The 144179-nt window shown below is 45.9% G+C and overlaps 1 long non-coding RNA gene across 1 annotated transcript; it reads right to left on the reverse strand.

Annotated features, from left to right (window-relative positions):
- Positions 1 to 34208: 34208 nt before the first annotated feature.
- Positions 34209 to 85192, reverse strand: LOC126087987 (uncharacterized). The gene is made up of 3 exons (XR_007519916.1): positions 85089 to 85192; positions 42949 to 43322; positions 34209 to 39663 (listed from the first exon to the last, which is right to left on the reverse strand). It is a non-coding gene; the product is annotated as an uncharacterized LOC126087987 (long non-coding RNA).
- Between the last annotated feature and the right edge of the window lie 58987 nt (positions 85193 to 144179).

Genomic DNA, 144179 nt, shown 5'->3' on the forward strand with positions numbered 1-144179 from the left:
TGTGATGCTGGAAGCCCTGCCACCAGTATTCAGATACCAGCAGGGTCAACCACAGGGAACAGGTTTCAGCTGAGCTTCCAGACTAAGACAGACTAGGAAGAAGGACCCGGCAGTCTACTTCTGAAAAGAAGTAGCCAGTGAAAACCTTATGAATAGCAGTGGAACATTGTCTGATATAGTGCCAGAAGATCAGCCCCTCAGGTTGGAAGGCACTCCAAAGACGACTGGGGAAGAGCTGCCTCCTCAAAGTAGAGTCGACCTTACTGACGTGGATGGAGTCAAGCTTTTGGGACCTTCATTTGCTGATGTGGCACAACTCAAAATGAGAAAAAACAGCTGCAAACATCCATTAATAATCAGAACCTGGAATGTATGAAGTACGAATCTAGGAAAATTGGAAATCATAAAAAATGAAATGAAACTTATAAAGATAGATATCCTAGGCATTAGTGAGCTCAAATGGGCCAGTATTGGGCATTTTGAATAGGACAGTCATACAGTCTACTACGCTGGGAATGACAACTTGAAAAGGAATGGTGTTGAATTCATTGTCAAAAAGAACATTTCAAGATCTATCCTGAAGTACAATGCTGTCAGTGATAGGATAATATCCATATGCCTACAAGGAAGACCAGTTAACACGACTGTTATTCAAATTTACGCACCAACCACTAAGGCCAAAGATGAAGAGATTGAAGATTTTTATCAGCTTCTGCGGTCTGAAATTGATTGAACATGCAATCAGAATGCATTGGTAATTACTGATGATTGGAATGCAAAAGTTGGAAACAAAGAAGAAGGCTCCGTAGTTGAAAAATATGGCCTAGTGATAGAAAAAATGCTGGAGATCCAATGATAGAATTTTGCAAGACCAACAACTTCTTCATTGCAAATAGCTTTTTACACCAACAGCGACTATACACATGGACCTGGCCAGATGGATACACAGAAATCAAATCAATTACATCTGTGGAAAGAGACAATGGAAAAGCTCAATATCATCAGTAAGATCAAGGCCAGAGGACGACTGTGGAACTGACCATCAACTGCTCATATGCAAGTGCAAGCCAAAACTGAAGAAAATCAGAGCAAATCCACGAGAGCCAAAATGCGACCTTGAGTATATCCTACCTGAATTTAAAGATCATCTCAAGAATAGATTTGATGCATTGAACACTAACGTCCGAAGACCAAATGAGTTGTGGAATGACAATACAAGCATAGAAAACAAAATAAAATGGCAACAGTAATTATTTTGAGTAATAGGCTTGTGAATGATTTGTATTTCATTTCTTTCGCTTATCTTTATTTTATATTAGTTGATTATAATCAATGAATATTTTTTGGAAAAGTAAATAAACAAGTTAAATCATTTAAGGAAAGTAACTGTCCTGTGGGCCAGGAGAAGTCATGGGGAGGCCACAGGGAGGTCATGTGGAGGTCTCCGGGAGGCCACAGAAGGTCACAGGGAATTCATGGGGAGGTCACAGGGAAGTCACACGGAGGCTACTGGGAGGTTATAGGGAGGTCACAGGGAGGTTACGGGGGTTCATGAGAGGTCACAGAAGGCCACAGGGACATCACAGGAAGGTCATGGGAGGTCATGGGGAGATCGAAGGGAGGTCGCAGGGAGGCCATGGGAGGTCATGGGGAGGTAACGGGGAGGCCAGGCCCTGGGCTCCATCACATGCCCCACCACGGACTGGGTGGCAGGTGCCCCAGAAGAGGTGGTTGATAAAGAGATGACTACAATGGCCGGTATGTTCTAGTCACCCAGAATTTCCTGTTTTTTCACCTTCTCTATTTTTTTTTTCTGGTGGTCTCAGGGACAGTCATTGTTAAGGTGGTTTTCACCTCAAGAGAGTAGAGTGCTGCTGGCCCCAAACCCCAGAGAGGAAGAAAGCTGGGTACGTTTTTCCTGGAAGCAGCCAACCTGGTTGCCCAGGATCCTGGATAACGGGACAAATACACAGTCTGACTGCTCTTCCTTCTGCTCTCAGCTCCTCCTTGTCCAAATACCAACAGCAACGTCAGCTGGTCACAGGATCGTAGGCCCAGCTTTAGAAGAAGCTGTCCTGAAAATAGAACTATCTGCCACAGAATAACCTGACTCCTGGCAACCCTACGTGTGCCGGAGTAAAACTGTGCTCCATGGGCTTTTCAGATGTAGAACACCAGGCCTTTCTTCTGAGGCACCTCTGGGCTGACTCAAACCACCAACCTTTCAGTGAACAGCTAACTATGTTAACCATTGGCATCTCCCAGCCCTGAAAATAGAAGGAGAAAAATAAGAACTTTATTAGAAAGCCTAAGAATAGTTATGTGTTAAAAACAATATAACTTACATGATAGCTGCTCTGACAAGATAACTTACAATAGATGCCATTTGTTTCTACCGAACGTTCGATAGGAGAGAAGGAGGGGGGAGGGAGGGAAGCTTTAATGTCCCACCCACCCCTTCACACCTGCACTGAACTCCTCCCTGCCCCCCTCCACCCCGACTCACACTGCCCTCCAAGCAGAAATCAGTCCTCGTGTTGGCCAGCCAGGCTCCTAGTCTTCTGCAGTTTCAGAAGTCTTGGCCCTCACCTCGTCCCTCCAGCCTGGCTGTCACCAGCCAAGTTCGGCACTTATCCACACCCATTTGGGTTACCAGCACCTGCCTGACTGGGTCCTATGTGGGGGCTCCTCTGCCCTGTCCACCCTCACATACAGGCAGACATGCACGAACTTGCAGTGTTTCTCATCTTCTCCGCAGCCTTCAGAGTCTCCTCCTTCCAGCCAGAGCACAGGCGTTCACCCTGCTGCTTATTTCGCAAGGGATGTGGACAAGCTCTCACCTCTCCAGCCACTGCCCACCACTGCCCATCCACCTGCTGAAACCCTCCCCCTGCCTCTCAGCCTGCTTGTCCGCGGCACTCAGATTCAGCCCATCGGTATGGCTCCTGACAATATGCTGTCCTTTCTTATCAATGATCCTTTCACTCCCTTTTAGATCATATGTTCCTACAGGGAAAAAAACAAATACGAAGGAAATCTCAAAATAAGACTGTAAAGCCATCGGGATGGGGGTAGAGGGTCAGGGACTCTTCTCCAAAGTAGTAAGGCCACGTGCCTTCAGAAAAGTGGTGGGCAGGTCTCACACACCAGCAGGTCACCTGTGGTGGGCAAGTCTCACATACCAGCAGGTCAACTGTGGTATCAAGTCTTACACACCCACATGTCACCTGTGGAAGGCAGGCCTCACACACAAGCAGGCTTCAGCGGAGCTTCCAGACTAAGACAGACTAGGAAGAAAGGCCTGGAGATCTACTTCTGAATATTAGCCATTGAAAACCCTATGGATCACAACAGAATATTGTCTGATACAGTGCTAGAAGATGAGCCCCAAAGTTGGATGGCCACAATGGACTCAGGCACACCAGTGATCAGAAGATGGCACAGGACTGGGCAGCAATTTGATCTGTTGTATATGGGGCCGCCATGTGTCAGAGCTGACTCAGTAGCAACTAACAACAACAGCATATAAAATGCCTAGTTCAGGGTCTGACAGGTGATAGGGTTTTAATAACAAAAGGCAGTTCTTAAGCGTTGGCAAATACCTCAGGTGGATTTCGTGATATTATCCCAAAACTTTCACAATCCTTTCAGATCAGTAGTTCAACCCTCAGTTTCCCAGGAAAAGGACCACAGAGAACCAAGTGATGTGTCCAGTCACACAGGGACACTCGTGTTGGGGCAGCACTAGGACCCAGACCTCAGGGCCCCTGCCCCACACCCAGGACTGCCTCACTGCACCCACCTCCCTGGGCCCTTTTCTACTCTGATGATCTGGTGTCAGGGGGCCGTTGTAGGATTTTGGAAGTCCAGCCCTCCAGAGTTTTTGGGATCCACCATCAGTGACAACACTGAGGAGGATAAGAGCTCTTCCTGTGAGGAGCTAGGCTTGGAGCTGGGTGCTAAACATGGGGCGCATTATACTATTTCGTCCACACTTTCACCCGTGAATGGAACATCACTGTCCACATTCTCACTGAGGGCTGTTGAAGGTTAGAGAGACAGAGGTTTTGTACAGACCCCTCAGCTAGTGTGCAGAGGAAACAGGACCCAAATGTCTCCAAAGCCCACATCTCCATCTGTCGCGTGGTTCTTCTCTAGTGTAGCGTTAGCTCCTTATGTCTGGGGGATCTGATGTCAGTTCTAGTGGCTTCTCCTCTACTTGCTGCTGTTAGCTGTGGTCTCGTGGTAACCCCGTGCACAAAGGAAGGAAACACTGATCTGTCCTGCGCCATCCCTATGGATGACTCGTGTGGGACGAGTATCAACCTGCTAGCTCATACAAGTTTTGTACATTTTTAAACAAAGATAAATATGAGTGACATATTCCAAATATCGGGCAGGAGATGAGCATCAAGAACCTCCTACATTACTAGCAGAAGGATAAAATGATACACTTTGGATAAGGCTTGGCAGTTTCTTAAAAAAATCAGTATGTACCTACACTGTCACCCAACGCTTCCAATCGTAGGTATTTACCCAAAAGAAATGAAAACACATGTCCGCAAAAAAGACTTGTATAAGAATGTTCATAGCAGCATTATTCATAATATCCCCAAACTGGAAACAGCTCTGTGGCCACTGGTGAGAGAATGGGCCAACTGTGGTACATTCATACATGGACTCCTGCTCAGCACCAGGAGTGTCAGACATACCACACACACAGCACAGAGGTCTCACAAGCGTGTCTGCCGAGTGGACGACGCCATGCCCTTCCAAGTACACACTGAGTCGATGTGTAAGAAACTCAGGCACAAGTAAAACCCGGTCTGTGGAAAACATCAAGATGGAGCTTGGCCAGAGGTTGACTGGAAGGTCCTCAGGGGCTTCCATCCACGATGCCCCTGCTCTGGCCATTTCACCACAGCTGGGTCAACCAGGGGACTGTACAACAAGAGACAGCCCATTTGGAGAGACTCTCATGCAGCTTATGCTCCATGCACCCTCTCTGTTTAACTGTCAAGGGCAGGAAGGCCCCTACAAAGGCTGTGGGGTGCCCTATTTTATGCTCTCCTTGAGTTGAGGAAGCGGCAAGGGGGAAGTTCAGCCTTGGGTTTACATCACAAGCAGCGTTCTGTGAAGATGGGGAACAGAGTGATGGCCGCTCCACCAGCGGGGTCCTCTAGAAGGTGAGGAGGAATGGAGCCACAACTGACCCAGATGATGGCTACTGTGCCAGCAAGGTCCCTGTCAAGATGGAGAACAGAGCCACAGCTGACTCAGGTGATGGCCGCTCCATCAGCAGGGTCCCCCTGAAGACAGAGAACAGACCCACGGCTGACTCAGGTGATGGCCGCTCCATCAGCAGGGTCCCCCTGAAGACAGAGAGCAGACCCACAGCTGACTCAGGTGATGGCTGCTCCACCAGCAGTGTCACCACGAAGATGGAGAACAGAGCCACTGCTGGTCCAGGCTGGCAGGTCACAGGGAAGAACAAACATTTGTTAATGGGGGCAACTGTATTGGGGGTCACTTGATGTTGCAGCATTTCCAGACCTGTCAGATGAAACACTGTCTTTACGGGAGAGGCCACACCACCACCTGAGTCAGGATTCACTGTTGTGGGAAAAATAAATACGCATACATATGTATTCCCCCACCTGATGGGTGGGAGTAGCCAGTATGACAGAAATGGGTAGGGTCTACTGGCACAGTGGAATAGAGAGACCAAGAATGGCCAAAAGTCCAAAATAAATGTGCCAGAATTTATGATTTTTGTTTTAATATACTTTCTATAGCAGTAAGAGAGGAAGAACACTAGGTTCCTTGTGTTTTGCTCTGGCCTGAGAACTGTATATATTAGCCCCATTGCCATCAAGTCCATTCCGGCTCGTAGCGACCCAGAGTTGAACTGCCCCGTAGTTTCCAAGGAGTGCCTCGTGGATTCAGGCTGCTGACCTTTTGGTTAACAGCTATAGCGCTTAACCAACTAAGCCACCAGGGTTTCCCTTTATATGTTGGCAGATCCCAAAGGCCTTTCCTACAATGCCCGCCATTTTCTCTTTCGTACTTGAAACTAGGAAGCAACGCTGGGGCATCCAGCTATAATCTTGTCCTATTATTTGGAAATCTGCACTCATCCTAGTGTGACAGTCTTCCCAAAACCTCTACTAAGCAGTCCTTCTTTTCCCATGGATTTGTGACTCTACCTTGATCACATCTTAAGTTCCCGTATAAACATAAGCCTGTCTCTAAGGTGTATTTTTCAGGTCCGTCGGCCTATTTGAACATGCTGGCTTCAGTATCGTACCAGTTTTATAGCCATGCCTTTGCGGTGTGTCTCCCACTCTGGTGGAAAAAGCTCACTCCCTTCGCTCTCTTCAAAGCTGACCTTTAGAAAATGTTTATCAGGTTCCAAAAAATAACTGAGATTTTGTTTGTGATTGTACTGAATTTATAAATAGTTCCATTGAGCACTGACGTTTTTAAAAAATATTAAGTCGTCCCATCCAAGTTCTCACTGTGGATTCTGTGTTTCTTCCATGTCTGTGTTTCTTCCATGTCATTTAACAGAGTTAAATTTCTTTGTCCATAAAGGTCTCTATAGGGTAGCTATGGGTCAGAATTGACTCGACGGCAATGGGCTTGGTTACAGACGTCTTGTGTGCTCTTGTGTTAATTCCTTAAATATATCAGAATGTTTGTTGTCATTGTGAATAAATCTTATTTTGCACTGTAACTTCTAGTTGGTTACAGATGTAGGTAAATTTTTTTTATTTTATAGGTTTATCTTAAATCTGGCAAGCTTGTTAGATCTCCATTTGTCTGTTGAACCTGATGTTTTTTCTATTTAAATGACCAGATTTCATGCAAATATCAGTGTTTATCACTTATTTTCAGTTATTAATCTTTCTTTTTGTTCTCTCCTTATAGTATTAGCAAGAATGTTTGGTACTATTTTAAACAGTGTTCTTAGTGGACTTTCTAGTCTTGTTTTTGATCTTAGGGCCCAGTAGTTAAGCTGCTAACTGAAAGGTTTGGCAGGTTGAATCTACCAGCTGCTTCGAGAGAAAAAGATGTGGCAATCAGCTTCCATAAAGATTTACAGCCTTGGAAACCCTATGGGGCATTTCTACCCTGTCCTATAGTGTGACTGTGAGTCAGAACGGACTCAACAGCAGTGGGAGTGGAGTTTTCATTCTTAAGAGAAATGTTTTCTTCTTGAAGAATATAGTGTGTAGTATATTTAAAGTATATAACCCTTGCAAAGTTAAAGAAGTTTTCTCCCATTTTAGTGTTTTAAGAGTTTGTATGGTAAATCCATGTCAAACGTAACAAACTGATGCTGAATAATGTTAAACATTAGTAAATGCCTTTTCTGCCTATATCAAGATAACTGTGTGATTTTCTCTATCAATATTACAAACTTCAGTGAAAGATTTTCTGATATTGAACTACCCTTGCATTCCTGGGATAAGCCCTACTTATTCATAATGTATTGCTTTTAAAGCACAATGTTAAATTTAGTTGCCTAATATTTTATTTAAGATTTTTGTGTTTACATTCATGGGTAAAATGAACCTATGATTTTCTTTTTGTGTATTCTCCTTGTCTGGTTTTGGAGTCAAGATTATAGTAGCTTTATAAAATAAGCTGGTCAGAGTTTCACTATTTTTCTACTTTCCAGAACGACTTGGACAGGTTGGAATTAACTCTTCTTTGAAAGATTGGCAGAACTTGTTACACAATCTGAGTCCAGGATTTGATACCATTTGATTAGGTTACCATTTCATTTTCTTCAGTGTTTGTCAATCTAGTAAGTTTCCCATTTTTTGCACCAATTTAGTATTTTACCTTTTTCCAGAAATGTTTCCATTTTATCTACATTTACAAATTTATTAATATTTTAATCTCTATTATAAAAAGTTGTTTCATTGTTTCATTTTTAAGTTTATATCATTTACTTTATTTGCATTTTTTTTTCCTTCATCAGTCTTGCCAGAGGTCTCTAAAAAGGAACAGGTTTTGGCTTTATTCATCTTTTCTATTGCTTTGTTTTATTGTGCTCTCTATTTCATTGATTTCTCTTTTACAATTATGGTTCTTTCCTCTTGTTCTTTGGATCTGCTCTGGTAGTTTTTTCAAAGTTCTCGAGTTAAATGCTTCATCGATCTATTTCTAACCATTCCTATTTCCTGATAAATTTATTTATTGTTGTTGTTGTTAGGTGCTGTTGAGTTGGTTCCAACTCGTAGCAACCCCATGTGACAGAGTAGAACAGCCCCTTAGGGTTTTCTAGGCTGTACAGTTTTGTTTTTTTTTTTTAATCTTTACAGTAGCAGATCTCCAGGACCTCCTCACCTGTTGTTGCTGGGTGAGTTTGAACTGCCAACTTTTTGGTTAATAGTCTAGCATTTAACTATTGTGTCACCAGGATCCTTATAAATGTGTTTAAGGCTATACCTTTCTAAGTATGGCTTTAGCTGTATTCCACAATATGTGTATATACATATGCACAAACCTATCTCTCACACACAGTATGTATTCCTATCTCTTTATCTATTTTTGATGTCTCTTCAAAGTATTTCTCAGTTTGATCTTTCAACTCACTAATTCAGGAAAAATGTCCATGACCAGTAACTCTATCTGTAGGCAATTGCTACAAACATAGATCCTGCCAACAAACCCCACAATGTTTAGGATCAGCCAAAATGCCAAGTGTGTTTAAGACTTACTAATGGGTTACAGTTTATATAGGGTACTAATCAGGACTGTTTGCAGTGCAAGTTACAGAAAACCAACTTAAACCAGTCTGAGGAAACAAAAATAAATAAGTTTCCACAGATGGAATTTCTTCTCCTCCGTAAAGGAAACCTGAGGGAGGTTTTTGCTCTTAAGGCCTTCAACTGATTGGATAAGGCCACCTACACTATTGAGGTTGATCTGCTTTACTTAGGATCAACTGATGCTAGATATTAACCACATCCACACCATATCTTCACAGCAACACCTAGACCAAACAACTGAACACCACAGCCCAACCACATTGACACATAGAGTTCGCCAACACAGAAGAACTCCCAGTGGGCCCGTGAGAGCCAGGTGCCCATCCCTGAGCCAGTCAGAGCGTGGATGTCAAAAAGACTCATAGTGGCCCTATGGGGATCACGTGGTGGGTGAGGGTAGGAGGCAAACTCCCATACGATTAGGGCAGGGACCAGACAGTCATGCAATGGAAGCTTACTACATGTGTTATTGTTGTTAGGTGCCCTGCGGGCAATTCCAACTCATAGTGACTCTTTGGGACAGAGTATAACTGCTCTGTAGTGTTTCCAAGGAGTGACTGGTGGATTTGATCTGCCGACCTTTTGGTTAGCAGCCGAGCTCTTAACCACTGTACCACCAGGGCTCTTACTACATACAAGGGGAAGATCTTTCTAAGCAAAGTGATCTGGGAATGTGTCTTGCTTGTTTATTTAGTTTTTGTTCTTTTTTTTTTTTTTGAAGTTCTGTTTATTGATCTAAATTTTAAACTTTGTATGTTTACCTTAAATTGTAAGCTATGATACAAAGCTTCTAGGTGTAACCCTGTAAGTGCTCCTATGAGAAGTAAATATTTTTGATAGTATTTATCAACTCATTTGGTTTCCCACCATTGAATGGTAGTCCATAAAGAAAAAGGCAGAAACTCATTACTGTTCTCCTTAAGAGAGAACCACACAGGGTCACTATGAGTCAGAGCCCACTCAGTGGCACCTAACAACAACAAAACTCTCTCTCAGTTCACCTAGAAGGGGTCTTTGCCCTCCAAGGAGAAAAGAGGCTTGTTTCCATATTACTGTTTCTGACTTTCCAGATTTTTATCCCTTATCCCCCTACTCCTAAAATGTTAAGCAAATGCCTTATTTACTGATAATTTCTTCATTTTTTTTTTTTTAAGAGAACAGTTTTTTATTGTTGTTGATGATGTTGTTATCTTTCTTGGTGCTTTAGAAAATGTGCTTTATATATCTTGAAGTTTGAGAAACACAAGCGAACATTCTGTAACTTCCGCATTGCCAATAATTTTCTTTCTTCACATCTGCATGACTTTAGTGCCATGTTGTCATGGGATATCTTTGGGGTGATCAGAGCCTGCTTCATACAGCTGCTGGTGGGGGTGGGGGGCAGGCGTGATATGGTGTTAAGCACTGAATTGTGTTCCCAAAAATACGTGTTGTAAATCCTATCTCCTACACCTGTAGGTGTTTTCAGTCTCCTCATATGCACGGAAAAGCTGGAAGGTGAGTAAGGAAGATCGAAGAATTGACGCCTTTGAATTGTGGTGTTAGTGAAGAATATTTTGAATATACCACGGATTGCCAAAAGAATGAAGAAATCTGTCCTGGAAGAAGTACAGCAGGAATGCTCCTTAGAAGCAAGGATGTCGAGACCATGTCTCAAATACTTTGGACATGTTATCAGGAGGGATCAGTCCCTGGAGAAGGACACCATGCCTGGCAGAGTACAGGGTCATTGGAGAAGAGGAAGACCCTCAACAAGATGGATTGACACAGTGGTTGCAACAATGGGCTCAAGCATAACAACGATTGTGAGGATGGCACAGGAATAGACAATGTCGTTCTGTTGTACATAGGGTCACTATGAGTCAGAACTGACCCAATGGCACCTAACAATAACAACATATCTGTGGATGTGATCTCATTTGGGAAGAGGGTTTTTTGTTATGTTAACGAGGCCAATGCCTTCTGAGATATAAAAGAGCAGATCAGGCTAGTAAGAAGGAAGCAGAGATGGGAGAAGATAGATGTCACACCACATGAAGTTTGCCAAGGAACCAAGGAACACAAGCTGAAAAGAGATAAGGACTTTCCCCAGAGCCACCAGAGACAGAAATTCTTCCCCTAGAGCAGGCATCCTGAATTCGGACTTCTAGCCTCCTAAACTGTGAGAAAATAAATTTTATTCATTAAAGCCACCCACTTGTGGTATTTCTGTTGTAGCAGCACTACCGAACTAAGGCATATGGGCAACTAAGGAAACAACTTTCAAAAAGTAAACCACTTTCAAGTGGCCAGCAAACACATGAAAAGATGCTCTCGATCACTAACCATTAGAGCAGTGCAAACCAAAACTACAGTAAGATACCATCTTACCCCAGTTAAAACGGCACTGATTTAAAAAAAAAAAAAATTATGTGAGGCTATGGGGAGATTGGAACATTTATCCACTGCTGGTGGGATTGTAAAATGGTACAACTTTGGAAAACAGTATGGCTCTTCCTTAAAAAACTAGAAATAAAACTACCTTATGACCCAGCAATCTCACTCCTCATACTTTGACATGTCATCAGAAGGGCTCAGTCCCTAGAGAAGGACATCATGCTTGGTAGGGTAGAGGGTCATCAAAAAAGAGGAAGACCCTCATCATGATAGACTGACACAGTGGTTGCAACAATGGGCTCAAACACAGCAAGGATTACACAGATGGTGCAGGACTGGGCTGTGTTTCATTCTATTGTACATAGGGTCACTATTAGAACAGCACCTAACAACAACATCTCACTCCTAGGTATATACCCTAGAGAGGTAATAGAAGAGACATGAACAGACATATGCACACCTATGTTAACTGTAGCACTATTCACAATAGCAAAAAGATGAAAACAACCTAAGTGCCCATCAACAGAAGAATGGATAAATAAAACATGGTACATACATACAATGGAATACAAAAGGCTATAAAGAATAATGATGAGCTCTAGAAAAATATTATAACATGTATAAATCTGGAGGACCCTGTGCTGAGTGAAATAAGTCAATGACAAAAGGTCATATCTGTACAATCTTACTTTAATTAAAAAAAAAAAAGAATAGGTACACATACGGAAACCAACAATCATTGGTGGTTACCAGGGATGGTGGTGGCTGATCACTCTCTAAATCGTAGATGCTTGTTACTTTGGTTATAGGAAAGGTAACATCAAATGTGGGTGAAGTGTGAACAGCTTGAGCAAGGTAAATGATGTCACTAAGAAGTACATAAGAAAAAGGGAACCCCTCACTATTTTCATAAGTGAGCTATACTGTGCGTTATATGTGTGGGTGAGTATATGAGACCAAGTGGTCAATATTTACTTTAGAGCTAAGATGAGAAGGCAAGGGGCAGGGAAACCAGATTACTGGAAATGGAACAACCAGAACAGAAATAATGAGAATGCTGACACATTGGAAATGTAACCAATGTCACTGAAAAATATGTGTAGAAAATTGTTAAATGGGAACCAAATTTGCTGTGTAAACTTTGACTGAAAACACAATAAGGTATTGTTTTTAAAAAAATAGGTAAGCCACCAATTTGGAGAAATGTGACATGCAAAATAGCACCTTTCTTGGCTACTTCATCAACTTTATCTGAAATTACATCTTCATACGATCATCTAGCTATTTGCCTGTGTTTTCCACTTCACTTTCCACGTAAATAGATTGTCAAGGGCCTAAATCCAAGCGCCCTTAGTTAAAACACATTGTTATTGCTGGTTGCCACTGAGTCGGCTCCGACTCTTGGAGACCTTACATACGACAGAACAAAACATTGCCCCTCCTGCACCATCTTCATGATCATTGGTATGTAAGAGCGAAATATCATCCCACTCTTCGCCCAAAAAGATATATCGATAGAACCTTCCTAGATTTCAGAGGAAGAATCCAACTCTGCTTCCTAAAAATATTGAACCTGTGCACATAGGTAAAACCCAGTAGTAGATCAAGAAGTGACTTATAATTGCTAAATTTAACAAAGAAAATCACTAATTATGCCTAGGTATTTTTATTTCTTTAATTTATAACTACGTTACGAGTATTGGATCTCATAAACTGTACCATTGTGGTTGTGGTTGTTGTTAGGTGCCATCGAGTTGATTCCAACTCATAGCAACCCTATGTACAACAAAAGGAAACACTGCCCAGTCCGGCCTCATCCTCACAATCGTTATTATGCTTTAGCCCATTGTTGCAACCACTGTGTCAGTCCATCTTGTTGAGGGTCTTCCTCTTCTTTGCCGACCCTCTACATCACCAAGCGTGATGTCCTTCTCCAGGGACTGGTCCCTCCCGATAACATGTCCAAAGTATGTGAGACAAAGTCTCACCATCCTTGCTTCTAAGGAGCACCCTGGCTGTACTTCTTCCAAGAGACATTTTTTTCATTCACTGAAAATTGGGGATAAATGTAACATTTACCCGAGTCGTGAAGGCTGAAAGAGGCAACTCTGGTGCACTGGAAATTCCCAACAAAACTGGAAATTCTCAACAAAACTGGCATCATGTACTGGTACATGGACAGTTGGTGACGCTTCCCTGCTACCTGCTCTCCACTGCCCGCTCATCTGAGAAACCTGGACTTGGAAGGTCACTTCTGTTCATCTGGGCTTCCCAAAATGATTGCTGTTCAGGCGAGTGCTGTAGCCAATAGTAACGCCCACCATGTCCAAAGCCCACAGTGACTTTTCCCAAGCAACGGTGGACTGCCATGTCACTCCATCTGCACAACAGCCCCATGAAGGCATGGGTATAGCTGCCCGGACAAGTGTCCCTCAGCTTCTCTCAGCCCAGTCCTTCCACAGATCAGGACACAGAGGGCTCAGGGATTTGCTCATGTTCACTCACAGCACCTGAGTTACAGAGCCAAGATGAGAATCGGGGAGTCAGGGTTACTGTTGTTAGCTGCCATTGAGTCAGTCCTCAAGTCATGGTGACCCCATGCACAACAGAACCAAACACTGCCTGGTCCTGTGCTGTCCCCATGATCGGTTGCGATCAGACTGTTGTGATGCATAGGCTTTTCATTGTCTGATTCTCAGAAGTAGATCACCAGGCCTTTCTTCCTAGTCTGTCTTAATCTGGAAGTTCCACTGAAACCTGTTCAGCATCACAGCAACATGCAAGCCTCCACTGACAGACAGGTGGTGGCTGTGCATGATGTGAATTGGCTGGGAATCGAACTTGGGTCTCCTGCATGGAAGGTGAGAATTCTACCCCTGAGGCACCACTGCCCCCTAACTAGGATCAGAAGCAAATGAAAGCGGAAGAAGCCCTTTCAAGTGTTCATTCATTCAAGGATGAGGCTCACATTCCTGTCTGTTTCCCACTAGTTCGTTTTTTGATAGTGGCCAACCCACTTAATCAAAAAACTCTTGAAAACGGAAGAATAGTAAAGCTTACTTCAGCCCAAGTCTGGTTGCTGCTAGGATACTAGGTTGACTGGGAGGCATAGGGACCCATGTCAAACAAGTCCTTGACATCGCTGAAAGCAGGCAATGAGTATGTTGTTGTTGTTAGTTGCCATCGAGTCTGCTCCAACACATGGCGACCTTACATACAAGAGAACAAAACGTTGCCTGGTTCTGCACCATCTTCATTGGTATGTTGGAGTTCATTGAGTCCATTGTTGCAGCTTTTGTGTCAATGCATCTCATTGAGGGTTTCCCTCATTTTTATAAGAGCTTAGCTGCGAACCGTAAGGTCAGTGGTTCGAATCCACCAGCCACTCCTTGGAAACCCTATGGGGCAGTTCTACTCTGTCCTATAGGGTCGCTATGAGTAGGAATCCACTTAATGGCAATGGTTTTTTTTTTTTTTTTTTTTCTGCTATAATGATGTACTTTTCTACTAATCGGTCTTTCCTGATGATGTGTCCAAGGTAAGTGATCATATGTCCATGTGCCTGAGATCTTTCATTATGGAGTATTGTAAAGACAGCCCACTCGGTTCTGAAATCCCTCTTGCAGCATTCCTGTGATGGCACTATCATTAACACAGAGGCAATGATAACTGGAAGAGGCAAAGGAAGTTGGAAGGGAAGAACATGGAATCACTGTGAAAGACCTGGCCCAGGAACACGCACGAAGCAGAGCAGCTGAAGAGGCAAGGCCAAGATGCTCCAACAGTCACCCCCCTGGTCCACCTGAGCAGGTGGAGGGAGACCCTCAGCCTGCTCGTCCACACCTGAGTATGTGGGGGGAGATCCTCACCCTGCTGGTCCACCTGAGCACACGGAGGGAGACCCTCACCTCCTGAGAAGGTGGAGGGAGACACTCTGCCTGCTGGTCCACACCTGGGTATGTGGGAGGAGACCCTCAGCCTGCTGGACCACCTGAGCACACTCAGGGAGACCCTCTTCTCTGCTGGTGCACCCCAAGTATGTGGAGGGAGACCTTCAGCCCCACAGAATGTCAGGGGTTCTCTGGGACCTGTCACCATAGATTTGTGTTTTCTTCAAGGATAGTTAGCTTTGCTATTCACAAATCCAGACCGTCAACCCTGTCGGCCCTGTGGGTCCTGAGCCACTGCCTCCTGGAGGTGCCCCGAGAGCTGGGTTTGCCTCTTTAACTATTCATACCCTCACACCACCCCTCCCCCCACAAAAAAAAAAATCAGCCAGCAGCTGTGATGACACCATTTCTTCTCATCGCCTATGGTGAGACTCCCAGCCAGCATCTGTGGACCAGTCTCTGCATGAGCACTTGAGGAGGTGAGCAGAGAGTGGTGCCATTGTGCCAGCCTGGGAGGGCTGAGAGGGTCTGCGTACATACAAACTATGTGAGAGTCTGCAGGCAAATTCGGAGAAAAACCAGCTTCATTACATGAATTGTAGGACTGCATTTAAAGGGGTCTGTGGGAAGAGTTCATTCCAGGGGCAAATTCCTCAGGAAACACCAACATCCAATCCACCTGCGCACATCCACCTGCCGGTGCCCACCTGCCCCAGCCCCACGCTTTCCCCACCTGCCCACATCCACATGCCCCAACCCCACCTGGGCCCACCTATCCACACCCTGCCCATGACCACCTACCCACACCCCACCCTGCCCCCATCTGTCCACCTGCCCACACCCCACCCTGAACCCACCTGCCCACGCCCCACCCTGAACCCACCTGCCCACTTGCCTGCACCCTGCCCTGCATGGTGAGGGACTGTCTCCCAGGTCAGCGTGAGCTGAATGAGTTCTGGGAGGACCTCTGGCAGTGATAACACTCCCCATGTGGGCTGGGGCTGAGCTGACACATGATATGCCCAATGGCTGGGATAGCTGTTGTCAGCTGAAACATTCCACCCAAATGTAAACTGAAATTCTGTTGCAGGAAACGCAGTTGTGTAATGGTTTTTCCACTTCAAGTACCTGCCCTGCCTGGTTTGCCCAATTGTCAGATCTAGCTGCCCAGTGGCTGCCACTTAGAGAGACTGAAGGTCACTACAAGGGCCTCCCTCACCTCCCAGTTCCCCGCTACTCAAACACATGCAGGAAACGTGATGTCCCCCCACCTCATGAATTCTAATGGGAGCCTCTGGCACCCCCAGCTACTCTCCAGCAGAGAATCAACATTCTCTGGGACTTTCAAAACTACCAAGACAACTTTGAAGAGTTTTGTTGTGTTAGAAAAACTGTATTTTTGGTTTTTTCCCAAGTAGAGAATAATGTGTAAGGTCAAGTATGTTTTTCACACTAAGACACCATTACCCCCGGAGACTGTGATGTCCCCTCCTCCTCGCCAGGTGCCACAGCACTGTCCACACAACCCGGCCTGGTGCCCCCTGTGCCAGAGGAGGGCGAGGCCGGGGATTACCTTCTTGGCCCCCCAAAGCCCGTCCAGGTAGTGGTCCTGGAGGTCTGCAGCTACACCAACAGTGCCCTAACCAAGCAAGAAGGCCCAGAAGGAATCCCCAGAGGGTGACAGCACCGCAGCCTTGGCAGCTCCCAGCTCCTCCCTGAAGACCAGCTCTGCAGGACCTGGACTGGATCTGGCTGGCGCCATCTTGGTGGTGAATCAAGGGTAGAATGATTCCATCCAGGAGATGGGGTTGGATTTCCAGCCAATGCACCTCATGGACAGCCACCACCTGTCTGTCTGTGGAGGCTGGCAGATTGCTATGATGCTGAACAGGTTTCAGTGAAACTTCCAGACTAAAATGGCCTAGGAGGAAAGGCTTGGCAATGTACTGAAAATCAATCAATGAAAACGTTACGGCTCAGGGGTCCAGGAAGACCCATCCTCACTGCAGCTGTCTCTGTTCTAATTAACTGCACAGATCCACACATCCAACCCCTTCGGAGGGTGTTTCTGTTGGGTGAGCTCAATTCTTCCTCCAGCTAATGACTGGGTGCCTTCACCCCTATGAACCACACACCAGCTGCTGGCCTAGGGCATTCCAGGCAGTGGGGAACCAGCATAGCCAGAGAGGGTCTGCCCAGCACCCCATCTCCCGGCCCCACTACCCACAGAATGAGGAGCCCCTTCCCAACCACAGGCGCTAGGTCAGCCAGGTCCCTTCTGGGCACTGGCCCCACTCGAGCCTCGGGCAGAGGCACAGAGAGCTTCGCCAAGGCCGCCCACACATGGCAGGAGCCACCAGCTCACAGGCCTCCCGGCAGTTCTCGGGACCAAGGCCAGAGGCTGTCCTCTCCTCACTCTCGTTCTGTAAACACGTCTTGCTGCTTCCTTGATCTGCCCCTTTCTCCCCCTCCTTCGAACGTCCCCCTACCATCAAGCTCCATAACAGAGGACTCTAGATCTCAGTGTTAACAGCTGCAGATACAGGTTTGTGTTGTTGTTGGTAAATAACAGACGATAACATTGGCCTCTTGGTGTGCAGCCCTATGAATTTTAACACATGTATAGATTTGTGTAAGAGCCACCACGCTCAGGATACAGAACAGTTCCGTCACCCCAGAAGTCTCCTTTGCACGAGTCTTTGCAGGCATCCCCTGCCCCTGCCCCTAAACCCTGGCAACCATTGGTCTTTCACTATAGTTTTATCCTTTCAGGAATGTTGTATAAATGGAACAATGCCATCTCTAACTTTTGTGTCTGGCTTCTTTCATTCAGCATCATGCCTTTGAGATCATCCATGGAGTTTCGTGTATCGATAGCCCATGTGTCAACAGTCCATTCCTTGCTACTGCCAAGTGGAGTTCATGTATGTACGGACCACTGTCAGTTTATCTGTCCACCTGTGGAAGAACACTTGAGTTGTTTCCAGCTTGGAACAATTATGAATAGACCTGCTCTGAATACTCATACACAGGTTTTTGGGTGAACGTAGGCTTCATTTCTCTACAGAAGTGGGATTGTTGAATCCCACAGTACCTGTATGATTGTGTAAGAAACTGCCCACTTGTTTCCCAGAGTTCTATGCCGTTTTTCAGGTCTCCACTAGAAATGTACAAGAGTTCCGTGTTGTCCACATACTCATCAGCACTGAGTATCATCAGTATTTTTTTTTTTTTTTTAGCCATTAGAATAAGTATGTAGTGGAATCTCATCATGGCTTTAATTTGGTTAATGGCTAATAGAGAAGCCCTGGGGGAGAAACGGCTAAGCACTTGGCTGTGAACCAAAAGGTCGGTAGTTTGAATCCACCCAGTGGCTCTGAGGGGAAAAGACCTGGAGATCTACTCTCATAAAGATGACAGCCTTGGAAATCCTATGTGACAATTCTACTCTGTCAAATATAGGGTTCACTATGAGTCAGAATCGACTCGACAGCACACAACAACGATGGCTAGTAATGTGAAGCATCTTTTCGTCTCCTTGTTTGCCATTCTTATATCCTCCTGGTGAAGTATCTATGCAAGCACTTTGCCCATTTTTAATTGGGTTGTTTATTTTCTTACTTCTGAGTTTTGAGAGTTCTTTATATATTTTGGATACAAGCCTTTTCCTGGATATGTGATTTGCAAACATTTTCTCTCAGTCTGTAGCTTGTCTTTTCAGCATCTTAACAGTGTCTTTCACAGACAGAAGCTCTTCATTTCAATGAAGTCCAATTTTGTTTTTTATGGATTGTGCTTTTGGTGCCATGATTAAGAACTCTGACTACTCCCAGGTCATGAAGATTTCCTCCAATGTTTTCTTCTAAAAGTTTGAAGGTTTTACTTTTTACATTTGACACATTTTGAGTTAATTTTTATAAGGTTCAAGGTTTATACATTTAGTCATTTTTTTTTTTTTGCAAATTTATGTCCAATTATTCTCAAAGCATTTCTTGAAAAGACTATCATTTCTCCACTGAATTGCCTTTGCATGTCTACAAAAAATCACCTGCTTATAACTGTGTGGATGTATTTCCAGGCTATCTGTTCTCTGGTGGCACAATGGGCAAGCACTTGGCTGCTAACCTAAAGGTCAGCAGTTCAAACCTACAGGCAGCTCCTTGGGAGAAAAGACTGGGTGATCTGCTGCCATAAAGATTACCACCTAGGAAACCTTATTGGGCAGTTTTGCTCTGGGCTCTACCTAGGGTCACCAGAAAAAAAACCCAGTGCAGTCGAGTCAATTCTACATAGGGTCACTATGAGTTGGAATCAACTTAACTCACCACAGCTCTGTTCCATTGATCTGTCCATCTGTGTCTTTGCCAGTACCATACCACACCTTTTTAAATTGAGTACTGTGACTCCTTCAACTTTCTTCTTCTCCTTTTTCAACTTTTTTTTTTTTTTTTTTTTTTTGCTATTCTAGTACTTTTATCAATCCATTATAGGTTTTAGAATATAAACCCTGGTGACGTAATGGTTAAGAGCTACGGCTATAAACCAAAAGGTCAGCAGTTCAAATCCACCAGGTGCTCCTTGGAAACCATATGGGGCAGTTCTACTCTGTCCTATAGAGTAGCTATGAGTTGGAATCGACTCGATGGCAATGGGTTTGGTTTTGGTTTTGTTTTCTCCATATCTACAAAAAAAATCTATCTGGGATTTTGACTGGAATTATATTAAATGTGTAGGCAAATTTGAGGAGAGTTGGCATGTTTGCTTTGCAGGATCTTCCAATAGGTGAATATGGTATGTCTCTTCTTATTTCTTCATTTCTCTGTGTTTTTACTATATCTCTTTGATCACATCATGAGTGGTTGCTCTAGAGGTTAAAACATAACGTTCTCAGATTGAAAACCCCATCATAAAATGTTATAATTTTTGCTTTTGACAGTCAGACTTTTTTTTTTTAATTTTTATTGTGCTTTAAGTGAAAGTTTACAAACCTAGTCAGTCTCTCATACAAAAACTTATAAACACCTTGCTATATACACCTTTTTTTATATATATATACTCCTAGTTGCTCTCCCTCTAATGAGACAGCACACTCCTTCTTTCCACTCTCTATTTTCGTGTCCATTAGGCCTGCTTCTGACCCCCTCTGCCCTCTCATCTCTTCTCCAGACAGGAGCTGCCCACATAGTCTCATGAGTCTACTTGATCCAAGAAGCTCAGTCTTCATCAGTATCATTTTATATTCCATAGTCCAGTCCAATACCTGTCTGAAGAGTTGGCTTTGGGAATGGTCCCAGTTTTGGGCTAACAGAAGGCCTGGGGACCGTGACCTCTGGGGTCCTTCTAGCCTCAGTCAGGCCATTAAGTCTGGTCTTTTCGGGAGAATTTGAGGTCTGCTTCCCACTGCTCTCTTGCTCCCTCAGGCGTTCTCTGTTGTGTTCCCTGTCAGGGCAGTCATCGGTTGTAGCCAGGCACCATCTAGCTCTTCTGATCTCAGGCTGATGTAGTCTCTGGTTTATGTGGCCTTTTCTGTCTCTTGGGCTCATAATTACCTTGTGTCTTTGGTGTTCTTCATTCTCCTTTGCTCCAAGTGGGTGGAGACCAATTGATGCATCTTTGATGGCCACTTGCTAGCATTTAAGACCCCAGATCCCACTCTCCAAAGTGGGATGCAGAATGCTTTCTTAATAGACTTTATTACACCAATTGATCTAGGTGTCACCAAACCATGGTCCCCAAACGCCCGCCCCTGCTACTCTGACCTTTGAAGCGTTCAGTTAATACAGGAAAATTCTTTTAGTCCAGTTGTGTTGACCTCTCCTATACTGTGTGTTGTCTTTCCCTTCACCTAAAATAGTTCTTATCTACTATCTAATTAGTGAAAGCCCATCTCCCTCCCCCGCTCCCCACTCTCGTAACCATCAAATAATATTTTCTTCTCTGTTTAAACTATTTCTCGACTTCTTATAATAGGGATCTCATACAATATCTGTCCTTTTGCAACTGGCTAATTTCACTCAGCATAATGTCTTCCAGGTTCCTCCATGTTATGAAATGTTTCACAAATTCACCATTGTTCTTTATCTACGTGTGGTATTCCATTGTGTGAATATACCATAATTCATTTATACATTCATCCATTGATGGGCACCTTGATTGCTTCCATCTTTTTGCTATTGTAAACAATGCTGCAATCAACATGGGTGTGCATATGTCTGTTCGTGTAAAGGCTCTTATTTCTCTAGGATATATTCCAAGGAGTGGGATTGCTGGATCGTATGGAAGTTCTATTTCTTGCTTTTTAAGGAAGTGTCAAATCAATTTCCAAAGTGGTTGTACCATTTTACATTCCCACCAGCAGTGTATAAGTGTCCCAATCTCTCCTCAGCCTCTCTAACACCTATTATTTTGTGTGTCTTGGATTAATGCCAGCCTTGTTGAGTTGAGAGGGTATCTCATTGTAGTTTTGATTTGCATTTCTCTAATGGCCAATGATCCTCAGCATTTCCTCGTGTATCTGTTAGCTACCTAAATGTCTTCTTTAGTGAAGTGCCTGTTCACATCCTTTGCCCATTTTTTAATTGGGTTATTTGTCTTTTTGTAGTTGAGGTTTTGCAGTATCGTGTAGATTTTAGAGATCAGATGCTGATCTGAAATGTCATAGCTAAAAACTTTTTCCCAGTCTGTAGGTTATCTTTTTAATCTTTGGATGAAGTCTTTGGATGATCATAGGTGTTTGATTTTTAAGAGCTCCCAGTTATCTAGTTTCTCTTCTGCATTTTTAGTAATGTTTTGTACACTGCTTATGCCATGTATTATGGCTCCTAGCATTGTCTGTATTTTTTCTCCCATGATCTTTATTGTTTTAGATTTTATATTTAGGTCTTTGATCCATTTTGAGTTCGTTTTTGTGCATGGTGTGAGGTATGGGTCTTGTTTCATTTTTTTGCAGATAGATATCCAGTTATGCCAGCACCCTTTGTTAAACAGACGACTATCTTTTCCCCATCTAACTGACTTTCGGTTTTTGTCAAGTATCAGCTGCTCATATGTGGATGGATTTATGTCTGGATTCTCAATTCTGTTCCGTTGGTCTACGTGTTTGTTGTTGTACCAGTACCAAGCTGTTTTGACTACTGTGGCAGTATAATAGATTCTAAAATCAGGTAGAGTGAGGCCTCCCACTTTGTTCTTCTTTTTCAGTAATGCTTTACTTATCCGGAGCCCCTTTCCCTTCCATATGAAGTTGGCAATTTGTTTCATCTCATTAAAAAATGTTGTTGGAATTCAGATCGGAATTGCATTGTATCTATAGATGGCTTTTGGTGGAATAGACATTTTTATAATGTTAAGTCTTCCTATCCATGATCAAGGTATGTTTTTCCACTTCTTTTTTGGTTTCTTGCAATAGTGTCTTATAGTTTTCTATGTATAGGTCTTTTACATCTCTGGTAATATTTATTCCTAAGTATTTTATCTTCTTGGGAGCTACTGTAAATGGTATTGATTTGGTGATTTCCTCCTCAATGTTCTTTTTGTTTGGGTAGAGGAATCCAACTGATTTTTGTATGTTAACTTGTATCTTAATACTCTGCTGAACTCTTCTATTAGTTTCAGTAGTTTTCTTGAGGATTCCTTAGAGTTTTCTGTGTATAAGATCATGTCATCTGCAAATAGAGATATTTTTACTTCTTCCTTACCAATTTGGATGGCCTTTATTCCTTTATCTAGCCTAATCGCTCTGGCTAGGACCTCCAACACAATTTTGAATAAGAGTAGTGATAAAGGGCATCCTTGTCCGGTTCCTGATCTTAAGGGGAATGCTTTCAGACTCTATTTAGGATGATGTAGGCTGTTGGCTTTGTATAAATGGCCTTTATTATGCTGAGGAATTTTCCTTCTATTCCTATTTTGCTGAGAGTTTTTATCATGAATGGTGTTGAACTTTGTCAAATGCCTTTTCTGCGTCGATTGATAAGATCATGTGGTTCTTTTGTTTTATTTATGTGATGGATTACATTAATTGCTTTTCTAATGTTGAACCATCCCTGCATAACTGATATGAATCCCACTTGGTCATGGTGAATTATTTTTTTGATATGTTGTTGAATTCTATTGGCTAGAATTTTGTTGAGGATTTTTGCATCTACATTCATGAGGGATATGGGTCTGTAATTTTCCTTTTTTTTGTGGTGTCTTTACCTGGTTTTGGTATCAGGGATATGGTGGCTTCATAGTATGAGTTTGGAAGTATTCTGTCCTCTTCTATGCTCTGAAATCACTTTAGTAATAGTGATGTTAAGTCTTCTCTGAAAGTTTGGTAGAACTCTGCAGTGAAGCCATCCAAGCCAGGGCTTTTTTTTTCTTGGGAGTTTTTGATTACCTTTTCAATCTTTTCTTTTGTTATGGGTTTACTTAGTTGTTATACCTCAGTTTGTGTTAGTTTAGGTAGGTAGTGTGTTTCTAGAAATTCATCCATTTCTTCTAGATTTTCAAATTTGTTAGAGTACAATTTTTCATAGTAATCTGATATAATTCTTTTAATTTCGGTTGGGTCTGTTGTGATACCGCCCATCTGATTTCTTCTTCGGGTAATTTGCTTCCTCTCCTGTTTTTTTTTTTTTTTTTCTCAGTTTGGCCAATGGCTTATCAATTTTGTTAATTTTTTGAAAGAACCAGCTTTTGGTCTTGTTAATTCTTCCTATTGTTTTTCTGTTGTCTATTTCATTTAATTCTGCTCTAATTTTTATTTTTTGCTTTCTTCTGGTGACTGAAGGTTTCTTTTGTTGCTTGCTGTCTTTCTATTTGTTCAAATTGTAGGGAAAGTTCTTTGATTTTGGCCCTTCTTTTTGTATGTGTACATTTATTGTTATAAATTGACCTCTGAGCCCTGCTTTAGCTGTGTCCCAAAGATTCTGATAGGAAGTGTTTTCTTTCTCATTGGATTTGATGAATTTCTTTATTCCATCCTTCATGTCTTCTATAGTCCAGTCATTTTTGAGCAGGGTGTTGTTCAGTTTCCAAGTGTTTGATTTCTTTTCCCTGCTTTTTCTGTTATTGGTTTCTACTTTTATGGCCTTCTGGTCAGAGAAGATGCATTGTAATAGTTCAATGTTTTGGATTCTGCTAAGGCTTGGTTTACGACCTAATACTGTGGTCTATTCTAGAGAATGTTCCATGTGCATTGGAAAAGAAAGTATACTTGGCTGCTGTTGGGTGAAGTGTTCTGTATATGTCTATGAGGTCAAGTTGGTTGATTGTGGCATTTAGATCTTCCATGTCTTTATTGAGCCTCTTTCTGGATGTTCTGTCCTTCACCAAAAGTGGTGTGTTGAAGTCTCCTACTGTAATTGTGGAGCTGTCTATCTCACTCTTCAATGCTGTTACGGTTTGTTTTATGTATCTTGCAGCCCTGTTATCGGGTGTATAAATATTTAATATGGTTATACCTTCCTGGTATATTGTCCTTTAATCATTATATAGTGTCCTTCCTTATCCTTTGTGGTGGATTTAACTTTAAAATCTATTTTGTCAGAAATTAATATTGCCACTCCTGCTTTTTTCTGATTGTTGTTTGCTTGATATATTTTTTTCCATCCTTTGAGTTTTAGTTTGTTTGTGTCTCTAAGTCTAAGGTGTGTCTCTTCTAGGCAGCATATAGAAGGATCGTGTTTTTTAATCCATTCTGCCACTCTCTGTCACTTTATTGGTGCATTTAGTCCATTTACATTAAGCGTAATTATGGAAAGGTATGGTTATGAGTTATGAGTATAGTTGTGTCATTTTGATGTCTTTTTTGTGTGTTGTTGAAAGTTTCTTTTTCCCCCTTAATTTTTTGTGCTGAGTAGTTTATCTTTGTATATTGTCTTTTCCTCTTATTCGTTGTTGTTGATTTTGTTTCTGCTGAGTCTCTATTTGTTTTTTTGTTTTTGTTTTTTTTTTTGTATTTTATTTTGATGAGTCGGATAGTTAGTTGCCCTTGTGGTTACCTTAATACTTACCCCTATTTTTCTAAGTTTAAACTCAACTTTTATTTCTTTATGTCAACTTGTCTTCCTCTCCATATAGAAGATCTGTGACTACATTTTTTAGTCCGGCTTTATTGTTTTAATGTTGTCTTCTTTTACATAATGACATCGCTATTTCCCTGTTTTGAGCATTTTTTTTACCTTAATTTATTTTCATGATTTCCCTAGCTGGGTTGACATCTGATTGCTATGTCCAGTGTTCTACTCTTCGGTTGATATTTGATATGATTGATTTTCTAACCAGAGAACTCCCTTCAGTATTTCTTGTAGTTTTGCTTTGCTTTTTATGAATTCCCTAAACTTCTGTTTATCTGGAAATGTCCTAATTTTGCCTTCATATTTGAGAGACAGTTTTGCTGGATATATGATTCTTGGCTGGCAATTTTTTTCCTTCAATGCTTTATATAAGTCATCCCATTACCTTCTTACCCACATGGTTTCTGCCAAGTAGTCTGAGTTTATTCTTATTGATTCTCCTTTGTAGGTGACTTTCCATTTATCCTTAGGCATTCTAAAAATTCTCTCTTTATCTTTGGTTTTGGCAAGTTTGATTATATGTCTTGGTGGCTTTCTTTTAACATCTACCTTATGTGGAGTTCGATGAGCATCCTGGATAGACATTTTCTCATCTTTCACGATATCAGGGAAGTTTTCTGCCAAGAAATCTTCAACAATTCTCTCTGTATTTTCTGTTATCTCTCCCTGTTCTGGTACTCCAGTCACTCATAGGTTATTTCTCTTGATAGAGTCACACATGATTCTTTAGGTTTCTTCATTTTTTTTAATTCTTTTATCTGATTTTTCTTCAACTATATTGGTGCCAAGTGCTTTATCTTCAATCTCACCAACCCTTCCTTCCACTTGCTCAATTCTGCTCCTCTGACTTTCTATTTAGTTGTTTAATTCTGTAATTTTATTGTTAATCTTCTGAATTTCTGATTGCTGTCTCTCTATGTATTCTTGCGGCTTATTAAACTTTTCATTATATTCTTGAATAGCTTTTTTAATTTCTTCAACTTCTTTATCTGTGTGTTCCTTGGCTTGTTCTGCATATTGCCTGAACTTCTTCCTGATGTCATTCCTGATGTCTTGAAGAGTTCTGAATGTTTAATCTTTTCTTTCTGCATCATGTAATTCCAGGAATGCACCTTCATCCATAAGACCCCTTAATTCTTTGTCTTGAGAGTTTGTTGAAGCAACCATAGTCTGCTTCTTTATGTGATTTGACATTGACTGTTGTCTCTGAGCCAGCTATAAGTTACTGTATTAGTTTATTTTCTGTTTGCTTACTGTATCCTAGCTTCTTGCTTTGTTTTGTTTTGATATGCCTGAATAGGTTGCTTGAGTGAGCTAGCTTGTTTATTTTCTCGTTTGAAGCTCTAAAGTCCTGTCATCAGATGGCTAGAGCTGTTATCAGGTATATCAGCCTAGGAGTGAGTCCATTCACTTTTCTTGTATGGATTCAGTTCAGGTGTCCAAGTAGCTCATCATCAAGTGTGTAGTACAGGCGCTGTCCTACAGTTTTAGAGGGGCAGGGGTAATTTGTGTAGGTACCAGTATCTGGTTGCAGCAGGGAGTCACGCTCTGAACAAGGCAGGGGGCTGACAACCATCCCTCAAGTGTCTGTGAGGAAAGTGTGTCCCTGTTCCCTAGAGCGCACAGGTTGGTGGGTTCTGCAGAAGGACCATAGGCACCCAATGCTTTTGGTTTTAAGGACTGGGAGGTACCAGTTATCCTTGGACCCCTGTTGCGGGTGGCTGGGTGATGTGAGTGGAGCCACCAGTCCTTAGGCCCCTGATGTGGGTAGGTGAGGACCCTGTTTAACAGGCAAAGCAGTGTCAAACATCAAACACCCACCTCTCCACCACACAGCTGAAACAGTTGCAGTCTGCCAACAAGGCCCTATTCTCCTGAAATAGGCCCACATAGGTCCATGCAGGGGGGAAATGTATTCAAAGTCCATGGACAGTTTATGCCTGGACAGGAGCCACTTCTGTCCTGAGCTCCCCAGGTTAGTGGACCTGGCAGTTTATCCTTTCCCCCAGTTGTGAATTTATGCCTTTCCCAAGGCCAGGAGAATGGCTCAAGACACTCAGCAGGACCTGACTCAGGCCCAAGGAATTCAATAGCTGCTGAAACCAGCTTGGGGGCTGGGGGCATGGTAAAATATATGTAAGTACTTAGCTTTTGCGGAGAGAGCCATTCTCCTCTAGTTCTAGAGGTGTGAGTAGGCTGTGCAGCTGGCAGTTTCTCCCTGAGGAAACTGTGGCTGAACACTACCACCAGCCTGCAGCAGTCCCTCCCAGGAATGGTGCCTGAGGGTTCCAGGCAATTCAGGTCCGGCAACTCCCCTCCACTTCTGAACCGTCTCTCCCTCCCCCTGCCACTCAGTCCATTTTCTAACTTTGCCTTTGATGTTCAGGGCTCCTAGCTTGTCATAAATATAATCATTTTACTTGTTTTTTCAGGTCCTTGTTGTAAGAGGGATTATCAGAAATATCTGACTACTCCACCATTTTGGTCCCGCCTCCTGTCAGGCATTTTTTTAAAGGACTCAAGAGGAGAAGAATACTATATTGATCCAAATATTACCTTTTTCTGCCCTTCCTTTATTACTGATGTTCCCGTTTCCTTCTGGTGCCTTTCCCTCTGGCTAAAGCACTTCCTTTAGCAGTTTTAGAGTAGGTCTGCTGACAAAAGCTTTCATAGCTTTCCTTCATCTAAGAATGACTTTCTTTTACTTTTGTTCCTGAAGGAAATGCTCACCAAACATAGAATTTTGTGTTGGCTGTTCTTTCATTTCAGCACTTGAAAGATATTGCTCTATTTCCTCCCAGCCTCTATGGTTTCTGATGAGAAATTCACTGTTGTTCTTGTAGTTTTCCCCCTAGGTATCTTTTTTTTCTTGGTTGCTTTCAAGACTTTGTCTTTAGTTTTCAGAAGTGTAATTATGCTGAATCTTGAATGGATTTCTCTGCGTTTATCCTGGTTGGGGTGTGCTTATCATCTCAGATCTGTATATTTATGTCTCTTGCCAAATTTGGGGAGTTTCCAGCTGTGATTTCCATAGTAGGAAAAATTCTAATGTGGCCTTCTAGATTCCTGCTCCCTGGTACACATTTAGGAGTCTCTGGGTGGCACAAACAGTCAAGCACTCAACTACTCACTAAAAGTTGGCAGTTTATAGCCACCTGGAACTGCTTCAGAGGAAAAGCATGGCAATCTGCTTTGAAAGGTCACAGCCATGAAAACCATGTGGAGCTCAATTCTACTCTGTACACATGGGTCACCATGAGTCGAAATCAACTAACAGCAACTGGTTTCTGTTTTTTGTGTGTGTGTGCTCACACGCCTTCTCACAATCATTCAATCAAACTTTGATCTAGATGCTGCAGTGAAGGGATTTTGCAGATGTGAGTAATATCCTAAAACAATTGACCTTAAGATGATGAGGTCGTGCTGGGTGAGCCTACTGTGGTCAAGTGAGCCCTTCAAAGGGTTTGGGCTCTTCTGGGAACACTGAGAGCAGGAAAGATTCAACACGGGGGGGAAGTCTTCATTTCCAGCTTTGAAGATGGAGGGGGCCGGATATGCAGGCTGCCTCTGGGAACTGGATCAGACTCCAGCTGACTGCCAGGAAGGAACTGAACCCTGCCACAAGCACATGAGCCTGGAAGAGGGTCCTGGGCTTCAGAAGGGGCTGCAGCTCTGCCTGACACCTCCATGTCAGCTGTGTAAGACCCTGAGCAGAGAACCAGCTAATCAGAACCCAGACTTAAGGCCTCCAGGAGATAATGCATGGGCATCTTTTAAACCACAAAGTTGTGGTAGCTTGTAGTGCAGCAATAGAAAATATTTCTCCAAATATTTTTATTAACCACATTCTTTCTTCTCTCCTGCTGTGACTCTCATGTAACAAATGCTAGATCTTTTGGCAATGGCCCATGCTCCCTGAGACTCTATTCCTTTTTTAAAATGTTTGAATCTTCTCTCTCTCTGTTGTCCAACTTGTTGTTGCTCAATTGTTGGACAGTTTGATCTCTCATAATGTTCACCTACTCTTTCCTGTCATCTCTGCTATTGACTCCATTGAGCACATTTCTTGTTTTTATTTCAATCCATGCATTTTTCAGTTCCAAAATGTCCATGTGGTTCTCCTTTATATCATCTCTTTCTTTGTTGAGACTTTCTATCTTTCCATTCATTTCATGAGTGTTCGCCCTTACTTGTTGGAATATTTTCATAAGAACTGCTTTAAGGCCTTTGTCAGATAATTCCACCAGTTTTGTCATCTTAGCATTGGGTCTTTGATTGCATTTTTCCATGAAAATTGAAATTTTTCTGCATCTTCATATGCCAGCTAAGTTTTTTTTATACCCTGAACATTTTGAATACTATGTTACAAGACTCTGGATCTTGTTTAAATTCTACATAGAATGTTGATGTTTTTGTATTAGCAGGGAGTTGACCCAGCTGGATTCAAGCTGCAAGTTTCAACCAGCCTTCAGAGGGTTGTGGTGCCAATGTCAGCTCAGTTTTCAAAACTTCTGCAATGCTGTTTAGATCTGTCCCCTGTACTCCCCACCCAGCGCCAGTCTGGGGCTGGGCAGTGTCTGCCATACTTCAGTTCTCAAAGTCTGCATTTGTTATTTTGGGTCAGACCCACACATGGGCTGTTCAGGGATGTGTCCATGAGTCCATACACAACTCCAAGAGGCTGCTTTCCTGTCTCCTCCCTCTCTGCCTTACCCTAGTAGTGCTTGTCAGCCTCCGAAGCTCCCGTGTTTGGTCCTCGGGGCAGGAAGCTGGGCTTCAGCTAATCTTCTCCACTGGGCACTATTCACATCTGTGCCTATGACTGCGGCCAATTGCTGAAGGGCAGAAAGAGAAAAACAAGGAAGGTGACCCCACCCTCATGGGACCATGATCCTCGAATCAGAAAGAGAGGTACTCATCTCAAAGGATCAGGCCCCTGCAGGTCCCTCGTGCTGCTGCAGCCACCATGGGAGTAAAAAGGAGAAGGGGGGAAAGAAACAGGATTTCCCCACCCTGTCTGAGTGTGACGGCTTGCCTTTCCTGCTCCTTGAGCCAGAACTAGAAGGCTTCTCCTAGTGCTTTCTGTCCACTCCAGTGTCCACTCCTGGGCTGGAGACTACTTTCAGTTAAAGATGCGGATACCAGGGGTGGGGGGAGGAGGAACTCACTAGAAGTTGGGTGACATTGTGGCTCCTGGTCTTCTCCAACCTGCCTGCTACAATTTGCTCTTCAGAGTCCTTAAATAGCTGCTCCATGCACTCCATGAAGCTTTGACATTCAGTGAGAATTCAACAGGAAGATGGAGCAGTGTGCTCACTGGATCTTACACAGAACCAAAACCCCAGAGAGAATTTTGAAAATTGAACTCTGAAGAAGTCAGATTATTTTCTCATAGACTAGTATTGAAACTGCCTACAAATGGCAGAGGTTCCAATGATGTTAGATTTTGATTTCTATGCTTCATGGGATCCCTGTTGATGAGTTAATTATGGTCTCAGCTCTGTGACGATGGGTGAATCAGTTCCTCACCCTGAGCCTCGGTTTCTCCGTATGTGTGTTGGGGATGACAGAAATATTTTGCTTCTGGGTTTGTTTCAAGGGTGAGAAGCACTGTGCCTGTGATTGCTCTCTGTGGCTTCACGGTCACTCTTCAAGTGCAAACAAAGAAATCAGAAAATGCCCTGTGATGATGGTTCTCTACTATCTCTAAAAAAAAAAAAAAAAAAACTCTAGGAATCTGTATAATCTTGAGACAGGGAGGGCCTTCCTTGGCATAAAACCAATTGAGAAATGACAAATAAAACAACCGTATAAAATTGCACTCTTAAAGGTTCAAAGATAAAAAATGAAAATAGAAAAAGATTTACTATTTGGAACTTACGTGATGTTGTGGCTAGTCTTAAGACGGCCCCCACTGTCCCTTGGACTTCTTCCTTCAGTACCATTCGTTCTTGAAAATATGCTACCTCCTGGAATGATTGAATGTCAATCAATTCTTTTTGGCACCGTGATTCTGTATTCCTTCCATCTTCTTTTGATGCTTCCTGTGTCTTTCAGTATTTTGCCCATAGAATCATTCAATATTGCAACTTGAGGCTTGAAATTTTCCTTCAGTTCTTTCAGCTTGAGAAAGAGCATGTTCTTCCTTTTTGGTTTTCTAACTCCAGATCTTTGCACGTCTCTATAATACTTGTCTTCTCCAGCCACCCTTTGAAATTTTCTGTTCAGTTCTTTTACTTCATAATTTCTTCCTTTCATTTTAGCTGCTGGACATTCAAAAGCAAGTTTTAGAGCCTCTTCTGACATCCATTTTGGCCTTTTCTTTCTTCCCTGTCTTTTTAATGACCTCTTGCTTTCTTCATGTATGATGTCCTTGATGTCATTCCATAACTCATCTGGTCTTTGGTCATTCATTAGTGTTCAGTGTGTCAAATCTATTCTTGAGATGGTCTCTAAATTCAGGTGGGATACACTCAAGGCTGTACTTTGGCTATCTTGGACTTGTTCTAACTTTATTCTGCTTCAACTTTAATTTGCGTCTGAGCAACTGATGGTCTGTTCCACATTTCACCCCTGGCTTTGTTCTTACTGATGATATTGAGCTTTTCCATTTTCTCTTTTCACAGATGTAGTCGATTTGATTCCTGTGTATTCCATCCACTGAGGTCCACATGTATGGTCAGTGTTCATGTTGTTGAAAAATGTATTGGCAATGAAGAAGTCATTGGTCTTGCAAAATTCTATCTTTTGATCTCCAGCATTGTTTCTATCATCAAAGCCATATTTTCCAACTACCACCTACTGATCCCGCATGTGTCTGAAAGTTTGTCATACTGTGGGAGCTCATGTGTGGCTATGCCACAGGTATTCAAATGCCAGCAGGGTCATCCATGGTGAACAGGTTTCAGCTGAGTTTTCAGACTAGGACAGACTAGAAAGAAGGACCTGATGGTCTATTTCTTTAGAAAATTAGCTAGTGAAAGCCTTATGAATAACAGCAGAACATTGTCTGACATACTGCCAGAAGATGAGTCCCTCAGATTGTAAGGCACTCAAAACAGGGCTGGGGAAGAGCTGCTTCCTCAAAGCAGAGTCGACCTTATGATGTTAATGAAGTCAAGCTTTCAGGACCTTCATCTGCCAAAGTGGCATGACTCAACATGAGGAGAAACAGCTGCAAATATCCATTAATAATAGGAAGGTACAAAGTATGGATCTAGGGAAATTGTAAGTTGTCAAAAATGAAATGGAACACATAAACGTTGATATCCTAGGCATTAGTGAGCTGAAATGGACTGGTATCGGCCATTTTGATTTGGAAAATTGTACGGTCTGCTATGCCGGGAATGACAAATTGAAGAGGAATGACATTGCATTCATCGTCAAAAAGAACGTCAAGAACATTTCAAGATCTATCCTGAAGCACAACGCTGTCAGTGATAGGATAACATCCAGACACCTACAAGCAAAACCACTTAATATGATTATTAGTCAAATTGACACACCAACCACTAAGGCCAAAGATAAAGAAACTGAATATTTTTACCAATTTCTGAAGTCTGGAATTTAGCTGGGTAGGTATATTGAAACAGGTAAGCTGGGCTTACAAAAAATTTTTTTGTTCTTATAACTAACTACAGGGATATTTTTATAAAAAATAATAATAATAAATTTCTGCTGAAACACTGCACACAAATTTTATAGACAGTCATTTTGGTGTCACTCCCTCTGACAGTGTTCACCTGGTGTGGTCCACGCCCCCCACACCCCTGGTGCTGTCATTGGGTGAACTGCAATCTGAGGAGCATCCAAGGATGGTACAGAAGGAAGATGAGGATCATATCTCCCACCAAGGCTTTAGGACTATTCTGAGAAGGAGATCAGGAGGAGGGGCCATGGCCCACCCACAGCCCCAGTGAGGACCCAGCACTCTCTGTCCACCATGGAGGATGCTGGGCTTCAGCAGAGCACCAGCTTCCATCTGCCTCCTCCCTCCTAACCCCTCCTCAGCTGCCACCCAGCAGGCTAGGGTGAGTATAACACTCCTCCCTCCCCATGGTCAGAGACTGTGCTAGGAACACCTAGATTCTAGGGTCAGCAGACTGGTCTGTTCCTGGGTCTGCCACTTCTTGTGGTGCAACCTCAGACAAAGCCCTTGACCCCTTGTTAGTTGTCAACGGTCATCTCGACTCAGGTGACCCCAAGTACAACAGAATAAAACTGCCCAGCCCTGTGCCACCTTTGTGATCGTGAGTGTGCTTGAGACTATTATTGAAGTCCATTGCAGAGTAGTTTGAGTGCCTTCCCACCTAGAGGGCTTAGCTTTCAGCACTATACTGTTCAATGTTCTATTGTGATCCATACCGATATTCAGCAGTAGATCACCAGGCCTGTCCTCCTAGTCTGCCTTAGCCTAGAAGCTCCCCTGAAACCTGTCCACCATGGATAACCATTGAAACACCACTGACGTAGCTTCCAACATCACAGCAACACTCAAGCCACCACAGTACAACACACTGACAGAAGGGTGGTGGTTGACCACCTTGAGCCTCAACTTTCTCATCTGTGAAATGGGCAACATGATGATGCACCTCACTCTTCCTCACGAGGTCACTATGCCAAGCAGTGAAACGGCACCTGAGGAAGCCCTGTCCACGGTCAGCTCTCCACTCCGACTCCCCCCTCTACACGTGACCATCTGGGGGGAGGAGTCCCAGGCACCAGCAGTGCTTCTGCCCGACTTTGCTGCTGCTCCTCAGAAGGCTGCCCAAGGGTGAAGGTTGGGGTCTGCCAGCTCCTCACCCCCATCCTCCCTGGGCCTGGAAGCTTCCCTGAATACCTCCTTCTATGAGTAGCCTCACTGCCCCAGCTGCACAGGGCAGGAGTGCCCGTGGAATGGCACATTCTGTTGGCACCCACGGAGCTGAGAGCTGGCAGGCAGCCAGCGCGTGGGTGTGAAGTGCTGGCAGCTGCCCAAGACCAGCCGGGTAGCTCAAAGTGGCTCTGTTGACTGAGAGCAGCTCTCTTTGCTGACAACTCTTCGCCTCCTTCCCCAACTCCCCCTACCCCCACCACTCCATGTCATTGTTACCCCCAGAAAAGCTATTTGGGGTTTGATTGTCCCAGCACTGAGAGAGCTGGCCATGAGCAGACACCCTCACACGCACTCACACACACCCACTAGCACAGTATTTTGACATTCTTCCGCTGGTAGACATCGGGGCCAGCCACACATGCTGGGTAACAGGCAGCTGCTCTGCAAGTAAACAGGGGGCCCTGGGAAGTCTGTGACATCCGCAGGTCACAGGGCACGTGGCCTCATTCACTCAATGAGCCACTGCTTCCAGAAAAGCAGCAACAGCACCCAGTGAGGTGGCAAAAGCTGCACGTATCCAGCACCCAATTACCCCATGTGGCACCACCTAGATAGCTTCACACACCTGCCCCTGAGTGCTCACAGCCTCCTGCGAGAACGGGTCTCTGGGGACCTCCACGCCACAGACGAGGAGATGGAAGCATCAGGAGCATGTTCCCAGTTCCTCACAAGCAGCAGAGAGTGGACAGGAGTGTATCTATCTGAACGAAAATCTGCACCCGAACCCCCAGGCTGAGCTCCAAAAGGTGTCTCCTCTCCATGCTTTGAAGCTTTCCCAGTAAAGATGGTTGGCACACAGGTGACCAGCCAGTGGGCCATGTTGCTCCTGTCAAGGGACTGAGGCAAGCTGCCACGTCTGAGGGGTGAGGCATGCCGCCATGTCTGAGGGGGGTGAGCCACCAAGTCTGAGGGGCTGAGGCATGCCACCATGTCTGAGTGGGGCAAGCTACCATGTCTGAGGGGCTCAGTGAGGCAAGCCACCATGTCTGAGGGGCTAGGGTGTGCTGCCATGTTTAAGGGGGTGAGGCATGCCACCATGTCTGAGTGGGGCAAGCTGCCATGTCTGAGGGGCTCAGTGAGGCAAGCCACCATGTCTGAGGGGCTGGGGTGTGTTGCCATGTTTAAGGGGGTGAGGCATGCTGCCATGTCTCAGGAGTGAGGTAAGCCACCACCTGTGAGGGGCTGAGACATGCTACCACATCTCAAGAGTGAGGCATGCCCTCTCAGCACTAAGGCCTTGAGTCCACACCTTTTGCCTCCAGCTCTGGTGTCTAACTGCTCCCAGACCCATTACGGAGGCATTATGGAGGCATCACTGGACAGCTCCACCTGTGGGTCCTGCAGGTACTACAGGCCCAGCGGGTCCAAACCTGGACTCAGCCCTCCCTCTTCAAACCTCCTCAAGAACATCATCCTTAACAATTTCCTCTCCCCCAACAAAGCCACCTCGACCCATGGCAGCCAAGCCTCAGGTCCTACCAATTCCACTTGCTATTCAACTGTGGGGATCATAATAAATTATTGACAACATTGCGGAGAGTGGGAATTCCAGAACATTTAACTGTGCTATGAGGAAAATTTACGTAGAAGCAGAGGCAGTCATTCGAACAGAACAAGGGGATACTGAGCGGTTTAAAGTCAGGAAAAGTGTGCGTCAGGGTTGTATCTGTTCACCATACCTATTCAACCTGTATGCTGAGCAAATAATCTGAGAAGCTGGACTATATGAAGAAGAAAGGGGCTTCAGGGTTGGAGGAAGACTCATTAATAACCTGCATTATGCAGATGACACAACCTTGCTTGCTGAAAGTGAAGAGGACTTGAAGCACTTGCTGATGAAGACCAAAGCCTTCAGTATGGATTACACCTCAACATAAAGAAAAGAAAAATGCTCACAACTGGACCAATAAGCAACATCATGGTAAATGGAGAAATGATTGAAGTTGTCAAGGATTTCATTTTACTTGGATCCACAATCAACACCCATGGAAGCAGCAGTCAAGAAATCAAAAGATGCATTGCATTAGGCAAATCTGTTGCAAAAGGCCTCTTTAAAGTGTTAAAAAGCAAAGATGTCACCTTAAAGATTAAGGTGCACCTGATTCAAGCCATGGTGTTTTCAATCACCTCACATGCATGTGAAAGCTGGGTGTTGAATAAGGAAGACTGAAGAAGAATTGACGCCTTTGAATTGTGGTGTTGATGAACTACACTGAATATACCATGGACTGCCAAAAGGACAAACAAATCTGTCTTGGAAGAAATACAACCAGAACGTTCCTGTTCCTTAGAAGCAAGGATGGCAAGACTACATCCCACATACTTTGGACATGTTATCAGGAGAGGCCAGTCCCTAGCGAAGGACATCATGCTTGGTAAAGTAGAAGGTCAGTGAAAAAGAGGAAGACCCTCAGTGAGATGGAATGACACAGTGGCTGCAAAAGTGGGCTCAAGCATAGCAAAGATTGTGAGGATGGTGCAGGGCTGGGCAGTGTTTCATTCTGTTGTATACAGGGTCGCATTAAGCTGGAACAGACTTGAAGGCACCTAACAACAACAACATACATCGCTGGCCTCTCTTTCCTTCCTGCAGTTGTCTGACCACCACCAGATCATCTCCCACCAGGACCGCACACCACATCTCCTTGCTCTCAGCCAGGCCCTCCACCCCACCCCACCACTGCATCACCCTCGAGGAGTGCCGCTGAAATTCACATCTGATCTTGGTTGTCCTTTGCTTAAGGACCTCCCTTCCCCATCACTTCCCATTGCTTAAAAGAGAAATCCACACTCTTAGGCATAACCTGAGGGTAGTGGTGGTTCAGTGGTAGAATCCTTGCCTTCCATGTGGGAGACCAGGGTTTGATTCCAGGCCCACGCACTCATCCGCAGCCACCACCCACCTGTCAGTAGAGGCTTGTGTGTTGCTATGATGTTGAACAGGTGTCAGTGGAGCTTCCAGACTAAGATGGACTAGGAGGAAAGGCCTGGCTATCTACTAAAAATCAGCCAATGGATCACAATGGTCTGATCTGCAACTGATCATGGGGATGACACAGGACCAAGCAGTGTTTTGTTCCATTGTCTTGGGGTCATCAAGAGTCGGGAATGACTTGACAGCTGCTAATGATAACAAGCGTGGTCTGGAAGCCTGGCAGTGAAGGGCATTTCCTGCCTTTCCGGCTGGGCCTCGCCCTGTCTCCCCAGCTGCCCCACTGCTGGGTTCTCCTTTCCATCCCTCATGGCCAGCTCTGACACCTTCAGGCTCGGCACCTGCCATTCCTCCTGTCTGTACTCACCTGTCTGCCCCCACCTGATGGTTAGCCCCGAGAGCACCCTCTTGGCCTCACATCTAAACTGGGAAGTGTTTCCTCTTGAACATCTGGGAAGTCGTATCTGCTATGCCCACCCTTTCCCCGTACGTGGTCCAGGTGAGGCCCCCCTCATTTAGGCTGACACGGCACTTGGACAGCCCCATACGTATTGCCAGCCAGCTGTTAGCTAGAGTCCTCCCTCCTCTGACCTTGAGTCTAGTTGAAGTGCCCTTCATTCCTCCCAGTTATACAGAAGTCAAGACTCTCTGTTGTTACCCAAACTCAGCACCATATCGAAATGAGCAGTTTATGCTGGAGAAGAAAGGTCCTCACTATCAGGGTAATGTTTTCCCCGAGTCATTCATCATGAATGATATCTTCTCAACTCATTGCTCTGCATTGTAGTTTTCTACTCACTCCTCTATTCTCCTGACATCCTGGACATTCCCAGTGCAGGGATGGTGCCCAGCTTGTCTGCCTTTTGGCTCAGCGCTTGATGTGTAGTTGGCATCCCATGTCTACTTGTTGAATGGATGAATAATTGGGGGACCAGGACCAGGACCAGCAGCCCCGTCCCAAACCACAGCCTGGAGCGAGTGAGGATGAGGCCAAGGAGAAGCGAGGACCAGGAGCTGAGGAGGCAAACATCAAGCACAAGACAGGCCGCCTCAGTCTTCGGCCACAAAGGCAAGCTGCTCTTACAGGTGACAGACGGTCCCCAGGAGGGCCAGGTGGAGGTAGAGACAACAGAATGGCAGAATGAGCAGAAGTCACATCCCACCCACAACAGCCATATATACTGGGTGAATCCCACACTTAAATGTTCAAAACCTCGTGAGTGCACAACCAGGCTCAGGGAAGAGGGAAGCTCCACAGGCACCAGGTCCATTGCCAACACCCTTTCCCCCACTGACCCATTGCCCTTTCACAGTGTGCCCCAACCCCGGACACCCAGGCCCCTCCACATGCTGGCCATGCGGTCAGCGAGCTGCCTTCTCCTAGCATTTCTACTTCCACCCATGTGTGACCGTACAAACATCAGATGCACAAAATGTCAAATCAAAGAGCAAACTGCACCCAAGCCTTCCGCTGGCTCTAAACCAGGCTGGCCACCCATCAGGCTTCTTCACTGAGCCAAGGCCCTGACCCAGAGCCAGCCTCCCCAGGGCTGTGGGCCCCTCCCCATTTGCGAGGATTGGGAAGGATGAAATGGGAATGAACTTTCAGAAGAAAGCCCAGATTTCACTAAAAAAATGCAGCAGACCACGCTGGGCAGGGCCCTCGGCCTGGGGACCACCCGCTAAGCCATGGGCACTCAACAAATGCCAAATCCCCCTAATGCCGGTGTTTGTGGAGCAATAATTAAGGCTGGGCCCAGCTTCCTCGAAACATAATCCATGGAACCCCAGGACGGCAGACCAGGTCAGACCCACCCATTGTCAGGGAGAGAGTCGGAATGGATTAAAAGTGAACAAGGCTGGGGCAGATGGAGGGGCAGTGGTAAATTAGGCACCAGGAGTTGTCTTCACGGGCAGAGAATCTCAGTGCCTGGGGACACCACAGGCCATCCATGCAGATCTGGGGTGGAGGATGACAGAAGGAGCAAACATGGGCTGGCGAACTTTGTAAAAAGAGAAAAGCATTGCTGCTGTGGTTGTTGATAGTTGCCTTGAGATGGCTCAGACTCACGGCGACCTGTGTATAATAAAAGGAATTGTTGCCTAATCCTGCGCCATCCTCATGACTGCTAGAGTGTTCAAGTCCATTGTTTTGGCCACTGTGTCACTCCAGCTCCTGGAGGGTCTTCCTCAGCTTCTCACCGTGAATTTCCTTTTCTGGCAGGAAGTGCTGAGTTATCTGGAGGTGGAAGTTGTATGATCAGGTGGCCCCAGGGTGAGGGTTGCCTAATGGCCTGAAAGGACAGACTCTCAGGAGCAGGACAATGGGCGGCGGTCAGCATGCTGCGTGGCGCCATCAGGAGCTTGGGGATAGAAGCAACTGTGTCATGAGCCCCTCCCTGGAGAGGCTGCCAAACAGGGAGCGTCCACCCCAGCCTGGTCCCCTGACCACACACCCACCTGCAGACAAAGTGACATTCAGAGACTTTGGGAGAAGGGGGGAGCCGCTGAAAAGGATTCAGTTCTGATTTGCGTATTTTTGTTTCTGTGGCTGTTTTGTCGTGCAGAGAGAAAGGTGGAGGGTGTAGGCAGCTCTCACCTCCTGTCCTCCTGGCCCCAGACCCTGGCCCCTGGGGAGTGCTTCACTGTGGAGGTGGGGGACTTCGATTGCTCTCTTGTGGGTCCTTGCACTTCTTGGAACTCCCCCTTCTCTGCTCAGCAGGCAAACACCGTGGGTCTTCATACTCTGAGGTGAGAAACGGGGACTTTGTCTCACCTTCCTGAATTATTTCCATAAATGAAAACTTTAAAAAAACTAGTTGTTGTTGGGTGTCGTCAAGTCGATTTTGACTCGTAGTGACCCAATGCGACAGAGTAGAACTGCCCCATAGGGTTTCCCAGGCTGTAATCTTTATGGGAGCAGATAGCCAGGTCTTTCTCCTAAAGAAAAACTAGAGCATCTCTCAGATTGTTCATTTATATTCTTAGATACAGCTGTCATCTAGTTGACCAGAGGAAATTCTGGAATGCTTAGACTTGTCTCAGGTGAGGCCCCGGACACTCAGGGGCTGGGATGCTTCTCCCAGGTGTCCTGAGCAACTACCCACTGTTCTGTCAAGGGCCCTCAAATCACCCAACACGCCGCTTGTCCAGGTCTCAGTGAAGTTGATCAGGAAGTGGTACGGCCCAGCAAGTCCCTCCTTCTCAGGCTTCTCCTGAATCATCTGGGAGGTGGGCCCAGCCCCTGAACAGCACCACACACACTGTCAGGCTTCCTTTGTCCATAGCCACCCAGCCCCTGTCTGCTGCAGGTCACTGGAGGAGCCCAGAGGGCAGGCCTGGCTGGCTCAGGGGTCTGCAGTGACTGCCATCGAAGCCCCATCCTCCTACACGAGAGGGTGGGGTCCCTTCCCTTCTCCTTATGGCCCAGCCCCTTGGGGAGGCCATGGGAAGTCCCCCTAGGGCCAGGGTTCACAGGCTTGCATGGTCAAGCGGTCAACTGTCTCCTTCCCCTGGCCTTTTTTATTCTTTAATTTTGCATTTTTAATTGGGATATAAATTACATGCAGTAAAATATGCAAAGTGTAAGGGTTTGGCAGAGGCCAACAAGGGGGGGCAAGGAGGAAGGGTCCAGCCAGCACCTCCTGCTGGGTCCTCCAGGCCTCCCTGAGACCTCACCCAGCACACCTCCAAGTGAAGGCCTTTCCTACCCGTTCCTATTCCACTAGCTCATTGGAGCCACCAGCTCACCCTGTCGGTTGCCTGTCTGTGGTACAATTCCACCCACTTTTTTGCACCAAACCTCAGCAACTGGGCAAGGAGGACTTAGGGCAGCAGGGCGGTCTCAGGAGAAAATTATATCACCTACAGATCTATTGCTAAGCCTGGGCCAAACCAAAACCAAATTGGTTGCCGTGGAGTCGATTCTGACTCATAAGGACTCTGTATGCAGAGTAGAACTGCACTTCACAGGGTTTTCATTGGCTGATTTTCACAAGTAGATCACCAGTTCCCTTCTTCCTGGTCTTAGTCTGGAAGCTCCACTGAAACCTGCTCAGCATTACAGCATGCAAGTCTCTACTGACAGACAGGTGGTGGCTGCACATGAGGTAACTTGGCCTGGAATCGAACCCGTGTGTCCTACATGGAAGGTGAGAACTCTAGCCCTGAACCACCTCAGCCCCAGTGGCTGTCTACTGAGCACTTTCTAAGGCTCTCCTCTCTACACACCGCCTTTGCTCCTGCGAGGCCCGGGAAGAACATTGTCCCATCCACACTTCACTTGTGCTTTCAGTGGTCTCAAGCAAGGACTCCCTGGAATCCACTCCCTCGTCCCTCAGGCAATTTGTCCAGACACCTGCCCCATCCCAAGTAAGCCCTGGTGAGTTTCCACTGCATCCTTAGGTTCCTGGTTTAAGGGATCAGAAGATGGGGCTGAGGCTAAACGAAAGGCTGTCCTGGTGGGCAGATGTCCAAGGCATCACTTATCGCTGACACAGATGACCACAGAAGCTGGATACTGGCTGCGTGGTGTGGGAGCCCTCCCATGCCTGCTCGCACCCTCTGTTCCAGCCCCTTGAGCCAGGCCCTGTCAGGACTTGGGGCTCAGCCAGTGGTCGCAGCTTGTATGACCCAGCCACCGCCAGGTAAGCCAGGACTGACTCTAATTGTGATTCGACCCTGTTGTGCTCAGGGCTCAGCCCAATGCCTGTGCCCCAAGTCCAGCGCTCCAATTATCCAACGTGAGTCAGCAGTTCTGCGGCCGGGTGAGCCCTCCATGCTTCCCTCCACCCACCTCGTCTGTGGAGGAGGCCATGAGGTTTTAATCAGAGGCTCACGCAGAGGGGAAGTGTGTTCCAAACAGGTGGGCCTCTGGGGTCACCGTCTGCATAAGGGCACTTGCCCTCCTCACCAGGATGTCCCCGTGCCCCACCGTCCTGCTCCCCCACCACAACACCCCACAGCCCACCCTCCTGCCCTGCCCCCCTCACCACAACACCCCACAGCCCACTCTCCTACCCTCCTACCCCGCTTCTCACCACAACACCACACAGCCCACCCTCCTGCCCTGACCCTCCACCATGACATCCCACAGCCCACCTTCCTGCCCTCTGGCCCCCCTCCTCACCACAACACCCCACAGCCCACCCTCCTGCTCTCTTGACCCCCTCCTCACCAGTCCACCCTCCTGCCCTCCTGCCCCCCTCTTCACCACAATGCCCCCACAGCCCCACTGTCCTGCCCTGCCCCCTCCCATCTTCTCTCCAGAGCAGTCTCCCCACCATTCCAGCAACCTCCTCAGGGTGCAGCCACACTGCCTGGCATGGAGGTGGCCTAGAGGAGGTTGTGTTCTCTCCCAGCGTCTTAGGGCTGGTCTTGGTACACTGGAGGCTAGGCCAGCCAAGTGGGGTTGGGGTGACAGTTTCCGGGTGCCTGCAGAGGCAGAGGTATCTCATCACCCCAGGCTAGGCCAGGGGAACATTGTGGATGGCTGAGAATTAAACAGCCCACACCAGCAAGGCCCTTTGATCCACCATTGTGGGGACTGGGAGTCAGGTATCGTTATGGATAGAATCGGGCTCCCCACAATGTGTGATGAAGCCTAACCTCTACTCCTGTGGATGGAATTCCAGCTTGGAATAGAGTTTTCATTGTTGTGCTAATGACATCATATCAGTGTTGGTGGGTCCTAAACATAATCATTTCTGAGTTATAAAAAGAGCAGATTAGACACAGAAATGAGCACACTGAGGACAACAGATGCCACATGTAGCTCTCAAGGAACTGAGGAACGCTAGACACTGAGAGAGACATGGCCTCCTCCGCAGCTGACAGAGAGAGCCTCCCCTCCCTTGAGCCCATGCCCTGAACTCAGACTTGCAGCCTCCTGAACCATGAGGAAATAAATTTCTGTTGGTTAAAGCCCCTCACTTGTAGTATTTCTGTTCTAGCAGCACCAGGAGACAAAGACGGGCATTTAATCAACACAGCCAAAACGGGGTCACTCACAAATGCCGCACCCACAACTTACGCATTTCAACCCAAGCACGAAGTTGCCACACACGCCGTCCTCTGGGCTGGACAAGGCCTTTCCTTTCCATGTGTACCCACAGACCTGGTTCCCAGCCTGCTCTGCTTCACTGCAAACCCCAGCGTGGCTCCTCAGAAAGAAGGTCGGGCAAAAGCAACCCAGGCACAGAAGCGTCCACACGTTCACAATTTTCTCCGAAATTCCTTAACAGTTGTCTCACCCACAGCAGGTTTTGTAGCAATGCTTTTAGCAACTGGCCTTCATCAACTCTCTCCAACACTTCCAACTCCATCTTCAGAAAAAGACCTTTCTTCTTTCACTCAGAGTTCATCGGTTTACTTCATATTTAGTTAAATGCCGTAATACAGTAGCAGCTAAAAAAAAAAAAAATTTTTTTTGTCATAGGTAGGTTTCGTCAGAACACAGGCTGGCTGGTGGGCAAGGTGGCAGGTGTGGTGTTGGGCTGGGGCACCAGGGAGGCTGCAACAGTGGATTAGCCCAGCGTATCCACTAGAGGAGCGTGTTGGGAGAGCTTCTACCATATCAATTGTAGTCAAAATAATGTGTCTTAACAGGCAAAGTAGCACACTGTGATATAAAACTATTGACTCCAGGTCAAATCTCTATTTCCAGAATATTCCAAGAGTGTAGGCATTCACTTGTCCCCATGAAGCACCCTCTCTAAGCTGAACCAGCTGAACCTGCTCCTGGGAGCCAGCCAGAGAAAAACATAAGAGCTAAAAAGCCACTTGAGGACACTGCTGCGTCCAGAGACCAGCCACCAGAGACCAAGTGCAAAGGGCCATGAGGGTTAAATGAGAGGACTTGGGGAGCACGTGTAAATTTGGGTGCCATGGGGCCAAGGGTCAGGCCTCATTGAGTGTGCATGCAGCCCTTGCGTGGCAGTAGTTCTCCAGTCACCAATGTCAGACCATGATCTCCCTCACTGCACCACAAGGTCACATTCACAGGACTTCAACATGTCTTTTGGGAGACATAGTTCAAGCCACAAAACTCCCCCCAGGTGAGAGGTCTATATTTCAATGGGGATTTTCTAGAAACAAAGCTGAGCCAAAAGGATGGTTCCATCCTGGTTTCAGCATCGAGGCGCAGGGGGAGGAGAGCTGTGCCCCTCTATAACTGCTCCCTTGGGCTGCCCGCCCAGCCTCGGTCAACGGTTCTGATGTCCCCGTACCCACCCTTTTACAGCAAGGGTGCAAGCCTGTTGGAGAAAATGCAGTCTCCCTCAATGTCTGGGCTCAGCAGCTAGATGCTGCTGCTCAGACAGCCTGTGCCTCGTGTCACGGGCCAGGCAGGACCTGGGAGCTGGCCTGTCTGTCCATGTTCTGTCTGCTCAACTGCAGGCCTCGTTAGCCCCCTGTGGACAGCCGACCTCCCCGCAGACCTGAGCTCCCTGCCTGACCCCTGACTCTGAGCATTCTTGCACGAATTAACTTCCTAAATTGACAGATTAAAGGGCACCGCTTGCCCAGCCACCAAACCCCACTGCGTTCTGGATAATGTCACCAGGGTTTCAAACATGTTGGGGTGACAGCATAGGGAAGGGAGAGCTCAGACAGCCCAAGACATCAAGCTCACCCCAGAAAGGGAAGGTGAGGTGGGGAGGGGGTATCAAAAACTAAAGAGACAAACACAACCAGGCATCACTGAGTTTTGCCAAGAGCACTTTGCACAGACCCTCCAGGTCAGACCATGCCAACCTAGAGTTCCCTGGAGCAGCGGACTGGCCTCGGGCTCTGATGCAGGTGCCTGCTCTCTGTCAAGTGGCAGCTCCATCTGTACAGCCTCTGCAGGAATGTCATGCCCTTGCCTCCATTGCCCGGTCCCATGTCCTGCTGCAGTGGGGAACAGGTGTCTCTGTCCCCACCTCCTGAATGGACACACAGGGGCACAGAGGGGAAGGGACGAGCTGAAGGTCATAACCTGAGAGGTCAGGTTCCCTCCTGCTCTCTTGTCTCTGAGCCCCAAAGACTCCCTGTGAGCCAAGTTGGGTGTTTATGACTCAGAGAGGGACAGGGCACCCATGAGAGAAGGGCACCCATGAGACGCACTCAGTGAGCACATTCTGTGTGTAGAGGCCGTGATACTGTAAGCAGAAGAGGGGTGAGGCAGCCTGCATCCACAAGGTCACACTGTGCTGGGGAGATAAGACCAGACCAGAGAAAACAAGCAAAGTCACAGGAAGGGGGAACCCGGCACTGCAGACAACCCTGCCAGGATGCCAGAGGATCCCCCAGCCCTACAGGCAGAGCAGGGGGCACACATCAAGAACAGCACTTCCTTCCTCTCATGCAGGTGTGAGTGTAGGATGGGAACCCCACAGGTGTGAGTGGAGGATGGGAACTGCACACGTATGAATGGAGGACAGGGACCCCACAGGTGTGAGTGGGAAGGTGGGAACCCCACAGGTGTGAGTGGGAAGATGGGAACCCCACAGGTGTGAGTGGGAAGATGGGAACCCCACAGGTGTGAGTGGGAAGATGGGAACCCCACAGGTATGAATGGGAGGATGGGAACCCCATAGGTGTGAGTGGGAGGATGGGGACCTCACAGCTGTCAGCGGAGGATGGGGACCCCACAGGTATGAGCAGAGGATGGGGAACCCCACAGGTGTGAGTGGGAGGATGGGAGACCCTGCTGAATGTCTCTAATGTGCTGGGTCATGAGAGGTCACCCTTCCCATGGGTGGGGCGTGGAGGAGGATTCAGTGGGTGGGGACAGTGTTTGTGGCAGTGAATGAACACCGTAGAGGTGTGAGACTGCGTGTGCCAGACACGTTTAAGAGCCTCAGGCACAGAGGAGTCACAGTGGTGGCCCTTTGAGAAGCAGTGACCATTTCAACCACAAAGGAGAAGCTGAGGCCCTCGCTCCAGGCCACACGTCCGGAGGGCTTAGCGGGGTTTGAGCCCAGATTTTTCCTGACACAGCTCTTGCTCTTCCTCAAGGCTGCGCTTCTCCCCAATCCATCATGAAGAGCAACCTCCGTCCCCACGTCTCCTTCAGCCACTGCACGCTGAACATTCTGCTTGCGCAGCAAATACAACTGGATCCAGCATGAATCCGACCCCCAAAATGTGAAGAAGGGTCCAGCTCCACCTTCCCACTTCATCCTTGTCACCAGCCACCCCCTGACTCACTTGCTCTTTCTTTCTCTTTGACCCTAGGCACCCGGAGCTAGTTCAGAGCTCATGAGTTCAAACGACACTGTCCTTCAGACTGCCAAATAGGCAGGCGTGAACCACAATTTTGGGGAGTCACACAACACCTTTACTTTCTGACCTGCTGTCTCCCATGCCCCTTTGGGTTGGATAATTCACTGGAACAGCTCACAGAATTCCTGGTGAGCATACCATACTTAGGACTACAGATTTAGTAGTCCAAAAAGGACACAAAAGAAGAGAGAGAGTGAGGTCAGGGAGGGTTCCCGTGTCCCAAAGGACGCGCTGTCCTTCTGAGAGCAGACATTCTTGTCAACCAGGAAGCTCTCTGTGCCTCAATGTTCAGGGCTTTTATTGGCCGGTCCTCCATGACAGGCTAAGTCATGCCTCCTGAGGCAAGTTGATATCGGCCTTCCAGGTGAATCTTTCTGGTCTGGCCAGTCCCCACTCTCTAGCACAAATCCTCAGCTGTGGCCTGGAAGTCCCAGACCAAGGTACCCCAATTCCTCCAAGGGTTATTTCTCCCAAGCAAAGGACAAAGCCCACCCCTTCTTAGGATAAAACTAGGTCCTTTACCCCACACAGCTCCAACAGGGAAGTTTTATCTCTGAAGATTAAGATCTGATGTCTGTTCTTACCACGCTGACAATTTTTGACAATTTTAACTACACTCCACCAGTATCACATGCATATGCCTGCATGTCTGTGTGTATATATAGTGCCTTGCACAGCCAGTATGGGAAGCCATAAAATGTGCTTCTCCAGGCAACAGAAAGACCAGGTCAACAGAAAAATGTCCGAGTGCTGCTTCTAAGGCCGCTAATTGATCCTCTGCCCGGGGAACCCTTGCAAAGCATTCCCGAGCCCCAGGCTTTACCCCACAAATGCTCTGGCACCAGCTGTCTGAAGCCTAAATCTGCTCTCCTCCGAAAGAGTAGCATTAGATGTCTTCTCGTTTTACATATTTTCATTTTTATAACAGCATTCCTCTGGCTCAAAACTGCTGTAGGTGGTGAGGGAGGAACGGTGAGGAGTTGATCAGAGACAGGATGTGCAGCACAGTCAGAAGTGTGATTTACGGGGGCGGCTGCCACCCCAACACCCACAGGGCCTGCGGCGAGGAGCCCCAGACCCAGCACAGCTGAGCGAAAGCAAAGGGAGCCTGCCGTTCTGAGGACTCCGTCTGGCACGGCAGGGGTTCCACTGTGGCTTGCTCCCGTGTCCCTGCGGGGTGGACTCCACTTACACACGCACACACACATACTCACACACACACTTACACACTCTCACATGCTCACACACACTCTCACGTACACACTTGCATGCTCACACACATTTACTTTCACACTCTTAAGCTCTTTCACATTCTCACACTCACGCATACACATGCTCACATACACTTGCATACTCACACATGTTCACACACACTCACATACACACTGTGGACACACTCCCTTATGCACACACACACACTCACATACATACACTCTCATGTGTTCACACATTCACATGCTCACACACGTTCACTCTCACACAAGCACATACACACACTTTCACAGGCTCACACACTCACACACCCTCATATACATATGCTCACGATCATGTCCACACTCACACACACACACACACACACACACACACACACACACATGCTCCTGGGCTCAGAGAGCCGTGTGGGGTCCTGGCAGAGCCCAAGCCAGGTGGGGGTACATGGTGGGCCTGGCCTCAGTTTGATTAAGTTGGCCCCAGCACTGCCCAGCCCTGAGGTGTGTGGTCCAGCACCTGACCATAGTGGGGACTGTGTGGGGGCTCACAGCTGCAGCATCAGGGCTGTGTGCAGACTAATCTACACACAGGGCTGGCCAAGGGAGGGAGGAGTGTCAGGTGAGGGCAGGCACCCGTGCGTTGCTTAGGGAGCATCAGAAATGCAGGTGGAGGCAGGAACAGAGGGATCTGGCTTGATACATCATGTAAACAGAAGAGATTAGACAGGCTTATGTCACGGAGAGGGAGAGAAACTAGGCAAAATCTGAGATAACAGTTAGATATTTTATCTTTACTCTCCAAGTGCCCTCCCTACAAGTGCAATATCACTTTTGAACAACTAAGGGTCCCAACATCCTGCTGCCTCTAGAACAGAGAAATCCTGAAAGCTGAGCTGAGTGAGGTGATGCTGACAGTGCTTTACTCCACAGGTGATGTCTGGAATGACTACAACAGTGGTCACCTTTGTCCAAAGTGAGAGGAGAAACCATGAAGTGACAGTTCTCATGAACCTAGTGAGGAGCAGGAGCCCCCCAGCACTGTGGGCTCTCAAGGAGCTCTTCCGGAGGGGGGGCTGGTTGACCTGCAGGGAGGGGTGTGGTCCGGGGGTGTGCTCCAGCCGCCAACACCTCAGGTGTGGAGTGAGGCTGGGCACAGGCTGGGGCACGGGCCTCCTGATGCCAGCGGCTTTGATGCCTACAGAAGAGGGTACCCTGTCTCCATTCCTGAGCCTCTGACGTGCTCACACACTCATATACATACACTCACACATGCTCACACACTCACATGCACACATACACACTCACATACTCACACATGTTCACTCTCACACTCACACTCACATACACACTCACCTATACACACTCACTCTCACATACTTACACATGCATATGCTTACACAACCAGCTCTAGGACAACCAGAACTGGGGCCCCCCAGTCTCCCCAGAGCCCCTGTTAAGGGCTGAACTGTGTCCCCAAGAAGATGTGCTGAGGTCCTAACCCCCAATCCTGTGAACGTGACAGTGTTTGGAAAAAGGGTTTTGAAGGTGTCGTCAGTTCATACAAGGCCACACTGGAGTGGGGTGTGTTCTAACCCAATGTGACTGGTGTCTTTATGAGAAGAGGGAGACGTGGACACAGATGTGGGGGACATGCCGTGTGACGACGGAGCAGAGGTGGAATGATGCTGCCACAAGCCAAGGATCACCCAGGGCCACCAGAAGCTGGAAGACATAAGGAAGGGTTGTCTCCTAGAGCCTCTGGAGGAACCTCGGTCCTGCCGACACCCTGAATTCAGATTCCCCACATCCAGGACAGTGAAAGAATACATCTCTGCCCCTGTATGCCCACCAGTGTTTGCTACTCTGTTAGGACAGCTGGGAAGCTAAGACACCCCAGAGTGCCAGCTCCATGACCAGCTGGAGCCCTCCCCTCTAGGCTCTTCCTCCATCTCTTCTGACATCTGGCGCCCCCTGTACTGCCTGGGACTCGAGAGTCATCCCTCTGTGGGTTGATGGCTATCCTCAGCCCCCTCACTCACCCTTTCCTTGGCTGCTCCTTGGCGATGGGAACAAGACCTGCAAGCTTCAGCCAGAGGCCAGGAGAATGCAGCTCCCAAGATGGCTGGCTCCATCCTGGCTCCAACCTGGGTGCTTTCCAGGGCCTCCCCCTGTCCTTCTGTGGACCAGACCCATGAGAACCCTCCCTCTGCTGGTCGGAAAGTACAATCTGACCAGAGCTTCTGAGGGGCACAGGACTTGGCAATGTGAAGGCGTCCACCACAAACAACACGACACCAAGTGAGGAGGACCTGGCCGCACCCATCCTTACGTGCTGTCCTGGAGTGGAACCTAATTCGGAGTGGGGGGCACTAGCTGCTTCCGTCCTGTGACACCCAGGCAGTAAAAGACCCTTGGGCACTTTGTGGGCTGAATTATGTCCTGCAAAATATGTGCTGAAGTCCTGGCCCCTGTACCTGTGTAAATGACCCTGTGTGGGTGTAGGGTTTTCTTTTGTTATGTTAATAAGGCCATACCAGAGTAGGGTGGGTCCTAAACCTAATCCCTTTGGAGTCAGAAAAACAGCAGAAGAGATACAGAGACACACACAGGGAAAGACAGACACCACGTGAGGATCCCCAAGGAGCCAAAGAATGCCTGGGCTACCAACAAGGAAGAAATCCACAAGGCCAAGACACTAATTTAGACTTCTGGCCTCTTAACTGTGAGAAAATAAATTTCTGTTCACTAAAGCCACCCACTTGTGGTATTTCTGTTACAGCAGCTCTAGGAGACTAAGACACCTCCTCTCACAGAATGCACACATGCACACACACACGGAAACATGCACCCACACATATGGGCACGCACATGTACCCATGTATCTGCATGTACATACACTGGTATGCACATGTGTGTGCAAATGAACAGACATGCATGCAGACACACACAGGCATACATGCATACACACAAGTGCATTCACACACCACACACATGTGCACATGCACACACGTGTTGTCTTCCAATCAAAGCTCAAGGTCAAACTCGTTAGCATTCTCGCAGCACAGGCATTGACTCAGCCACACCCAGGAGTACTGGCTGAGCACCAGGCCCGTTCACAAACCGTGCAGTTTTATCTGTTGCTTGGTGTATTTGCTTGTTTTATTTTTGCTTTAAAACACCCGCAAGCTATCAGTCCTCTTAAATCAGATTTCTGATGTACTTGTGCTGGGAAAAATGCTGGCTATACTTGGCTCTTCTTCCTACTGCAAAGAGTTTCCCATAACACAAAGTACCCAACATCCTGGTTTTTGTCATATAAATGGCCTTTTAATTTACTTTTTTAAATCATCATAATTATTCAATTATTTTCTCCAACTAGATCATGGGTAGGTGGTTAAAAATAAGATGTTTGAGGCTCAAGCTTGAAACCAATGCAAATACACAAGATGAGAGAAATTAAGAAATAACGTTTATCAAGCACTTACCATGTGATAAACACTATGCTAAGCAGTGCACACTTTATTTGATATTTTTGTCCAACCCTATGAAATAGGTACTACTTATTATTAAACCAATTTTACACAGCAAACACTAGTTATGAGAGGTTGGAAAACCTGTTAGTAAATAGTAAATCTAGGATTCAAACCAGGCCTTCTTCTCTCTCTGTCTCTGCCTGTTTCTGTCTGTCTGTCTCTCTCTCTTTGTAAGCATCCTTTCTGCCAACCCTTTATAACAGAGACTAGCTGTATTTATCACATCTCTTTGGACTAATGTATATAAATGATGCAGTTACCTAGGTAAGTACAAACAGGCAGTACCCAGGTTACGAACCAACCCCCATAAAGTCTATGATATTAAAAATTCAAAGTTCATACAATTGTTCACAATAACAAATGGGCACTACTTTGAGGTGTGCATTAAAACATTATTATTATTATTATTATTATTATTATTATTATTATTATTATTATTATTATTATTATTATTATTATTACTGTTTGTTATGTTAAAGATGTTTTAGTGTACCTGGGAGTGTTTTTTATCCATAGAAAAGTGCACTATATACTATATACTAAGACAAACATTTGACTAACTGAACCTAATTTTTCCAACTTATGTACAAATTTGACCTAAACACAGACTTAGGAACAGAACTCATTCGTAATCTGGGGGCTGCCTGTACCTGCATGGGGCTGTGTACAAGTACGTGTCTATCACCTGTACATGCACACATACATGTATAAGCTTCAGGTAAAATGAAGAATTGGGAAAGGCATGGCTTGTGGCCTTATTTAGCCAAAATGAACAATAATCATCAATCTTTTTAGGCCAAAAATTCCTTTGTCTGGAAATTGTAAACAAAAATACAGAGATTTGCAGTTTGTTTTGACACTTATAAACACACCACCTGGATAAACGCAAAGGTGGATAGGAGGAAGTACCAGTTTCTTCTTCCAAGGTCCAGAGTCTCTGTTCTGCCCTCTCCACTTTCCCCAGGGGAATGTGCTCTGACTCTGAGCAGCAGACAGCCAGCAGTGTCACTCCAAGGCTCCTAAAGCATCTCAGCCATTACAACGGGTCATCGGTGGACACCGTCATGGTGTCTGGCCCCTGGATGGCTCCATAGGGACAGCACATGCTAAGCCCGAGACTAGAATTCAGCTGGGTGAGTGGCGTCCATTAGCCCATTGCTCCAAAGGGACGTACTAAATCTAGTCTGTCTACTTTGTTACAAAGAGTTGGCCGAAAGGATGTTTAAAGGGAAAGACAGACAGATAGACAGAAACAAAGACACAGAGAGAGAAACCATTGCCTCAAAACTCAACCTCCCTGTGCCCACAAGTAACTGAGAGTGTTCTGAGTTCCTTGTTTCTCCTACCTCACAAGACAGCATCTCACGCCCCTTGTCTGATATCTCCCTCCCCACCAGCAGCAGATCACAGGCAGTTAGTGGATATTGGTGGATTTGAATTTAGTCAAGTCAGTCAATGAAGGTAGACCCTTGGCCTGACTACACTGGAAGACGGCCTTCAGAGACGGTTCTCCCAGTCTGCCACCCCTGATCTGTGACGTGTTGGTGCCGCAGACAATTGAGACCATGCCACAGGAGACCCTGCCAGGAGGAGTCTACCAGGGCCCTGACCAAAGCCCCGAGCCTCACAGCCACTCTCCTTGTCCGCATCCTGTGAACATGCCCCTGCTGGCTTTGCCCTACACAGACATTCACTGCAAAATTTCCTGATTTTTCTCTAAAAATTTTTTAAAAATAAGGGGCTTATTTATGATTTCCTATTGACCTCCAGAAAAAAAAAAGAAAGTAAATGAGTAGTTATAGAGGCCAGGATCGGACTTCGACTAATTCACAAACTCAGCCTCAGACGGCAGCAAAGACCACTAGCATCACCCAGCTCACTCACAACTGTGTGCCAAGCATTGGACGGGGACATTGAGGGAGGTTGCTGCTAGATGACCCGCCTCTGCGTCCCGGACTTAACTCCCACCCACTCTGCTATTTCTGCTGTCCCTCACGAAGGGGGTCTCCATTCAGGGTATACTCCCAAGACCAGAGTCCAGCCTGCTAAATAATTTACCCCAAAACTTCAATCTGCTGACCTCTGCCCAAGAGGACACCAGCTGACTCATAAAACAAAACAACGCTTTCTCCCTTCCCCTCTAATGACACGAAGCCTCTAATTCTTCACTGGCTGTGTTGCTCTCCCACGAAATATTCATCATCTAGTGGCTGGTGAAGCATCGCCTGTGCTTGGAAATGGGCCACCATCACCACTGTCCCAGGAATAAAAATGAAGAAGGAAGCAGGAAGGGCTCATAGGGTCGTTTGGGGCCCAGTGTTTGATTCGTTCAAATGGGCCCTCTGGCTCCTCAGCAGCCGGGCAAGGAGGTGCACAGCAGTCGGCCCCGATGAGGTCATGGTTGCCATGAATATTTCAAGGGAACCTTTTAAATGTTTGTGGATGGATTGCAGCTGTAATGTAATCCACCCCATCATCACAATTGCTTCCTGGAAACCAGGCGGAGAGATCAGCAGTGATGGAACTGAGGCCAGAAGGGGGAGAGGAGGGAGGAAATTAGTAAGGCTTGTTCTGGGGAAGGGACTCCAGCTCAGAGGAGGCTCAGGTGAGGTCTAGGTGAGGCCCAGGGCCCAGGAGCCAGCCTAGGGGTGGGAGACGGCTTCTAGTGGTAATCACGCCAAAGACCAAACTGCTTTCTTCTCTCAGGCTGGACCCTCTTTCTTCACACCAGAAAACCCGATTTATAGATGCCTTAGAAATTAACGTTCAGAAAGAAGCACAAAGGTTCTCTGAAGCTGTGAAACGCTGGTGAAGGAGACCACCCTACCCTCAGTTTTCTTGTCTGCAGCTCACAGTTCCTCTTTCAGCAGAAGAGAGTGCTGTGCCAGCTCTGACTGTGGCAAAGTCAGGCAAAGTCACCCTTCCACTGCGACCACAGGCACTGGGGCTGCAGCAAGCATGGGATGAAGGGTCCTTGGCTGCCCCTCCTCACCTGGGGTCCCCGCCTGACTTGGCTCGCTGCCACAATGGACTTATCCACCCCGCACGAGGCCCAAAACAAGCCAAGCTAAAACAGAAAGACTTTTGTGCTATAACTAAGTCCCACTAATAATCTCTGGGGGACAGGCCGGGTCTCCACTGGGACTCCAGGCACCTGATACAGACTTCCCAGACCCGGACAGCTCCGGACAGGGTCGAGGCTTCTGAGCAGGGTAAGCAGGTATCAGAAAGCCCACAGACCAGGCACCTAGCAGCACAGAACACCTCCACGTGTGCAGCTACCACACCTGTGATTACCACGTGTGTTTAGCTACCATGTGTGGTTACCACTTATGTGTGGCTACCACATGCAGTTACCATGTGTGCAGCTACCACTCACGTGTTTTTCAGGCATTCAACCACCAACACCTCCATGTGGCCTCTGAGATGGCCTCGTGTTGGAGCCCCTGGAGCTGTTCATGCCTTCACCACGTTCTCAGTGCCCATTTGGATTTAGGAATTTTGAGTGTGGAATCACTGGCTCAGCGATTGCTCTCACCCTGTCCACAGACAACGACACGTGCTGCACTGGGACCCCTGCGTTGGGCCCCCGAAGCCTCGGGGCTGTGCCAACACACAGGACCGAACCATAGCAGAGCCGGCAGGTTTGTCAGACATGAGGACTTGACACTGTGCAGCACATGATGACACAGGGACCTGCTAGAGGTGATCCCATGAGGCATAGGACATGAGAACATGGCACACAGGACATACAGGGCACAGGACGTGGGAACATGGGACACAGGACACAGAACACAGAACTCAAGACATGGGACACAGAACACAGGACATGGGACACAAGACACAGGACATGGAACACAGAACACAAGACATGGGACACAGGACACAAGACATGGGACACAGGACAGGATACAGGGCATGGGACACAGGATATGGGACACGGGACATGGGACACAGGACACAGGATGTAGAACACAGAACACAAGACTTGGGACACAGAACACAGACATGGGTTATGGGACACAGGACATGGGAACACAGGACTTGGAATACAAGATGCAGCACAAAGGTCATGGGACATGGGACATGGGGCACAGCACGTAGGACACGGGACATGAAAACATGGGATACAGGACATGGGAACATGGGACACAGTGACATGGGTCGCAGGACACACAGGACACAGGATATGGGACACCAGACACAAGACGAGGGAACAGGACACAGGACATGGGACACAAGACATAGGACACAGGACACGGAACATGGGACACAGGACATGGGACATCGGACACAGAACACGGGACACAGGACACGGAACATGGGACACAGGACATGGGACATCGGACACAGGACACGGGACACAGAACATGAAACATGGGACATGGGACACAGGATGTGGGACACAGGATGTAGCACATAGGTCATGGGACACGGGACACAGGACACAGAATGTAGAACACAGGACATGGGGCACTGGACACAGGACATGGGACATAGTACATGGAACACAGGGCATGGGACACTGGACACAGCACATAGGTCATGATAGAGGGGACAGTGGGCAAAGGACATGGAACATAGGTCATGGGACAAAAGTCACAGAGCACTGGACAAGGGACACGGGACACAGATCACAGGTCTTTGAGCTAAGGCTCCCTTTTTAGAGTCTGAGCTTCAGAGATTTTTTAAGTCATTGCAGACAAATCATGTCAATAGACTAAACAAATGGCCCCGATGGCCCTTTCTGGAGTCCAGTTTGACACCATAGGGCAGGGAGCATGAAGGGCACAACCCCTCTCCTCGGTTTGCGCCTACTCTAAGATCCTGGGGGCTGGTACTGAGTCTGAAGGACAAAAATAACTTCTGGAGGGAGCAAGAGGAAGATGGGGCAAACGCCTTCGTATTTCAAAGGAGAAGGGCCCCCAACTTAATCCCATTTGCCTCAGCCACATGAGCCGAGCCGCAACAGCTGGGTCAGGAGTCCTGTCTCCCAGGCCCCATCCCCACAGCCAACCCACAGACTTTGTCTCTGGGAAAATCACCCAGCTTCCCCCTGATATGGTGTGGGTGGAGAAGAAAGGGACAGGAGCACAGAGCATAGGATAGAGAGCTGAAGACCAGGGCCAAGGCCCAGGGCCTGGAAGAGGGGCCACGGAGGAGGAGGAGGAGGGGGGAGGAAGAAGGTGTGGGAGAGGAGGGAGGTGAAGGGGAAGAAGGAGGTGAGGAAGAAGGAGGTGAGGAGGAGTAGGGAATTGAGGGGGCGGGAGGTAAGGGGGAGGAAGGTGTGGGGGAGGAGGGAGGTGAGGGGAAGCAGGGAGATAAAGGGAAGGGGAAGGAGGGAGGTGAGGGGGAGGAGAGAGGTGACAGGGAGGAGGGAGGTGAGGGGGAGGAAGAAGATGGAGGTGGAGGAAGGAGGTGAAGGAGATGAGGACAAGAAGGGAAGGGAGGGTGGAGGAAGGATAGGAGGGGAGGAAGGAGGAGACAGGGGCGCAGGGCGTCTGGTGGAGAGCAGGAGTGGAGGGTCTGAGGCCAGGCAGGGTTGCTACAGAGGGGCAGGGGGCATGCACAGTAGACAGCGGGTGTCCTTGGCCAAGGTGCAGGCTGGAGGCTGGAGCAGCCTTCCTGTCCACCATGTGCCCACCAGGCATGACCTCATGTGGTGGGCACATCATTTTGGGCTCCTGCATCCTAGTGGGTGAGGCTACCCCGCCAGCAGGACCCTGCCGTCAGCAAGCCAGCTCTGCATCATCAGCCCTGTGGGGCGATCTAGGAAGAGAGGGACAAGAAGGAGCAGAGTATGCACGAAGGAGATGGTTCTGACAAAGCCATTTCTTCTCCTACCTCAGTGGAGGAGGTGGGGGTGGAGGAAGCAGATGAGGGGGGAGCCATCTGCTCTGGGTACTGGCCTCTGTGCCTGACCCAGCTACGAGCAGCTACTCCAGTGGATCCAAGGAGCTCCAGGGACCTGATTACGGACTAGAACGAAGGACAGGGCCGACTGTGCCTGCAATGGGCCTGAATGTGGAGCTGAGACCTCTGACCTGCTGTGACTGTGCGTCAGGCAGCTCCCAAGGCTCAGTGCCTGGGTCCCGCTCCCCCTGCCCTCTCCTGGGCTGTCAGGCCAGGGCTGCAGAAGAGACCAACAGCCCAGGAAATGTCCCTGTCCATCCCTTGTTCTCATTCACCATGAGGCTGCTTCCCGCCAAGGCATGATAGCAGTCTTTCCCTGGTGTTTCTTGTCCACCCATCAAACAAGACTTTGTGCCTGGCACTAGTTAAAATATAAGCCCGATTTTTCATTCAATTATGTATTTTTATTTTTAAAACCTCTTCTGATTAAATCCGTTAAGCAAAATGAATTGCCAGAATTACTAAATTAAAATGCATAACACACAATTTAGAACAAAATGTCAAGAAATGAAAAGATTAGGTAACATTCCTCACAAGATATTCAGCCAGTACGAGTCATTTTTTTAGTGTGTTTTTACTTTCCTCCATTGGAAGACCATTGTTCAAGCAGAAGAGAATTTTACGATCAATTTGCTAACAAATTTATCTCCTTTCAAGCACATATGTATATATTAGCGCACTATTGGTCTCTTCATCAATGCCTCGAAGAACAAATGCCTCCAGAATACACAAAATTAGCCCTATAGTAAAACCATATTTAAAAGAAGCCAGGGCCCCTTTTCACAGAATATAGCTAATTAATCACATATTAAAAGAATACAAATGCTCCCAATTTTATGACTGTCAACTGAGCATAAGCTAAGGTCTCTCCCCATCTGTACCTCAAACCGGGAAATGATGGAGACAAGCAGTAAATGCAAGTAGAAGCATGGCTCCCTGACAAACATGACACAGCAGCAAAGTGGCAGGGTGCAAGGTCAACACACAAAAATCAGCCTGGTTTCTATACATCAGCAATGACCATTCTGAAAAGGAAATTAAGGAAACAATTCCATTTATAATAGCACCTTAAAGAATAAAATACCTAGTGTCTTAGTTATCTAGTGTTGCTGTAACAGAAATATCACAAGTGGGTGGCTTTAATGAACAGAAATTTATTTTCTCACAGTTTGGAGGCTAGAAATCCAAATTCAGGGCTCTCGCTCTATGTGAAGTCTCTCTCTCTCTGTCAGCTCTGGGGGAAGGTCTTTGTTCCTTAGCTCCTTGGAGATCTTCAAGTGGTATGGCATCTGTCTTTCCCCACATCTGCTTTCTATCTTGAAGGTGATTGGCTTAAGACACACCCTACACTGATATGTTACGTTGTTGTTAGGTGCCATCGAGTCAGTTACGACTCATAGCCACCATGTAAAACAGAACGAAACACTGTCCGGTCCTCATGATTGCTGTTATGCTTGAGCCCATTGTTGCAGCCACTGTGTCAATCCATCTCATTGAGGGTCTTCCCCTTTTTTGCTGACCTTCTACTTTACCAAGCATGATGTCCTTCTCTGGGGACTGATCCCTCTCGATAACATGTCCAAAGTATGTGAGATGTAGTCTCACCATCCTTGCTTCTAAGGAGCATTCTGGTTGTACTTCTTGCAAGAGAGATGTGTTCCTTCTTTTGGCAGTCCATGGCATATTCAATATTCTTCGCTGAAACCACAATTCAAAGACATCAATTCTTCAGTCTTCCTTATTCAATGTCCAGCTTTCACATACATATGAGGCAATTGAAAACACCATGGCTTGGGTCAGGCGCACCTTAGTCCTTAAAGGGACATCTTTGCTTTTTAACATTTTAAGGAGGTTTTTTGCAGCATATTTGAATAAGTATGGTGAAAGGATACAACCCTGACACACACCTTTCCTGACATTAATCCACACAGTATCTGTTTATTCTGTTTAAACGACTGCCTCTTGATCTATGTTCAGGTTCCTTATAAGCACAATTAAGTGTTCTGGAATTCCCATTCTTCACAATGTTATCCATAATTTCTTATGATCCACAGAGTCTTTGAGCCTTTGCATAGTCAATAAAACACAGGTAGACATCTTTCTGGTATTCTCTGCTTTCACCCAGGATCCATCTGACATCAGTTCTGAATCCAGCTGGAATTTCTGGCCATTCCCTGTTGATGTACTGCTGAAATCATTTTTGAATTTCTTCAGCAAAATTTTGCTTGTCTGTGATATTAATGATATTGTTCAATAATTTCTGCATTCGGTTGAATAATCTTTCTTGGGAATAGGCATAAATATGGATCTCTTCCAGTCAGTTGGCCAGGTAGCTGTCCTCCACACTTCTTGGCATAGATGAGTGAGCACTTCCAGCACTGCATCTATTTGCTGCAGCATTTCAACTGGTATTCCATCAATTCCTAGAGCCTTATTTTTTTCCAATGCCTTCAGTGCACCTTGGAATTCTTCCTTCAGTACCATCAGTTCTTGATCATATGCTACCTCCTGAAATGATTGAATATCGACCAATTCTTTTTGGTACAGTGGCTCTGTGTATTTTTTCCATCTTCTTTCTGTGCTTCCTGCATCATTCAATATTTTGGCTCACTAAAATAATAAGAAAACCCTATTCTCAATGTCCCCGTGCATCTCTCAGCTTGTCATACTGGGGAGGCCTGTGTTTTGCTGTGATGCAAGAAGACATACCACTGGTATTCAAATACAAGCAGGGTCAACCATGGTAGACTGGTTTCAGCTGAGCTTCCAGGCTAAGACAGACTAGGAAGAAAGACCCAGCAGTCTACTTCAGAAAAGAATTAACTAGTGAAAACCTTATGAATAGCAACAGAACATAGTCTGATATAGTGCTGGAAGATGAACCTCTCGGGTTGGAAGGCACTCAGGTTGGAAGAGCTGCCTCCTCAAAGTAGGGTCAAAATTAATGACATGGATGGAGTCAAGCTTTCAGGACAATCTTATGGTGATGTGGCATGACTCAAAATGAGAAGAAACAACTGCAAACATCCATTAATAATCAGAATGTGGACTATATGAAGTATGAATCTAGAAAAATTAGACATCATCAAAAATGAAACAGTAAGCATAAACATCGATATCTTAGGCATTAGTGAGCTGAAATGGACTAGGATTGGCCATTTTGAATCAGACAATTATATGGTCTACTATGCTGGGAATGGAAACCTTGGTGGCATAGTGGTTAAGTGCTAAGGCTGCTAACTAAAGAGTCAGCAGTTTGAATCTGCCAGGCGCTCCTTGGAAACTCTATGGGGGCAGTTCTACTCTGTCCTATAGGGTCGGTATGAGTCGGAATCGACTTGAGGGCACCGGGTTTGGTTTTTTGGGGGTTTTTTTTTCTTTTTTTTCTTTTTCTTGATGCCGTGAATGACAACTTGAAGAGGAATGGCGTTGCATTCATTGTCAAAAAGAACATTTCAAGATCTATCCTCAAGTACAATGCTGTCAGTGTTAGGATAATACCCATACCCCTACAAGGAAGAGCAGTTAATATGACTATTATTCAAATTCACACACCAACCACTAAGGCCAAAGATGAAGAAATTGAAGATTTTTACCAGCTTCTGCAGTCTGAAATTGATCCAACATGCTATCAGAATGCGTTGATGATTACTGGCAATTGGAACTGGAAAATTGAAAACAAAGGACTGGTAATTGGAAAATATGGCTTGGTAATAAAACAGTGCCAGATATCCCATAGTAGAATTTTGCAAGACCAACAACTTCTTCACTTCAAACATCTTTTTTCACCAACATAAACAGTGACTGTACATGTGGGCCTCACCACATGGAATACACAGGAATCAAATCAACTACATCTGTGGAGAAAGACAGTGGAAAAGCTCAATATCATAAGTCAAAACAAAGCTAGGGTCCAACTGTGGAAAAGACCATCAATTGCTCATATCCAAGTTCAAGTTAAAGCTGAAGAAAATTAGGACAAGTTCACAAGAGGCAAAGTATAACCTTGAGTATATCCCACCGAAATTTAGAGACCATCTCAAGAATAGATTTGACTCATTGAACACTGATGACTAAAGACCAGACTAGTTGTAGAATGACATCAAGGGCATCATACATGGAGAAAGCAGGAGGTCATTAAAAAGACAGGAGAGAAATACAGGGGCCAAGATGGCAGACTAGGTAGATGCTACCCTGGATCCCTCTTGCAACAAAGACTCAGAAAAACAAGTGAATCGATCACATACATAACAATCTACAAATCCTGAACAACAAACACAGATTTAGAGACGGAAAACAAACAAATACGGGGAAGAAGCGACTGTTTTCGGAGACTGGAGCCAGCATCCCAGTCAGCGGAATTTCTGGAAAAACAAGTTTCCCAGTGATGGCTCAGAGACAGCAGTCGATATCAAACCACATAAAGAAGTAGACCATGACAGCTTCTACAACCCCCCAAACAAAAGAATCAAAATCTTTCCCAAATGAAGACACAATCCTGGAATTATCAGATACAGAATATAAAAAACTAATTTACAGAATGCTTCAAGACATCAGAAAGGAAATAAGGCAAACTGCAGAAAAAGCCAAGGAACACACTGATAAAACAGTTGAAGAACTCAAAAAGATTATTCAAGAACATAGTGGAAAAATTAATAAGTTGCAAGAATCCATAGAGAGACAGCATGTAGAAATCCAAAAGATTAACAATAAAATTACAGAATTAGACAACGCAATAGGAAGTCAGAGGAGCAGACTCAAGCAATTAGAATGCAGACTGGGAAATCTGGAGGACCAGGGAATTAACACCAACATAGCTGGAAAAAAAAAACAGATAAAAGAATTTTAAAAAGTGAAGAAACCCTAACAATCATGTGGGACTCTATCAAGAAGGATAACTTGCGAGTGATTGGAGTCCCAGAACAGGGAGGGAGGACAGAAAACACAGAGAAAATAGTTGAAGATCTCCTGACAGAAAACTTCCCTGACATCATGAAAGACGAAAGGATATCTATCCAAGATGCTCATCGAACCCCATTTAAGATTGATCCAAAAAGAAAAACACCAAGACATGTTATCATCAAACTTGCCAAAACCAAAGATAAAGAGAAAATTTTAAAAGCAGCCAGGGATAAAAGAAAGGTCACCTTCAAGGGAGAATCAATAAGAATAAGTTCAGACTACTCAGCAGAAACCATGCAGGCAAGAAGGCAATGGGATGACATATACAGAGCACTGAAGGAGAAAACTGCCAGCCAAGGATCATATATCCAGCAAAACTCTCTCTGAAATACGAAGGCTAAATTAAGATGTTTACAGATAAACACAAGTTTAGAGAATTTGCAAAAACCAAACCAAAGCTACAAGAAATACTAAAGGATATTGTTTGGTCAGAAAACCAATAATATCAGATACCAGCACAACACGAGGTCACAAAACAGAACATCCTGATATCAACTCAAATAGGGAAATCACAAAAACAAATTAAGATTAATTAAAAAAAAATGCTCATAACAGGGAATCACTGAAGTCAAAATGTAAAATATCACAATAATCAAAAAGAGGGACTAAATACAGGTGGCATAGAACTGCCATATGGAGAGTGATACAAGGCGATATAGAACATTACAAGTTAGGTTTTTACTTAGAAAAATAGGGGTAAATATTAAGATAACCACAGAGGTATAACAACTCCATAACTCAAGATAAAAGCCAAGAAAAACATAACAACTCAACAAACATAAAGTCAAACACTACAAAAATGAGGATCTCACAATTTACTAAGAAAAACGTCTCAGCACAAAAAAGTAAGTGGAAAAATGAAATTGTCAACAACACACATAAAAAGGCATCAAAATGACAACACTAAACACTTATTTATCTATAATTACGCTGAATGTAAATGGACTAAATGCACCAATAAAGAGACAGAGAGTCTAGGACTGGATAAAGAAACACGATCCATCTATATGCTGCCTACAAGAGACACACCTTAGACTTAGAGACACAAACAAACTAAAACTCAAAGGATGGAAAAAAATATATCAAGTAAACAACAAGCAAAAAAGAAGTGGAGTAGTAATATTAATTTCTGACAAAATAGACTTTAGACTTAAATCTACCACAAAGGATAAAGAAGGACACTACATAATGATAAAAGGGACAATTGATCAGGAAGACATAACCATATTAAATATTTATGCACCCAATGACAGGGCTGCAAGATACATAAATCAAATTTTAACAGAACTGAAAACTGAGATAGACACCTCCACAATTATAGTAGGAGACTTCAACACACCACTTTCAGAGAAGGACAAGACATCCAGTAAGAAGCTCAATAGAGACACGGAAGACCTAATTACAACAATCAACCAACTTGACCTCGTTAACTTATACAGAACTCTCCACCCAACTGCTGCAAAGTATACTTTTTTTTCCAGCGCACAAGGAACATTCTCTAGAATAGACCACATATTAGGTCACAAAACAAACCTTTCCAGAATCCAAAACATCGAAACATTACAAAGCATCTTCTCAGACCATAAGGCAATGAAGCTAGAAATCAATAACAGAAAAACTAGGGAAAAGAAATCAAATACTTGGAAACTGAACAATACCATCCTGAAAAAAGACTGGGTTATAGAAGACATCAAGGAGGGAATAAGGAAATTCATAGAATGCAATGAGAATGAAAATACTTCCTATCAAAACCTATGGGACACAGCAAAAGCAGTGCTCAGAGGCCAATTTATATCGATAAATGCACACATACAAAAAGAAGAAAGAGTCAAAATCAGAGAACTGTCCCTACAACTTGAACAAATAGAAAGTGAACAACAAAAGAACCCATCAGGCACCAGAAGAAAACAAATAATAAAAATTAGAGCTGAACTAAATGAATTAGAGAACAGAAAAACAATCGAAAGAATTAACAAAGCCAAAAGCTGGTTCTTTGAAAAAATTAACAACATTGATAAACCATTGGCTAGACTGACTAAAGAAATACAGGAAAGAAAACAAATAACCCGAATAAGAAACGAGAAGGACCACATCACAACAGAACCAACTGAAATTAAAAGAATCATTTCAGATTATTATGAAAAATTGTACTCTAACAAATTTGCAAACCTAGAAGAAATGGATGAATTCCTGGAAAAACACTACCTACCTAAACTAACACATTCAGAAGTAGAACAACTAAATAGATCCATAACAAAAAAAGAGATTGAAACGGTAATCAAAAAACTCCCAACCAAAAAAAGCCCTGGCCCAGACGGCTTCACTGCAGAGTTCTACCAAACCTTCAGAGAAGAGTTAACACCACTACTACTGAAGGTATTTCAAAGCATAGAAAATGACGGAATACTACCTAACTCATTCTATGAAGCCACCATCTCCCTGATGCCAAAACCAGGTAAAGACATTACAAAAAAAGAAAATTACAGACCTATATCCCTCATGAACATAGATGCAAAAATCCTCAACGAAATTCTAGCCAATAGAATTCAACAACATATCAAAAAAATAATTCACCCTGATCAAGTGGGATTTATACCAGGTATGCAAGGCTGGTTTAATATCAGAAAAACCATTAATGTAATCCACCACATAAATAAAACAAAAGACAAAAACCACATGATCTTATCAATTGATGCAGAAAAGGCATTTGACAAAGTCCAACACCCATTTATGATAAAAACTCTCACCAAAATAGGAATTGAAGGAAAATTCCTCAACATAATAAAGGGCATCTATGCAAAGCCAACAGCCAACATCATTCTAAATGGAAAGAACCTGAAAGCATTTCCCCTGAGAACGGGAACCAGACAAGGATGCCCTCTATCACCGCTCTTATTCAACATAGTGCTAGAAGTCCTAGCCAGGGCAATTAGGCTAGACAAAGAAATAAAGGGCATCCAGATTCACAAGGAGGAAGTAAAATTATCTCTATTTGCAGATGACATGATCTTATACACAGAAAACCCTAAGGAATCCTCCAGAAAACTACTGAAACTAATAGAAGAGTTTGGCAGAGTCTCAGGTTATAAAATAAACATACAAAAATCACTTGGATTCCTCTACATCAACAAAAAGAACATCGAAGAGGAAATAACCAAATCAATACCATTCACAGTAGCCCCCAAGAAGATAAAATACTTAGGAATAAATCTTACCAAGGATGTAAAAGACCTATACAAAGAAAACTACAAAGCTCTACTACAAGAAATTAAAAAGGACCTACTTAAGTGGAAAAACATACCTTGCTCATGGATAGGAAGACTTAACATAGTAAAAATGTCTATTCTACCAAAAGCCATCTATACATACAATGCACTTCTGATCCAAATTCCAATGTCATTTTTTAAGGTGATAGAGAAACAAATCACCAACTTCATATGGAAGGGAAAGAAGCCTCGGATAAGCAAAGCATTACTGAAAAAGAAGAAGAAAGTGGGAGGCCTCACTCTACCTGATTTCAGAACCTATTATACAGCTACAGTAGTCAAAACAGCCTGGTATTGGTACAACAACAGGCACATAGACCAGTGGAACAGAATTGAGAACCCAGATATAAATCCAACCACATATGAGCACCTGATATTTGACAAAGGCCCAGTGTCAGTTAATTGGGGAAAAGATAGTCTTTTTAACAAATGGTGCTAGCATAATTGGATATCCATTTGCAAAAAAATGAAACAGGACCCATACCTCACACCAAGCACAAAAACTAACTCCAAGTGGATCAAAGACCTAAACATAAAGACTAAAACGATAAAGATCATGGAAGAAAAAATAGGGACAACCCTAGGTGCCCTAATACAAGGCATAAACAGAATACAAAACATTACCAAAAATGATGAAGAGAAACCCGATAACTGGGAGCTCCTAAAAGTCAAACACCTATGCTCATCTAAAGACTTCACCAAAAGAGTAAAAAGACCACCTACAGACTGGGAAAGAATTTTCAGCTATGACATCTCCGACCAGCGCCTGATCTCTAAAATCTACATGATTCTGTCAAAACTCAACCACAAAAAGACAAACAACCCAATCAAGAAGTGGGCAAAGGAAATGAACACACACTTCACTAAAGAAGATATTCAGGCAGCTAACAGATACATGAGAAAATGTTCTCGATCATTAGCCATTAGAGAAATGCAAATTAAAACTACAATGAGATTCCATCTTACTCCAACAAGGCTGGCATTAATCCAAAAAACACAAAATAATAAATGCTGGAGAGGCTGCGGAGAGATTGGAACTCTTATACACTGCTGGTGGGAATGTAAAATGGTACAACCACTTTGGAAATCTATCTAGCGTTATCTTAAACAGTTAGAAATAGAACTACCATACAACCCAGAAATCCCACTCCTCGGAATATACCCTAGAGATACAAGAGCCTTCACACAAACAGATATATGCACACCCATGTTTGTTGAAGCACTGTTTACAATAGCAAAAAGCTGGAAGCAACCAAGGTGTCCATCAACGGATGAATGGGTAAATAAATTGTGGTATATTCACACAATGGAATACTACGCATCGATAAAGAACAGTGATGAATCTGTGAAACATTTCATAACATGGAGGAACCTGAAAGGCATTATGCTGAGCGAAATTAGAGGCAAAAGGACAAATATTGTATAAGACCACTATTATAAGATCTTGAGAAATAGTATAAACTGAGAAGAACACATACTTTTGTGGTTACGAGGGTGGGAAGGAGGAAGGGAGGGAGAGGGTTTTTTACTGATTAATTAGTAGATAAGAACTGCTTTAGGTGAAGGGAAGGACAACACTCAATACATGGAAGGTCAGCCCAAGTGGACTGGACCAAAAGCAAAGAAGTTTCTGGGATAAACTGAATGCTTCAAAGGTCAGTGGAGCAAGGGCGGGGTTTTGGGAACCATGCTCTAAGGGGACTTCTAAGTCAATTGGCAAAATAATTCTGTTATGAAAACATTCTGCATTCCACTTTGAAATGTGGCATCTGGGGTCTTAAATGCTAACAAGCAGCCATCTAAGATGCATCAATTGGTCTCAACCCACCTGGAGCAAAGGAGAATGAAGAACACCAAGGTCACACAACAACTAAGAGCCCAAGAGACAGAAAGGGCCACATGAACCAGAGACCTACATCATCCTGAGACCAGAAGAACTAGTTGGTGCCCAGCCACAATCGATGACTGCCCTGACAGGGAGCACAACAGAGAACCCCTGAGGGAGCAGAAGATCAGTGGGATGCAGACCCCAAATTCTCATAAAAAGACCATACTTAATGGTCTGACCGTGACTAGAGGAATCCCAGCGGACATGGTCCCCAAACCTTCCTTTGGCACAGGACAGGAACCATTCCTGAAGACAACTCATCAGACATGAAAGGGACTGGACGGTGGGTAGGAGAGAGATGCTGAAGAAGAGTGAGCTAATTATATCAGGTGGACACTTGAGACTGTGTTGGCATCTCCTGTCTGGAGGGGGCATGGGAGGATAGAGAGAGTTGGAAGCTGGCAAAATTGTCACGAAAGGAGAGACTGGAAGGGCTGACTCATTAGGAGGAGAGCAAGTGGGAGTAAGGAGTAAGATGTATATAAACTTATATCTGACAGACTGACTTGATTTGTAAACATTCACTTGAAGCTCAATAAAAGTTAATAAAAAAAAAAAAAGACAGGAGAGAAAGAAGAGGCCTAACTGGATGTCAGAAGAGACTCTGAAACTTGCTCTTGAATACCGAGTAGCTAAAGCAAAAGAAAGAAATGATGAAGTAAAAGAGCTGAGCACAAAATTTCAAACTGTGTCTCGAGAAGACAAGGTAAAGTATCATAATGACATGTGCAAAGACCTGGAGATAGAAAACCAAAGGGAAGAATAGGCTCAGCATTTCTCAAGCTGAAAGAACTGAAGAAAAAAATTCAAGCCTCCAGTTGCAATACTGAAGAGTTTAATGGGGAAAATATTAAATGATGCAGAAAGCATCCAGAGAACATGAAAGGAATACACAGTCACTATACCAAAAAGAATTTGTCAACGTTCAAACATTTCAGGAGGTAGCATATGATCAGGAACTGATGGTCCTGAAGGAAGAACTCCAAGCCGCTCTGAACCATTGGCAAAAACAAGGCTCCAGGAATTGGCTGAATATGAATTGAGATGTTTCAACAAACAGATGCACTGCTGGAAGTGCTTACTCGTCTATGCCAAGAAATTTGGAAGACAGCTACCTGACCACCCAACTGGTTTGTTGTTGTTGTTTAAGTGCCATCAAGTTGGTTTCGACTCATAACAACCCTATGTACCACAGAAAGAAATGCTGCCCGGTCCTGCACCATGCCCACAATTGTTGTTATACTTGAGCCTATTGTTGCAGCCACTTTCTCAATCCATCACATTGAGGGTCCTTGTTTTTTTCACTGACCCTCTATTCTACCAAGCATGATGCCCTTCTCCATGTACTGATCTTTCCTGACAACGTGTCCAAGTTATGTAAGATGTAGTCTCGCCATTCTTGCTTACAAGGAGCATTCTGGTTGTACTTCTTCCAAGAGAGAGCTGTTCATTCTTCTGGCAGCCCATGGTACATTCAATATTCTTCTGCAGCACCACAATTCAAAGGTGTCAATTCTTCTTCTGTCTTCTTTATTCATTGTCCAGCTTTTGCATGCATATAATGCAATTGATAATACCATGGCTTGAGTCAAGTCCACCTTAGGCTTCAAGGTGGTATCTTTGCTTTTCAATACTTTGAAGAGCTCTTTTGCAGCAGATTTGCCCGATGCAATGTGTCTTTTCATTTCTTGGCTGCTGCTTCTATGGCTGTTGATTGTGGATCCAAGCAAAATTAAACCATTGACAATGTCAATCTTTTCTCCATTCATCATGATGTTGCCCGTCGGACCAGTTGCAAGGATTTTTGTTTATGTTTAGGCGTAATCTATACTGAAGGCTGTGCTCTTTGATATTCATCAATAAGTGCTTCAAGTTCTCTTCACTTTCAGCAAGTAAGGTTGTGTCATCTGCATAATGCAGGTTGTTAATGAGCCTTCTTCCAATCCTGATGCCCCGTTCTTCTTCATATAGTCCAGCTTCACAGATTATTTGCTCAGTCTTATAGGTATGGTGAAAGGATACAACCCTGATGCACATCTTTCCTAACTTTAAACCACACAGTATCCCCTTGTTCTGTCCAAATAACTGCCTCTTGATCTACGTACAGGTTCCTCATGAACACAATTAAGGTGTTCTGGAATTCCCATTCTTTGCAATGTTATCCACAATATGTTATGACCTGCACAGTCGAATGCCCTTGCATAGTCAATAAAATACAGGTAAACATCTTTCTGGTATTCTCTGCTTTCAGCCAAGATCCATCTGACATTAGCAGTGATATCCCTGGTTCCACATCCTCTTCTGAATTCGGCTTGAATTTCTGGCAGAATGGAAGAGAACCATATTTACGCCTATTCAAAAGAAAGGTGATCCAACTGAATGCGGAAATTATTTCCTCATACCTATTCAATCTGCCTGTCAGTTTGTCGTGCTGTGGGGGCTTGTGCATTGCTGTGATGCTAGGAGGTATGCCACCAGTATTCAGATATGAGGAGGGTCACCCATGGAGAATAGGATTTAGCTGAGTTCCAGACTAAGACAGACTAGGAAGAAGGACCCGGCAGTCTTCTTCTGAAAAGAAGTAGCCAGTGAAAACTTTATGGATAGCAGCAGAACATTGTCTGACATACAGCTGGAAGATGAGTCCCCCCTCCCCCCAGGTTGGAAAACACTCTAAAGATGACTGGGGAAGAGCTGCCTCTTCAAAGTGGAGTTGATCTTAATGATGTGGATGGAGTAAAGCTTTCAGGACCTTCATTTGCTCATGTGGCATGACTCAAAATGAGAAGAAACAGCTGCAAACATCCATTAATAATGTACAAAAGTCTGAATCTAGGAAAATTGGAAATCGTTAAAAAAAAAGAAATGGAATGTATAAACATCAATATCCTAGGCATTAGTGAACTGAAATGGACTGGTATTAGCCATGCTGAACCGGACAATCATATAGTCTACTATGCTGGGAAAAACAACTTGAAGAGGAATGGTGTTGCATTCATTGTCAAAAAGAACATTTCAAGATTTATCCTTAAGCACAGTGCTGTCAGTGATAGGATAATATCCATACACCTACAAGGAAGACCAGTTAATATGACTATTACTCAAATTTACGCACGAACCACTGATGAAGATTTTTATCAGCTTCTTCAGTCTAAAACTGGTGAAACATGCAATCAGGATGCATTGATAATTACTGGTGATTAGAATGCAAAAGTTAGAAACAAAGAAGAAGGATAGGTAGTTGGAAAATATGGCCTTAGTGATAGAAACAACGCTGGAGATCGAATGATAGAACTTTGCAAGACCAACAACTTCTTCATTGCAAATAGCTTTTTTCACCAACATAAACAGCAACCATATACATGGATCTCACCAGATGGAACACATAGGAATCAAATCAACTACATCTGTGGTAAGAGACAGTGGAAAAGCTCAATATCTTCAGTCAGAACAAGGCCAGGGTCCAACTGTGCAAAGACCATCAATTGCTAATATGCAAGTTCAAGCTGAAACTGAAGAAAATCAGAGCAAGTCCACAAGAGCCAAAATATGACCTTGAGTATATCCCACCTGAATTTAGAGGCCATCTCAGAATAGATTTGACGCCTTGAACACTAATGACTGAAGCCCAGACGAGTTGTGGAATGACATCAAGGACATCATACATGAAGAAGGCAAGAGGTCATTGAAAAGACAGGAAAGAAAGAAAAGACCAAGGTGGGTGTCAGAGTAGACTCTGAAACTTGCTTTCGAAACTTGAGCAGCTAAACCAAAAGGAAGAAATGATGACGTAAAAAACTGAACGGAAGATTTCAAAGAATTGCTCGAGAAGACAAGGTAAAGTATTAAAATGACATGTGCAAAGAGCTGGAGATGGAAAACCAAAAGGGAAGAACACCCTCGGCATTTCTCAAGCTGAAAGAACTGAAGAAAAAATTCAAGTCTTGAGTTGCAGTAGTGAAGGATTCTATGCGGAAAATATTAAGTGACGCAGGAAGCATCAAAAGAAGATGGAAGGAATACACAGAGTCATCATACCAAAAAGAATTAGTGAATGTTCAACCATTTCAAGAGGTGGCATATGATCAGGAACCAATGGTACTGAAGGAAGAAGTCCAAGCTGCACTGAAGGCATTGGTGAAAAACAAGGCTCCAGGAATTGATGGAATATCAATTGAGATGCTTCAACAAACAGATGCAGTGCTGGAAGTGCTCACTCGTATTTGCCAAGAAATACGGAAGAGAACTCCCTGGCCAGCTGACTGGAAGACATCTATATTTATGCCTAGTCACAAGAAAGGTGATCCAACTGAATGCAAAAATTATAGAACAATATCATTAATATCACACTCAAGCAAAATTTTGCTGAAGATCATTCAAAAGCGCCTGGAGCAGTATATCAACAGGGAAATTCCAGAAATTCAGCCCAGATTCAGAAGAGGATGTGGAACCAGGATATCGTTGCTGATGTCAGATGAATCCTGGCTGAAAGCAAAGAATACCAGAAGGATGCTAACCTGTGTTTTATTGACTATGCAAAGGCATTCAACTCTGTGGATCATAACAAATTATGGATAACATTGTGAAGAATGGGAATTCCAGAACACTTAATTGTGCTCATGAGGAATCTGTACATATATCAAGAGGCAGTTGTTCAGACAGAGCAAGGGGATACTGAGTGGTTTAAAGCCAAGAAAGGTGTGCATCAGGGTTGTATCCTTTCTCCATACCTATTCGATTGGTACGTTTAGCAAATAATCTGAAAAGCTGGACTATATGAAGAAGAATGGGGCATCAGGATTGGAAGAAGGCTCATTAACGACCTGCATTATGCAGATGACACAATCTTGCTTGCTGAAAGCGAAAAGAACTTGAAGCACTTACTGATGAATATCAAAGACCACAGCCTTCAGTGTGGATTACACTTCAACATAAAGAAAACAAAAATCCTCACAACTGGACCAATAAACAACATTATGATAAATGGAGAAAAGACTGAAGTTGTCAAGGATTCATTTTACTTGGATCCACAATCAACACCCATGGAAGGAGAAGTAAAGAAATCAAAAGACGCATTGCATTGGGCAAATCTGCTTTTAAAGTGTTGAAAAGCAAAAATGTCGCCTTGAAGACTAAGATGCACCTGACCCAAGCCATGGTATTTTCAATCACATCATATGCATGTGAAAGCTGGACAATGAATAAGGAAGACCGAAGGAGAGTTGACGCCTTTGAATTGTGGTGTTGGCGAAGAATACTGAATATACCATGGACTGCCAAAAGAATGAACAAATCTGTCTTGGAAGAAGTACAACCAGGTTGCTACTTAGAAGCAAGGGTGGAGAGACTTCGTCTTACATACTTTGGACATGTTGTCAGGAGGGATCAGTCCCTGGAGAAGGACACCATGCTTGGTAAAGTACAGGGTCAGCGAAAAAGAGAAAAATCCTCAACGAGATAGATTGACACAGTGGCTGCAGCAATGGGCTCAAGCACAACAACGATTGTAAGGATGGCGCAGGACCAGGCAGTGTTTCATTCTGTTCTGGGTGGGGTCACTATGAGTCGGAACCAACATTCAATCTATATGCTGAGCAAATAATCTGAGAAGCTGGACTATACGAAAAGGAACGGGGGATCAGGATTAGAGGAAGACTCATTAATAACCTGCATTATGCAGATGACACAACATTTCTTGCTGAAAGTGAAGAGGACTTGAAGCACTCACTGATGAAGATCAAAGACCATCACCTTCAGTATGGATTACACCTCAGCATAAAGAAAACAAAAATCCTCACAACTGACCCAATAAGCAACATCACGATAAACAGAGAAAAGATTGGCATAGTCAAAGATTTCATTTTACTTGGATTCACAATCAACACCTCTGGAAGCAGCAGTCAAGAAATCAAAAGACGTAGTGTATTGTGCAAATTGGCTGCAAGAGGTCTCTTCAAAGTGTTAAAAAGCAAATATGTCACCTTGAAGACTAAGGTGTGCCTGACCCAAGCCATGGTGCTTTCAATCACCTCATATGCATGCAAAACTGGATGATGAATAAGGAAAACAGAAGAATTAACGCCTTTGAATTGTGGTGCTGGTGAAAAATATTGAATATATCATGGACTGCCAGAAGAATGAATAAATCTGTCTTGGAAGAAGTACAACCAGAATGCTCCTTAGAAGCAAGGATGGCAAGACTTCTTTGAAGGTACTTTGGACATGTCATCAAGAGGAACCAGTCCCCGGAGAGAACATCATGCTTGATAAGGTAGAAGGTCAGTGAAAAAGAGGAAGACCCTCAAGGAGATGGATTGCCATACTGGCTGCAACAAAGGGCTCAAACACATAGCAATGATTGTGAGGATGGTGCAGTACTGGGCATTGTTTCCTTCTATTGTACATAGGGTCTCAATGAGTTGGAACGCACTCAACAGCACCTAACAACAACAAAGGCAAGATCCTAGCAAGGCTGACCAAGAAAAAAAGAAGATAAGTCACATCATTCATTATTTAGAATGAAAACGGAAGCATGATTACAATGCACTAGAAAGTTCCAAAAATCACAAGAGAACACTATGAACAACTGGGTAACAATAAATTGAAAACTTCAATAAAATTGATAGTATTTTTAGAAATAAAGATTGTCAAAAATAAACTAAGATGGAATAGAGACCTAAATGATACAGTAATCATTAATACTAAATGAAAATTCAATCAAAAATCTCCTTTGTCAGAAGGTCCCAGACCTAGATAGTGATACTGAAAAGTCTCATCAGAGCTTAAAGACCCAACAGCTCCTGTCCTACATACACTGTTTCAATGAATAGAAAAATAGGAAATATTAATCAATTTACTTTATGAGGCTGCTACATGGTATCTATATTTTGATACCAAAATTAGACAAGGGAAGTAGAAGAAAAGAAAAATTTAGGTAATCTCATTTATGCAAAAACCCTTAAGAAAAAAATCCTATAAAAAAGAATCCAGCTGTCTTAGTTTCTGTCTTAGTCATCTAGTGCTACGGTAACAGAAATACCCCAAGTGGGTGGCTTTAACAAACAGAAACCTATTTCCTCACAATTTAGGAGGCTAGAAGTCCAAATTCAGGGTGCCAGCTCTAGGAGAAGGCTTTATCTCTCTGTCAGCTCTGGAGGAAGGTCCTTGTCTCTTCTGAGTTTCTGCTCCTGGTTGACCTTCATGTGGCTTGGCATCTCTTCCTCACATGGATGGCATCTCTGCTTCTCACATGCATGTTTAATTTCTTTTATATCTCACACGAGATTGACTTAACACACACCCTACACTAATCCTGTCTCATTAATGCAACACAGACAACCCGTTCCCAGATGGGATTACAACCACAGGCATAGAAGCTAAGGTTTACAACAGAAGTTTTGGGGGACAGAGTTCAATCCATAACAGTTTCCTAGGACTGCCATAAAAAAATAAAATAAAAAACCACCAGGTGGTGGCTTTGAAGAACAGAAATGTATATTTTCACAGTTTTCGGAGACTAGAAGTCCAAATCAGGGCATCAGCCAAAAGAATCAGTTCCACCAGAAGAGGCCTCGTGATCTCCTGTGCAGGTTGGAAGGATGGTGGCTCTCTTTTCTGGGGAGGAATCAAGGAAAACTGGGCTTTGGTGAGCAGGGAGGTGCGGGGCTGGGGAGGAGATGAGGAGTTTGGATATGAACGGGTCACTATTTGAGGTTCCTGTTCGATATCCAGGTCGAGACAGTGAATAGGGCATTTGAAGTCTGGTCAGCAGGGGAGAGACCTGGGCTGGGGATGTGAAACGGAAAACCTGAGACTGCAGGTGACATTCAAGGCTATAAGAGCAGATGGAGGTGCTGGGTAGATGTAGAGCACCAAGGGTTCTGCAGTAGCAAGTGATCGGGGGATGAGAAGACACCATGAAGAAATGAGAAGGGGTAGTGGGACACACTGGAGCCAGCAGAAACAGCGTTTCAAGGAGGAGAAGGTGTAGTATGTGAATCCTCCTGACAGTCAAGGAGCGTCGGCCTGGACAATGACTGATGAACTTAGCAATCAATCATCAATGTGCTTGACAGAGTAGGCAGAGAGGAGTGGAGACAGCGAATATAAACGAGTAACAGGGGAAGAATGATGTTCACAATAGCAACAAAATCTAAGACAAAAAAAAACAAAAAGTAGGAATGACCTTTATGGGAAACAATTAGGAAACATTATAGGAGAGCATTTAAAATGCCTAACTAGAAATATGTACCACAGTTGAGGATGGTAAGTTTCAATATCTTAAAATGTCACTTCTTTCCGAAGAATTCGTAATTAATAATATAGTTTCTACAAAGTCCTGTGGAATTTGATAACTTTATCCTAAAATGCACCTGTAGGAGCAGAAATAGGTTGGGTATCCACCCCTGGCTCTCCAGGACATTGTGAACGCAACATGGTGTTGGCAAAGAAAGGCCTCCCGCCTCCAAACGCCGCATGTCGACACAGCTTCTCCACAATTTGAGGCCGGGTATCACGGGTGAAGATTCCACTCAGAGACCACTCTCTGAGGAAGGAAGACCACAGGGCATTTGCACACCTCTGGAGCTCCCGGCTTTTCCAGTGACTTGCTACAGGGCTTTGCTCAGAGCCTGGCACCCCGTAAAACCCCATAGATGTTGTCGTCAATAACATCTCCCTGAGGAAGAGAACACACAAAGGCACTCTTGCCTGTCCTCCTATGGAAGGCCAAGAGGACAGCCCAGGGCCCAGACCATCTGCAGGCCACACCCTAAGTCCTTCTTGATGGTGGCTACTTCCACCCCCAGGAACCCAGAGGATCCCCCACCCAGAGTTCTCACCTGCACAGGTGGGCATAGGCTGGGGGTCTTAGAGAGAGAGAGGTGCCCACCTCTCACCTCTCATGCACTCATTTCTAGACCTGACCTGCTGACACAGCTGTCCATCCCATAGGATAGCCACTGTCCACAGATGCCTATTTAAATATGAATTAATTAAAATTAAGTAAGATTAAAAATTCAGGTCCTCAGTCAGATGAGTTACATCTCAAGCATTCAATACCTGCATGTGGCCAGGAAGTCCTGTTGGACAGCACAGATAGAGAACACGCCTATCATCACAGAAGGTTCTGTCAGTGGTGCTGTATGAAGATGGCAGGGGGCAGCCTTACACAGAGCTGAGGGAACAGTAGACAGTTGTAGTTGTCTGAAGGAAACAACACGGGAGACTCCTGCCTGCCTTAGATCCCCTGCACACATACATGCACACACATACAGAGACACACAGATGCATGCTCATACAAACTCATATACACTCATACACTCACAAACTCACACGTACATGCACACGGACATACACAAATGCACACTTACATACCCACACACACAGAGACACACACTCACAGGAACATACACTCACAGACACACGTATGCACACATTCAGAGACACACAGATGCACACTCACACAAACTCGCATATACTCACACTCACAGACACACACATGCATGTACACACAGACACACAGATGCACACTCACACACACACAAACTCATACACACACAGACGCACACTCACACACACAACCCACAAACAGTAGTCCACTTTATCTGTGAGTGCTATGTTCCAAGACCCCCCCAGATGCCTGAGACTTCAGATAGTACTGAACCCTATACACTATGATTTGCCCTATGCGTACACACCTATGATACAGTTCAATTTACAAATTAGGCACAGTAAGAGATTAATAATAATAACTAATAATAAAATAGAACAATTATGACAATATATTGTAATAAAAGTTATGTGAATAATGGAGCAGGATGGCTTAAGATTTCATCAGGTTACAAACTCATCTAACATATTCAAAACACAGTTGAGCGCAGGTAACCGAAAACATGGATAAGGGGGGATTACGGTACACTCATACAGACATACACACATGCATATACACACTCACACACGCCCACAGGCAAGTGCACACACGTGCACACGCACTTGCACATACCCAGATATAAACACCTCTCACATGGCCTTCACTCCCAACACAGATTGAAATGTGGTTGTATCAGCTCCTATCATCCTCTAAGATGTAAACTGGGTGACTAAGCCAACCAGTCACCCTTAGCCTGGTGGGGCACAGACAAGTTTCTTGGCACCCGAGCCTCACCTCAGATGGGAGCTTTTGGGTTTGCTTTGGGTGGGGCCATTCCAACAGCCTGATGGGAGGTTGAGTAGAGGAGTCTGTGAAGGGGAACATCTGGGACACCCTGCCAGTCTGTAAGCAGGGTTACTGGAATAGTGGCAGCTTGTACTTCAAATTCCAGGGCAGCCAGCAGGAGGAAAACACTCAGGTGTCTCCCATGCGTGGCTTCCACATCGTCCAGCGTTGGTGGTGGTGATGGTGGTGGTACTGTCGAGCTATATCGTCCAGCATAGTCTTACATTTAAAACGCTGTAACAATTATCCCCTTTTTATTGACAAGAATCTCCCTTAGAGCAAGAGAAGGAGCTGTTGCTGTCTCATCCACCTTTTTAAAGATTTACTTCTGACACGAAGGTTCAATTTCATGACCATAAACCGCCCCCCCCACCCGCCCCGGAAGCTGTCCAGTGCCCCGCAGACCCTGGGTGGTGATGTGGGAGAGTTAGCCTTGAAGCAAGGCAGGGTCTCCTGTTAGCGTGCAGGGTGAGTCCTGTCTACAGGGAAAAATCTAACTGTGGAGCCTTCAGTCGTTCTCCCTCCCCCTTTGCTGGCTGCGGTAAACAGACTTTTCTTCTTTCCTTTCATCCCCGTGGTCTGGGCTCTGCATCTGTCCCTCTGGCATTGTCCCCGCTAACAGCCATGCAGCCGGGGCCAGCTCCAGGAGCAAGATGAAGGGCGGCATTGATGCTGTGTCGCGCAACCCCTATAACTGGCAACAGCATTGGGTGTGTGCGCAAGCATGTGTGCGTGAGTGTGTGTGGGAGCATGTGAGTGTGTGTGTGTATGTCTGTGTGCATGCGTATGCATGCCTGAGTGTGTGCATGTGTATGTGAGTGTGTGTGAACAGGTATGTGAGTGTGAACATGTGTGCATGTGTGTGGTTGTAAGTGCATGCATTGTTGCATGTGAGTGTGTGTGCGCAGGGAACACAGAGGACAGGATCCATGGGCTCGTGGGGAGATGTGTGAGAAAGCAGACACAGCTGCAGCCTGGCTCCCCTGGAGGAAGATGGCAGGAGCCACAGGAGGAACAGATGTGGCCATGCGTGTCCTACCAGAGGAGTCCCCTGCAGGTGGTCTGAGCTTGGCTTTGGGGGGTTGACAGCAGTGCCCAGCTTGCTAATGGAAAGGGAGCACAGAGATGGCCCTCCAGTGGGAGTCAGAAATGGTGAGTTTGCAGCCCCTAGACACAAGGCTGTCTGTGAGCAATAAGACTTTCAGCTAACAAGTTGCTGCCGACTTTCTTTGCACTTAGCATGTGCCCAGCCTTCGGCTCACAGAAAAGTTAGTAGGTATCTTGTTGATCTAGTGCTGCTGCAAGAGAAATACAAGCGAGTGGCTTTAACAAGCGGAAATTCATTTCCTCACAGTTTAGGAATCTAGAAGTCCAAATTCAGGGTGCCAACTCTAGAGAAAGCCTTTCTCTTTCTTTCAGCTCTGGAGGAAGGTCTTTGTCTTTTTCGAGCTTCTGCTCCTGGGCAATCTTCATGTGGCTTGTCATCTCTCTCCCACCATCTCTGCCTCTCTGGCTTGCTTGCTTAATCTCTTTTACATCTCAAAAGAGATTGACTCAAGACCTGCCCTACATTAATCCTGTCTCATTAATGTAATAAAGACAACCCATTCCCAAACAGGATTATAACCATAGTCATAGAGGCTAGGATTTACAACACATGTTTTTGGGGGACACAATTCAGTCCATAAAAGTAGGTGAGTCAACATCTTGGGACTAGGACATTCGAGGAGAATTAAGGACTTGGAAGATGGAGCCAGATAACTTCTGGTGTGTGGTCCCATCAAGTCTCTCGACCCCCTTCCTGGGAGTACCTGGCCAGCAGTCCCAAATTACTATGTCCAGGTCACACAGTGGTTGCAGACTCCATAACAGTGGCCCTGGTTTCCTTTGCAGACACTGCTCTCCCATGGCACCCCTCCCATCCTGGTTCCCAGGAGAACTGCAGGGGATAAGGGGAATGGGCTAGCTTCCTTCTGGCACATCCCCAAGGGGGCGAGTGGGCCAGACTCCATGATCACAGCTTGGTGTGACAGCTGTCACCATCAGAAGAAGACAGGGTCACACAGAAAACAATGCAAGACAAATCCAGGACTCAACAGCCACATGACTCGGCATCTACCCCAGCCTTCTACACCATTCAGCTTCCTGCAGCTTTTGTTCCCAATAAGAACTAGGAAACGATGAAACCCAGCCCCTTCCCTGGAGACAAGGCTATGAGCATTTGAGGAAATGAGTCTGGGAGCAAGGGCAGCATCCACAGCATGATGGCTGGAGGCGTCCAGCGACAGTAGTCAGGAGGCAGTGATGCTCCATCCACGCCTGTATCCCAGGGCCTCAGCGCCAACCACCCCCACCCACAACCTGCTGAGGGCTGATCCTGGGATGCCAGATTGTTCAGCACCACTGCTGTTAGTGGATGCGTACACCTTCTAGGAGTGGGTGCACATGCCTGATGGAGAGAGCTCAGGATATGGGGGCTTATCCTGGGCAGAATCACCACCATAAGTACCACAGTTAGGCTACCTGGGAGGACAGTAAAGGGAGGCTCAGTGAAGGTAAGGGCAATCCTCAAAGATGACACAGCAGCCCAAACAATGGACTCAAACCTACCAACAGCCACAGAGATGGCACAGAAACAGGAAGGGTTTTGTTCTGTTGTCCATGGGAACACCATGAGTTGGAGCCAACTCAACCACAACTAACAACAGCAAGATGGAGATGTGAGCAGTGCCTCCCTCAGAGCTGTTGAGAGAACTAAATGCTTTACATTTATCTGCAAAGTGCACAGAGCACCAGACAAGGGTCTGACAGACAAATAAGACCAAGATCCCTTCCCTCTCTTGGAACAGGTGCCTACATGTCATTCAGCAATTAAGTAAGAACAGTCCCACCCAGGAAAGCCTGTGGACTTCATTCTGGAGAGCAGAGAGCAGGCAGGGCTCTTATGTGACAGGAAAGGGGCACAGCTGGGGAGACCCCCACCATCCGTCTACTGGGAAAGATCTGACAGCAGGTGGGTCACCCCGTCACAGGTCCCTCTAGCTCCCCAGCGGTGTCCAGCACATTCCTGGGCTCCAGCTGCAATTTGGGCACTGCAGGGTGAAGCGCTATGATCCCAGGCCGGGCCATCTCAGCTCGGACACTCGGCTTAGAGCTTTGTAATCCAACACCAGGACATCAGAGGCCCTGACAGGGACATACGTGTGAGCTTTAGGACCTCTGTCTGTCTGTCCATCACAGAGCTGAGTCTGCTTTCAGGCCCAGGGCAGCAGGGGGCTGCACACAGGGGCTGATCCCAAAGGGAGTGGGTTAATCAGTGGATCTGTGAGATGATAGCACAATGGGGAGAGTCCTGGACTCAGAGAGATGATGGGCCCTGGACTCGACCCTTGGCAGCTGATGGAACAGAGCCAAGCTTCTGTGCCAAGCATTTGTGTTATGGAAACATCCAGGGCAGTGGGCTGAGGCTGAGGACCCTTTGCAAGCTCTCTGGGAGTTTCTATTTCCCATGGTGATGATGAGAAATGGGGCAGAGATCACTGAAAACGACGTCCGAAGGACATATCCATTCCCTCCCTTGGGCCGTGACTGTTCTCTGACCAAGAAGCTGGAGACACAGAAGGGGCAACGTTACCCTTTCCAAGATGATCAAGGACACTTAGGGTCCCATGTTCACTTGCAGTGGAAAGTATGGTTTAGTACCTGATAAGGATTGGCCCCAGGTGTGGGCTCGTTATCCAGCCTTCGAAATGACATTTTTTTCATTCAGTGGAAGCAGAGTATACAACTTCAATGCATGCTGACACATAAATCACCATCAAAATTAGAATTTATGCATTATTCAAGTCACCTAGAAAGCACTGAGTAATGTCTCTGTCTCCTGTGGCTGCCATAGCAAAACAACACAAAGGAGGGCTCCAAAGAACAAACGTTTATTGTCTCAAAGTTCTGGATGCTGAAGTCCAAATCCAGGGTGTCAGCGTGCAGTGGTCCTCTGGGGCACTAGCAAACGGTTCTTCCTCATCTCTCCAGCTTCTGCTGGCCCCAGGCATTTTAGTTTGTAGACAGATCCTCACATGGTGTCTTCCCCTGTGCTTCCCTGTGTTATGTCTGTCCTGCCCATTTATAATCTTTTCAATACCCAATTATTTTCTGCTTTGAATTTTTTGTTGTTATCATGTGTTTTAACTAATGGAAGCAAGCTGAATCATTGAGTGTCTCTGAATTTTTGGTAGGTAGCTTGGATTTTTTTCTTGCCCGTCCCACAACCCTACTCTCAGAGTACAGAGGGACATATGTGTACAACTTAAAATGTTTTCAAAATCCATTTGTTGTTGTTTGGTGCCTTCATGTAGGTTATGACTCATAGTGACCCTATGCACTACGCAGTCCTGGGTCATCCGCACAATTGTTGTTATGCTTGAGCCCGTTGTTACAGCCACTGTGTCAATCTACCTCTTTGAAGGTCTTCCTCTTTTCCACTGACCCTGTACTTTACCAAGCATGATGTCCTTCTTCAGGGACTGATCCCCCCTGACAACATGTCCAAAGTATGTAAGAGGCAGTCTCACCATCCTTGCTTCTAATGATCATTTTGGCTGTACTTCTTCCAAGATAGATTTGTTTGTTCTCCTGGCAGTCCATGGCATATTCAATATTCTTCACCAATGTCATGATTCAAAGGCACCAATTCTTCTTCAGTCTTCCTTATTCATTGTCCGGCTTCCACATGTGTATGAGGACAACACACCACGTGGGAGTTTGGTCTCCTTCCTTGCCCCCACCCTCCTCTTCCACATTTGAAGAAGAAGTTCATATCACGGAGCTCAGAACTGATGGACACGCAGCACACCCAGGCTCATTAGGCAGTAGAGAAAGTAACAGCATTTCTCGGGATTGATGGTGGGTCAGGAGGGGAGGTGGCTGAAGGCACAAAGGCTCCCAACCTTGCAGCCATCAATCCCTGCCAGCACCCATCCCAAAGTGGTAGTGCCATTGTGCCAAAAGGGAGCCCAGGCCAGACCAGGATGGGTATCTGCTGGGACATTGCCATTTCTGGAACTTTAGGGCACTCCTCAGGGAGCTCCTCACCACTCCCTCCCCAGCTCTACCCCCTCCCCAGCCTCAGCAGAGCCAGGCTGGTGGTATGAGCCCTGTCCCAGCATTCCGCTCATGTCGAGTCTGTTGTGCAATCCTCTCGGACCGGTGGACACCTAATTAAAGCAAATTAACGATCTGAAGCAGAAACTGTGTTTAATGGAGCCCTTGCCCAGGCTTGTAGACGGTGCCAGGGCTGTTTGCCGACAAATATTTACCAGCCCTTCGTGCGGAAAAGCCGGGCCACCTGTTCCCTGCCCTCTTCTCAAGAAGGCCAGGCTCCCTGCCGGGCTGCGGTGCTGCAGTGGACTCCTCACACCTTCTCTGCCCCAGCCCCAGCCTCGTGGTTTACTGCTCAGGGGCAGCCGGGATGTGCTCACCTGAGCGTCATCTGCCACCTCATGGCAAGCCAGACACCTTTCCAGAGCATGGCTGCAGGTCCCCTTCCTTATGATCCAGTTAGAGTTGGCTTTCACTGTCAGCATGTTAGCTAGACGGATAATAGGGTGGAAGTTCTGGGCGGGCAAGGCCAACAGCTTAAGGGTGCCTCCATTAAAACATTGTCCTTTCTGGAAGCAGAGGTGACGCCTCCTGGCTCCTGGAACTGCCTCAACGTTCGGACTGTGGCCCCATCACACAGCATGACAACTATAACAAAGACGAATGCTTTTAACAACGCATCTCAAAATAGAAGGGGAAAGAGGAAAGAGTAAAAGCTTCAGAGAGAAGGCAAGAAGTAAGGCAGACAGATGATGAGGGGAGGAGAGGGGGAACTGATGAACAGTGAAGGAGGGAGGGAGGCCTGGAGAAGCGCCTTTGCCTTCACCTCCACATTCCGAAGTAAATCATGCTGAATATTCTCCTTTAATGCCCTTAGCACTGCAGCGGTGCCGTAGCGGCCACCAAACCACAATGTGGGCACTCCACTCCCTGTGTCTCAGACAGGTGAGCCAGGCTGTTCAGGGGCACACACGGAGCCGGAGCACACCAGGATGCCTCCAGTGAAAGGGCAGATCCTTGCCCTCTTCAACCCCAGACAGTCCCTGTCGTTTTAAGCATGCATCGGGTTCATTCACATCTACATGAAACTCTCTGCTGTGAATCTGGTTTACTCAGAAGCCTGAGGCCAACAAGGAGAAGCCTATCTTACAGGTGAAGACACCAAACCACTGTCTTCAGCCCCTGGGGCCGCTGTAACACAGCACCACAAAGCATAGCACCACAAACGGGCAGCTTAAAACAACAGAAATTCACTGCCTCACAGCTCAGGGGCCAGAAGTCCAAGTCAGGGCATCAGCCATGTTGGTTCCCTCTGAGGCTTTGAGGAAGAACCCTCTCCATGCCTATCTCCTGGCTTCTGGTGACGGCCAGCAATCCTTGGGGATTCATGGCTTGCAGAAGCATCATTCCAATCTGCCTCCAGCACCACAGGTCTTTCTCCATGTCCGAGTCTCTCCTCTTTCATAAGGACACCACTCATATGAGATAAGGGTTCACCCTGCCCCAGCATGGCCTCACAGTAACCTAACTGGCAATATCTTCAAAGACCTGTTTCCAAACCAGGTCACATTCACAGGTACCAGGGTTAGGACTTGGATAGCTTTTGGGGGGACACAATTCAACCCATAACAGCCACACGAAAAGTGGATACCTTCCCGGGTCACAGAGGCAAGGAGAGTCAAGCATACTCAGTCTTCACATTGATGCCCCCAGCTTTTACCACCTGGCCCCTTTCTCCCTCGGCACACGAGCCCCAGTGCAGAGGGCCCTCAGTACATTTAGGAACCCATGAAAATATTTGCATTTCTTTTAAAATAAGAATGGAAAATGAACTTTTAGCCCCCCCCAAAAAAAAATATTTTAATGAATAACACTAAGGCGTTCTTCTTTATGGTGACACGGCTGTAAATGCCCTTTCTTGTGGATGCTGTGAGGTTGAGGTGTGGCCTGTGCCTATGGCTAGGGCTCCCCAGGCCCCAAGACCAGCAGCTCTGGCAGTTGGCCAGCCTGTCCCCCAACATCATTTGTGGCTGGTCCCCTGGGCTTCTCCCTGCACCAGCACTGGAGGATGGAGATGTGGTGTGCCCCAGCCCTGCAATAGGTAGAATGGTGTCCCCCAGAAAGATATGCCCAAGCCCTACCCCTGTACCTACAAACAAGACCTTGTTTGGGAACAGGTTTTTCTTCTGTTATCAGCTACCGTGGGGTCTTATCAGTATAGGGTGGGTCCTAGTCCTAGTCCCTTCTGAGTGGTGTCTTATAAAAGAGGACAGAAACAGTCACACGCTAGGGTAAGAACATCATGTGATGATGGAGGCAGATGCACCTACAAGCAGCAAAGGGTGCCAAGCACTCCTGGGAACCACCAGAACTGAGGAGAGCCCGGGAAGTGTCCTCTCTCAGAGCCCCCAGGGGAATCGACACACAGCTGAGACCCTGAATTTGGACTCCCACCTCCAGAACCATAGGAGAATAGATTCTGTCATTGGCAGCCCCCTTGTGTGGGGCCGTCACAGCTGCCCCGGACACTGAGAGGCCCCAAGGAGCTCCCTCCAGAAAAAGCCATCTCCCTGCACTGGTCCCAGGGACCAAGACCTCTCCCTCTTCCTGTCCTTCCCTAGCCTCCACATGGTGACCTCGGAGTAGGGCTCTGCCCCCACCCCCAGGAGACGCCCTCAGGCCCCAAGGACTGGCAGGCCAGTGATGGTTGGTGGGGTCACGGGGGTGGGAGGGCAGGCAGATGGACCCCGTAGGGCAGCTCCTATGCTGGGCCACCCCCCCAAAGACCGGTCCCTTCCCTCTGCCCTGCATTCCCGCTCACCTCCAACCCTACGTTCCTAGGTGCTGGGGGCGGGCTCTTCACCAAGACAGTACACAGCCCAGGAATTCGCTTTCTCCCCAGGCCTGTCCCAGCCTGAGCTGCAGGCCCGTGGGCATAGAGGCCCATCTGCTGCTCAGGTATTTCTGGATTGGACGCAGCCAGCAGGCCTGGCTCACGGAGGGGAGTCCCAGCTACAGACCACTCCTCTTGTGCCCCAAAGCTAGGTGACCCCTATTTCTGAACATCAAATGCAGGAAGATGAGTGCATTGCACCCTGGCTTCTGAGGAGAGACCCCTCCCCCCATGTGCCAGAAGGCACAGGACCTGGGCTGGGTTTTCTGTTTGGACCCTTCTTCCAGGTATGCACCCTAGCAGGGCTCCAAGCTGCCAGGTCTACTCCAGGAATGTTGTCATTGCTCAGGAATGTTATCTGTGGGGAAGGGCTCAAGATTACAAGTCGAGATCTACCCAAGCATGCAGAAGTACAACTCCAAAATCAACAGGTTGAGAGGGGCCGGCACCTACAAAAAGAGAAGTTACCCCAACATCTCCTGAAGGCAGGCCGCTCCCTCCCTGAAGGCACACGCTGTGTGTTTACCTGTTCAAAGCATGCCTGGAGGCTGACTCCCAGTACTTGGGGAGCTTCCCAACCCGCCCAACTTCCCAGCCACAGCATTTGAGCCTGAACAGGAGAGGAGATAGGCCGGGCTGGCCGGGGCACTCTGGACTAGCTAGGTGGGTGGATGCCCCTGGTCTCACCTGTTAACCCAGGCAGGGCACCCCCTTCACCATCATCCACGCACTAAAGACATCACTGAGATTAAATGGACCAAATATATGGTTTTCTGAGTTCCTTAAATGAATGTACTTTGTAAATGTAGTTGTGTTTGTTTTAATTTAGTCTTCCATCTAGTTTTTACAATTAGAGGGTGGGTCTTTTAGGACCATCCTAGTTCCCATTTCTCCCAACCAGCTGCCATTTACCAGAAAGCCAAGCCCAACATCACCCATCCAAAGCCACAGCGTGATTAAGGATCAACACCTTGCTGCATGTCAAGCCATCACTAAAAATGTAGAATTTGGGGAGCAGGAAGAGACCCACAGCATACTCGTCTTACACTGGGTAAAATAAGGCCTAGAATTACTGAATGGCTGCCCCACAGTCACAAATCAGTCCATGGAAAGCTGGGATTATGTTGTTGATTTCCACGCTAGAGTGCAAACTTCAAGCTGTCCTTGATAAGGAAACCCAGATGGGCTGCTTCTGCTCCACCAGCCATCTGACCATGCTATAGTTTCCACCCTGCCTTCTGGATGTTGTCAAACTAAAAGCCAAGTCACATCCGCAAACGGCTCATACCAATGGGATGAGTAGTGATCATGAAAATCATATTCTAATCTACCTTGTAAACCTTCTTTGTAAATCGTAAGCAAGCTCGTACTTGCTGAGTGGAATCTTACTGTCAAGCTATCACTACTCCTGGCACCTCAGTCTCTCTTGTATTAGCATCTGACCTGCGAGGACTGAGTGTCCTCATGTTCTATGTTGATTTGCCGAGCCCAGGGACTTGGAGGGAGAGTGCTTTTTCAAAACTGCACTCGTAGTTCTCACTGCTCTGTCATTTAGCAGTCTTTGGTCAGTAAGCATAAAAGTACAAGTAGATTTAACCCTTTCTTGACGCATGGGACATACAGTATCCCAGCGGATTTTTATGCCTCTGGAGTTCTTTGGGAAGGAGGCAGCACAATTTTAATGAGTTTAACCTGAAGGTGGGAGCCTTTTGAAATGCCTGAAACTCAAGAAACCTGAGCTGGAACCTTATTTTTGTGTTGAGTGGGCACTGTCTTAGGTAATGCCTCCTAGATGTATGAATTTTCCAAACTTTTGACAGGCTCGCCTTTATTTCTGTGAGATAACCCTCCTCCCTGTTACTATGTTCTCGTGAGAATGTACTTACTGTGAGAATATGCTGTTCTGGGTCTTCATTCAGTCATAGTGGCCATTTTCTCCTTGACATCATCCATTGTTTCCAGGTGTTACTGTCTCCCTTCTTTTCTAGCTTCTAAACAGTAAATAATGCCTTTCCTAGAAAGAAAAATGCCTTGCGGTGGTACTTTTCAAGAGATTGGAACTCCTATAAGCTACTCTTACCCTGCATTTAACCTTAGGGTCCAGTCATTGCTTCCATGTGTAGCAGGTGGAACGCACCACTGTGAATAGTTCTGCAGTGCTCCAGGGCAGCTGTTTCTGCTCCTTAGCTGTTAGTACTGCTTTTGTTATAATGAAGAATACACAGTAGTGGTAATTTTCCTAAGACTCAAATTCCTTTAGTTTTATTTATTTAGCCTGTCAGTACTGCCTTTGCGAAAATGAAGAGTGCATTGCTGTGGTAATTTTCCTGAGATAAAAATATTCCTTGGCTTTATTTAGCTAGTCTGTAAGTACTGCAGTAAAGAAGAATGCATCGTACCATGTTTTGAAAAGTTTCATGAAAAATAATAAAAACGCTAAGAGGGAGACTAGAATAAAATGTATATGCAGTCATTGCCAGGTACCTCCATGCTTTACCTCATGCTTTGCAAATTTTCAAGAAATAAAATTTCTTATTATCATTGACTCATATCAGCAGGATTTACAATATCCAGGGTCACATGGGACATATGTGATCCCAGCTAATGGGTATCAAAATTCATAAATCATAACAAAATTCTGAATTGGTCCTTTAATCAGCATGCTTTTCATTAGTGAAAACACATGGCACTAACAAACAATTCAAAGGAGAAAATGATTGAATCTTGAAATTAAGAAGCATTTGAGAAATTCGTGAAAGATAGTGCTATGGATTGAATTGTGCCCCCCCAAAATATGTGTTTAATTCCTGGTCCTTGTACCTTTGGATGTGATGTTGTTGTTGTTAGGTGCCATCGAGTAGGTTCTGACTCACAACAATCCTATAGGACAAAGTAGAACTGCCCTATAGGGTTTCCAAGGAGCAGGTGGTGGATTTGAACTGCCAACCTTTTGGTTAACAGCCAAGCTGTCAGCCACTACAATATTGTTTGGAAATACAGTTTTCTTTGTTATGTTAATTAGATCATACATGAGTAGGGTGGGTTCTAAATCTAATCACTTCTAAGTCATAAGAAGAGCAGATCAGGCACACACAGGAGAAGAGAGATGTGACGTGTAAGTCTTCTGCCCACTGAGAAGAACTATAAAGAAGGAATCAACACGGCTGACCCTGATTTGGACATTTAGCCTCCAGAACTGTGAGACAACAAATTTCTGCTCTTTAAAGCCGCCACTTGCGGTGTTTCTGATATGAGATGTTAGGAATCTAAGACAGTCAGGTTTGCCACGTACAGGAACTGGGGTATGAGAGTAAGTGGGGTATGAGAGTAAGTGGGGTATGAAAGTACCTTTTCTTACCATTGTCCGTTCTCCCACAATACGCCTAGGGGTTAGAAACCGGTGGTCCTTGACCTCTACCTCATAGTTTATGTTTTTCAAGAAGATTCCGAAAGGAGGCTTTGTTTTCCTTAACTTACACAGAACACTTCCCAAATGGCCACTCGTGGGTGAGCCAGAGTTGACGGAAGTCTTTTGACTTTGCAGCGGCTCTGCCTACTGTCATTTTGCTCCCATGTGAGACACGGAAGAGAAATAGTTAATCCAGAGGATCAAGGCGTCCTGACGGTGCCCAGGACATTCCTGGTTTTATCATGGAAGCCCCACATCCTGGGAAAACCCCATTACAGGTGCTGGGCCACACCAACTATCTGAAGTCAAGTCTTCTGAAGGTGTCTCACATCAAGCAGAACTCTACAAAGTGTTTTAAACTTCACTGCAGTCTCTGGTGCAGGGCAGAGAGAGGACAGTGGGGAAGCCAGGACATGTGCTGGGTAAGGACTGAGTGAGTCTTTGGAAGCCTTTCTAAGGGTGTGCTGCCTCTTTAGTGTCATTTTATGTACATACACATTTTATTTTTCTTTCTATACAGTACAGTCCCACACCAGCCAGGAGGAACGGCAGGAGCTCCAACAGGTTTTCTGTCTCAAATTCCTATGATGCAGCCAGCAGGACGTATCTGAAAGGCCGCCAGAGCAAGGCAGCAGGTGACAAGGGCTGCCCGCTCATGCATAAACATGGCCCCTAATTGTCCCTTTGTCATCTCTGCAGCTCTTCTGCCTTGGGCTGCTGCAGTAACTTGGCCCACGCCCCACCAGTGTGGAAGGCCTGGCTGGTCTCTCAGCCCTTACTGGGGCTGAATTAGATACCCCATCAAAAAGTGGGACACACGAGCCTGTGTCAGCACGGGAGGGCTGGACAGGACTGCTGAACCCGAGAGCACAGGGTCTGGAGCTGAGGGGGCACACAGTTGGTTCCATTTTCTCTCTCTCCCCCTGAGGGCACGGGACGGCAGGCTGTCAGCTCAGTAGGGGGAGATGCCGGCACAGGCCGTTTCCAGGGGCGGCGGCAGCCACGCCGGCTGCTGGGCGGGGAGTGCTGGCCATCTGGTCATTAGGCCCGGCGTCTGCCAGGACCACTCTCTTTTTCCATCTCATTTCAGCAGCTCCGGAGCCAGGGAGGCCCCAGGGAGAGTCTGGCTGAAGTTTATCCTGCCTGCACTCTGGGCTCAGCAGACAGAACAAGCAAATAAGACTTTGAAACAATGTAAAAGTGTGGACCTGCATGTGCATATGTACACACACTCACACACACACAGACACACGTGCACACATGAACTCACACCTGCACACATGAACACATGTGTGCACAATCACATGTGCACACATGCACACTCACACACACGTACACATACACACTCACAGACACACATGCACACAGACATACATGCACACGTGCACACACAGACACGTGCACACATGCACACACAGACACGTGTGCACACGCACACTCACACACAGGCACATGTGCACACTCACACACAGACGCACACTCACACACATGCACATACAGACACACACGCACACACTTGCTCATATGGCACATGCACATTCACACATGCAAGTACACACAACATACATGCACATGTGTGCACATACACACAGCATACATGCACGCACATGCACGCTCACATACCACACACTCACACAGCACACCAAAACATGTGTACATACACACTGCACACACATACACACATGCATGCACACATATGCACGCACGCACACACACACCCTCACACACACAGGAGAAGATTAAGGAACCAATTGTCCAGTGGAGTGAGGAACTGAAAGGAAGGAATGCCCGTGGCCACACTGATTTCAGAGCAACAGGAAGAAGGAAGAGAAATGGGCCACCAAAGGGTTAAAAACAAGAAAACTATTAAGCAAAAGAGAGGGAAACAGAGAAAGAAGAAAAGGCACCAGTGAGTTGCCAAAAGAACTACAGGAGAGAAGAAACAGGCTGAGCTCACAGAGACACAAAACATCACATGAGCTTGACAACACGGACACACAGCACAAGCTCTGCACGCCACACTCTGCATCTACCGAGTACCACTCCTGGGGAGTCCAACAGTCAGTGCTGGATGGGCCAGTTCCAGCCCCCGAAGTGCCTGTGTGGGAGGGGCCCTAGTCTCAAGCCTCATCGTGCCCCCGTGGCATATTTTCATGTCCATTGCTGACATTCAGACTTTCATGTGTTTACCAAGATGTGGAATCAAATGATAAATGATGCTCTACAAGACAGCGGGGTGAGTTCAGCTTCTGAAGATGAGTCTGCTTTCCTGGGAGTGTAGGCCCTGGGCCCATGGGCTCCTCGGGTGATAGGCCTCCCCACCACAGGGCTCTCACTGCTTTCCTGGGAGTGTCGACCCAGGGCCTGTGGGCTCCTCGGATGATAGGCCTCCCCACCACCGGGCTTTCACTGCTTTCCTGGGAGTGTAGACCAGGGCCCATGGGCTCCTCGGATGATAGGCCTCCCCACCACCGGGCTCTCACTGCTTTCCTGGAGTGTAGACCCAGGGCCCATGGGCTCCTCAGGTGATAGACCTTCCCATCTCAGTGTTCTTGCCTTACTCTCAACTTCGTCCCCAAGAGAATCAAGGTGCTGAGCTGAACAAGGCCTGAGGCCAAGCCTTCTCTCCCCTCTGCCTTTAAAGGAGCCGACACCCTTCGGGGCGCCCTCCGAGGTCCCATGGCACTCACCTGCCTGTGCTCCGGGGCCCAAGCCACCACCAAACAGGTCCTGAGGAATGCATACCAGCTCTCCCAACCCTACAGGGAAATCGTGTGATGGAACCACTTTCTCCACATGGAAAACGCACCACCCAGGAGGATGCAAAAGAGCTCAGAGTCCCTGGGTGGCTGGCTCAGTGGTTAACATGCTCGGCTACTAACCCAAACGCTGGAGGTTCAAGTCCACCCAGAAGCACCTCAGAAGAAAGGCCTGGTGGCTTACTTCTGAAAATCAGCCAATGAAAAGTGTATGGATCACAACAGAAAACTGACATAGTGCTGGAAGATGAGCCCTCCAGGTTGGAAGACACTCAAATATGCAGTGGCTGCAACAATGAACCCGAGCGTGCCCACAACCATGAAGATGGTGCAGAACTAGGCAGTGTTTCCTTCTGTTGTGCACGGGGCCGCCACGAGTCAGAGCCAACTCGACAACAACTAACGACAAGAAGGAGGTAGGAAATCCCGCAAGAATGTATTTCTACTTCCCCTCAACAGGAACCAAAAGAGAGAGAACAAGGCAATCCAACTGAGAATGAGGGTTGGGACCTGTTCTTAACAATCGCAGGACCATCTCTGGTCCTGCTCACTCCTGGGTGAGTCCTTGGTCACTCAGGACTCTGAGCTGCAGCTGCCCCACTGTCCTCTGTCTGCAGGAACAGAGCTTTGCTTCGAGGACAGAAGGGACCTCACCCTAAGCTGTCAGAGAGTTTCAGTGGATCTCATTCACTTACCCGTGAATTCTGTTCAGGAGCCATGGACCTGATGTGACAGCTCCCTCGTGTGTCGTTTTAGAAGCTTCCGGAGCCTAGTGGCCCTTGGGCCCTGGTATCAGCATGATGTCTGGGTGCTTGAAACAGAGGGAATGTTTGGAGTCATCACAGGGCCAGGGGCTCCCTCCAGGGGAAACCCCTCAGCCATGGACTGGAAAAGGCCCCAGCCTGGGCCACCCAAGATGAAGGCTGCTCTCAGCAGGCGCGTTGGGGTGCTGCCCCCAGCCCTTGCACGACAGGGCCTTGTGACCTTGGGCCACAGTGTACCCTAGGAGAGACATGCTGACAAAAGCCACCTTTGCAGGCAGCTGGCAGTAACCCGAGCTCTGAGCTGGCTGTCCCCATGGCCACCAGCACAAGGGCCAGGGGCTGCCCAGAGATCCCAGGCTTTGTATTGGCCACCAGGGTGCCCGTCTTCACTTAATCCTAGAAAGTGAGGCCTCTGGAGCCAAGATCTGTATCTCTGCCCCTCCCACCCGCCCCCCCCCACCTCCGCCGACATGCTGTACCTCCCATGTAGGCAGTGGTCAGCAAGGGTCGGGCAGCGGGGCCCAGGAGCTGCACTGGAGGAAGTACGCACAGAGGTGCCTCACTCAACCACTTCTGCAGGCCATCTGCGGCCCTCAGCCCCTTCTGCAGGCTGTCTGTGGCCTCTGCAGAACCAGTTCTCAAGAGTCTAATTCACCAGGAAGCGTGTGGGTCTTCAGCTGGTCACAGCCATCTGCACACAGGGTCTGAGGTGTAAACAATGCCACTGCAGCCAGAGATCTGTGTGACAGCAATAGATGCCACACAAGCTGCAGGGGTGAGCAGAGTGTTCCCATGGCGAGGCCCCAAGACCCAAAGTGATGACTTGCAGGGTGCAGAACCGGGGCCCCACAGCAATCACGCAGCCTCATGTGGTCGGGGACAAGCTGGCATACCCTCTGCAGCGAAGGCTGGAATATTTGCAAACCTCCAGGACAGCTGTGAAATGCAACACAAAACATGACATTTAGATGTCATCGGGCTGTCTCTATATCTTATTCCTGGGTGGCACAGACAGCTAATGCACTCTGCTGCTAACCCAAAGTCTGGAGGTTTGAGTCCATCCAAACATGACTTGGAAGAAAGGGCTGGCAGTCTACTTCCAAGAACTCAGCCCCCCTGCCAAGCTGCTGTAACAGAAACAGCACAAGTGTCTTTAACAAACAGAAAGTTATTGTCTTACAGTTCGGGGGCTAGAAGTCCAAATCAGGGTCGGGGCCATGTCAATTTCCTCCTGGTTGGCAGCCTTGAGTGTTCCTTGGGCCCTTGACTTGTAGATAGTTCTCACATAGAATCTGTCTTCCCCCATGTTTGCAGGGGGACACCATTCCTCTCAGCACTGTCTAGGGCTTGCTGTGGGGAACACAGGGCTGGAAGTCCATCTGCCCACCTGCTGCAGGGCAGCACCCTCCTGTCAAGAGTAAAAACTTCTGGCACTAAGAAAAGTCAGAGTAAGACCTCGTACTCTGTTAAAAATCAAGGAGATTTACTGAAGGCTTGAAGCAGTTAAACTGGGGACACACTAGATCTCACAGAGTGAAATCAAACACTCCCAAGTGGTGCGGTCACAAGATGTATTTATATGCTTAAATCAGAAACTATTGTTGTTTTTGTTGTTGTTAGGTGCCATTTAAATCAGTTCCGACTCATAGCTACCCTACGTACAACAGAACGAAACATTGCCCAGTCCTGTGCCATCCTCACAATCATTAAGTCCGTTGTTGCAGCCACTGTGTTAATCCCCCTCATTGAGGGTCCTCCTCTTTTTCGCCGACCGTTTACTTTATCTAGCATGATGTCTTTCTCCAGGGAGTGGTCCCTCCTGATAACATGTCCAAAATATGTGAGATGAAATCTCGCCATCCTTGCCTCTAAGGAGCATTCTGGCTGTACTTCTTCCAAGACACATTTGTTCGTTCTTCTGGCAGTCCATGGTATATTCAATATTCTTTTCCAACACCATAATTCGAAGGTGTAAATTCTTCTTCAGTCTTCTTATTCATTGTCCAGCTTTCGCATGCATATGAGGCAATTGAAAACACCATGGCTTGGGCCAGGCACACCTTAGTTCTTAAAATGACATCTTTGTTCTTTAATATTTTAAAGAGGTCTTTTGCAGCAGCTTTGCCCAATGCAATGCGTCCTTTCATTTCCTGAGTGCTGCTTCCATGGGTGTTGATTGTGAATCCAAGTAAATGAAAAAATCCTTGACAACTTCAATCTTTTCTCCATTTATCATGATGTTGCTTATTGGTCCAATTGTAAACATTTTTTTTTTCTTTGTTTCGGTGTAATCCATACTGAAGACTGTGGTCTTTGACCTTCATTAGTAAGTACTTCAAGTCCTCTTCAGTTTCAACAAGCAAAGCTGTGTCATCTGTACCACGTGTCTGTCAGTTTGTCTTACTGTGGTGGCTTGTGTGTTGCTGTGATGCTGGAAGCTTTGCTACCAATATTTCAAATACCTGCAGGGTCACCTATGGCGGACAGGTTTCAGCAGAGTTTCCAGACTAAGACTGACTAGGAAAAAGGACCTGGTGATCTACTTCTGAAAAAACTGGCCAGTGAAATCCTTATAAATATGAAATCAGGAACTAGAAGTACAAAATTTCTGATTGGTGCTCAATGATTCAGAGGGGAGTGAGGTGGAACATCTCAAAGCAGGGATCCTTCCATGATTTGTTCAAAGATTAGACGTGGGTTTAGTTGATTGGTTGCTATGTTGTTTCTCTGGGAACATACTGATAACACTCTTTCTTAACTTGGTTATGAGGACAAACATTTCTTTAGATACCAGATTAAGTCTGGTATGTATGAAGGTTAACTTCTGAGAGTACAACAGGCTTTTGAAAATAAAATTTAAGTTCAGGCCCAGAGGCAGCCTTTTTTTGTTATGTCAAATGCCCCAAAGAGTTTAATTTTAGGGTGTGCTTTCTCACCTCCAGAATCTTCCTTCTTCCGTTTTTCTCAGAGCCCTCTTTCTGAGCACTGACCTTCATTCAGTGCATCTCATAGTATACACAGCTGAGAGGAGTCAAATCGCACTCGCCAAGTGGCTCCTTGTTGGTGCTTCGGGGTGCTGGGACTAAAAGTAAAGCCGCTGTGCTGCCAGAGACCTCCAGCAAGTCACTCTTTCTGGCTCTCTCCCCTCACCAGTAACAGGTGTCCAAACACGACACTCTCTCAGCTCTAGGTCCTGAGGTTCTGAGCATGGGTTGAGTTCTCTGTTTCCATTGGTATTTCCTTGTTTCTCATTGCCCCAGACAATGAGGTGTTCCAAGCTGCCTTTCAAGTTGAGCATTGCGGATCAGAAAAGGCCAACCTTCTTCTTCTCCCCTGCAGCCTCCGTACAGCTCCTTACTGTATAGATCTGACACTGTGAGATTCTTTCCTGAGCACGTGAGAAAGCCTGCTCCAGAATGACTTCATGAGAGCGAGGCTAGCTCTGGCAATTTCTCTGCTTTGAGCCACTTTCTCCAGCACCCACGGTGGTTCAGAAAGCACAAAGATTTAGACCAGGGAAGGCTACTGATACCAATGAACCCTAATTGCAATTTCACCAACCGCCACAGACAGTGGCACCCCACCTAGGGTGTAGGACGTGGGAGCAGATAATATTGGGTCTCTCTAATGCCAAAACTCACTGGTCACTTTACCAAGTCGAGCCGCCCTAAGGCAGGAGGCCTGAGGCACTCCATCTTAGCACAATGACGATTACACCTTGGGAAGCATGTCTCTCCTGCTCCCCAGTAAAGATGCGTGTGGGGCCAGGGTGAACCCAAGTGCAGTGCATCAGAGCACATTAATTAGCCCTCTGTTCTTCCCACCTACCAGAGTAATTAGTAGGGTGTAATGGGTTAATTAGTTACTGTGAGAGGAGTATTTCCGATCCTTACGTGAAAGAAACCCCGAAAGGTGTTATTAAGCCAAGGTCACAAAAAAAAGTTTGAGAAGGAATGCCTGATCCGTTACCTCTCCCTCAGCCCAGGGGTCACTCCTGCCCCAGAGATGGGAAACTCTCCCATGGTGTTGCAAGAGGGCCCATGGGCCAGTGAGCTCTCCACCAGACTTCCAGCAGCCGGGAGGCCCATTGTTCTGTGAATAATCACATCACCAGCCAGCCAGCTGATCTGGCGACTTCTCTGGAATTGTTTCTACTCAAACTTACACACCTGACATCCCAAACCTACGAGCCAATTTGTGTGAGTCTCAGCACTTGTCACCTGCCATCTTTGGGTGTTTCTTCAATTCAGATAAATTGGCCCAGGGTTGCCTTGAGTCTTTCAGTCATAGGGTCTAGCCTTTCCATTGGTGCCTCTCTTGCTGGAGAGGGCTCTTCCTACAGCATCACCTCTTCTTCCCAATTGAGCACTGGCAGGAACAGCCAGACATGACACCGCTAGTCCCAGATGAGTCAGGAGAAAAATGAGTTGTCATTGAATTGACCCCAACTCATGGCTTTCCCATGTGTGTCGGAGTAGAACTGTGCTCCACAGGGTTTTCAGTGGCTGGTTTTTGGGGAGCGGATTGCCAGGTCTATCTGCCAAAACATCTCTGGGTAGACTCAAACCTCCAACCTTTCAGTGAGCAGCTAAGTGCATTCACTGTTTGCACCATCCAGGGACTCCTGAGCCAGGAGAGTGTGTACATTTCAAAGATGTACCATGAAAGTCCCTGTTTTCTTTCAAAACACCGTCTGTGGTTTTAATATTATTCCCCAATCCCTAGATTACATTATTTCATGTGTGCCAATCTCTGCAGGGGAATATTAGGAGCCTTTTTTTTTTTTTTTTAAGAAGTCAGCAGGGTGGATAGACAATCACCCATGGGGTCAAGTGGTCAGACCAATCCTGAGACAATGGGGGAGGAGAGGCAGAGTGAATGTCGGGAGCAGGTCTGGAGGTAGACAGACCAGACCCAGCCCCTACCTCCCACATCGAATGATGTGACTCTCTGCAAGTCAGTTCCTCTCTCAGCCTCAGTATCCACAGCATGCAAAACGGGACTTGGAAAGTTCCCTCTTTACAGGCCTCATAAAGATTAAGATGACCAAGGTAATTAGTTTTTAGAACAGTGGCCGGCAAACACAAAGCACTCAATAAATGGCACCGTGTCTGGCATCAGACAAAGGACACTACTGAGCCCTTCCCTTATAGGACACACTGCAAAGCCCTCCATTTCATGAGCAACGTACATGGGTTTTCCTCAGTCATTGGGCCACCCTGCACCCCATTTTCATGGTGCCGTGCTAAAGTAGCAGCTTTGCAAAAACATAAAAATCGAGAAATACAAAGGAACTATTGTAGACTGATTTACCTATCTATGAAGCAAGCTCCAAAGTTGCTTAGAAAATAGGCCTCGTTCAACTAAAAAAATGTATATTGTTGTTGTTATGGGTCATCAAGTTGGTTCTGACTCATAGAGACCTTATGTATAACAGAACAAAATGTTGCCCGGTCCTGCACCATACTCACAATCATTGCTATGTTTGAGACCATTGTTGCAGCCACTGTGTCAATCCATCTGTCATGGATTGAACTGTATCCCCAAAAATATCTGGCAACTAAGCCATGATTCCCAGTATTGTGTGATTGTCCACCATTTTGTCATCTGATGTGATTTTCCTATGTGTTATAAACCCTGTCTCTATGATGTTAATGAGGCAGGATTAGTGGCAATTATGTTAATGAGGCAGGACTGAATCTACAAGATCAGGTTGAGTCTTAAATCAATCTCTTTTGAAATGTAAAAGAGAGAAGCAAACAGAGAGACATTGGGGGCCTCACACCACTGAGAAACAAGAGCCAGGAGAATAGTACATCTTTTGGACCCAGGGTTCCTGGGTTGTGAAGCTCCTTTAGACTGGGAAAGATTGATGGCAAGGACCTTCCCCCAGAGCTGAGAGGGAGAGAAACCTTCCCCTGGAGCTGGCACCCTGAATTCGAACTTCTAGCCTCCTAGACTGTGAGAGAATAAATTTCTCCTTGTAAAGCCATCCAGGCAGAGCCAAGATGGTGGAATAGACAGACGCTTCCAGCGAGCCCTCTTTACAACAAAGACCTGAAAAAACAAGTGAAATGAGTATATTTGTGACAAGCTGGGAGCCCTGAGCTTCAAAGGCAAACTTAAAAAATGAACTGAGGGGCAGGGGGAGGAAGAGACAGTTCAGAAGTGGAGCGGAGTTACCAGACCTGAATTGCAGAGAGCTCTCAGGCACCATTCCCAAAGTGGTGGTGGTGGATTGGTACTAGCCTTCGGCCGCAATTTCCTCAGGAAGAAGCAGCCAGCCACATAGCCTACTCACACCTCCAGAACCTGAGGAGAACGGCCCTCTCGGCAAAAGCTAAGTGCTTGAGTATATTTTAACACACCCTGCTGCCCGCAAACCAGCTTCAGCGGCTAAATCCCCTGGGCCTGGGATAAGCCCTGTTGAGCACTTACAGCCATCCTCCCAGCCTTGGGAAAGGAAAAAAATTTGCATTTGGTGGAAAAGATAATTTGCTAGCTCCGCTAACCAGGGGAGCTCAGGACAGGAGTAGCTCCTGTCCAGGCATAAACCTACCGTGGACTTTGAGCACCTTTCCCTTCTGCATGGACCTGTGTGGGCCTGTTTCGGGAGGATAGGCTCTTGTTGGCAGACTCCAACCATTTCAGCTGTGCGGTGGAGAGGTGGGTGATTGATGTTTGATGTTGCTTTGCCTATTAAACAAGGTCCTTACCTACCCACATCAGGGACCTAAGTACTGGTAGCTCCACTCAGGTCACCCAGCCACCCACGACAGGGGTCCAAAGATAACTGGTACCTCCCAGTCCTTACAACCAAAAACTTTGGGTACCTGTGGTCCATCTGCAGAACCTCCCACCTGCACACTCTAGGGAACAGGGATGCACTTTCCTCAGACACACTCGGGGGTCAGTTCTCAGCTCCCTGCCTTGTTCAGAGCCGTGACCCCCTGCTGCAACCTGAAACCGGTATATACGCCAATCACCCCACCCCTCTAGGACTGCAGGACAGAGCCCGTACCACACACTTGATGATCAGCTACCTGGAAACCTGAGCTGAATTCATACAAGAAAACTGAATGGACTCCTAGACTGATATACCTGATAACAGCTCTAGCCAGCTGGGGACAGGACGTCAGAGCTCCAAAGGTGAAAATAATCAAGCTAGCTCACTCAAGCAACCCATACAGGTATATCAAAACAAAACAAAGCAAGAAACTACAACACAGTAAGCAAGCATAAACTAATACAATAACTTACTGATGGCTCTGAGACAACAGTCAATATCAAGTCACATAAAGAAACAGACCATGATCACCTCAACAGGCTCTCAAAACAAAGAATCCAGGGATCTTCTAGATGAAAGTACATTTGTGGAACTACCAGATGCAGAATACGAAACTTTAATATACAGAACTCTTCAATACATCAGGAAGGAAATGAGACGATACACAAAACAAGCCAAGGAACACACAGACAAAGCAATTGAAGAAATTAGAAAGATTATCCAGGAACCTAATGAAAAGTTTAATAAGCTGGAAAAATCCATAGACAGGCAGCAATCAGAAATTCAGAAGATTAACAGTAAAATTACAGAAGTAGACAACTCAGTAGAAAGTCAGAGGAGCAGAATTGAGCAAGTAGAAGCTAGAATTTCTGAACTTGAAGATAAATCACTTAGCAATAATATAGTTGAAGAAAAATCAGATAAAAGAATTTTAAAAAATGAAGAAAACTTAAGGATCATGTGGGACTCTACCAAGAGAAATAACCTACTAGTGATTAGAGTACCAGAACAGGGAGGGATAACAGAAAATACAGAGAGAAATGTTGAAGATTTGTTGGCAGAAAACTTCCCTGATATCGCGAAAGATGAGAACATATCTATCCAAGATGCTCATCGAACTCCACATAAGGTAGATGTTAAAAGAAAGTCACCAAGACATATTACAATCAAACTTGCCAAAACCAAAGATAAAGAGAGAATTATAAGAGCAGCAAGGGTTAAATGAAAAGTAACCTACAAAAGAGAGCCAATAAGAATAAGCTTGGACTACTCAGCAGAAACCATGCAGGCAAGAAGACAATGGGATGACACATTTAAGAAATTGAAGGAAAAAAAATTCCCTGCCAAGAATCATATATCCAAGCAAAATTGTCACTTAAATATGAAGGTGAAATTAGGGAAATTGTAAAAACCAAACCAAAACTACAAGAAATACTAAAAAGGGAGTTCTTTGGTTAGAAAATCAATAATATCAGGTATCAACCCAAGACTAGAACATTGGGCAGAGCAACCAGAAGTCAACCCAGGCTGGAAAATCCAAAAAAACAAAGCAAGATTATAAAAAAAAAAAAAACCTCAAAACAGGATAACAGCAATGTTATTATATAAAAGAAGACAACATTAGAATAATAAAGAGGGACTTAAGAAATGTAAGAAATAATGAAGAGGGACTTAAGAAATGTAACCATACACCTTCTACATGGAGAGGGAGATATGGCGATACAAAGAAATAAAAGTTAGGTTTAAATTTAGAAAAACAGTGGTAAATAATCAGGTAACCACAAAAGAGACAAACTATCCTACTCATCAAAATTAAATACAAGAAAAAAATAGAGACTCAGCAGAAACAAAATCAACAAAAACAAATATGAGGAAAGGACAATATATAAAGATAATCTACTCAGCAAATAAAATTAAGTGGCAAAAAGAAACTGTCAACAACACACAAAAAAAGACATCAAAATGATAGCACTAAATTCATACCTATCCATAATTACCCTTAATGTAAATGGACTAAATGCACCAATAAAGAGGCAGAGAGTGGCAGAATGGATTAAAAAACAAGATCCGTCTATGTACTGTCTACAAGAGACACACCTTAGACTTAGAGACACAAACTAAAACTCAAAGGATGGAAAAAAATATATCAAGCAAACAACAATCAAAAAAGAGCAGGAGTGGCGATATTAATTTCTGACAAAGTAGACTTTAAAGTTAAATCCATCATAAAGGATAAAGAAGGACACTATATAATGATTAAAGGGACAATACACCAAGAAGATATAACCATAGTAAATATTATGCACCCAATGACAGGGCTGCAAGATGCATAAAACAAACTCTATCAGCACTGAAAAGTGAGATAGACAGCTCCGCAATAATAGCAGACTTCAACATACCACTTTCGGTGAAGGACAGGACATCCAGAAAGAAGCTCAATAAAGACACGGAAGATTTAAATGCCACGATCAACCAACTTGACCTCATAGACATATACAGAACACTCCAACCAACAGCAACCAAGTATACTTTCTTTTCTAGTGCAATGGAACATTCTCTAGAATAGACCACATATTAGGTCATAAAGCAAGCCTTAGCAGAATCCAAAACATTGAAATATTACAAAGCATCTTCTCTGACCATAAGGCCATAAAAGTAGAAATCAATAACAGGAAAAGCAGGAAAAAGAAACCAAACACTTGGAAACTGAACAATACCCTGCTCAAAAAAGACTGGATTATAGAAGACATTAAGGATGGAATAAAGAAATTCATAGAATCCAATGAGAATCAAAACACTTCCCATCAGAACCTTTGGGACACAGCAAAAGTGGTGCTCAGAGGCCAATTTGTATCAATAAATGTCCACATACAAAAGAAGAAAGGGCCAAAATCAAAGAATTATCCCTACAACTTGAACAGATAGAAAGAGAGCAACAAAAGAAACCCACAGGCACCAAAAGAAAACAAATAATAAAAATTAGAGCTGAACTAAATGAAATAGAAAACAGAAAAACAATTGAAAGAATTAACCAGACCAAAAGCTGGTTTTTTGAAAAAGTCTACAAAATTGATAAACCACTGGCAAAACTGACAAAAGAAAAACAGGAGAGGAAGCAAATAACCTGAATAAGAAATGAGATGGGCGATATTACAACAGACCCAACTGAAATTAAAAGAATCATATCAGATTACTATGAAAAATTGTACTCAAACAAATTTGAAAACCTAGAAGAAATGGATGAATTCCTAGAAACACATTACCTACCTAAACTAACACAAACAGAGGTAGAACAACTAAATAGACCCATAACAAATGAAGAGATTGAAAAGGTAATCAAAAAACTCCCAACAAAAAAAAAAGCCCTGATCCAGACGGCTTCACTGCAGAGTTCTACCAAACTTTCAGAGAAGAGTTAACACCACTACTACTAAAGGTATTTCAGAGCATAGAAAAGGACGGAACGCTACCAAACTCATTCTATGAAGCCAGCACATCCCTGATACCAAAACCGGGTAAAGACACCACAAAAAAAGAAAATTACAGGCCTATAGATGCAAAAATCCTCCAGAAAATTCTAGCCAATAGAATTCAACAACATATCAAAAAAATAATTTACCATGACTAAGTGGGATTCCTACCAGGTATTCAGGGATGGTTCAACATTAGAAAAACAATTAATGTAATCCATCACATAAATAAAACAAAAGATAAGAATCACATGATTTTATCAATCAATGCAGAAAAGGCATTTGACAAAGTTCAACACCGATTCATGATAACAACTCTCAGCAAAATAGGAATAGAAGGAAAATTCCTCAGCATAATAAAGGGCATTTATACAAAGCCAACAGCCAAAATCACCCTAAATGGAGAGAGCCTGAAAGCATTTCCATTGAGATTAGGAACCAGACAAGGATGTCCTTTATCACCACTCTTATTCAACATTGTGTTGGAGGTCCTAGCCAGAGCAATTAGGCTAGATAAAGAAATAAAGGGCATCCAGATTGGCAAGGAAGAAGTAAAAGTATCTCTATTTGCAGATGACATGATCTTATACACAGAAAACCCTAAGGAATCCTCAAGAAAACTACTGAAACTAATAGAAGAGTTCAGCAGAGTGTCAGGATACAAGATAAACATACAAAAATCAGTTGGATTCCTCTACATCGATAAAAAGAATATCGAAGAGGAAATCCCCAAATCAATGCCATTTACAGTAGCCCTCAAGAAGATAAAATACTTAAATCTTACCGGAGATGTAAAAGACTTAAACAAAGAAAACTATAGCACACTTCTGCAAGAAACCAAAAGAGACTTACATAAGTGGAAAAACATACCTTGCTCATGGATAGGAAGACTTAACATTATAAAAATGTCTATTCTACCAAAAACGATCTATACATTTAATGCAATTCCAATCCAAATCCCAATGACATTCTTTAACGAGATGGAGAAACAAATCACCAACTTCATATGGAAGGGAAAGAGGGCCCGGATAAATAAGACATTAGTGGTTAAGTGCTACGGCTGCTAACCAAAGGGTCAGCAGTTCGAATCCGCCAGGCGCTCCTTGGAAACTCTATGGGGCAGTTCTACTCTGGCCTATAGGGTCGCTATGAGTCGAAATCGACTCTATGGCATTGTGTTTGGTTTTTTTTTTTTTTTTTTTGGTGCTGAAAAAGAAGAACAAAGTGGGAGGCCTTACTTTATCTGATTTTAGAACCTACTATACCGCCACAGTAGTCAAAACAGCCTGGTACTGGTACAACAACAGACGTATAGACCAATGGAACAGAATTGAGAATCCAGACATAAATCCATCCACATATGAGCAGTTGATATTTGACAAAGGCCCCAAAACAGTTAAATGGGGAAAAGACAGTCTTTTTAACAAATGGTGCTGACATAACTGGATATCCATCTGCAAAAAAAAATGAAACAAGACCCATACCTCACTCCATGCACAAAAACAAACTCAAAATGGATCAAAGACCTAAATATAAAATCTAAAACGATAAAGATCATGGAAGAAAAAATAGGGACGACGTTAGGAGCCCTAATACATGGCATAAACAGTATACAAAACATTATTAAGAATGCAGAAGAAAAACTAGATAACTGGGAGCTCCTAAAAATCAAACACCTATGCTCATCCAAAGACTTCACCAAAAGAGTAAAAAGACTACCTAAATAAATTATGGTATATTCACACAATGGAATACTACACATCAATAAAGAACGGTGAGGAATCTGTGAAACATTTCATAACATGGAGGAACCTGGAAGACATTATGCAGAGTGAAATTAGCCAGTTGCAAAAGGACAAATATTGTATAAGACCACTATTATAAGAACTTGAGAAATAGTTTAAACTGAGAAGAAAACATTCTTTTATGGTTATGAGAGGAGGGAGGGAGGGTAAAAAAAATTAGTAGATAAGAACTACTTTAGGTGAAGGGAAAGACAACACACAATACAGGGAAGGTCAGCACAACTGGACTAAACCAAAAGCAAAGAAGTTTCCTGAATAAACTGAATGCTTTGAAGGCCAGTATAGCAGGGGTAGGGGTTTGGGGACCATGATTTCAGGGGACATCTAAGTCAATTGGCATAATAAAATCTATTAAGAAAACATTCTGCATCCCACTTTGAAGAGTGGCGTCTGGGGTCTTAAATGCTAGCAAGCAGCCATGTAAGATGCATCAATTGATCTCAACCCACCTGGATCAAAGGAGAATGAACAACACCAAGGACACAAGGTAATTCTGAGCCCAAGAGACAGAAAGGGCCACATGAACCAGAGACTACATCATCCTGAGACCAGAAGAACTAGATGGTGCCCGGCTACAACCGATGACTGCCCTGACAGGGAACACAACAGAGAACCCCTGAGGGAGCAGGAGAGCAGTGGGATGCAGACCCCAAATTCTCATAAAAAGACCAGACTTAATGGTTTGACTGAGACTGGAAGGATCCCGGTGGTCATGGCCCCCAGACCTTCTGTTGGCCCAGGATAGGAACCCGTCCCAAAGCCAACTCTTCAGACATTAATCGGACTGGACAATGGGTTGGAGAGGGATGCTGGTGAGGAGTAAGCTTCTTGGATCAGGAGGACACTTGAGACTATGTTGGCATTTCCTGCCTGGAGGATGGATGAGAAGGTAGAGGGGGTTAGAAGCTGGTGAAATGGACACAAAAAGAGAGAGTGGAGGGAGAGAGCGAGCTGTCTCATTAGGGGGAGAGTAATTGGGAGCATGTAGCAAGGTGTATATAAGTTTTTATGTGAGAGACTGACTTGATTTGTAAACTTTCACTTAAAGCACAAAAAAAAATTTTTTTTAAAGCCATCCATTTGTGATATTTGTGTTATTGCAGCACTTAAAAAAAAAAAAAAATTTTTTTTTTTTTTTTTAGCAAGGTGTATATAAGTTTTTATGTGAGAGACTGACTTGATTTGTAAACTTTCACTTAAAGCACAAAAAAAAATTTTTTTTTAAAGCCATCCATTTGTGATATTTGTGTTATTGCAGCACTAGACAACTGGGATACCATCTCATTGAGAGTCTTCCTCTTTTTTGCTAACCTTCTTTACCTAGCATGATGTCCTTTTCCAGGGATGGATGCCTCCTGATAACAAGCCCAAAGTAAGCAAGACAAAGTCTTGCCATCCTTGAGTCTAAGGAGCATTCTGGCTGTATTTCTTCCAAGATAGATTTGTTCGTTCTTCTGACAGTCCATGATATATTGAATATTCTTTGACAACACCGTAATTCAAATGAGTCAATTCTTCTTTGGCCTTCCTTTTTCATTGTTCAGCTCTTGCATGCATATGAAACAACTGAAAAGACCAGGACTTGAGTCAAGTGTACCTTAATCATCAAAGTGACATCTTTGCTTTTCAACACTTTAAAGAGGTCTTTCACAGCAGATTTGCCCAATGCAATACATCATTTGATTTCTTGACTGCTGCTTCCATGGGCGTTGATTGTGGATGCAAGTAAAATGAAATCCTTCACAACTTCAATATTTTCTCCATTTCTCATGATGTTGCTTATTGGTCCAGTTGTGGGGATTTTTGTTTTCTTTATGTTGAAGTGTTATCCATACTGAAGGCTAACGAAAAACTATAAAATAGTTTACTTTAAATATATGAAATAGTCTTGTATACAAGAACCACTAGAATGTATCAAGCTTTCTAGTGCAGAAAGTTCATCGTAAATACGATTTTTCATAAACCAAGTTCGCTTTTTGGTTTTGAAAAAAGGACCAATTCCTGAACTCAAAGTGCCTCTATTTTAGCATTAAATATTGGTTTTCTCACACAGGGACAGTCAGTCCTTTGGCTCCGTCTCTTCTCTAAGGTCAGGGTAGCCCAGTTCCAAGTCTGATCTGAATAAAACTCCAGTGTGCATCACGCTGGGGGTCTCAAGATGCAAATGTACCAACTCTCCTTGCTTGTCTGCGGTCTCCTGTGTGCTCCATGCCCGTCATGGAGGCCAGGGCACAGCTGGGCATCCATCTCACACCTTCGGTTTAGGTCTTTTGTCTCCTGCTGTTCCTTCCCTTTATTGTCCCACTTGCTCAAACCGTGGTTTAAAGATGACACGACAGACCAGGAACCCTTAGCTCTGAACATGGGTATTAGAAGCCCCTGAAAGTAATTCAGCCCATGTTTTAGCTTCTCCACTGAATGTTCCTTGTCCAGACCCATCATCATTAAATCTTTGCTTCCACTAGGCTTGGAGAGAGGATGTTGAAGTCCATGAAGGATTTAATATGATGGGGTTTTGTTTGAGCTAACAACTCCATTAAAATATTTAATCAATTAATAAAACATTTAAGAAAAAAATGTGGCAATAAAAACATATGTTTGGAATCAAACATAAGATTCCACCAAAAGTAGGAAAACCATTAGAACCCACGGAGATTTTTGTTTTCCTTTTTTTTTTCTTTTCTTTAAAAAAAGAAAAAAAAATGCCAATTAGATGGATTTAAGAATCAGCGAGGTGTTTTTTATTCAAAGGAGACTTTCAGTTGTTTGAAGAGGCGTGGACTGAAACAAAAATTCTTCCCTGCTGTGCAGTTATCAGCTATTGATCAGGGGGAGGGCGTCGGTCTCTGAAATCATCAATGCCCAAGAATAGGCCTCCAGCCTGAAGCAACTGACCTGGCACATTTGTTGTATGAAAGTAAAGCCAGCCTTTTGTGGTAAGCCAAAAAGCTGTGGTCACCCTCTAGGAAAAGAAATGTTAATTGAAAAATTCCTTAAATAGGTGAGAGCTATGAGTCTGCTTTACATAAAAGGTGTGACCTCACAACTAAGGGCAGGAAAGAAAGGACCCTGCCGTTTAAGTGGGAGCTTTCTCTGGCGGCGCTGATTAATTTCCATTCATGTGACAGGGATTGATGGGACAGCCTTTCAGTCAGAGGCCTGAGCTGCGTGCGGGGACATTGAATTAATTGGCCCCAGCAGAGGAAATTAAAACAGAAACTTCCCATTGGATGCAGAGGAATAAAACCTGATGATTTACACACTCAACCAGCCCACAGTAGCTTCCTATTCTGCCAGTTCACATCATTTTACCAATAGTGCAGTTTCTCCTGGGTACACGAAATCACACAGGGGAGGTGGCTTTCACCCACCAGGGCAGCTCTGAACATTCACTTTGCCCTAGGGGTCCATCTACTGGGGTGGTGCGGGGTGCGGGGGGCTCAGCCCCATTTTATGGAAAGTAGCTAAGAGAAACTGACAAGTCCAGCATAGCTAAGCAGAGACGCAGCCCAGAGCTAGCCTCGGGCTCATACACAAGAACCTCAGGAAGCGGACACCAGGGAGGATCATGACATGTTCTTGCTCCAGAAACATTTGTCCTGCACTCCTGTTCTGGAGCCCCTCTCTACCTTTTCTGTCATTCTTCCCACTTGAAGGGCAATGACTGAGCCCCAAGAACACCAAGCTTGGTACACGGTGGGATAAGAAGCATGTGGCCCAGTGGACTGGTCTCTGGGGCTGCTCTTCCTTCCCTACCCTTTCCCCCTCTGGCCCCTGTGACTCTTCACACCTTGGCCATGGGAACAGATAGCCTGTTGGCCAGAGGGGAGGGAAAGAAAACATCTCCGTTCCTTTTAGTCTCAGCCAGAAACAAACAAATCAAATGAGGACGGAGCCCCTCCACCCAAGGGTCTGACCACTGCCCTGATGGTGAAACAGCCCAGGATGCAGAGAGGTGGTGGAGGCACAGATGTGGGCCCAGCATCACATCCCTGGTACACACACAACATGAAGGATTGGATCCCCTCCAAACGGCAGAGTCCAGAACAGTGACGAGCCTTACTAGGAGGAAAGAATCTGTTCTGCCAGTGCGACACACCGGAACAGGCTGAAGCGACACACACTCACTCTGGCAGAGCTGCAGATCCCCCAACACATGCACACAGCCATGTCCCAGTCACCTAACACACGCCTGGGAAGATCTTAACAAACCAAGGGCTCAACACAGCAGAGATTTGGAGGATGGCTCTCAAATGTCATTTGAGAGTTAGAAACATACTTATTGAGCATTAGCAACAAAGCAAGTAGGCATCAAAAGCTTAGCTGTTGTACAGCAGATATCTACCACCTTCCAGCCAAATAAAAGATGTTCTGTTAACACAAAACATCTGTACTGTTAACATTAAATGAAATGAACACGGGAGTTCTCGTTTAAAATGATCACTTCTCACTAACCAAAACAGGAGAATCTTGTCGACACCAACATGTCTCCTGCTTGTTCAACCCTGTCTCAAGACTCTCAGTGAGAAAAACTGACAAGGTGCTGATTATGATTTAAGTAACGTGAAAGTCATTCCAGTAGGACACCACAGAGCGAAAAAAGTAATAACCCATTTTAAAAAAGTAGTAAGACCTCATAAAAGAAGGAATAGTACACAACAGAGTAAAAGGAGTGGGAAACTACAGATCAAAAGGTGAGAATGGAACAAAACAGAGAGTAAGAAGGAATTGGACACACAGAGTTGAAGAAAAGGGAAACCAAGGAGTAAGAAAAAGTAATGGCAGGAAACAGAGTAAGAAGGAACAGGACACCACAGAGTAAGGAGGAACAGGAAACCAAGAGTAAGTAGGAATGGACAACCACAGAATAGAAAGAAATGGGACACCATAGAGTAAGAAGGAGTGAGACACCCCAGAGTAAGAAGGAATAGGATGCTACAGAGTAAAAAGGAATGGGACTCCACAGAGTAAGAAGGAATGGACACCACAGAGTAGAAGGGGTGGGCACCAGAGAAGATGTAAGTAATATCTGGGCTCCATCAGATATGGAAGAAATAAAAATAGCTCATACCAGAACCCATCTAGGGAGACTAACACAACAGTCACTCTGAAACAGCAGCAATCATTAGGGTTCTGGGTCTATAATATTTTGGAATGGAAAAAAGAACCCCTGAGAATCAGGGCCAGATCTTCAGGAGGGGCCTCCTAGCCAGCAGGCGCAAAAGACAGGAGTCTTTCCTGGCCTTTCAAGAAGAACCTGGGTTCCAAATGACCTCTTGCCCTAAAACAGGGGCCTGGCCTTACAAGGTGTGGTTACGAGGTGCCTGTAGAAAGTGCCATTGTTGCACATTCTTAAAGACAAACATCAACTCAATGAGAAGCCGTGGCTGAGCAGTGGTTAAGCCCGTGGTGGTGGCCGCACGTGTAATTCAGCCTCGAGCTCCACCTGCAGAGGTAGAGCTCGAGGGATTGTCTTATTCCACTGGGGCCTGGAGACACCACCTGGGAAAACACGTGCAGTCCTGGGTGGCATACAGGACAGCAGTCATGTCCTGTGGGACAGATGAGGGTCTCGGTGCCTTTGGCAGAAGAGAGATGTGGCTGATTGTGTGTTGCCCTGGACAACAGAGCCAAGGCCTGTGGGGATGAAAGGCTGCTTCTGTTTTCTGATCCTTAGGCTGCACTGTGCCATAGGGCTTTTGTTCAAGCTGTTTCCTCTCCCTGGAAGGATCTCACTCCAGGGATTGACTGGCCAGTGCCTGTTCTTCCTCCAGTCTCAGTCCAACCATCACATTCTCTGGAACGCCCTCCTTGACCATTTCCACCTTCAGCGAGGCCCGGACCCTTCACATGGTGTCTCGTGGCTGCTGTGCTGAGCCTGCCTCAAACTGACCACAGCTACATGATCAGTGAGGCCGCCTGGGTCTTTCCAGCCTGACTGCTTGTCCATAAGGGGCATGTGGATCTGTCGCTATGTTCCCAGCTCCTCACGGCATCTCATGTGCAGCATGAAGTCCCATACTAGATCAGCTGGAGCTGAGCTCCCAGTCACAGCAGGGGTTTGTGCAGAAGCCGGACACCCCACCATGAGGCAGTGAGCAGGATGAGGCACAGAAGAGGGCTGGACATACAGCTGCAAGGCCTGCTCAAGTCCAGTCAGCCCCTGCTTCTATGTCACCATGACTTAAACACTCACACAGAGGAGAGGAGAAAGTGCTTTGAACCCTCTGGAGAGCTGGGCACCCTCTGTATACACTAAAGACTCACCAGTGTTGCCTCTGATGGTGAGACTAAAGATGAGTGTATTTTTCTACTTGTCTTTATTTCTGTATTTTCTAGAATGCGCAGCTATTATTTTTGAACTTTTGAATAGGAACAAACATTATTTTTAAGTATGAAAATAGCACCTGGATTTCTCCCACCTCAACGAAAGAACCTTCTTCTTAAAGATGGGAGACCTGATCAGTCCTGAGCCTGGCTTCCCTGTGGAGGTAGCATGGTCGGTGGGTGGCACAGCAGGTGCGTCTCCCCGGCAAGGTCCTGGTTCTGGACCACTGGGCTCTAGGAAGCAGCATCCAGATCAAATAAGAGTGACCGGCCAACACACCCTCACAAACCCGCAAAACCGCCTCCAAGAGGGTCCCCCAGCCTGACCGAGAGACCAGGCCTGTGCTGGGCAAACTAGGCAGGTCAGTCCAAAACATGAAACACAAACCTCATAGAAATTTTGTCTGACAGTTGACCACAGATATGTGACATCCTTAGAGAACCTTCCTCCTCATTTAGAAAGTTTCTAAATCATGAGGTTTACTTTTATGAGACTACGTTACTAAGGCAGGCTCGTGCACACCCACACACGCACACGCACACGCACACAAAACACCTCATCCATGCACACACTTGAAAACACCTCACGCAAGCGCCCTGATGAATGAGGTCCATGTCCTGAGCACATGCCCAACAGCACAGACACACAAACCAAGTCTCTTCTTGTGTTGTTCTGTCCTCCCTCAGCCCCTGTTCCTGTCAGTGATGATAAGAATGTCCCCTCAGAAACTGGCCAAACACAACTGCCATTTCCTGGCCACCATGAAGACGCCAGCCCTTCCCTTTGTCCATCAACCCTTCTGTTGGGAATCTGCGTGATCCACACGAACCTCCTTCTGAACACTTACAACGACAGAAGCTTGGGAACGCCAGGCTGGGTGAACTCACAGAGGCTGGCAAAATGCATCTGAGTCCATCCTAAAAGGAGAGCAGGCATTTGTCTTAAATGAAAACAACTGGCTTCACACAATGGAATGATAGATAATGTATCAAAGCAAACACATGAGGCTTTTAAACCTCACATTTGGAATTGGCCAACATCAATTATTTAAACACAAATTGAATTAACAAAATATTCAACATATGTTCTCTTTAAACTCTGCTAAATCTGACCACACGTCTAAATGCTGATCTATGGGGTTGGCGGCTGAAACAGAGGCATAGGCTGAGAGGAGGGCCTTCCAGGACGGGGGCGGCAGGGGGCTGAGTAAGTAAAACAGCCCCACAGTGGCTGGTTTAACGCCGTGCTGGGGGCCTGAGCTCCCGTTTCCCCCGGGGAAAGGATGATTAATGCCACGGCCTAGTGTGAGCTGTACCTGACCCTGCTCTCATCAAATCCTGCTGCCACCATCTGCTGTTTTTAATTCCTCCGCAATATTTGTACTTGCTCCCGGCCTGTGACAAAGAGAGGGGGCGGGGAGAATGTCCCCACATGTGAATGGTGGGCTCGGACGGCTGAACCCTGGCCAGAAGGCATCTGTTGCTCCGGTCCCGGCAGCATCTGCCGCGATGGCTCGCCCTCCCGCCCTCCTGCCGCGATACGGCTTCTCCCAAAGGTGGCCTCCGCGTGCCCCATTGTCAACTCCGTCATTGTCTGCCACCGTTCCCACGGCGCTGCGGCCGCGTTGCCACGCCGCCCGGCCGCTCGCTGCCTGTCTGAACCCCAAGATCGCCCTGATGGAGCAGTGCCATGAGCCTTCCCTGGGCATGGGGACACTCAATTAACGCACCGGGAGGGCAGACTGTGGGGAACAGACGTCTGGCCAGGAGGGCAAAGATTCCAGGAAGGCAGAGTGTTTAAAATAATATGACAACCAGCAATAACCACATACCATATACAGCACCAACTTCCAGAGAAGTGTGGACAGTTTTTGAGGGCAGCTTTCTCCTCCCTCACTTTTCTTTTAAACTTAAGATGCCATAAAGGATGCATTGTCTTTCTTCAGATCTTGACACAGCTATTAGGCATTGTAATAAAACTTGTGTGAGCACGGTTATTTATGCGTCTGATCTTTGAACACCTTCTGCTCATGGGGTACAGCCTGGGAGTCAACACTGTATCACCCCAAGCTGTCATCATCCCTGTCCTTCTGCCAGGCTGCTCATGGGGATGTTTGGAGGGCGGGCTGTGAGCACCAAGTGCCCTGGCCTCCGGGAGCTGCTTCCACCCATATTGGCACGGTGAGTCCTTGTGAGCAGGTGGGAGAAGGAAGGAGGGAGCAGCCTGCAAGATGTCAGCGGAGCCACGCTCAAACATCGCCTGAGCAATAGTCAGGGAAGGTCTCAGAAGGTTCCCTAGTAACTCACCAGTTGAGCCGACCCCAGCTCCTGGCGACCCCATGTGTGCCAGAGTAGAACTGTGCCCCACAGTGGCTACAGTAGCTGACTTTTCAGAAGTACATCTCCAGGCCTTTCTTCCAAGGCAGCTCTGGGTGGACTTGAACTTCCAAACTTTTGGTGAGCAGCTGAGCACTTAACCGTTTGCACCACCAGGGACTCCCCATGGTAACTCCCCTACAACAGACAACCTCTGTGGCAGGCCCCTCCCTGCCGCCTCCCGACTCCACTGCCCTTGGAGGTAGCTGTGCTCCCAAAGTCCAGCCCGTGCCTTCCGAGGAGCCACGCTGAGAGCTGCTCCTTGGACCAGATATCAACCTGGCCCCTCGTCGGTCTGAGGCTCTGTTTGCAAACCCCGAAGGCTCCTGGGACACCAGGTTTGAAGAACCAAGCAGAAGAACGTGTCCTAAGTTTTAAAATGTCTATTGTTTGTAAGTAATCCGTATTGATTGTCAGCTTAGTAGCTTTGGATATTCTGAATTTGTTAGAAGGGGATGTTGATTGGAGGCCTGCCTGTACCTGGCAGTATGTAAACGATCCACTCCAAGCTCATGCAGACCTGGGAGGGGCTATGATGCTGCCTACTTCACAGATACGACGATATCCAGAGCCAAGATAAGATTTGCCCAGTCAAGCTGGCAGAGCTGGGACAGGGACCCCCCTCTGGCCCAAGTCATTCCTCGAAGGCTATATTAGCACAAAATGGGGTGAAAAACCAAATGCATGAAATGTAGGGAAATATCTCCCAGGTTAGTTTGCACCAGGAAGTAATTACGTGGCATTTGTCCTCTGACAAAGTATATGGAAATTTTTTATACCTTCAGATATACCATGGAAAGCCAGAAGAATGAACAAGCCTATCTTGGATAAAGTATAGCCAGAATACTACTTAGAAGCAAGGATAGTGAGACTGTCTCACATACTTTGGACACGTTGTCAGGAGGGACCAGTTCCTGAGGAAGAACATCATGCTTGATAAAGTAGAGGGTCACCGAGAAAGGGGAAGACCCATATCATGCTGGACTGACATAGTGCCTGCAACAACTGGCTCAAGATAACAATGATCGTGAGGGTGATGCAGGACCAGGCAGTGTTTCGTTCTGTTGTACATAGGGTCTCTGTAAGTCAGAACTGACTCAGTGGCACCTAAGAACAATAGATCTAAGTCTGAAAATCGAATCCAAAGGCCCAGGAATTTTCCCACCTTGCTTAAACAGGGCGCACCTCCCCCAGGCACCTCTGTGCACAGGGGCACCAGGTCCCGTTCTCAAAGGTGTTCCGTCCTACATCACCTTAGTGACAACCTCAGCCCCTGCACCATGCCCAGTGAAGGCCCCGCCAGGTCCTCTGCCCGAACTGCTGACTGAGGCCTAGTGGGCTCCATGAGGCTGGTGTTTGTCCTCCTGCCCAGGTGAGGTCGTGGGAAAGCTAAGTTTATGGGTTTGCTTGTTTGCCTCACACACCACGTCTATGCTCGTCAGCATCCTCCATTAATTACAGTCCAACTATCCCAGAAGAGTTTTCTTGCTGCTCAAAGTGCAGGATCAGCGCCTGCACTCTAACTGCGCCCAGCGTTTGGGGTGTGGGAAGCGGAGGGCCTGCTGCCTGGGGCCATGATCTCCTGCGTCTCTGTTTGCAATCACTCTCCACATCCAGACATACCAGGTATCCGGTGAGCAGGAAAGAAGCTGAGGGTGTATCTAGGCCAATTTGAGCTGGAGGGAAGACCCAGGTCCGGTGATCCGTTGTATTGTGGGCAGAGGACACCTCTAATTCCACAGAGCATTTAGAATTCTGGCCAGAACCTCCCATGGCTGCCTAGGGGAAACAGTTCAGGTGTCATCACTGCCCCCCACAGTCTCCCAGCTCTAACACGTACTCATCTGGCGTGGCTAGAGGGCGGTGGATCTGCAATTTGGGGGTGATTTGTGGAAACTGGTTCATTATTTTATGATCTCACTTCATGCTCCAGGGAGCACATGCCTGAGTGGTCACATCCATCAGCCAAGAAGAAGGGACAGGAGGAGACCAGCAGGTGGCGAGTGGCAGCTCAGACTTTTGTGCTGTCCTCCCAACAGTGTGTGATGGGTGTCCGTGCAGTGGGTGTGCATGTATCCATGTGGTGAGTGTGCGTGTATCTGTGAGGTGGGTGTATGTGTGTCCGTGTGGTGGGTATGTCTGTCTGTGTGGTGGGTGTGTGTGTGTGTGTCCCTGTGGTGAGCGTGTGTGTGTCCATGTGGTAGGTATGCATGCATCCACGTGGTGCGTGTCCGTGTGTCCATATGTCCGTGTCGTGGGTGTCCAGGTGTCCATGCAGTGGGTATCCAGGCAACAGGCTGCATGGCCTACAGGGGTAGCTTGGGGTCTTTAAAACAATGTGCTACAGTGGGCAAGGGCCCAGGCTTGATTCCCATGTAGAGAAAAACTCGTCAACAACAGCCGACAGGAAGGCCATCAGCCCTCCCCCTTCCTGCAACACCGCATTACGGGAGTCCAGGCAGGTCTGAGGTCACCGAGTGAAAATCACAAAGAGTAAGTTCAGCAGCCTTCTCTCAGGTGTTCCCTTGTCCTACCCTAGGTTCTCAGCCCCATGGGAGCACAAACTTCACTGTCTAAGTCACTATTAACAGCAACTAAAAGAGCATTTTGTGCAAACTGGCAATTAAATCTGGTGCCTTTTGTGGCTGTGATATTCCCCAGGCACCCAGAGCAGATGGCTCCTGGAACACAGGAGAGTGAGACTGGAGGGCTGAGTCCTGCTCTGCAGTGGTGCTGACCAGGCCGTGGGGAGTGGCTAGTGGACCTGTAGCCTGTTCCCCACTCCCAACAGAACACCCAAAGACTATCCAGCAATGCTCTCCTCTCCTCAGGAGATGGGAGTGGAGACTCACAGAAACCTTGTAGAAACTTTGTATTGGACATTTGTAAACCCACACAATTGAAGTTAAATTAAAGGTGAGCTGAAAGAACCTGATTTCTCATGGACACAGCTGCACATGCACACGCAAAAGCACACCAGCCCCACGTGTCTGTCAGTCTGTCATACTGCGGACACTTGTGTATTGCTATGATGCTGGGAGCTATGCCACCAGTATTCAGATACCAGCACGGTCATCCATGGAGGACAGGATTCAGCTGAGCTTCCAGACTGAGACAGACTAGGAAGAAGGACCCGGCAGCCTTCTTCTGAAAAGATTTAGCCAGTGAAAACCTTATGAATAGCAGTGAAACATTATCTGATATAGCGCCGGAAGATGAGCCCCCCCAGGTTGGAAGGCACTCAAAAGATGACTGGGGAAGAGCTGCCTCCTAAAAGTAGAGTCGACCTTAATGACATGGATGGAGTGAAGCTTTTGGGACCTTCATTTGCTGATGTGTCGTGAATCAAAATGAGAAGAAACAGCTGCAAACGTTCATTAATTATCGGAACCTGAAATGTACAAAATATGAATCTAGGAAAATTGGAAATCATCAAAAATGAAATGGAATGGAAAAACATCAGTATCCTAGGCATTGCTGAGCTGAAATGGACTGATATTGTCTGTTTTGAATCAGACAATCATATAGTCTGCTATGCCGGGAATGACAACTTGAAGAGAAGTAGTGTTGCATTTGTCGTCAAAAACAACATTTCAAGGTCTATCCTGAAGTACAACGCTGTCAGTGATAGGATAATATCCATATGCCTACAAGGAAGACCCGTTAATATGACTATTATTCAAATTTACACACCAACCACTAAGACTAAAGATGAAGAAACTAAAGATTTTTATCAGCTTCTGCAGTCTGAAATTGATTGAACATGCAACCAAGATGCATTGATAATTACTGGTGATTGGAATGCAAAAGTTGGAAACAAAGAAGGAGGATCGATAGTTGGAAAATATGGCCTTTGTGATAGAAATGATGTAGGAGATCACGTGATGGAATTTGGCAAGACCATCAACTTCCTCACTACAAATACCTTCTTTCACCAACATAAACAGCGACTATACACATGGACCTCGCCAGATGGAACACACAGAAATCAAATTGATTACTTCTGTGGAAAGAGACGATGGAAAAGCTCAATATCATCAGTTGGAACGAGGCCAGGTGTTGACTGCAGAACAGACCATCAGTTGCTCATTTGCAAGTTCAAGCTGAAACTGAAGAAAATCAGAGCAAGTCTACAAGAGCCAAAATAAGACGTTGAGTATATCCCACCTGAATTTAGAGACGGTCTCAAGAACAGATTTGACATGTCGAACACTAATGACTAGACAAGCTGTGGAACGACAACAAGGACACCATACATGAAGAAAGCAAGAGGTCATTGAAAGGACAGGAAAGAAAGAAAAGACCAAGATGGATGTCAGAGGAGACTCTAAAACTTGCTCTTGAACACTGAGCAGCTAAAACAAAAGGAAGAAATGATGACGGAAGAGAACTGAGCACAAGATTTCAAAGGACGGCTAGAGAAGACAAAGTAAAGTATTATAATGACATGCGCAAAGAGCTGGAGACAGAAAATCAAAAGGGAAGAACACAGTCGGCATTTCTCAAGCTGAAAGAACTGAAGAAAAAATTCAAGCCTCGAGTTGCAATAGTGAAGGATTCTATGGGGAAAATATTAAACGAAGCAGGAAGCATCAAAAGAAGATGAAAGGAATACACAGAGTCATTATACCAAAAAGAATTAGTCGACATTCAACCATTTCGAAAGGTAGCATATGATCAGGAACCGATAGTACTGAAGGAAGAGGTCCAAGCTGCACCGAAGACAGTGGCGAAGAGCGAGGCTCCTGGAATTGACGGAATATCAATTGAGATGTTTCAACAAACGGATACAGCACTGGAAGTACTCATTCGTCTATGCCAAGAAATTTGGAAGACAGCTACCTGGCCAACCAACTGGAAGAAATCCATATTTATTCCTATACCCAAGAAAGGTGATCCAACCAAATGTGGAAGTTATCAAACAATATCATTAATATCACACTCAAACAAAGTTTTGCTGAAGATCATTCAAAAGCAGCTGCGGCGGTATATCAACAAGGAACTACCAGAAATTCAGGCCAGATTCAGAAGAGAACGTGGAACAAGGAATATCATTGCTGATGTCAGATGGATCCTGGCTGAAAACAGAGAATACCAGAAGGATGTTTACCTGTGTTTTATTGACTACGCAAAGCATCCGATTGTGTGGATCATAACAAATTATGGATAACATTGCTAAGAATGGGAATTCCAGAACACTTAATTGTGCTCTTGAAGAACCTGTGCATAGATCAACAGGAAGTTGTTCAGACAGAACAAGGGAGTACTGAGTGGTTTAAAGTCAGGAAAGTGTGTGTCAGGGTTGTTTTCTTTCACCATACCTACTCAATCTGTATGCTGAGAAAATTATCCAAGAAGCTGGAATATATGAAGAAGAACGGGGCATCAGGATTGGAGGAAGACTCATTAACAACCTGCGTTATGCAGATGACACAACCTTGCTCGCTGAAAGTGAAAAGAACTTGAAGCACTTACTGATGAAGATTGAAGACCACAGTCTTCAGTATGGATTGCACATCAACATAAAGAAAACAAAAATCCTCACAACTGGAACATTAAACTACATCATGGTAAATGGAGAAAAGACTGACATTGTCAAGGATTTTATTTTACTTGGATTCACAGTCAACAGCCATGGATGCAGCAGTCAAGAAATCAAAAGACGCATTGCATTGGGCAAATCTGCTGCAAAGGACCTCTTTATAGTGTTAAAAAGCAAAGATGTCACCTTGAAGACTAAGGTGCGCCTGACCCAAGACATGGTATTTTCAATCGCATCTTATGCATGTGAAAGCTGGACAATGACTAAGGAAGACCAAAGAAGAATTGACGCCTTTGAATTGTGGTATTGGTGAAGAATATTGAATATACCATGCACTGCCAAAAGAATGAACAAATCTGTCTTAGGAGAAGTACAACCAAAATGCTCCTTAGAAGCAAGGATGGCGAGACTGCATCTCACATATTTTGGACATGTTATCAGGAGGGATCAGTCCCTGGAGAAGGACATTATGCTTGGTAAAATACAGGGTAAGCAGAAAAAAGGAAGACCCTTAACAAGATGGGTTGACACGGTGGCTACAACAATGGGCTTAAGCATAACAATGGTTTTAAGGATGACATAGGACCCAGCAATGTTTCGTTCTGTGGTACACAGGGTGGCTATGAGTTGGAATTGACTCAATGGCACCTAACAACAACAACAAGGGGTTGGGAATTCTAGGGGAGCTGGGGGACATAGAAGACCTTGGGGACCTGGCCTAACAGCCAGTGGTGTCAGTGGGTTGTTATGGGGGTCAGGTGTTGGTAAACAGCAACTTGCAGACACCCCCTCCCAACCCCTACTCGCCTCCACCCTCTTCTCCCTCACCAACTATCTCCTTATTCCCCTCCTCTCCCCCATTCTCTCCCCCACTGTCCCCTCTCCCACCCTGCAATCTTCTCCCCCCATCCTCCCCTTCCTAGGAGTGGTAGACATCAGTGCAACTGAAGATGCAAAGAATGAGGGGACTAGGTGGGGCACACAGTGGGCAATGTGTGTGTACACGAGCATATGACTGTGTGCAAGTGTACATGTGTATAAGTGTGCAGATGTGTGTCCGTGTGTGAGTGTGCAAGTGAGCAGGAGTGTACATGTGTGAGTGTGAGTATGATAGTGTGAGGGAATGTATATGTGTGCAATCATGGTCATCCTGCCTCACCAATAGGCCATCCTGCCTCTGATGGGTCAATCTGCCACCTGATGGGCCATTCTGCCCCGATTGGTCATCCTGCCCCCGATGGGCAATCCTGCCCCCTGATGGGCCATCCTGTCTCCTGATGGGTCGTCCTACCACCTGATGGGCCATCCTGCCCATGATAAATCATCCTGCCCCTGATGGGCCACCCTGCTCCCTAATAGGCAACCCTGCCCCCTAATGGGCTATCCTGTCCCCTAATGGGTCATCCTGCCCCTAATGCACCATCCTGTCTGCTACTGAGGCTTACTGGGTGTCTCCCCTCTGAGCAAGTGCCCTGTAACAAAACCATTCCTTCTCTTCCGGGAAGAGTGGGTAGCCGGGTATGTACATTGTTGTTAGGTGCCATGGAGTCAGTTTCAGCTCATAGCGACCATATGTCTCACAGAACGGAACATTGCCTGGTCCTATGCCATCCTTACAATCATTGTTATGCTTAAGCCCATTGTTGTAGCCACTGTGTCAATCCATCTTGTTGAGGGTCTTTCTCTTTTCCACTTACCCTATACTTTACCAAGCATAACGTCCTCCTCCAGGGACTGTAATCACCAGTAATTATCAATGCATCTTGATCGCACGTTCAATCAATTTCAGACTGCAGAAGCTGACAAAAATCTTCTATTTCTTCATCTTTGGCCCTAGTAGTTGGTGCGTAAATTTGAATAATAGTCGTATTAACTGGTCTTCCTTGTAGGCATATGGATATTATCCTATCACTGACAGCGTTGTACTTCAGGATAGATCTTGAAACCTTCTTTTTGATGATGTAACACCATTCCTTTTCAAGTTGTCATTCCCACCATAGTATGCTATAGTAGGCTATATGATTGTTCAATTCCAAATGGCCAGTACCAGTCCATTTCAGCTCGCTAACGCCTAGGATATCCATGTTTATGCGTTCCATTTCATTTTTGACAATTTCCAATTTTCCTAGATCCATACTTCATACATTCCCAACCCCTTAAAAAAAAACAAACAAACCCAGTGCTGTCAAGTTGATTCCAACTCTTAGCAGCTGTAGTACTTAACCACTACACCACCAGGGTTTCCTCCCAACCCCTTAGATCTCCCCAAACCCCCAGGTCCACAGGTCAGACCAGCACGGGGTAGGGGGAGGGACCCTACACCCAATGGTGGACCAGGGCATGTAAGAACAACCCCCCAGATCCTCCTTGTAGGGCTTGAGGGACCCGGCGGGAGTCAGGGTAAACACAGACATGGGTCGAAGGCCTGTGGCTGCCATTTATTTCCCACTCCACCTCCAGAGAAAAGTTTTTAGGAAGTGGGGAGGAGATTAATCAGCCACACAGCTGAAACTCTGCTGACTTAAACAACTCTGGGTTGTTAACAAGGCCCCTCTTGTTATGCTAATGTCGCGGATCAGAGGAAACTCCACTCCTCCTCCCCCAACCACCAATCGCTAGGGCCAGTCTCCTCTCTCTTCTAGTTCATTCTTTCCTCTAGGCTTTAATGCTGGGCCACAAGACCCAGGATGGAGGAAGGAGAGGAGCTGGCTGCCCCGGGGAGGGCCCAGCTCCCAGAGCTACCTCCCCACCTCAGAAACATGCACTATAGCCTTTAAATGAGGCCCCCTGGCCTGTGGTAGGGAAGACTAAACCAAAAACCTTCAACAGTGCCCGGCCTGCGGTAACAACATAAACCAAACCCAAAACCTTAAACATTGCCTCTGCCTGTGGTAACAACCTAAACCAAACCTTCAACAGTGCCTTGGCCTGTGGTAACATAGACCAAACCCAAAAACCTTAAACAGTGTCCCCGCCTGTGGTAACAGTGTAAACCAAACCTTCAACAGTGCCCTGGCCTATGGTAACAACGTAAACCAAACCCAAACACCTCAATGAAGAAATCTTGGCCTTTGACGCAAGCTTTGCTTCTCCCCCACAAAACACAGAATTTAGAGTTAAAATTGGGAGTGCTTCAGTAACAGATACCGTCAACGAACTCAGCCATGTTGCCAGCAGTGGAAGTGGCAGCTGAGTGGGAAAACTGAGGCAGGAGGCAATGACACCACAGAAAACACGCTGCCCACAAAAACCTCATTTTAAATGAATGGCAGCTTTTACTTTTATGTGTTGTTATTTAATCAGAAAAGCTTGTTGCCTCTGTGCTGCCATTTTTCCCTGTGATCTGAGCTTACCTGCTTGGCGAGGCCTGGCATGCATTGGCAAGTCACCACAACCACACAGCCTGGGCTTGTGGAGTGCCTGTGTTCACCTGCCATGTTCAGGTACAGGTTTTAGGACCGAGGGAGCTGACACATTACAGTAGAGGTCAGTTTTTGGGGACAAGGGACAGGATCTTGTTCTTTATTTTGGAGTCAGCGTGTTGTTTCTCTTTGCCTTGATTTTTTTTTTTTTTTTTTAATTCTGAGGGGTTTATAAGGAAGACCGAAGAAGAACTGATGCCTTTGATTTACAGTGTTGGTGAAGAATATTGAATATAGGATGGACTGCCAAAACAACAAACAAGTCTGTCTTGGAAAAAATACAGCTAGAATGCTCCTTAGGAACAAGGATGGTGAGACTTCATCTCACATAACATGGACATGTTATCAGGAGGGACCAGTCCCTGGAGGACATCATGCGAGGTAGAATAGAGGGTCGGTGAAAAAGGGAAGGACCCTCAAAGAGATGGATTGACACAGTAGCTACAATGGGCTCAAGCATAACGATGATCATGAGGATGGTGCAGTAGCAGGCAGTGTTTCGTTCTGTTGTACACGTGTCACTACGAGTCGGCACTGTCTCGACAGCACCTAATGACAACATGCTGCTTTTGGGAAGGAATGGCCACTTTAACCTTCGCCCCCCCCAAGACGCTCTCCACATACAGCTACTGCTACAAAAGCAGCCTTGCCCAGCACAGTCCTGGCGGCACAGCCTGACTCGTGGGTGACACCAGCTGCATTTGTCTGGCGTCTCAGCTTCAGGGGGAAATGCCTGTCCCTTGGCTGTTGTTGGTTGCCAAGCCAACTCATGGCGACCCCATGTACACCCAACAAAACGTTGCCCGGTCCTGCACCGTCGTCATGTCTGAGTTCACTGCTGTGGCTGCCGTGTCAATCCATCTCATGGAGGGTCTCCCTTGTTTTCACTGGCCCTTTATTTTACCAACACAATGTCCTCTTCTAGCAAGGGCCTTTCCTGATGACGCTTTTGAAAACTTCTAAAAGAAGATGAAGTAGGCCCCAGTGGGGAGTGAGGTAGCCCCTCTCCTTTGGTCTAGTCATCTGCGGAAATCAGCAGTCACATGAGAAGCAGGCTGCAGGTCCCACCCCACCTGGCTCACCAGCAGAGTGAAGGCCTGAACATGGGACACCACCAACAATTCTTGATTTCTCTTGTGTTGTCGTTAGGTGCAAGCAAATTGGCTTCCGACTCATAGCAACCCTATTACAACAGAACAAAACACTGCCCGGTCCTGTGCCATCCTCACGATCGTTGTTATGCTTGAGCCCATTGTCGTAGCCACTGTGTCAGTCCATCTCTCTGAAGGTCTTCCTCTTTTTCCCTGACCCTCTACTTTACCAAGTATGATGTCCTCCTCCAGGGACTGGTCCCTCCTGATAACATGTCCAAAGTATGTGAGACAAAGTCTCACCATCCTTGCTTCTAAGGAACATTCTGGTTGTACTTCTTCTAAGACAGATTTATTTATTTTTCTGGCAGTCCATGTTATGTTCAATATTCTTCACCAACACTGTAATTTAAAGGCATCAATTTTTCTCTTATGGGAGTTAAAATGTGACTCTGGAAGGCCTCTGCGATCAGCCCTCAGGACTCACCTGGGGCCTACCTGCTGGGGCAGATGTCTGGCAGGATGCCTACTGCTCACCACACTGTATAAAAGTCCTTAAATGCAGAGCCAGGCAGACATAGACCTCCAGACGCAGGACACGTGAACCAACCAGGCTGTCGTTTGGCTCTACTCGTTGTGTTTACAGAAATGGATCAATCCACAGTGCATCCCAACCCAACGGGTATGAGAAGAAGCAATTTTATAAAACCAAACTTTAAATGGAGACATGAGGCACGGAGGGGAGTCACTGAACCATGCGTGCTGTGAACCCTGTGTTCCCAGTCTGGAGCCATCACTGAGGCTGTGGCGTGCTCTCTGATGTGTGCACGTTGTGTTAGCTAAAGAGCCTTGAGGCTGCAGGACAACAGAGCTTGGCTCAGCACCCCACTGGGAGAGGGACAGCCTTTGACCAAAAGCTTTCAGGTGCCTGGTCAGCTGACTGGATGTGCTGAAAAGTGCAAGGTAGAGGAAGAAAGGGAGATGGTGGGTGCTTCCTGATGCTCCGTGGCCTCCTGAGTGAAGACATGCATTGTAAAGCAGACCTAGGCCCCTAGAAATGCAGATTCCTGCAATAGCTCAGGTCAGGCAGAAGTTCAGACATGTCCTCATCCACAGAGTGTCCACCCGACTTCCTGAAGGCTGCAGATACCTGGGCTCATAGAGCTAAGATGTTTGTGGAACTGGGTCTTATCAGTGGTCACTCTTGTGTTTCAAATAAATCAAATCAGAGCTGTTATGGACTGATTGTGTCTCCCCTCAAAATATGTTGTGGAATCCTAACCCCTATACCTGTGGATGTAATCCTATTTGAGAATAGGGATTTCTTTGGTCCATTAACGAGGCCATAACAGTGCAAGTTTTGTCTTACCTAACCACCCTCCAGATATAAAAAAGCAGACTAGACATAGAGATGAGTGAGCACGAGCTGGGGTAGGCAGAGGCCACATGAAGATCTCCAAGGAACCAAGAAATAGAAGCTGAAAAGAAACAAGGACCTTTCCCCAGAGCCGAGAGAGAGGGACTTCCCCTAAAGCTGATGCTCTCCCAGTTTGGCAGCCTCCAAGAAACCCCAAGGAGCCCCTTGGCTCCATCCTGCCAGGCACATACTGACTAGCCACTAGAAGCAAGGGTGAAGGCATGCCGTCACAAGAAGCTTCTCCTGGTGACCACAGCTCCCCCCTGGGAGCCATGGCCGCCTGCAGACTACAGAAACCAGACTCTCCCTGCATTCCCAGAGGCCCTGGCTGTTTCCTGAGAGGCCTTGGGAAGAAGCAGCAGAGGACACACCACCTTTCATTAGACACTACGTGCCAGAGCCGTATGTTAACTGTGAAGAGTCCACAAGCATAGTGCACTAACTCTTCGCTTTTTCAGGCAAATGCTGAGTGGCCTTCAAACCTAGGCTACCCTGGACAGGTGCGTAGACCTTTCCCAGGAACTGCTGGTGCTGGGCCTCCAGGGAGTTGGTGCAAAATCACGGGTCAGAGCCCTGTATGAGGAAGGGGTCCCTCCCTGAGGGAGGGTCTGCAGCCCAGCCCCGAGGGTGAAGAAAGTGCAAGACAGGGCTCCGCCCTCCACAGCCCACTCTGACAGCCCCTGTGCTCAGGAGCATTCTAACCACTGTATAGCCCGGCAGGTCCTCAGAGTGCCCTATGCCCATATAGCCCATATTACACCACTAACAGGCTTCTGGACCCGGCTCCTGGCCCTAGCAAGCAAAGGTCATCTCCTGAGTCACGTTCCTGTTTTGCCTGGACTTTTACCCTGGGAGAGCCAGGAGCAAGGCAATCACCGTCTTTCCTGAGAACTGCTCACATGCCAAGCACTCTGCCTCCCCCGTCCATCCTAATCCTCATGTACCCAGACCAGGTAGATCTTCACCCTGTTTTACAGAAGAGCAAGTGTAGCACCATCTGCATGCACGGCGTTGAGGGCAGAGCCAAGCAGGAATCCGGGTCCATCCATTCACCTCCAAATCCATCTGTGCAGGCAGCCTCCAGCCTCACAGGTAACCCAGGGTCAGGACACAAATACACAGACAAGCGCACAAGTTCCATAAAACAGCCTTTCTCCAGCCTCCATCTCCTTTGTGGCAATTTTGGCAATTTTGATCTAATGCCAACATTAATCCCTTGCAAGGTGTGGATCACACATCAGAATTTCCAATAAGATGACCACATGTACCTAAAAGGAGGTATTTGAAGCTCTGGAGTTGCCCGTCTGTGGGCAAGGGATGAGTCTTCATGGCCACAAGAAGCTGAGGTGAACCAAGAGGAAGTGAGAGGACTGGAGGCTTTGTGGGTTTCAGATCTGGGAGCTCCTCGGACAGATTTTAAAGTCCCTTGTTCCACTACAGACTCATTCCAAGGTCAGACGGACTTGCCTCCCGAGCAGAGGGCAGACTGGGGTGCCTTAGTCTCCCATTTGCTGGGAGTCTGTGATTACCGGGCAAATTTCAATGGCCGCCCAGATTCTCTGAGTATTAAAGTCTCGGATTGGGCCTGAAACCTTATCACAAGTTTGGAGGAAATTGCCTTTCCAATAACATTCAACACACCCCATAGACTCTGACAGCCCAGTGGGTCTGCAACCTTCCATCAGCACATCCAGACACTGTCACTTTATGCCAAAGTTCAGTACCTGCTGCCACAGGCTCCCTGGCCATCGCTTAAAGCTGGCGTGGCTCAGATGGTCCTCTCCCCACACAGCACCTGCAGACAGCTGCTCTCACCCAGAGCGACAGTGGAAACATCACCAATCAAAGTCAGACACAATGATAGAAGCAATCAGTCTAAACCCCAAAGCCACAGGACAAAGCAACCCACAGAAATAGTACCCTGCATTCTTATACCCCACGCTCATTGACTTTTAGGGGAGGAAGGGGAGGTTCTGAGGTCAGACAATCCAGGTAGGTGGCCTGTGAACACAACTAGAAACCAGGGCTCAGTTTCTCCACATGGCCTGAGAAAGGCTTTGCAGCTCTGCCACCTAGTCCAAGTTAAAGTCCACCGAGCAGGCTATTTGTAAAACGCCAAGATCCTTAGCAAAAATTCCCACAAAATTAAGTACATCTGGCCTCTCTGCTGCATCCAATCATATGTAAGAAGACCAAGTACCAGGTGGCCCACCCGCTGTCAGCATCAGCCTCTCACCAATCAGGGTCCTCGCAGCTCTGTCATAGTCCTCCAGATGTCACCTTGTGCCAGCCACTCACCTGTCAATGAAACAACAGATACACTGAGAACCAGGGGGACTGCCACCCACTGAGAAGCCTGGGAAACAGTTCAAGTGAAGAGGTGTGGGTGGGTGTGGGAAGGTGGAGACGCTGGGCCCGTGGAGGAGGGAAACCTGGGAAAGATAGAGGCAGCGATTGTTTGGGGTGCATAGGAGCTTCATGAATCTGATGAACCTGGCACAGAAAGTAAAAAAAAAAAAAAAAAAAATTTTTTTTTTTTTTTAAAGTAGGGCCTGCTAAACCCTGTTGTGCAGACAAACACTGATTGCGTATTTGTCATCTTTTAATTTACTGGCCACGTAACCAATAAGTACTTATGTAGGTACTTAGGAACTGTGCCAGAAACAGATGGACCAGAGACAAAAACGCATAATCACCCTGGAGAAGTTCACAGTCTGGAGAGGAGACAACACATCCTGTGTGGTGGGTCCTAACCCCAGGACCTGTGAAGGTGGCCTTGATGGGAAGTAGGGTCTTTGGAGATATAGTCAGGTTAAGATGAGGCCACACTGGAGTGCAGTGGGTCCTAACCCCATCTGAGTGGTGTCCTTATAAAAAGATGTAAAGAGACAGAGAGCCACACAGAAGGAAGACAGCCATGTGACAATGGAGGCAGAGGTTGAGGCAACATGTCTACAAACCAAAAAATTCCAGTGATCACCAGGAACCACCAGAACTAGGAATAGACAAGGAAGAACCCTCCCCTAGAGGCTTCAGAGAGCACAGCCCTGCCAACACCTTGATTTCAGACTTCAGGCCTCCAGAACTGTGAGAGAACAAATTTCTGTTGTTTAAGCAGCCCAGTATGTGGTACTTTGTTACAGCAGCTCTAGGCCACGCTTACACTTTCCAACAATCACAATTACAGGCGATGAGCACTAAGTGTTGAGATGCACTGTGAGTGATGGCTACATAAAAGAGGTAACATCTAGGACCTCCAAGGCTGTCAGGGAAGACTTCACAGAGGAAGTAACTGCAAATGGGGACTTGAAGGATGAATAGGAGTTTTCCATCGAGAGCATGGTGTGTTCAGAAATGGTTAGAATATCAACATCACTGTAGAATGTGGAGAGAGGGAAAAGGTGGCTGGCTGGGTTGGAACAAGCAGGCAGATCCTCACAACCCAGAGTGGGCAACCACAGCTTCCCCCTATGGCCAGTGTGGCCTCTAAGGGTGTCAGAGCAGGGACACCATCCACCCAGCGGCCACAGTAACTGGCCCCTTTATTTCCCATGGAAAAGCGAAGACTGCGTGCGTCAGTAATTCAGGGTATTGATGTGCACGTAGTAGGCTGAATGTGGCTTATTGTGTTTAATTGTGTTAAATATGTGCTTTTAAAATCACATCAACTTTCTTCAAAGTTTTCCTGTTGATTGGTTCTATTATCCCTCCATGGCTTATGCCTGAAGATAGTAAACTACATTTCTTTGAAGGTATTTTGCCAAGCTGTTTAGCCCTTTACTAATTTGCAATGGACTTTGTCCCAACTGAATAGAGTTGCTGAAATTTTGCTAAATCTTCCCTTTGAAATGAGCCCTTCCTTAGCCACGTGAAGTAGATCCATGTTCTGCACAACTGCCCACTCCATCCAGGGCCCAGAAACCAGGATCTGAAGCTTGTGCAATAGAAAAGTGGGTCAGCTGCTGCTGCATTCATGAGTGTCTGGCAAGAGCTGGCTGCAGTCAGTTCTCACTCTTCTTGGAGGTTAGATCCTACGAAGTTGCCATGAACACTGAATCACTGAAGCCTGATCCATTGCTCCGTGGGAAACACAGGGTAGGCTCCTGTGAGCCTCTGGTCACAACATTTTCATCAACTGATCGATATATATCCTTGTTCTGTGTGTTTCTGTTTCAGACACCTTGTCTAGCACACATTGTTGATTCATCGGCATTGAACTCACAGTTAGCAGCACTGTAGCTCTTGCCTGAATGAGATGCATCTCACACACCTGTTTTCTCTGTGAGGCACATCACAGCCTTCCTGAGCTTAGGAGCACCAGACACCACTTCAGCTGTGGGGAGGGGGTTAACCAGGCCCTTCTAGAGATTCTGAGCCATAAGGGAAGTACTTTTCAAAGTGTTTTTCCACAGACCAAAAAAAAAAAAACCAAACCGGTTACCGTCAAGCCAACCCCAACTCATGGCAACCCCACGTGTGTCAGAGCAGAACTGCGCTCCATGGAGTTCTCAATAGCTGGTTTTTCAGAAGTAGATTGCCAGGCCTTTCTTACAAGGTGTCTGTGGGTGGGTTCAAACTATCAGCCTTTTTGTTGTTAGCCCAGCACTTAACAGTTTCAACCACCTAGGGACTCCTTTTCCACAGACCACATGTGCCACAATCACTTACAAGTATCTTAGAGCACTAGGGCTGCTGTCACAAAATGCCACAAACTGGGTGGCATGTAAGAACAGAAATGAATTCTCTCACAGTTCTGAGGCTGGAGGTTTAAATTCAGGGTGTCGGCAGGGCCAGGCTCCCTCCACAAGCTCTAGGGGAAGATCCTGTCTTGTCTCTCAGGTTTTCTAGGGGAAGCCGGGTGCTCTCAGCTTGCAGCTCCGTCTCCATCTTCCTTGTGTCTGTCTGTCTGTCTGTCTGTCTGTGTCTTCTCCTCTTTTGCAAGGACACCACTCAAAGTCGAGACCCACCCTGCTCCAGCGTGACCTCATGTTAACTGATAACATCTGCTGAGACCCTGTTTACAAACAAGGCCGTGTTCACAGGCACAGGGGTTAGGACTTGGCCATAAATTTTGGGGGACGTAAGTCAGTCCATAACAAGGGGCACACTAAAAACAAAATATCTGAGGAAATGCATTCCCGGCAATGGGAACAGAGCTTGGGGAACACACAGGGGGAGATCCAGGGCCTATGGCGACAGTATAGCTTGAGTTCGTTCAGCATGCTGGTAACAGAGTGGTGAGCAAAGTAGCTCAACAGGAGGCGGGGCCAGCTGTAGGCCTCCACCGTCCAACTGAGGAGCTGCAGCAGGTATGGGACTGCCCTGCTCCCCCAGGGAAGAGCTTCCTCACCCTGTTCAGCATTTTGCCAGTAACTGGTTATCTGAAGGCTTTGCTCCCTAATGCTGAAGGCTACAAGTAAGTGTGTCGAAGACGGGCTTTATTCTGACCACCAGGCCCCAGATGTCCCAGACAGCAAAGGACAGTGTTCACACAGAATGACGGTTGCAATAACTTTAGCGTTTGGAACTGGTGTCTTATTTCTCAGTTCTCTCTCTCCCCACACTGTAGAACAGGAAAGAAATTGCTACGCCTGAGATTCAGAAAGGAAGTGCCACCGTCACTTACCAGCTGTGTGTCTTGGAGATATGCCTTAACCTCTGTGTCTCAGTTTTTTCTGTAAAATCTTACCTTCCTTATAAGTTTGTTCTTAGAACTAAATATATTAACATATTTAAAGTTCTTTGCTGAATAAGTATAAAACTTATTGTTGTAATTATTATTTAGCATATCTCTTTTAAAGTGGCATCTTATGGAATAAGGTAGGAAGTGGCACTTCCAAAACTCTGAAAGAAGGTTCCAGAGGAGATGGAGAACCTCCGAGCTAAGAGTTCTCATTGCCTCAAAGAAGAGACAAACACTCTGTGTTCCAGTAGCAGGGAGGAAAATGGAGCCATACCCTGAGGCGGATAAAAGCAGAGCCCAGGAGAGAAACCCATTGGTGTCCAATCTGTACCAACTCATAGAGACCCCACAGGACAGGACAGAACTGGCCCATAGGGTTTCCAAGGCTGTAAATCCTTACAGAAACAAACTACCACATCTTTCTCCCAAGAAGGAGCTAGTGGGTTCAAACCACCAACATTTCAGTTAGCAGCTGAGAGCTTAGCTGCTGCACCACTAGAGCTCCTTCTGCCCAGGAGAGGGAGCTTTAATTGTGGACCTACCAGGGCTTCCCAGAACAGCTGATACTGTGATCTCTCAGAGCCTTTCAATTATTTGCCAAAAGTGAATTGTGACCACAGCTAGTACTTTCTGTCTGCACAACAGCCTTTGCACAGAACAGACAGGCCCTGGTGTGGGAAAGTCACACCCTGGAAACAGACCAGCTGCTCAGAGAGAAGGAACTTCTGAAGCTCCAGTTAAGCCCGAGTTCAACAGCAGATGCCAAAAATACTTTACCTTGTGTTACTGTAAGTCAGATCCTTCAGCCTTTCTAGTTGTTCCCTTATTGGGATTGGCTGCGTGTCCCCATCCCTCCCCACCCACCGGGACCCTGTCCTGTGCCCTTTGGGGGCATCTGGACATGGAACATACTTTTATAAAACCAAACCAAACCCAGTGCCATTGAGTCAATTCCGACTCAGAGACCTTATAGGACAGAGTAGAACTGCCCCACAGAGTTCCCAAGGAGCGCCTGGCAGATTCAAACTGCTGACCCTTTGGTTAGCAGCCGTAACACTTAACCACTACACCACCAGGGTTTCAGCATAGATGGCCCCAAATTTAGCTCTTGAGAATGCAGAACCCCCAACTGAACTTTAATTTCTCATAACTATGAAATTTTTTTAGGATAAGTGTCCCAGACAATGTTTGGGACATACTTATAAAGGGGTTTGTTGTTTGCCTGAGACTCAAGTTTAACTGAACATCCTGTATCTTATCTGGTAACCCTCCCTAGGGGCCTTGACAAATAGATTCTCATCAGGTTGGAGGTCCTGCCTGGATGTAACATCTCATAGGACCCCTTTGTCCCTAAAAAATAAATAAAAACCCAAGCCCATTTCCGTGGAGTCGATTCTGATTCAGGTACTGTAATCAGACAACCTTCCACAAGCACTAACTCTACACGGTTTACAAGGATGGCAGAGCTGTGCCCAAACCATTTATTGTCTAAACTGCAGTAGCCCAGACCAAATGAAAAGCCAGGAAGTAGACTGCCCAAAGGCTCTAGTGGCGTGTTAGGCTTATATTCCACATGGCGGCCAGGAGAGTCATTTGCAGGGCCGACTTCATATGACCTCAGGCTGCCTAAGGCCATGTAGGCTGCCTGGGCACGAGCAGCTTCCCAAACAAAGAGCATGTCATGCAGGATCCAAGCAGGCCATCCCCAAATCAGCCAGGCCCCAGCCCCTGACCTTCCTTTACCTCCCTCCATGTTTAACATCTCCTCGTGTGGAACACGGCTTCCCTCTGTGGCCCACCCAGCACCTGCCACAGGGGATTTGTGTGGCCGCCTGTCAGCTTAAATCTCCAACACAGTGAAATTCAACTAATCGTACAGGCAGTTTGTCCTGGCCGTGCCCTGCCACAGCCTTTGGGCCAGCCCCCTTCTGAGTGAGCGTGGGGCCCCTTCTGGAGAAAGTGATCTGCTCCGGGCTGCAGAGTCGTAGGGCGTACCCCCAGCAACTCGCAATGTCGTGTGGAACTTGCTTTTGGAGTTTAGAAGTCTCGGTGTTACAAAGCTGTAAAACTAGAACAACCAAACCAGTTTCCGTAGAGTTGACTCTGACTCATGGCGACTTCACGTGTGTCAGGACAGAACTGCGCTCTGCAGGGTTTTCAGTGGCTGATTTTTCAGAAGTAGATCACCATGTCTCGGTTCTGAGGCACTTCTGGGTAGACTCGAACCTCCAACATTTTGATTAGTAGTCAAGCTTGTTAACCATTTGCATCACCCAGGGCCTCCTATAAAGTTATAAAGGAGTTCTGAATCTACTCTTTCTGTAGGAAACATCTTACGTCAGAGACTGAAATCTCTCTAGAACTCATAATATTCATGTGAGCAATAGAGAAAACCTAAGTCACACATTGACTATGCATATGATTAAAAGGAGCTTTGTTCTAGTAAAATGAACAAAGAAACTCATTTAACCAATGGTAATATTTGTGCTTTTTAGACCCCATCAGAAATAAAAAGTGATGCTACAGGACCTTGCAAAGATTCTAGCACTCTGCAGCATGTTGTCTCATTTAGGTTCATAAGCTCCTATTGGGTAGATGTTGAAGTTGGTCAGTGCTTCTCATTTTCCATTGGGAAACTGAGCTCTATGAGGGCTGGTGACTTGCCTAAAGTAACAATAAAAAAAAAATGAATTTTGCCTTTACTCCAATATTCATGACAGCATTGGTGGTTCAGTGGTAGAATTCCCACCCTCCATGTGGGAGATCAGAGTCCGATTCCTGGCCAGTGCAGCCAACACCTGTCTGTTAGTGGAAGTTTACATGTTGCTATGATGCTGAACAGTTTTCAGTGGAGATTCCAGAATAAACTGGACTAGGAAGAAAGGCTTGGAGATCTACTAAAAAAAATCAGCCACTGAAAATCCTATGAATCACGACGGTCCAATCCACAACTAATCACAGTGATGGCACAGAACTGGGCAGCAGCATTCCAATCTGTTGTGCATGAGTCACCATGAGTCGGGGGCTGATTCGACAGCAGCTAACAACAATACAAATATCCATAAAGAATTGTTTTGTTAGATGATTTTCGTATCAGGAAGCCATGCTGAGCTGTGTCCATCCCTCTCATTTCCACTCTTTCAGAAGCTCATGAACACACCATCATATCTAAAATGCATTCTCAGGAATAGTTAGAAGAAGAAGATAAGTTAAATGCAAACAAATATCATGGTCTTAAATTCCACACTGATCAAACATGAAATTCTGTTTCTTTTGTTGTTGTTGTTAGGTGATGTCATGTTAGTTTCAACCCACAGCGACCCTATGCACAACAGAACAAAACGCTGTCTGTTCCTGGGCCATCCTCATAATCATTGTTATGCTTGAGCCCATTGTTGCAGCCACTGTGTCAATCCGTCTTGTTGAGGTTCTTCCTCTTTTTCCCTGACCCTCCACTTTACCAAGGATGATGTCCTTCTCCAGGGACTGATTCCTCCTGATAACATGTCGAAAGTATGTGAGTCAAAGTCTCATCATGTTTGCTTCTAAGGAGCATTCTAGCTGTACTTCTTCCAAGACAGATTTGTTCATTCTTCTGGCAGTCCATGAAATATTCAATAATCTTCAACAACACCACAACTCAAAGGCGCCTATTCTTCTTTGGCCTTCCTTATTTGTTGCCCAGCTTTCACATACAAATGAGATGAATGAAAACACCATGGCTTGGGTCAGGCTCACCTTAGTCCTGAAATTGACATCTTTGCTTTTCAACACTTTTAAGAGGTCTTTTGTAGATTTGTCCAATGCAATGCATTGTTTGATCTCTTGACTGCTGCTTCCAAGGCATTGATTATGGATCCAAGCAAAGTGAAATCCTTGACAACTTCAATCTTTTCTCCATTTATCATGATGTTGATTACTGGTCAAGTTGTAAGGATTTTTGTTTTTCTTTATTTTGAGGTGTAATCCGTACTGAAGACTGTAGTCTTTGATCTTCATCAGTAAGTGCTTCAAGTCTTCTTCACTTTCAGCAAGCAAGGTTGTGTCATCTGCATAACACAGGTTGTTAATGAGTCTTCCTCCAATTCTGATACCCCTTTCTTCTTCATATAGTCCAGCTTCTCAGATTATTTGCTCAGCATACAGACTGAATGAGTACGGTGAAAGGATATAACCCTGACACACACCTTTCTTGACTTTAAGCCACACAGTATCCCTTGTTCTATTCGAACAACTGCATCTTGATCTATGTACAGGTTCCTCATGAGCACAATTAAGTGTTCTGGCATTCCCATTCTGTGCAATGTTACCCATAGTTTGTTAGGATCCACATAGTCGAATGCCTTTTCATAGTCAATAAAACACAGGTAAACATCTTTCTGATATTCTCTTTTTTCAGCCAGGATCCTTTGGACATCAGGATGGTTCCACGTCCTCTTCTGAATCTGGCTTGAATTTCTGGCAGTTCCCTGTCAACATGCTGCTGGAACCACTTTTGAATGATCTTCAGCAAAATTTTACTTGTGTGTGGTATTAATGATATTGTTTGATAATTTCCACATTCGGTTGAATCACCTTTCTTGAGAATAGGCTAAATATGGATCTCTCCCAGTTGGTTGGCCAGGTAGCTGTCTTTCAGATTTCTTGAGTATTTCCAGTGCTGCATCTGTTTGTTGAAACATCTCAGTTGGTATTCTGTCAATTCCTGGAGGCTTGTTTTTCTTTTGTTGGTCTCCACAGAAATAATGCATCCTGAGTGTGTCTTCTAGGATTAGATAATCAGAGTTAATTCCTGAGTAGATCCTTTTTGTACTTTCTGTTCAGTTGATAGTACCTTTTTGTCCATGTCAGATTTTGCCAGAGATTATATGCTTGCATTGGAGAATATGTCTTGTCCTATAGATGTAAGCTTGGTGGAGGTGGAGGTGGAGGTGGAGGTGGAGGTGGAGGTGGAGGTGGAGGTGGAGGTGGAGGTGGAGGTGGAGGTGGAGGTGGAGATTGTGGAGGTGGAGATTGTGGAGGTGGAGGTGGAGGTGGAGATTGTGGTGGTGTTGGTGGTGTTGGAGGTGATGGTGATAATGGTGGTAGAAGTGGATGTGGGGATGGTGGTGGGGATGGTGATGGAGGTGATGATGATGGTGGAAGTGGTAGAGGTGGTGTTGGTATTCTTAATGGTGGTGGCAGTCGTGGTGGCAGTAGCGGTGGAGCTGGTGGTGATGATATTGGTAGTGCTGATGGTGGAGGTGGTGGAGATGGTGATGATGGTAGTGATGGTGATGGTAGACATGGAGGTGGAGGTGGTGGAGGTGATGGTGAATGTGATTGTGGTGGAGGTGGTGGTGGTGGTGCTGGTGGTGGAGGTGATGGTGCTGATGGTGTAGGTGGTGGTGGTAGAGGTGGTGGAGGTGATGGTGATGATGGTGTAGGTGGTGGTGGTGGTGGAGGTGATGGTGAATGTGATTGTGGTGGAGGTGGTGGTGGTGGAGATGATGGTGATGATGGTGTAGGTGGTGGTGGTAGAGGTGGTGGAGGTGATGGTGAATGTGATTGTGGTGGAGGTGGTGGTGGTGGAGATGATGGTGATGATGGTGTAGGTGGTGGTGGTAGAGGTGGTGGAGGTGATGGTGAATGTGATTGTGGTGGAGGTGGTGGTGGTGGAGATGATGGTGATGATGGTGTAGGTGGTGGTGGTAGAGGTGGTGGAGGTGATGGTGAATGTGATTGTGGTGGAGGTGGTGGTGGAGGTGATGGTGATGATGGTGTAGGTGGTGGTGGTAGAGGTGGTGGAGGTGATGGTGAATGTGATTGTGGTGGAGGTGGTGGTGGAGATGATGGTGATGATGGTGTAGGTGGTGGTGGTAGACGTGGTGGAGGTGATGGTGAATGTGATTGTGGTGGAGGTGGTGGTGGAGATGATGGTGATGATGGTGTAGGTGGTGGTGGTAGACGTGGTGGAGGTGATGGTGAATGTGATTGTGGTGGAGGTGGTGGTGGAGATGATGGTGATGATGGTGTAGGTGGTGGTGGTAGACGTGGTGGAGGTGATGGTGAATGTGATTGTGGTGGAGATGGTGGTGGTGGAGATGATGGTGATGATGGTGTAGGTGGTGGTGGTGGAGGTGGTGGAGGTGATGGTGAATGTGATTGTGGTGGAGATGGTGGTGGTGGAGATGATGGTGATGATGGTGTAGGTGGTGGTGGTGGAGGTGGTGGAGGTGATGGTGAATGTGATTGTGGTGGAGGTGGTGGTGGAGATGATGGTGATGATGGTGTAGGTGGTGGTGGTAGAGGTGGTGGAGGTGATGGTGAATGTGATTGTGGTGGAGGTGGTGGTGGAGATGATGGTGATGATGGTGTAGGTGGTGGTGGTAGACGTGGTGGAGGTGATGGTGAATGTGATTGTGGTGGAGGTGGTGGTGGTGGAGGTGATGGTGATGATGGTGTAGGTGGTGGTGGTGGAGGTGGAGGTAGAGATAGTGATGGCAATGGCTGATGATAATGAAGATGCTACTGCTGCCCCCAGAAGAGGAGGAGAATTTCCTACTAGCTAAGCCACCAGAAGATAAACTCTAACCCAAAAGGGGTGGGGGTACATCTCTCTAATAAAAGCCTTTCTGTGGTGCTGAACTAATAAATCAAAAGTCTACAACCTGGGATGTTGTTCCCTGTCCTTCCGAGAGAGAGAAAAACTTTGTTGCTTCTAGCAAGTCCAGTAATGACATTTCCGTTTGTGGCACTGCTACAGCTTATTGTTGTTGTTAGGTGCCGTCGAGTCAGCCTCGACTCATAGCGACCCTATGCACAACAGAACGAAACACTGCCTGGTGCAGAGCCATCCTCACAATCGTTGTTATGCTTGAGCTCATTGTTGCAGCCACTGTGTCAATCCACCTCGTCGAGGGTCTTCCTCTTTTCTGCTGACCCTGTACTCTGCCAAGCATGATGTCCTTCTCCAGGACTGATCCCTCCTGACAACATGTCCAAGGTACGTAAGACTCAGTCTCGCCATCCTTGCCTCTAAGGAGCATTCTGGCTGCATTTCTTCCAAGACAGATTTGTTCCTTCTTTTGGCAGTCCATGGTATATTCAATATTCTTCACCAACACCACAATTCAAAGGCATCAATTCTTCGGTCTTCCTTATTCATTGTCCAGCTTTCACATGCGTATGATACAATTGAAAATACCATGGCTTAGGTCAGGCACACCTTAGTTGTCAAGGTGACATCTTTGCTCTTCAACACTTTAAAGAGGTCTTTTGCAGCAGATTTACCTAATGCAATGCATCTTTTGATTTCTGGACTGCTGCTTCCATGGGTGTTGATTATGGATCCAAGTAAAATGAAATCCTTGACAACTTCAATCTTTTCTCCATTTATCATGATGTTGCTCATTGAACACTGGTGACCGAAGACCAGATGAGCTGTGGAACGACGTCAAGGACATCACACATGAAGAAAGCAATAGGCCATTGAAAAGATAGGAAAGAAAGAAAAGACCAAGATGGATGTCAGAGGAGACTCCGAAACTTGCTCTCAAATGTCGAGCAGCTAAAGCAAAAGGAAGAATTGATGAAGTAGAAGAACTGAACAGAAGATTTCAAAGGATGGTTCAAGAAGAAAAAGTGAAGTATTATAATGACATGTGCAAAGAGCTGGAGATGGAAAACCAAAAGGGAAGAACACACCTCGGCATTTCTCAAGCTAAAAGAACTGAAGAAAAAAATTCAAACCTCGAGTTGCAATAGTGAAGGATTCTACGGGGAAAATATTAAACAAAGCAGGAAGCATCAAAAGAAGATGGAAGGAATACACAGAGTCATTATACCAAAAAGAATTAGTCAATGTTCAACCATTTCAAGAGGTGACGTATGATCAGGAAGCAAAGGTACTAAAGGAAGAAGTCCAAGCTTCTCTGAAGGCATTGGCAAAAAACAAGGCTCCAGGAATTGATGGAATATCAGTTGAGATGTTTCAACAAACAGATGCAGCGCTGGAGGTGCTCACTCATCTATGCCAAGAAATGTGGAAGACAGCTTCAGGCCAACTGACTGGAAGAGATCCATATTTATGCCTATTCCCAAGAAAGGTGATCCAACCGAATGTGGAAACTATAGAACAGTATCATTAATATCATATATGCTACAGCTTAGATATGAGAAATGAGGGTGGGAGTCTTGGCTGGCCCTAAAGCAGTGCTTCTCAGACCATGCATATAAACCACCTGCGGAGTCTTTCAATTGCAGATTCTGATTCCATGGGAACTCTCTTCCAGGTGCTGTTGATGCTGCTGAAAAGGATCTCTTGTTGATTCTCAGTGCTGACTTTTTTCAGATAATGTTAGAGGAACAGCAGTAACTATTACCTGACCGTATCACCTGGGTATTATGAAATGCTGTGATATAACTCGTGTTTTTATACTTTAAACACATCAGAAGAAAGACAAAATGCAAGTTATGATTGTGACATCTATTACATTCTAGAACTGCTAGTCCCATTCACTAAAATTCTGGCTCCCTGAGGGCATATCCAGCCTGGGGAGCACTGCTTTCAAAGAAGAGAAATAAAAGTCACTACTCATATTTTAATTCTTCTCTCTCTCTTTCTCTCCTCTTCATTCTCTTTTTTTCTCCCTTCATGTCTTCCTTCCCTTATATGTCCTTCCTCATGTAAAAAATGTGCTCAAATTGTCACCACAACGGCTCACCCAGGTAACTTACTGGTGACACAGTACAGACACGATTTTCTTTAAAGCTGCCTCTAAAGCCACAATGGCTTTAACTACAAATAGGAGACCAGGACCGTCTGGGGTGACTTCATCCAGCTGGAAACAGAAGACCTCCCTCAATCCTGCCAGCTGCTCCTGTCTGCTCAGGGCCAACGACACAACGTGGGGCCTGCAGTGGGCTGTGGTTAGCACCACCAGCAGAGCTGGCCCCCAGTGTGGCAAAAATAAAACCTCAGGCCAGCAAATGACCAAATCAAAATAGACTTTCTTTTTTTGGCCCTTTGCTGTCACACGGAGAAGAAAGATTTTCAGACTCAGCTGGGACAAGCACTCAAACAAGACCACTCCTGATTCCACCCTTCTCTAGCTCCTAAGAATTTAAGTACTAAAGGCCATCCAGCCAGTTCTGGGCTGTGCTGACCAATGTGACCACTTGACATTCTCCAAGGTGTCGGCTAGGGAAACGTAGCACTACTGGTACAGGCTCACACCATTGCATCCGTTCACAAGGATCTGCTGGAGCACAAGCAACGTGCCAAAGGTTAGCAAGTATTCAGAAGTCTGAAGCATGGTTCCTCCGCTCAACAAGCTTATAATCAAGTTAGGCACAAACACTTAAAAATACACATGGCAAACCTGGATGAACCTTGAAAAGGTTATGCTGAGTGAAATAAATCAGGTGCAAAAGGACAAATGCTATATGATCTCACATACATAAAATGGGCAAATAGATAGGAATCAAAGATTATTAGTGGTTGGGAGGGAAGGGGAAAGGGGAAGTTTTTGTTTAGGGAGCAGGGAGTTTCCATTAATAGTGGTGGAATAATTTGGAAAAGAAGAGTACTAATGGTTACACAAGAAGCCCAGATGGTACAATGGTTAAGTGCTCAGCTGCTAACCAAAAGGATAGTGGCTTGAACCCACCCAGCAGCTCCACAGGAGAAAGGGCCTCGCCATTTTCTTCTGTAAAGATCCCAAACCCATTCCACTCGAGTTGATTCCTACTCATTGAGCCCCTATAGAACAGAGTGGAACTGTCCCATAGGGTTTCCAAGGCTGTAAATCTTTACGGAAGACTGCCACATCATTCCCCCGAGGAGCAGCTGTTGGGTTCTAACCTCCCACCAGTGGTATAACTAGGGTTGGTGTCGCCCAGTGTGGTAACTCATGGTGCCACTCCCCTTGTGTTAATTACCACAACATTGTAGCTAAAACACAGAAAATGTGACAAAATCAGCAACTATAAAAACACCAGCCACAACGAAAACAACTGGGCACGCTTGTAGAATATGCAGACACAAACCACTTGATTCGAAGCCTCATTGTAATTGGGTAATAACGACAGCTCTGACTGGAGTGCATTAGAAGGTTCAAAAACTACATTAGCATAGAGTTTTAGCCTTGTAGGTATATTGATACACGAAAGCAGGGCTTAAAAAAATTTTTTGTTGTTGTTATCACTAACTACAGGGATTTTTTTTTTTTAATAACAAATTTCCACTGAAACACTGCATGAAAATTTTATAGACAGTCATTTTGGTGTCACCCCTCTTACCACGCTTGGTAAAGTAGGGGGGTCATTCAAAAAGAAGGAGGCCCTCAATGAGATGGATTGACTCAGTGGTTGCAACAATAGTCTCCAATATAGCAATGATTTTGAGGATGGCACAGGACTGGGCAATGTTCCCGTTCTGTTGTACAAAGGGTCCCTATGGGTCAGAACCAACTCGACGGCACCTAAAAACAACAACAACAATCCCTCTAACAGTGTCACCCAGTGTGGTCCACAACCCTCACAGCCCCTAGTGACGCCACTGCTGCTGAACAACGGGAATTGTCCCTGCATTGCCATGTGCAGGAAGGTCCCACGTGGTACACTCCTGTGTGTCCCCACCAGATGGAGAAGAGAGGTGAGCACTCCCCCTTTGCCCACGCCCTCCCTGCCTCCTACCTGCCCAATGCCCTGGAAGCCTCTTCCTTCCCAGAGCTGTGGTGTCATGGAAGATGGCAAGGGTGGCAGTTTGCTTCCTCTGGTCTTAAAGGAAGGGAGCCTGGTGGTACAGAGGCTAAAGCCCTCAGCTGCTAACCAAAAGGATAGCGGTTTGAATCCACCAGCCACTTGGCAGGAGAAAGATGTGGTAGTCTGCTTCCATAGAGATTTACAGCCTCGGAAACCCTATGGGGCAGTTCTACTCTGTCCTATAATGTTGTGATGAGTCAGAACCAACTCCACGGTAGTGGGTTTGGTTTTTGGTTTGGTCTTAACAGGATTTTTAGTCACTGAGAAGAAGCAACGGGGTTAAAACACCTGTCTGGTGAGCCGGAGCCCTGTCCTCTTGGAGAAAGCCTTCTCAGCCCAGCTCTTCCTGCCCATGTGCCCCATCTCCATCACAAAGCCACCGTCTGACTCTGCTGTCCAGTGTCAATGGTGACAGCTATGTTATTGTTGTTGGAACTGCCGTCGAGTTGGCTCCAACTCATGGCGACCCCATGCACAGCAGAACATAATGTTGCCCAGTCCTGCTTCATCCTCACAATCAGCAGCATATTTGAGTCTATCTTTGCAGCTACCGTGCCAATCCGTCTCACCAAGGGTCTCCCTTGTTGGCCCTCTGCTTCACCAAACATGATGTCCTCCTCCAGCAATTGATCGCTCCTGATAACATGTCCAAAGCAAGCAAGCCAGACAATGTTGTGTTGTGATCCATAGGGCTTTCATTGGGCTGATTTTCAGAAGTAGATAGCCAAGCCTCTCTCCCTGGTCTGTCTTGGTCTGGAAGCTCCACTGAAACCTGTCTACCAAGGGGGACTCTGCTGGTGTTTGAAATACCATTGGCCTAGCTTCCAGCATCACAGCAACATGCAGGCCACCACAGTGTGATCTTAGCCATCATTCAATGATTTAATCCATCTAGTTTTCTTGCCCAGTTTTATTATCTCTATGCATTCCCCAAAGTTCTAAGTCTCAATGTGATTCTGTAAAAACCAGTGAATTCCAGGACTCTGAGGTTCATCTCCCTCACTGCCCTGGGGTCCAGAGGGCAGAATGGAAGAGAAGAACAGAAGTCTTCTTTTCAATGCCATCAACCAGCTTGGGGAATTTCGAACCATTGCCGGTGCAGCCTAACCCCACCCTGAGTAAATGCAGGTGAGGATAAGCCTGTGGTTGGCCAGGCACTCAGGCTGCCTGAGCCGATCACCATTGAGAGAGTGGGGGGTTGTCTTGGGAATCCTCAAGCTATCGTCCAACTCTTTAAAGAAAAGGGCAAGAGCGCACATACCCACCCATATTTACCCATGCCAAGGCTACACAGACAAGCTAAAACATGTGTCTTACTTTGGGCTGGAGTCACAGCCATGGTCTATGCACTGGTCATCTAACACTGAACAGCTGCTTGCTTTGGCAACTAAATATGCCTTTGATCAACAAAACGGTAAAACAGATTAAAGTAAAACTAAACATGGGTTCTATGGGGAAAATACTAAGAAGGATCTTTGATGACAAAAGGATTGAGAGTATCACAGTTCTTGATACCTTGCAGATAACCCTAGAGAGGCTCAGGGAGCTGGACCAACATTGAAAGAGGGGTTACTTATTGTGTGACTTGATCAAACAAATCAACAAGAAAACCATTAATATTCCAATAGATAAAGGTGAAAGAAAAATTATACCTGTTAATCAGAAAATGGCAAAACTTGCTCATTGTCAGATAAGTATAATTAAAACAATTGTTTGCCTATTATGTTACAAAATGTTAATGATAAGTTGTGGTAAAGCAGGTATTCTCTTGTGTTGGTGGTTTTGGAATTGATTCAACCTTTCAGGGAGTATATTTCACAATTTGTGTCAAAAAACACAATCATGTTCATGCCCTTTGACCCTATAACTAATACAGCATGGGGATTGTGTGTGTATAAAATTGTCACTCACAGTGTCATGTATAGGAGTGAAATTTTCAAAACAAATTAACATTTTTGTATGTAAAAAATAGCAGGGAGAATTGTTCAGACTACAATTGCAGCTTTGTGAAAAGTGTGCATAGGAAAAGGAAATGTAAGAAAATAGAGCTAATAACAATGGTTAAGGCTGTGAGGGTTAAGAAGTTTTGTTTTCCAAACTTACTGTAGCATAATTTTAAAACTAAAATTACTTTTTATAGCAAAAGGAGTTTGGGTTTCCCCCCTGGGTATTAAAAGATGACGCCAGAATAAAACGGTGCACAGCTCACAAGGAAGCACGGCATGCTGGGGGCAGAGGGCTGGGAAGTCACCCCCAGAGACAGCCCTGGAGACACCAGGACTCCTCCTGCTCAGAACGCTTCTTCTAACTGAGGACCAGAATTAAACCAAAGCAGACTTCTCTGTCTCAGCACTGAGCCCTGGCATGTGTCAGTCAAAGCCTCTAGACAACACTCCCAGCCTCGTGGCAGAAAGCTGTTCCTTTACAGCAGCTTTAAATCAGCAACTTAGCACAGTTTTGGAAACGTAGAATAATTCGTGGCAGCTTGCCTTACAGGTCTCTGTACAAGGCACTCTGCAGCCCAGAACTACAGCCACTATGGCAGTAACTGTCAAAGGCGGTCAGATCTCACTTGGATGTACTCATCATTGGTAGCGGCTAAATAATATTTACTAATAACTAGAAAGGCAGATACTGGGTTGATAGATAGAAAACCTACTTTTGAGTTCTGTTATTGTTGTCAGTTGCTGTCAAGTTGGTTCCAACTTGTGGCAACCCCATGTACAGCAGAAGGAAACATTGACCAGTCTTGTTTCACCTCACGAATGCTGGCACGTTTGAGTCCATTGTTGCGGCCACCTTGTGTTGCTTTCTCATTCAGGCGCAGATCTTCACATAGAACGTTGTCTGATGGAGCCCTGGGAGATAAGCCCCAGGTGGAAAGTTTCAGTCCTAGCCCTGCCCCCTGCTCTGGGACCTCAGACATGTGTTTTCAAGGCTCCTTGCAGCTCACACTCTACATTTGGTAACTTTGTTTTTTCTGGACTAAATTATGAGGAAGAATTGGGATTTTTTTTTTTTTTTCAGTGATCTGAACAAAATCATATAACACACACACCCACCCCCAGAAAATGACTTTTATTTTTCCAAGTTTAACTGGGACATTTCAGAGGGTCTGTGGGCTGAGTCCCACACTTACCCACAAAGACCAGCCGCCGTCAGGGAATGTGCAGTCACAGGGAGGTGCTTCTGTGAGGTCGTGAGCCAAGTGCTGCTCATCACACCCTATGATCACAACCATCGCAAAACAACGCCGTGAGCTTGGTTTTCTGAGCAATGCCATGTTGATAACCACTCTATTACCAGAGAAATCAAAGATAGACTTGTGGTGGTGCTGGCTGTTGATTTTAACCACCACCTCCCTTGATATCGGGACCTTGAAACTTCATTTGTGTAGAGATTTTTGCTTCCCTGAACACTC

Source organism: Elephas maximus, chromosome 1 (assembly GCF_024166365.1).
Source record: "Elephas maximus indicus isolate mEleMax1 chromosome 1, mEleMax1 primary haplotype, whole genome shotgun sequence".
NCBI lineage: Eukaryota > Metazoa > Chordata > Mammalia > Proboscidea > Elephantidae > Elephas > Elephas maximus.